This window comes from Schistocerca piceifrons, chromosome X (genome assembly GCF_021461385.2).
Source record: "Schistocerca piceifrons isolate TAMUIC-IGC-003096 chromosome X, iqSchPice1.1, whole genome shotgun sequence".
NCBI lineage: Eukaryota > Metazoa > Arthropoda > Insecta > Orthoptera > Acrididae > Schistocerca > Schistocerca piceifrons.
The window spans coordinates 773,682,822-773,827,000 of record NC_060149.1 but is presented as its reverse complement, the minus strand read 5'-3'; the positions used below and the strand labels follow the sequence as shown (position 1 = coordinate 773,827,000).

General features: G+C 39.4%; 1 protein-coding gene across 1 annotated transcript; it reads right to left on the bottom strand.

Annotated features, from left to right (window-relative positions):
- Positions 1–115,274: 115,274 nt before the first annotated feature.
- On the bottom strand, positions 115,275–115,947 carry LOC124721302 (the record flags this gene model as incomplete). The annotated part of the gene is given in 2 exon segments (XM_047246211.1): positions 115,275–115,638; positions 115,640–115,947. Coding segments are annotated over 2 exon segments (672 nt in total), but the record flags the coding sequence as incomplete, so codon positions are not given.
- Between the last annotated feature and the right edge of the window lie 28,232 nt (positions 115,948–144,179).

Sequence of the window (144,179 nt, the reverse complement as noted above, 5' to 3'; positions counted from 1 at the left end):
AACTGTGAATATGAACATCCTATCTCTTGTTTTTCAAGGTTCTGAACATTAGTGTATATAGTGATGACAAGTACATCAATTTAATAATGGCAGTAGTGACTTTTGTGACTCACTTTTCTAAGGCAACATTTATTTGTTACACTTCAGTGAGTACACTGCAACATGAAACAAAAATCTGTAAGTTTACAATAAATTAAAATAACTGTCTTGAGCCACAAGAAAAATAAAGGATTCATACCAGTAATTTATTGTACGTGCAGGTTAAACTGAATATAGGGCCATTGCTATATAATAACAAAGGTGTAGTGACTGATATATTGTGGTGGAAACCACTTATATTGTGGTGGAAACCACTGTATAGTTAGTTATCGTCTGTAGTTGTCGAAGCATAACTTCTATTACCTATTTCACAAATAGATGTTTTTGACATGTAAGGTAGTAAAAGCAGAGAATGAGAGTGAGCTCATGGATGCTCTGGCTTAATTGGCTAGCTAGTTGCTCTCATTTAAATTGGCTAGCTGTTGGCTAGAGATGCATCGGTTTCCTTGCTGCCAGCACCCTCACCTGCCTGAGATAGAGTGAGACTTGTCAGTAATTCTGTATCTTCCATTGATATGTCTGGTGGGGTTATAAGGTCCCTCCCCTCTTGAATTGACATAAAGGCTAGGAACAGGACAGACTGCTATGGGTGAGGATGGTGATGTGGCCATGGATGATTGCTTCAGGAAACCCTTGTGATCAATCTGGGGTGACGTTTTTGCCCCCAGATGATGGTGGATCTGGAACTAGAGGCTCCAGAGAACGCATGGGAGCTTCAGAAGCAGTCTGTGCAAATGCTGGGGCTTCTAGTCCTGGTGGTTCATCCTTTGGATTGATGTCCATGGGATCCCGTGTTGTAGGTGGAATGAAAGGACCAGACGCCTGTCATCTGTGGTGAGCTGGTGAAATGGGTGGTGTGGGTGTCCTCTGTACAATGGAGAATCTGACTTGGGTCTCACAACCAAAGCTGACTGCGGCGGTTGTGCAGCGTCGTGCATGCAGTAACCAGCAGAACCAGCTGTTGTCATTGTTGTGCTGCAGATACAGCCCGGGGTCAACCTGAAATTGAAATGGTGTTGTTTCCTCTTTGGCTCACTCACACAGTGGGAAGAGAAGATCCAGCAGTGTCTGATGAGGATGCCCATCCAGTAATTCTGCTGGGCTATGACCATGTATGGGTGGCAACCTGTAAGAAGCTAAAAAAGACATTAAAAGCTGAGTCTGATGTAGTTGACCCCAGAGCTTTTACCATAGGTGTTTCAAAAGTGGAAATGAAACATTTTGCTAAGATATTAGAACTGCATGAAAAGGCAGGTCATTAAAGGCTTAATGTTGTTGAGAGTGCAGAATCACTGGAACGTCATTGATTTCGTGAACTAAGGTCTGTTGTCCACAACTGAGGTGTTCCTTCAATGGCTAAAATTTTTGCGACATCCCAACCGCCATTGATGTTGTCTGCTGCCATCTGGCAACGCAAGGAAAATGCAAAAAAATGAGTCTGCTACAATAAACCACATTGTTCTAAGTAAGCAGCAGTCAAATTCTGTGTGGAGGTGGTCCCATGGCTGAGTGGGTGCCTGCCATTGAGTATAAGACTGTGTGTGTGTGTGTGTGTGTGTGTGTGCGCGTGTGCATGCATGAGTGAGAGAGAGGGAGGGAGGAGGAGGAGGAGGGGCCCATTGATGTTCTTGGTCCCACTGTACAGCATCTGTGTGTGACCTTCTTGCATTAGTAGCGGGATACCTTGATGAATTTGAAGTTGGTGATGTCGAATTAAGAAGCAGTGGAGGCCAGGTGGTACTGCGGGTGACATCTTGGTCATATTGGAGGACTCTCTAGAGAAGTGGGCCATTCCTGAATTCTGCTGCAACATGTCTGGAGTGGAGTGGAAAGCCTTCCAAGTATTGTTCTATTTGGGTGTCCATCTGGAGACAGACTGTTTCCTGTGTGTCAGAGTGTGGGTCTGGGCCCAAGATGACTGCATTTAAATGTAGAGTGGACAGACAGTGGTGTATGGAGTATTGATAGTTGGATAAATACAAGACCTACCAATGCAGGTGATGGATAATGCATTCTGGGAGCTTAGCCTTGAGCCTGAACATCAGTAATAATTGTAAGCGTAGGCTTCCGCGGCCGTTGTCTTCTTCAGTAAAATTCTTCAGGGTATCAGACGTTAACGTAAGGCCCTGATGAAGGCTAGCTGCACCGCTGGCCGAAACGTTGGCGCATTTTAAATTATGACGATGCGGTCTGATACCCTGAAGAATTTTATTTAAGAGGATCAGTAATAATTGCTTGTGATCCATATTAAAGAGAACCTTTTTCTTTTTGGGGGGGAAGGTGGGACACCTAACTAAGTTGTGTATGCTGAAAACGGTTGTCGGTGCCCTTTCTCAATTAGGGAGCAATGATCCTGTGCCTGATTTAATGTTTTGGACACAATGTTGTAAGGTTTTTAAGTACCACTGGTAAGTTTATGAGACAGGATGGCCTCCAATGTCATCAGGTTAGGCATTCATAATCAGTCAGAGCTAATAGTAAATGAGGCTGATATGTTATTAACCAGGATTCAGTCTGAAATCATGATTCCATGTTTTGAAAAGCCTTCCATCAGGTGGTTGACCAAGGAAAGGGATTACTCATTTGACATAATTCAATTGTTAGGTAAGAGAAGCCACTTGGGTTTTGTACTGCCACCAAAAGGAAAACCCATTGGTTAAAAGAGACAGGGGAAAGTACTAGTTGCTCTTCCAATTTGCCTGGTGTGAATTAACTTCATCTTGGAGTGCCAGTGGAATTTGACACACTTTGAAAAAAGTAGCATAACAAAGGGGTCAACATTATGTGGGCATGAAAGTTGAAAGGCTTCCTAACCCCTGTACCCTATCCTTTGCCTGTATATAGTTGCCCTCTGTAGCAGCTCCTCTGCCGAAACTGGCTGAAAAGTTGGTGTTGGAATTAAGCTGTTGTCGAGAATACAGTCCACACCAAGATTACTGTTCAAACACTTTAATTGCACTTTGATTTGCTGAATGAGCTAATGTTTATGGCTAGTTTGGATCTCATCTATTTTAATTTATGCACAGATAAACAGATTGCCATGTACTACATTTGGGTGATGTCCTATAATATTGCTCGAGTGCAGTAACCTAACACTGAAGTAACTATTCACAAAAGTTCATGTATGACAAACATATAATTAATGCAGTCACTGTATGAAATTCTTAAAACACTGTTGTGAATGTAGAATGTAGTTTATTTGTCTCATAACATACAGTTACAAATCAAAGATTTTTGTACTGGAGACATGTCAGATTACTTAAAAAAAATAAGATTATAATAATTAACATATTTCAGCAGGCATTTCTGTATTTTTACACATGAACAATTTATCAAGAACATATATAACACTTATGGTCATTTTGCAGCTTGCAATACAATTTATACAATATATTATCAATTTATTATAGAATACATAATCTTAATTGTTTCTTTTCTTTTCAAATTGCCAAACTGTCCTGCATGAATTCTTCAATTGAGTAATAACATTTTTCCACTAGTGTATTAAATAACGATCTTTTTAGTGCATCAAACTCCATATTTAACGGATTTGTGTTATTATTTAGTTTATTGTAAATTTTTAATCCCATGTACAATGGTGTTTGAGCATAAAGTTTTAAATTATGAGAGGGAAGTTTGAAACTGTGTCTGTGATGAACCCTGTAATTGTGGTTAAAATGAAAATTCTCAGGTGAATTTTGATTTCTATATATGAAAATAAAAATTTCATAGATGTACAGAGAAGGAATGGTTAGTATTTTTAATTTTTTAGATAATGGGTGAAATGATTTTCTTTTTTGGACTAAACAGGAAGTAGCTGTGGTAGACTGTCTTCCTGGTGTCCATAAGGGTGGAACCAGATAAGACATTCATTGCATAAGCTAGGCTGTTTAGTTTGTTTGCTAAGAAGTATACATGTGCCTTCCAATTTAAATTTTTGTCGAGATTTAGACCTAAACATTTTACATAAGTTGCTTCAGTAATTTCATGATCGCCATGCACTGTTTTTATGGGAGATGCTGATGATGTTTTAGCACTGAACTGCACTAATTGTGTTTTTGTGACATTGAGTTTTAATCCATTTTGCTGAAACCATAATTCTAGGTTTCCCATTATATTTTCCACAGTATCATAAATTTGTTCTAAATTTTCATTTTCAGGTCTAACAGTCAAATTAGTATGAACTCTATGTGCACAGTAAGTAACTATTGGAAACAACACAGTTCTTGGCCTGATCCTATTGTCACAGTAAACATTAGCTATTATTGAAGTTACTTATTTCTATATCTTCTTCATCCGTTCTATTAAGAAGTCAATAGGATATATGTTTACCGATGAATAAAGATAATGAAATCGGAAAGTACTCATATTTTGTAATTAACACAGCTACACAGAGTATACATCTAGTCCAGAGATGTTTTCTTCATGAGTCTGCAACTAACAGGGAAGGCAATGCTTGAGTAACTTGGTTGTGTTTGAAAGTTTCACATGACCTAATACTTGGTCTCATGACATCCATATGCTAGAAATTTTTATTTGGTGGTATTTGACTGAAAGCTTCACTTGGCCTAAAAGTGCAATCTCATGACATCCATATGCCAGTAATTTTTATTTCATAATGTCCAGTAGTGGATCACCTATACAGAAATATTTGGACTGATCAAAACTGACTCACCAGTACGAAAGAAAAAGTCAGTGACACTTCCTGTAATTCTGCCTGTAACAGTATTCCTAGGCACTACTAGACGAACACTGTCTATAGTATTATTAATCTGAATTGGTGCAGGATGCCACCTGTTACCTGTCACCTCTACAATATGCCCTTTACAAAAACATTGGAGGCATTCTGCTTTGTAATGAAGACATTAACAGCATGCATGGAATATAAACTAGTCTGGACAGTTAGATAACAAATGCTAGAGAAACACTGCTACTGGTGCCTCAGAACTACAAGGGGCGGTATTGAACGGGGCTGGTGGTCAGCTGCCGGGGAAGATATGTTTATCAAATTTGGTTTTGACATGGAAATACATTTCACTGAGTCTGTTCTTGCCAGAGCCATAGTAGAAGTATCAAAATCAGAATAAAACATCAGCTGTACAGCCAGTGGGATATCAAAAGCTCATTCTATGCATAACACTGCTGCTAGAGAATGGTCCAGTTGTCATAAAGCCCGTAGCACGTGTCTTTATCAGGGGCCAGATGGATTACCACATGTCAAATTAAAGTTTCAGGGTACGATTGCCAACATGTGCATGTAAAGTTGGACTTTCTTCTTAAACCTTGAAGATCAGTAACCCAGAGCATACTTTTCGGAATCTGATTTGCAATGATTCAAAAGCTAAATGGGATTTTGCTTCATGAGCTGTGGCAGAAAAATGTTCTAAACGTAAGGGAAAAAGTATCTGATGGGCAGCACCAATGGGTCCAGCAGTGAAGCAAACTTTTGCAGTAAGTAATACGACTGAGGATTGGTTGACGACAAAATTGCCTGCAGATGGTCCGGGCATTTCACATCACTTGTCTGAAAATGCTTCGCTAACCATTTCTGGAACACTTTCAGGTCCTCAAGTACATCATTGAATGGTTGAAAGGCTGGAATAGCCAGCGATGGCTATGACCGTTGGACCATAAAAATTATCAAATGCTTTATGAGTTTCTGATGTTAACAGAGTAATTAGCACCACAGTTCAAAAAAATTCACATCCGTGGTACTCAGGTCTAGATATGAAAGTAACGCCCTTGTTGCCAATTTTGTTACTTGCGTTTTTTAAGGCAATAGTTATTTGTTATACTGAGAGAGGTGCAATACAAAATGGAACAAAATTCCGTAAATTCTCAATAAAAGGAAATAATTGTCCAGAAACACAAGGAAAATGTAGAATTTACATAACTAATTTGCTGTACACACAGGTAAAACTGAATACAGGCCAGTGTCCCTATAGTAACACAGGTGTAGTGATACAGGTGCGGTACACTTTTTTACAAGGCAGAGTCCACAAATATAGTGATGGTAGCACCCGGGGAACTTCCAGAATGAGAGCAAGCACGTGGCCACTCGGGCTTAAATTGGCTAGCTAGCTGATCTTGTGATAGTTGACCAGAGATACTGCATTTTGTTTTCTGGCACCAACCTTGTCAATCATAGATGTAATGACACTTATTGATACTCCTAAGCCTTCCATTCAATGCCTGGGACAGCTCTAAGATATGCTTTGTTCTTTAGCATGAAGTTGGAGTTATGATGGAAACGGAAAGTTTCTTTGGAGGGCATTGCAAGGATTTATGAAGTTTGGGTAGCCCACACAACAAATTCAGAACTTTTAGTTGAGTTGGAGTTGCGGTAACCCCTTGTTGCTGCAGGAAAAGACCACTTTTCATGAAATATGTGTTTCAAGGATACATTAAAATGCTGATCCCAACTGTATGGCATTCCAGATACACAGATATGTATTCAAAATAACACCCAAGAATACATTCTCAAGAAAATAGTTAAATTCTGTGACAAATGCCCATCTGCACACTTCATGTCATGGAGAGACTTTTATAGTCCCTTTGCAATTAAGTTTTCACGCAAAATGACTTTCACTTTTTTCCAAAGTTTAAAGAATACCTGAGTAGGTAGATGTACAAATGGTGAGATTCAAGAGGAAATGATAAAATGATTACAAGAATATATCATATATTTCTGCAACACTAGAATAAGATAACTGATATTCAGTCACTCAGAGTGTATGGGTTTTAGTGTTGATTATCTATGAAACCAACTACAGTGACATCTTGTTGTTTTTGCAGTCTTCAGTCCAAAGACAGTTTGACCCTCCCCCACTTCCCTCCAGCACTAAGTTGGTGATCCATTGTCTCAGAATGTGTTCCTGTCACTTGATTCCTTCTTCTAGACAGGTTGTACCAACAGATTCCTTTTCTCCCCAGTTCTATTCAGTATCTCCTCATTAGTTGAGTGAGATACCCAGAACTCATCTGCTACTTTAAGTGTCTCGTTTCCTAATCTTATTCCCTCAGGATCACCTGATTTAATTCAACTACACTCCATTATCCTTGTTCAGCTTTTGTTGATATTCGTTTTATACCCCCCTTTCAAGACACTGTCCATTACATTCAACTGCTCTTCCAACTGCTGTCTGGTTTCTGTACAAGTTGCAAAGCCTTTTGCTCCATATGTTTTACCCCTGCTGCCATCAGAACTTCAAAGATAGTATTCCAGTCAGTACTGTCAAAACCTTTCTCTGAGTCTACAAATGCTATAAATGTAGGTTTGCCTTTGCTTAACGTATCTTTTAAGAAAAGTCGTAGGGTTAGTACTGCCTTTCAAGCTTGTACACTTCCCTGGAATCCATGCCGATCTTTCCTGAGATCAGCCTTTACCAGTTTTTCCATTCTTTGTAAAGAATTCATGTTAGTATTTTGCAGGTATGACTCATTAAACTGATAGTTAGGTAATATTCACACCTGTCAGCACCTGCTTTCTTTGGAATTGGAATTAATATATTCTTCTTGAAGCCTGAGGGTATTTCACCATCCCATACATCTTGCACACCAAATGGAATAGCTTTGTCACACCTCTCTCTCCCAAGGTTATCAGTTGTTCTGACAGAATGTTGTCTACTCCTGGGACCTTGTTTCGACTTACGTTTTTCAGTGCTGTGTCAAATTCTTCTCACAGTATCATATCTTCCATCTCATCTTCACCTAGTTCCTCTTCCCATTTCTGTTATATTGCCCGCAAGTACAATTCCTTTGTAGAGATCCTCTATATACTCCCTACACCTTTCAGCTTTCCCTTCGTTGTATAGGAGTGGTTTACCATCTGAGCTCTTTATATTCATACAGCTACTTCTCTTTTTTCCAAAGGCCACTCTAATTTTCCTGTAGTTAGTATCTATCTTTCCCCTAGTGGTATGTGCTTCTAAATCTTTACATTTGTCCTCTAGCCATTCCCGCTTAAGAGGGGACGTAGAAGAAAATGGATGTTTTTACATAATGTAACACAGTTTTTGATGTTTGAAAGATAATGGAACAAAATTTTGCACGTGAGGTAATTATGTTATGGGCTACATTCTGGAATTTTTTCAATTTTTTTCTCAAAAAATTTGATCATGGCATTGTTGGAAATTTTCACAACACATGCTGTCACACAAGGAACATTTTCACAAAAATTACGTTGCTTACAACATTCATATTGTGGTAGGTGATTCTTAGTAAACAGATAAGCAAACATGTGGAACAGTTTTTTAATATCAGTTTTAGAGCTCTCAGAATTTATTTTAAAAATTTATGTGTATGAAACTTAGCAATTTCAAGTTCACAGAAAATAAATAATTTTGACAGAAATGCACTTAGAAAAAATTTGTATCACAGGAAGTTGTGCTATATTATGAACAAAGTCTGCAGAAAATTTCACTTTTCTATCTCCAATGATTCAGGGGAAAATGTTCCTTATACACTGAAAAATGAAAGTTTCGGGAAATGCACATCAAAGATTTTATAAGGATTTACACCATAAACTAGTACCTTAATGTTGACCATAACCATACATTTGGTCTTCTTGCTCTTCGTGTACCTGTTTCCTTTTTATCTGATGTTTCTGGCATGCCCTTTTGGCTGTATCCTTCACAGACAGTTCAGGAAGTACAACACACACAGTACCTATCTTCTTCAATAGCTTCTCAGTGAAGCAACCTGCATCAAATCCTAGTCCAGTTATGGTACTTATTCTTCCAATGTTACCATCATTAAGCACCAGACATGCATCATATATGGCAATTTTAACAACAGTAGATGAGCTAAATGTTGTTTTTGGGCATCTCTTCCAAATGAGACTGTTGAAGCTCTCGTTTGGGTTTTGTGTTCCACCATGGGTACAAATCTGGATGAGCTAGAAATTGGAATGTTGGCTTTATGTTGTTTAAGACTGCCTCAGGAAGACTGTGTTTATGTGAATAGGTTTTGTTTTGTGCTTTCACCTGCTTATATTTGCTCCAGGATATATCACACAATTCATGTACTGGCTTCTCATCAGTTGACAACTTGTGAAAAAATATTGCCCACACGGCGTTCTGCATTGCCTTCAAATCTCCAGTGTTTTGCCTTATTGCTTTGCCATAATATATTTGCAAATTGTGGATCTCTTTGTCAGTCAGGCATTGTGGCCCACCCATTGGCTATCCATCTTTGAGTTTTACACCTTTTTGTTCTTGTTTTACAGTTTCAGAAGTCTCTCGCCCATCCTCTTCTGAATGTGCCTCACACACACTAGCTTTCCAGTGTTAGATTCATTTCCATAAGGCTTGCTTTCTACAACAGATTTGAAAGCACTAGAGTCTCCATCACCAAGATAGTTCACATATCTAACTCCATGCTTCATTTCACTCTGATGAAAGATTAATTTCATTCCTGCTGGCTCCTGCCACCACTAGAACCATCATAATTCTTGCTGCAAATTATGTGTTTTATTTGTCATTCTCTCTCTTTATCCTCATTGTCTAACATCTTCCTCTGTGCACAAATAGAGCAGTATTTGGACATCACCTGCAAATCCAAAACTTTTCCTGTGTCAACACTTATAACTGATGAAACACCATGTAGGGAGGTGTGGTCCCTTCTCATCCATGTGCTATCACATGAAACACATAGATCTGTAGAAGGCAAAGTGTCATTTACTTCTGTCTGAATGTCTTTGTTAAATAAAACTGCCTCGTTCACTTCTGCTTACAAACTGCTATTGCATTCTGTTTCCAAGGTGTTCAGAAGATGATTGTTTAGTGTTGAATACGAGGCTGACGGAGATGGCATATTCATTATTGCGCAAAACAAATTGCTGTTTTCCCTTCCAACACCAACACATCTCATCCCATAGCAGGATCTTATGTTGGCTTCATACACTCAATTCTTAGCAGTTGATGTTTTGAATTGAATGTCAGTTTGACAGCTGTCACAAACAGGTGCATATTACACACAATACTATGCCTGTCATTGCTGTCATATGATCTTAAAGAGTTATTGCCACAGTTACCACATGCACATGAATTTCTAATTATAGAACACATAATTTCTAAATATATTATTTTAAAACCACTATTCACTTTGTCGTTAGTGGACTGAAACTCTACACCAGTTCCAAGTGTCTTCTGTGAACTGCTCATCGTCTTAGTTTCACAATTATCTTCCGCTGAATTAGGTTGACTCACATGTAGAAACTGCTTATTCACATGTAAATGGCGAACTTTAGCCACTTTCTTAAACACTTTACCACTATATCTTGGCATTTTAAATGGTAAATCATACAAAAAAGCTTGAACACAATCATAATTTACACACTAACAGCAGAACTGAAATGTTTATATTTCTGCACCACAGACCAGACAATAACAGTTGCCAAAGATACCTAGTGGAAGGCAAAGATAACATAATGTAAACGGGTCCACAGCATTCTATACTCTTCCGAAGCTTTTATGACAGAAGGAAGTAATAAAACATCGTAAAGAAGAGAGAGAGTTGTGTAGAAAAATGGGCACAGTGCTGTGCAGAGATTGAAACAATACAGCTTTTTTATCATTTGTAGTTCAAATTAATCTGTGAAAACTGGAGATAGTATTTCCGACATGCTACAGAACTACCTGACGTCAAAATTTTGTAAATCATTTTTGATCAATTTTGCCTACGTCCCCCCTTAACCAATTTGCGCTTTCTGTTGGTCTCATTTTTTATATGTTTATACTCCCTTGCACCTGCTTCATTAATTGCATTTTTATGTTCTCTCATTTCAATAATTAAATTTAGTACCTTCTGTGCTATCCAAAGATTTCTACTAAGCCTTGTCTTTTTATCTATTTTATCCTCTGATGCCTTCACTGTTTCATTGCTCAAAGCTACCCCTTCATCTTCTACTGCATTCCTTTCCTCTTTTCTTGTCAATCGTTGCCTAATGCTCCCTCTGAAACTCTCAACAACCTCTGGTTCTTTCAAGCTATCCAAGTTCCATCTCATTGATTTCCTACCTTTTTTCAGTTTTAATCTACTGTTCATAACCAACAAATTGTGCTCAGAATTCACATCTATTCCTGGAAATGTCTTGCAATTTTAAATCTGGTTTCAAAATCTCTGTCTTACTATTATACAGGGTGAGTCACAAACCATTGCCACCGAAAATAACTTCAAAGGTATGATAGGAGCTGAAAAGTTTGTGGGGGAAAAAAGTTACACGGGACAACGTGGACCATCATATGTCATTTATTTGTTGCTAGGTGAGGTCGCTTCAGAGATATGAAGGTCAAACTTGTTTTTTTAAATGGGTTGCAATTGTTTGCTACTTATTTTCTGATAGCGGCTATCAAGGCAAATCCAATGATGTGTAATAGTAAGGTCTTTGAAAGTCGACAAAGGTCAAAAAGGTGGCATGGACATCCATTTACAGAAGATGTTCGAAGTGATGACCATTTGTATCAGTGCGCTGCTGCAATCTTCTTATCATGGACTGAGTGGTATTCCTTATCACATCGGCACTTATTATCCAGTCCAACGATTTGGGAATTGTCTCTGCAACTCATTTCTAGCCATCAGCAAAAAATGTGCTGGACACCCATCATGTTCATACCACATGCTGTTCTTTGTTCCTAAAAATATTTCTTCCAGTGACAGACCTAAAGTTTCTTGCAGGAGTGTGGTGAACTTCCTACCATTAAGATTTCCTTCGATGAAATAGAGGCCTATAATTCTGTCTTCCAGAATCCCGCACCATACATTCACGAACCTCAGTTTTTGGTGTGCAACTTGCTGCAGCCAACATGGATTTTCAGTTGCCCAATAATGCTTGTTATGCAGATTAACATTTTCATGGTTCGTGAATGTAGCCTCGTCAGTAAATAAAACCAAATTAATATATGTGTCGTCCCTCTGAATATGAAGTTGAGCCCATCGGCAACGCATACAATCTATACCATTTAATTCTTGGTGGTGACTGATATGGTAAGGATGATATTTATGGCAATGCAGAACACAAGCAACACTACTCTGGCTCAAGCCAGATTCCTTTGCAATTTGACGTGAATTGACACAAGGATCTCGAACCACAGTGGCAAGAGTACCAATTTCAGTTTCCTCTTTGTAAGTTTCCTTTGCCACATATGTTTCCGATGCATTAAAGATCCAATTGTGTTCAATTTATCATGCAAATATTTGAATTTTATGACGTGTAGGGTGAGTACATTGAGGATATCTTTCAGTGTATAAGTCTCTAGGTCTCACTGAATTTCGTTGTCATTCTCCATAAATGGGAAGCATATCGGCTTGTTCTGCGAAGGAATACATCATTCACATTTCCTTGATTCAATGATACTAGTCTTACCATTCCTATTAGTGTTGTATTGCAAAACTGTCAAATGTTGTATACATGTCAATGGCACTTTAGATGGATATGCTGTATTCGGCGAATATTTACTATTTACATGATACACGGGAGAGAATTGTCAGAGCATGTGCTTCGATAAGTGCCAAAGTGATAAGGAATACTACTCAGTCCATGATAAGAAGATTGCAGCACTGCACTGATACCAATGGTCATCACTTCGAACACCTTCTGTAAATGGACGTTGATGCCACCTTTTTGACCTTTGTTGACCTTCAAAGACCTTACTTGTACACATCATTGGATTCGTCTTGATAGCCACTGTCAGAAAATAATTATCAAACTATAGCATCCCATTTAAAAAAATAAAGTTGACCTTCATATCTCTGATGGGACCCCACCAAGCAACAAAAAACCAACATCATATTATGGCCCCCGTAGTCCCATGCAACATTTATCTCACAAACTTTTCAGCTACTATCATACTTTGGAGTTATTCTAGGTGGCAATAGTTAGTGACTCACTCTGTATAATCAGTTTGAAACCTTCCAATGTCCTTTCCACATGTACGGTCCTCTTTGATGAGTCTTAAACCAAGGGTTAGCATATGCTCTGTGTAAAATTCTACCAGGCAAATTCTTTCATTCTTTTCCGCCAGCCCATATTAACCTACAGTTTTTTTTCTCTTCCTTTTCCTAACCAAATTACAGCTGTAGTTTCCCCTTGGTTTCAGCTGTGTGCAGTACCAGCACATGACCGTTTTGTGTTGATGTTATAAGGCCAGATCAGGCAGTCATACAGATTGTAGTATCTGTAACTTCTGAAAAGGCTAATGCCCTCTTCAGGAGCAACATGTATGTCTAGCCTCGCAACAGATACCACTCCATTGTGGTTGCACGCATGGTATAGCTATTTGTATCGCTTAGACACACAAGCCTCCCACCAATGGCAAGGTCCATGAAAAATTTGAAAATATAACATTTCAGAAATATTTTGTCTACTGTGTTTAATGTCTGACTTGACCTTATTATTGTCTGTGGAACACCATATTCAGAAAATTTTGATCGTATGTTATGTAGTGGTGCAGTTTCCATGCTAAACTGTAGGTCGTCCTATAACAGTTCATATGGCCGATTAAAGCAAGGGCATACCACTCTCAGTAACATTATGCCCACAAAGCACTTTGGTGTCGAACTAACCATTGTGAGACGTGCAGCTTCATTTTTTCCTTTCTTACAGAAATTTCTGTTTTAAGTTGACCTTGTAGCTACTTCATGTTTAAAATCAGTCATTCCAAATTGTGCCTTCTGTTTTTTTTCAGTGTGGAAATTATACAAACAGTGAAGACATCTAGTAGAAACAAAAATGAACGTTTTTCCTTATATTTGTCATCAGTTCTCATGAATGGCTTGTGCATAATAAAGAACAGACAATGTGAACTGCTCCTTGGTAATTAATTAGTTATCTTTCCTAGTCTCTCTGTAGTTACATGATTCATAGTTTGTGTTACTGATGTCCTAATTACTGACTATTCTTTTACAGACCAAGTGAAGGACTGGTTTATGTTTCAAGTGGCTGCAAAAACATTGCATGAAGAGTAAGTCAGTGATTGATGTAAGCTTGTAAAATTAGACTGATAAAAGTGTAAGTGATTACAGATTTTGCTATAATTGAGGCATAACAGAGTTTAATAATTTTATTTTTGGTCTTATCTGTAAGGAAGAATTTATGTATGTCATCTGGCACTTATTAATGAAAGTAAAATCACATGGATATCAAATGAAATTCATAACAAAAAAATATTTGTGGCAGGACTGGAGATTTCTTGGCAGGAAAGCATGTTATCTTGGGTGGAGAGTCATCGACAGATGTAGACATAACTTTAGGCATGCCGCGGGGTATTGTGTTGGGACCACTGCTGTTATACACTCATTAAGGATAATGCTGATAGATAGTGAAACAATGCTCTGGTGGACGGTTTGCGGGTTTAAATCACCTCGGGGTATGACCATGTGGTGCATTTGACCTGTGGTCGTTGCACAGAGGCAGCAGTCCACAAATGCAGAGGTGTGTTGGTGCATGTCAGAGTACGGTGCAGCGAGTAAGTGTGCAGACATAAGTGCTAACGGTGACTGTGTGTTGACAATGGCTCAAAGAACACATATTGATGACGTTATGAAAGGTAGAATACTAGGGTGGCTGGAGGCTGGTCAAACACAGCAGGTCATAGCACGACCCCTCCTTGTGCCATAAAGTGTGATCTCACGATTACGGCAATGATTCCAGCAGACAGGAAATGTGTCCAGGCGCTACAGTGTGGGACGTCCACAGTGTACAACACCACAAGAAGACCGATATCTTATCATTAGCTCCCGCAGACGGCCACGGGGCACGCAGGTAGCCTTGCTCAGGACCTTGCCACAGCAACTGGAACAGTTGTCTCCAGACACACAATCTACAGATGACTGAACAGACATGGTTTATTTGCCTGGAGACCTGCAAGGTGCATTCCACTGACCTCTGGTCATAGGAGATCCCGTAAAGCCTGATGTCAAGAACACAGTACATGATCATTGGAACAGTGGTCCCAGGCTATGTTCACCGACGAGTCCAGTTATAATCTGAAGAGTGATTCTCGCCGCGTTTCCATCTGGAACCAGGAACCAGATACCAACCCATTAATGTCCTTGAAAGGAACCTGTATGGAGGTTGTGGTTTGATGGTGTGGGGTAGGATTATGATTGGTGCACGTACACCCCTGCATGTCTTTGACAGAGGAACTGTAACAGGTCAGGTGTATCGGGATGTCATTTTGCACCAGTGCTTTCACCTTTTCAGGGGTGCAGTGGGTCCCACCTTCTTCCTGATGGGTGATAAAGCATGGCTCTACCGAGCTGCCATTGTGGAGGAGTACATTGAAACAGAAGATATCAGGCAAATGGAGTGGCCTGCCTGTTCTCCAGACCTAAACCCCACCAAGCACATCTGGGATGCCCTCGGTCAACGTATCGCTGCATGTCTTCGAACCCCTATGACACTTCAGGAGCTCCAACGGGACTGGTGCAAGAATGGGAGGCTATACCCCAGCAGCTGCTCGACCACCTGATCCAGAGTATGCCAACCCGTTGTGCGGCCTGTGTACGTGTGCATGGTGATAATATCCCATATTGATGTCAGGGTACATGTGCAGGAAACAGTGGCGTTTTGTAGTACATGTGTTTCGGGACGGTGTTCTCAACTTATCACCAATACCGTGGACTTACATATATGTGTCGTGTGTGCTCCCTATGTGCCTATGCTATTAGCGCCAGTTTTGTGTTGTGCCACGTTGTGTGGCACCACATTCTGCAATTATCCTTAATTTATGAGCGTGAGTGTATATTAATGACTGGCAGACAAAGTTAACAGTAACCTCACATGAGGTACTGCCTGAAAAAATTTGCACAAATATTGAATCAGATCTTGATAAGATGTCAAAGTGGTGTGAATATGAGAAACTTGCTTCATAGGTACAGAGATGTAAAATTATGCACTTCACAAAATGAGAAAAATGTTGTATCCTATGATGACAGTATTGGTGAGTTGCAGTTGGAATCATTCAACTCATATAATTACCAAGGCTTAACAATCAGGAGGAATATGAAATGGAAAGAGCACATATGCTCAGGCATAGATGAGCAGATGGAGACTTCTGTTCATTGGTAGAATATTAGCTAAATGCGATCAGCCAATGAAGTTGATTGTAGACAAGACATTCATGTGACCCATTCTGGAATATTGCATGAGTGTGTGAGACCAATACCAAGTAGAACTAATGGGATGTTTAATGTATACAGAGAAGGACAGTTGAAACAGTCTCAAGTTTGTTTGACACTTGGCAGAGTGTCACAGAGATGCTCTAAAACTTGATCTGACAGATGCTTGGAAATAGATACTAACTATCCTGCCTATTTACAACATTTGAGGAACTAACCTTAAGTGAGGTATTTTAGTTGGATTGTGTTACAACCCCTCCATATCACTCCCGTAGTTACTGCAAAGACAAGACAAGACCAATTATGGGGCACAGATTTTTGTTTAAGTAATAAGTCATTAATTAATTGTTTAATTAATTAATTGTTAAGTAATAAGTCATTAATTAGTAGAACAATGGCTAGTACACTCCGTCATGCACTTCGTTGGTTTGCAGACTATAGATGTAGATGTAAATATAGAATTGAAAAGTGGATATGGGAATTTGAGATAGACTGGAATTTTTTTTGTTCTGTAAATTGTGAATTGCAACATCACTACTAAATCAAAAGCATTGCTGTGCCCTATGCTGACTGCTGGCACTGCTAGAGCAGATACCAAATACGCTTAACCCATAGACACATGGAGTAAACCAACAAAAACGATGGAGTACAATGCCACCAGTGCTGCCAAACAAAGTGTGAGTACAGTTTTTGGTCTATCAGGGAACCATTCAAGATCCACCTGTGTGAAAAAAACTCCTACAAATAATATGTGATAGTAAAGATATACAACGATGAATAGATGAATGCCTGAATGCCTGCTCTGATCATATGTACTATGCAATGGGTTTTTAATACTCCACTTTTTGTAATATGATCTGATTAAATATCCAGCTTTAGACTTAGTGGGATGCTTGTCTGGAAAATACACATTTAAAATATGCTTGTTAGTGCTGCATATTGTGAAAGTATATGTTGATAAGTGATGCAAAGAAAAACAAAAATAGAGGACTGAAAGGTATTAATTTTTCTCTGCGAAATTGTCATTTGACACTCCCACTGCCTTCCATCGCTATGGCAGCTGCAAGAAAATAAATATGACAGATCCCAAACTCATATGAAGGAAGGAAGATTTGAGTTCACCATTCCATTAAGGCGAGATCATTACAGATGCATTGCCTGCCATGAGCAGCAGTATTGATTTAGTAATCAAGAAGCTCAATTGGCTGAAGGAAGAAGCCGAGGAAACAGGACTACAGATTTACTTTCACAAAACAAACTACATGTCTTATCCAGTGATGGCCCAGAATGATCACATATTATGGTAAGATTACTCAGGTTAATAAATCTAAATACTTAGGTGAGGTGATCCAGTAGATTAGGCTAGAATGAAAATGATCAGTAGTAGGAAACCAAAAGTAAATTTGACCTGTTATCTGACAAAACAATTCTGTGGTAAGAAGTTATTCAGTTTTGGAGCCAAGTTATCAAACCAGAAGGTCCCATACACATTAAGTACATTGACATAATGCTTAGGAGCTAATCAGCCAGTTGATAAAAATGAGTATGCAGGATACTGGAAGATTACCATAATAATAATAATAAATTTCGAGAATACAAGAAAGAAAATGAATTTTTCGCTATGCAGTGTAACGTGTGGTGTTTTGAAACTTACTTGCAAATGAAAACTGGACTGAGACTTGAACCAGAAATCTTTCCTTTCACAGGCAATTTTCTTACTGACTGAGGTACCCAGGTACAATCTCTGACCTGCTCTCACTGCTCTTCTTCCACCAGTATCTTTCTCCTATCATCCAGACTTCACGGAAGTTCTCATACATACCTTGCAGGACTAGCTCTCTTGGAAGGAAAGATATTGGTGTTGTGACTTGCCGATCATTCCAAGCGCCGCCGCGCAATTATGCGCGTCCTCTACATGCGGCGCTGTCTGCCAGCCATGCAGCAGCTGCGTCACTTAAGCGGCCAGCCGAGCAGCGGCCGCTAGACTGGGACTCAGTGCTCATTCGAATGCTAACATGTACACATGTCTTGCTTGTCAATTTACTCTGTGACTTATATGTGTTGTGTCGTTCTGAAATATATGTGTTAAACTTGACGTTATAACAATTGGCGACGAGGTAGTGGGTTTTTCCTTTTCACTGTTGACCCACAGGGTTCCATGGCTACTGTTGAGCAACTATTGCAAAATCTCCTTGAACAGCAAACGCTTCTAACAGCGGTGATTCGCGATTTCGTCGCGGCTTCAAATGCGGGGCGTTTCTCGTCATTGGCTATACCTCCTTTTCCTCCTTACGATGAGACGGTGGAAGACTGGTCTGATTATGAAAAACGTCTTCGACAGCACTTCTTGGCATTTCATGTCACGGATGAACAACCATGTAAGTCTCTGTTCCTTTCCTGGATTTCACCTCAAATGTATCGGTTGTTGTCGCAATTGGCTCCTTTGAAGGATCCTGCGTCTTTGTCCTTTGCTGAAATGTGCTCACTTCTGTCTGTCTATTTTCAAAAGCAAACGCATGTGGTAGCCTCTCGTGTTGCCTTTTATCGTTGTCAAAAACAGCCACATCAATCCTATCGCGCTTGGGCTTCTGAACTTCACGACCTCAGTCGAAAGTGTCAATTTGTTACTGACGTTCACAAAGAATCCTATGCCGATTCCATGGTACGGGATGCTATTATTCGGTCGGTGCCCGACAAAAAAGTTCGGCAACATGCCCTTCAGTTGGCGAATCCGACTCTAGATGAAGTTCTCTCCATTGGGCAGTCTTTTGAAATTTCTCGCGCCGCGGGGGCGCAAATAGAGGTGTGGGGTGATGTCGGGGAAATACAACCTCTGTGCGCTGTTGACGACGCATGCGGAGCGTCCCTGCCGGCTGATGTGGCCGCAGTGCGCTCCCACACGCAGCCTTGGCCTAGCCGTAAACAACCCGCTAAGAAACTGCAGCAAAAACCTCGGCAACTTCCTTCAAGTCCGCGGTGTTTTACGAAACATTCACATGAGGATTGTCCCCAACGTTGGGCTGTGTGTCACAATTGCAAAAAGAAAGATCATGTGTCTTCCGTTTGCAAATCCGACCACATACATGATGTTCATGAACATGACGCTGATTCTGATTCTGTGTTGTCTGTCAATTGCACTTCTTTCCTTTCAGGGAAGTTATTCCTCACTGTCCAAATCCTTGGTCGAGATGTTCGCATGCAAGTGGATACCGGTTGTGCTGCCACTATAATTAATTCTCAGACGTATCTTCAGTTGGGTTCTCCACTCCTATCACCTGTCACTCGGCAATTACGGACGTACAATAAACAGAAGATTTCTCTCTTCGGACAGTTTAATGCTGAGGTATCTTACAAATCCGTCGTTCGCACTGTTCCCATATTTGTGGTCGACCAGAGCAATGCAGAAAATCTTTTTGGTTTCGATGCCTTTCGCATTTTTGGGTTCTCCATAGATGACTCTGTCAATATTGTCTCTGATGCTATTCCTTATGCTCAACTGGATTCCTTGTCGACGACATTTTTGTCCCTTTTTTCTCCTGGGTTAGGCCGTGCAAACGACTTTGAAGCTCATATCACGCTCAAACCCATTGCTCGGCCTAAATTTTCTCGGGCTCGGCCCATTCCTGTGGCCCTTCGTGATCGGGTAAAATTGGAGTTGAACGTCTCACTACTTCAGGGGTCTTGCTTCCTGTCACTTCCAGTGAGTGGTCCTCTCCTGTTGTTGTCGTTGCTAAGCCAAATGGTGATATTCGTCTCTGTGGTGATTTCAAAGCCACTGTAAATGCTCAATGCCTCATCGACACTTACCCTGTGCCCTGTCGTGAAGAACAGTTCACTAAACTTGCTGGAGGCCAGTATTTTTCTAAAATTGACCTGTCAGAAGCTTATCATCAACTTCCTCTCGATGCTGCTTCCCGGCAGTTTCTGGTCCTTAACACGCGTTTCGGCCTCTATCAATACCAACACTTGCCATTCGGGGTTGCTAGTGCCCCTGCTCTCTTTTAGCGATTCTCGGAACAATTATTGCTCCCTGTCCCTGGGTGTATCAATTACATGGACGACATTGTTGTCACTGGCTCCACCACTGAAGAACATCTTCAAAATCTCCACACACTTTTTCATGTCTTACAGACTGCCGGTCTTAAGTGTAATCTTCTGAAATCACAATTTTTTCAGGCATCTATCACGTACTTGGGGTTTCAACTCTCTCAGGATGGTATTCGTCCGCTTCAGCAAACTGTCGCTGCAATCGATGCCCTTCCTCGACCTACATCTCCTCTTGTTGTGGTACCTGCGTCTTTGCGTGCTTCGGTCTTGCGCCTCCTTCACCAAGGGCGCTGGGGTGTGTCCTTCACAAAATCTCTGGCGCGCCGTCATGTGTACTGGCCTGGCATCGACTCTGAAATAGCACACATGGTCGCTGCCTGCGGCCCTTGTGCGTCACAGGCCGCTGTCCCGAAGTCATCTTTGTCACCGTGGCCTTTGCCTGAGAACCCCTGGGAGCACATTCGTGCTGCCTTTGCGGACCCTTTTTAGGTACTTATTGCAGCCCCGCACGCTACTTCATCTTCTGCGGCCTTCCACCTTATGGCCGCGGGTGCCTTCACTTGGCCGGTTTATCGCCGATGACCTCGTCTGGGTACGGGGATATGGCAGGTAGCCAAAATGGAACCCGGGCCGCATCTTAAGACACCGTGGCAGACGCCTGTATGAAATCCAGACGGACACGGGTGTTGCAGTGCGTCATTCGGACCAGCTTTGGCCTCGTGTGCCAGCAACGCTTGTTCCGAATGCCGCTACACCACCTTTGGCTCTACCTGACGCTCGGGATCTTGGCATCTCTCAATACTCACAACGCAGCCCTCTCACCGTCATCGTGATGCCAGCACAAGAACGGACGCCACCAGGAGACGTGCCCATGCAGGAACCGGATGACCATCCTCTGTCAGAGCAACTCTACTCGCCTCCTCCTCCAACGGACGCCGACACATCGCCCATGTCTCCTGTCATATCAACTGGACTTGCCGCAACGGGCAGATTGGTGCATGGGGCAACAGCAGATTCGACCCCTACGTCTCCTGTCATCTTGACCCGTTATCATCGGGGACACTTCCGTCCATACGGGAAGCCTCCTCCTTGAGACTGTACGGTGAGTCAAACAACGCCTATGGACGTTAGCCATCTCCAGGACACCTCCATCAAGACCAGTGCAAAAATTTCAAAGGGGGAAAAAGTGTTGTGACTTGCCGATCATTCAAAGCGCCGCCGCGCAATTACGTGCGTCCTCTACATGCGGCGCTGTCTGCCAGCCATGCAGCAGCTGCGCCATCTAAGCGGCCAGCCGAGCAGCGGCCGCTAGACTGGGACTCAGTGCTCATTCGAATGCTAACGTGTACACATGTCTTGCTTGTCAATTTACTCTGTGACTTGTATGTGTTGTGCCATTCTGAAATATATGTGTTAAACTTGACGTTATAACAGTTGTAGAGAAATGGTTTACCACACTCTTGGAGATTATTTCCAGAATGAATTTTTCCATCTACAGTGGAGTGTGCACTGTTTTGAAACTTCCTGTCTGCAGATTTTTTAGTCTCACATTGACAAACTGGGAATATTACTATTTGTTAGTAGAAATGATACTAAATATACTGCAAAACCAGTTAAGGATCTCTGGAAACTACTGAACACAGATAGTTTGCAAGCACAAAAATTACGTTGTATCAGATTTGTTAGAAGATCTTCACATAATAAGGATCACTGAGCATAATGTAGTTATATCAGAAACGATCACCAAGGCATATAATACTACTACAAATAATTATAAAATTTACATGTTCCAAGAAATTCATAGACAGGCACAATGAATTGGAGCTCAAACATTTAATTGTGAGAGCGTTTAATGCAGAGACAAATGTTTGGCCATAAGTTTTTGGGGTATAGAGTTGTAATATCAAGCAAGTTAGCACATGAGTAAAGTATGCAGGGTGTACCTAAAGTCCGGAAACACTTTCAAATTATTTATTGCACAAGAACTAAACATTGTACAAATGTCATACATATTGCATTTTGAAGAGAACCTCTGAAAGTTTTTTATACAAACATTTGATATGCGAACTATGAGTGACCCGGCAGACGTCAATATGGTAATCAAATTTTTACCTTTTCCGTCCCAGCATAGCATCGTCGACTGTGGCAGTCGCTTCCCCTATTCTCTCCCGGAGCTCTGCTGCATCATGTGGCAGAGGTACATACACCAGATCTTTAATGTGTCGCCACAGAAAAAAAGTCACACGGAGTGAGATCTGGTGATCGGGGAGGCCATTTCATGAAACAGCTGTCCCCTTCTCTAACACGGCCGAACCATCGATGTGGCAGCTCCATGTTCAGGTAACCACAAATTTCATGATGAAAATGGGGTGGAGCCCCATCCTGCTGAAAGATGAATGGAGAGTCTGATTGCATTTGAGACATCAGCCACTGCTGCAACATGTCCAAGTAGGAATATCCAATGTCAGTGCTCTTGGTGAAGAAGAATGGCCTGTACAGTTTTCGATGTGATGGGGCACAAAAAACATTTACCTTTGGGGAATCATGCCCAAATTGAATGCATTCATGTGGATGCTTTGTATCCCAGATTCGACAATTGTGCCTGTTCACTTCCCCATTAGTGTGGAAAGTGGCTTCATCGCTAAAAATTGAGCAATTAACAATGCCATCCCCATCCTCATTCAATTGTTGCAACTGCAAACAGAACTAAAAATGCTCGTCTTTGTTGTCATCCTTGAGCTTCTGCACTAGCTCCAATTTGAATGGTTTCGTAGAAAGTTTCTGTTGCAGCACTTTCCACACTGTCATTGGAGCCATTTCGAGTTCATGGGATGCATGACACACTGATTTCTTTGGGCTCCTTATGAATGTCGCTTGTACGTGCTCCACATTCACTTCACTCACACTGGGATGTCCACTGCTCTTTCCCGGGTACAAGCAACCCGTCGTAAAGAATTTGTTGTGGCAGTGCTAAATGGCCTTCCTTGTTGGTGATTTCTTACCGTTCTTGGTTCTAAACATCCATTGAACAGCTGTAGCACACTTGTTTTTGACGAACTCAAACATACAGAAAGCTCACTCCGCACCTGAACTCACCATGTTTGTGACTAATGCTGATGATCATCAAATTACCAAATTACGCTGTTGTATACACGAAAAAAAAAAAAAAAAAAAACTTTCAGGGTTTCTCTTCAAAATGACACATGTATGATATCTGTACAATGTTTGGTTCTTGTGCAATAATAACTGAAAGTCTTCCCGGACTTTATGTACACCCTGTATTATTGAGCTTGGTAAAAATATCGTGTTTTGCAAAGGAAGTGGTCAATGTTTGCTATGTTCAATGCAATTTACTGAAGCTTGGTTGTGAAAGCTCTACCAAGGAGAATGTTTAAGGGGCCTACAAAGACAGTTTTAAAAGGAAACAAAAACCTTAATATAAATTTTATAAGAAATTAAATCAGTTTTGATCCTGTCAGAGATGTTTAGTTTTCTGTAAGTCACTTTTTTTGGCTTTAAGAAGAGTATGTCTCTAAGTTTATTTCCTCTTTTAATAATCTACTGTTCAGGAGTAATGGCCCATTTAATGTTAATTTCTGTTATGGTTCATGTCCATTGAAAACATCTTCTTGAACTTCTTCCTGTGTTCAGTTACTGAGTAGTCACGTTTGCTTCCAGCCTAAATCAAATGTTAAGTTTTCATAATATAATTGCAGTAATGAGTTCTGAAACAAACTTGGCAAACTCTGTAGAAAACAGTGCAGCTGACTGCAAAGGTTTTTGTGATGACATTATCCAGTAAATTCTTTTTGGTTTATGAGGATTTTGCAGCTTTCAACAGGATACTGAAGTACATTTGTTTTCCAAGTGTTCAAGCAAATAAAATGTGTGTTGCGCCATGCTGAAGACATAGCTGGCCTAAGGGTACCATGAAATAAAAATGTTCCCTGTGTTAGTGGCAATAAGGCAATAATTATGTGAAAACATACCATTTATATGGTTTTAGAGCATGATAATGTCTCAATTAATATACTACATTAACTGGCTGATGATGTTCCCATTCAAGCAATGCCAAAATACTTGTGTTCCATTTAAGAGGATATAAAATGTAAGAGTGGCAATAGCAGGAATAACTTTGCTGAATAAGAGAAATGTCAGAAAATACTTTGTTTTCAATAAATTTGATATAGTGTCTAATTTGCCCAGTCCACAACCACCAATCACAAATCTCCTACAACAGACCCCAGTCGGATACTAATGAGTGAAACAGGAAATCACCTCAGTAGGACAAGGTTCGTGTGACGCCACTCTGCATTGTTGCCAAATTTATTCAAGTTGGCGGCGATGATGTCATCCAAGATGGCGGCGTGTAGACTTGGCAACAGTGCATGACATCATCCAAGATGACAGCTTTGGGCGGGAAAATAGGCCAATATGGCTACGCCCACTATCCTAACCCCCAGAAAAAATAGCAGGAATCTTGAATTTTGGCGGGAAAATAGGTCAATATGGCTACATCCACTAACCAAACCCTCCAGAAAAAATTGGCGCCAAATTCAAATCCCAACACGATAATGGCTGCAAAAACTATACTCGTCTTTATTATTATTCATTATTATTTATTATCATTCATCATTTATTATTATTGGTCTACCTCCACTAGAAAATTGCGCCAAGTTCGAATTCCAACACTATAATTTTTCGAAAACTGTACTTATAGTTTTTATTATTTATTATCTTTTATTATAATTAATCCAAGATGCCCGATTTTTGTGGTGAGAAAGCCATTTGCGTTACATCCATAACAAAAATCTATCACATGTTCAAATCCCAACACCATAATCGATCACACGTACGAAATAGTCCACGTCCTATAAACTTTCGCACTCACTTATCTTTTTTCACTGCTATCCTATCAAAATCGCGTCAAATAATAAAGTGCACTTATAGTAACCTAAGTCACATCCTTTGATTTTGCAGGGGTAAAGGGACTGAAGTCTTTATTTCAAGCAGTACGGTCATCACTTGATCTCCAACACAATCAGTACATATCTGCGAGATCGCAGCAACATCCGGTGCAGTCGCCACGACATCCGCGCTCCAACTGAATTAGTTCAAATCGTTGCCACCCCCTGGCCCCACCGGCCAGCGTGTGGGCCATTGCCATCGGCGCTCACGTAAGGCGGCTGCTTGCACCCTGGACTGACGGCACGCTGGGGCCGGCCTGCGCTAGCCGCTAGACTAGTGATCGCTCCCACGTCGTAAACATGTTTTCACTGGACACACTGGAACTTGCCGAGGTTGACGTTACAACGGTCCGTTGTCCGTTCACCACATGTATTCGTCACCCCTGCACATTTCCCACTAAAATTGTTTGCCTGGGAACGGAATCACACAACAGTCGGCCGTTCGGCTCAGCACGTGGTTTGACAAAGAACACCCTGCCACACTTTTGGCGCGAAAGTTGTTTTCCTGGACACGTTCAAACCTGTCGATGCTGACCGTTCGCCATCCACCACGTGTCTTTGTGCGATCGAGAACGCCGTGCTACACTTTTGGCGTCAAAGTGTGCTTGAGAGTCGAATCCGCCATGACTATACAACAGCACGTTTGGTCGCCACGAGACCCCTCACTAAGTTAATTGATCACGCGACTCTCACTATTCAATCCACATGATCACACGGCCTAATCGAAAATCGTCCCAAAAAACAAACGCCCATATACGTGAGCCATCACTCTCGCCAATTTAATCTAACGCAAAGTTCTCAACTCAAATCCCTATTCAAACAAAAGTAAGAAATCACTCAATATAGTGCCCTCCGACCTGCAAGTGAATCTAACTCAAATTTCTCAACTCAAACCCCTGTCTACAGAAAATAAGAACTCATCCAAATTCTATATTGGCCCTCAAATACTTAACGTTCTCTTTATTCACACAAAATTCTCTCTTTACCAAGAAAAAAAAGTGCCAACAATATTCATCTCCAGACTTTCTAAATCATTTCCCTCAGCGCTTACTAACGCCGTTCTTAATACCGTCAACCTCCAATTACACTTATATAACATAATTTTTAATAATAAATGCTGTCTGTGACATTACAAAGACATGTAGCTGTTAACATGTGATTGTTACACTGGCTGTGAAGCCAGTTTATTTGCTGTGTTTACAGACTGAAGATATGTGACTTCATCATGATGTTTACAGTCTTATTAATTGCTCCATTATTCCACTTTCAACTATGTTTAGAGTGATGTGATGTCCATATTGCATCACTAGTGGACTGTTTTGTAACTGTCACTACTTTATTAAGATCGTAAATGATGTCAAGATGTTGAAATTAAGTGTTAGTTATGATGTGACAGCAGTTTGACAGTTCCATTCTTACGATGCTCTAGCATCTGTGTGTGTGTGTGTGTGTGTGTGTGTGTGTGTGTGTGTGAGAGACAGAGAGAGAGAGAGAGAGAGAGAGAGAGAGAGAGAGAGATTACTCATAGCAAAAGGAAAATGTGGCAGTTGGTATTGCTCAAAAGAGCTGAAATATAAATTTATAAGTAATGATGCCCCCCCATGAACCATGAACCTTGCCGTTGGTGGGGAGGCTTGTGTGCCTCAACGATACAGATAGCCGTACTGTAGGTGCAACCACAACAGAGGGGTATCTATTGAGAGGCCAGACAAACGTGTGGTTCCTGAAGAGGGGCAGCAGCCTTTTCAGTAGTTGCAGGGTCAACAGTCTGGATGATTGACGGACCTGGCCTTGTAACACTAAGCAAAACGGCCTTGCTGTGCTGGTACTGCGAACGGCTGAAAGCAAGGGGAAACTACAGCCATAATTTTTCCCAAGGGCATGCAGGTTTACTGCATGATTAAATGATGATGGCGTCCTCTTGGGTAAAATATTCCGGAGGTAAAATAGTCCCCCATTTGGATCTCCGGGCGGGGACTACTCAAGAGAACGTCGTTATCAGGAGAAAGAAAACTGGCATTCTATGGATCGGAGTGTGGAATGTCAGATCCCTTAATTGGGCAGGTAGGTTAGAAAATTTAAAAAGGGAAATGGATAGGTTAAAGTTAGATATAATGGGAATTAGTGAAGTTCGGTGGCAGGAGGAACAAGACTTTTGGTCAGGTGAATACAGGGTTATAAATACAAAATCAAATAGGGGTAATGCAGGAGTAGGTTTAATAATGAATAGGAAAATAGGGATGCGGGTAAGCTACTACAAACAGCATTGTGAACGCATTATTGTGGCCAAGATAGATACGAAGCCCACGCCTACTACAGTAGTACAAGTTTATATGCCAACTAGCTCTGCAGATTATGAAGAAATTGATGAAATGTATGATGAGTAAAAGAAATTATTCAGGTAGTGAAGGGAGACGAAAATTTAATAGTCATAGGTGACTGGAGTTTGACAGTAGGAAAAGGAAGAGAAGGAAACATAGTAGGTGAATATGGATTTGGGGCTAAGAAATGCAAGAGGAAGCCGCCTGGTAGAATTTTGCACAGAGCAAAAATCATAGCTAACACTTGGTTCAAGAATCATGAAAGAAGGTTGTATACATGGAAGAACCCTGGAGATACTAAAAGGTTTCAGATAGATTATATAATGGTAAGACTGAGATTTAGGAACCAGATTTTAAATTGTAAGACATTTCCAGGGGCAGATGTGGACTCTGACCACAATCTATTGGTTATGAACTGTAGATTAAAACTGAAGAAATTGCAAAACGGTGGGAATTTAAGGAGATGGGACCTGGATAAATTGAAAGAACCAGAGGTCGTACAGAGTTTCAGGGAGAGCATAAGGGAACAATTGACAGGAATGGGGGAAAGAAACACAGTAGAAGAGGAATGGGTAGCTTTGAGGAATGAAATAGTGAAGGCAGCAGAGGATCAAGTAGGCAAAAAGACGAGGGCTAGTAGAAATCCTTGGGTAACAGAAGAAATATTGAATTTAATTGATGAAAGGAGAAAATACAAAAATGCACTAAATGAAGCAGGCAAAAAGATATACAAATGTCTCAAAAATGAGGTCGACAGAAAGTGAAAAATGGCTAAGCAGGGATGGCTAGAGGACAAATGTAAGGATGTAGAGGCTTATCTCACGAGGGGTAGGATAGATACTGCCTACAGGAAAATTAAAGAGACCTTTGGAGAAAAGAGTACCACTTGTATGAATATCAAGAGCTCAGATGGAAACCCAGTTCTAAGCAAAGAAGGGAAAGCAGAAAGGTGGAAGGAGTATATAGAGGGTCTATACAGGAGCGATGTTCAAGAGGACAATATTATGGAAATGGAAGAGGAGGTAGATGAAGATGAAATGGGAGATACGATTCTGCGTGAAGAGTTTGACAGAGCACTGAAAGACCTAAGTCGAAACAAGGACCCGGGAGTAGACAACATTCCATTAGAACTACTGACAGCCTTGTGAGAGCCAGTCCTGACAAATCTCTACCATCTGGTGAGCAAGATGTATGAGACTGGCGAAATTCCCTCGGACTTCAAGAAGAATATAATAATTCCAATCCCAAAGAAAGCAGGTGTTGACAGATGTGAAAATTACCGAACTATCAGTTTAATAAGTCACAGCTGCAAAATACTAGTGCGAATTCTTTACAGACGAATGGAAAAACTGGTAGAAGCCGGCCTCGGGGAAGATCAGTTGGATTCCGTAGAAATGTTTGAACACGTGAGGCAATACTGACCCTATGACTTATCTTAGAAGAAAGATTAAGGAAGGCAAATCTATGTTTCTAGCATTTGTAGACTTAGAGAAAGCGTTTGACAATGTTGACTGGAATACTCTCTTTCAAATTCTAAAGGTGGCAGGGGTAAAATACAGGGAGCGAAATCCATGGAGAAGAAATAAAAACTTTGAGGTTCGCCGATGACATTGTAATTCTATCAGAGACAGCAAAGGACTTGGAAGAGCAGTTGAACGGAATGGACAGTGTCTTGAAAGGAGGGTATAAGATGAACATCAACAAAAGCAAAACAAGGAAAATGGAATGTAGTCGAATTAAGTCGGGTGATGCTGAGGGAACTAGATTTGGAAATGAGACACTTAAAGTAGTAAAGGAGTTTTGCTATTTGGGGGCCAAAATAACTGATGATGGTCAAAGTAGAGAGGATATAAAATGTAGACTGGCAATGGCAAGGAAAGCGTTTCTGAAGAAGAGAAATTTGTTAACTACGACTATAGATTTAAGTGTCAGGAAGTCATTTCTGAAAGTATTTGTATGGAGTGTAGCCATGTATGGAAGTGAAACATGGACGATAAATAGTTTGGACAAGAAGAGAATAGAAGCTTTCGAAATGTGGTGATACAGAAGAATGCTGAAGATTAGATGGGTAGATCATATAACTAATGAGGAGGTATTGAATAGAATTGGGGAGAAGAGGAGTTTGTGGCACAACTTGACCAGAAGAAGGGATCAGTTGGTAGGACATGATCTGAGGCATCAAGGGATCACCAATTTAGTACTGGAGGGCAGTGTGGAGGGTAAAAATCGTAGAGGGAGACCAAGAGACGAATACGCTAAGCAGATTCTGAATGATGTAGGCTGCAGTAGGTACTGGGAGATGAGGAAGCTTGCACAGGATAGAGTAGCATGGAGAGCTGCATCAAACCAGTCTCAGGACTGAAGACCACAACAACAACAACAAGTAATGATGGTGCCCTGGTATTACTAAAAACAAAAAAGAAAATAATTTGTTTCTAAAAATGACAAAAAATTAATAAAGCAACACTAAAACGAAAAGCCTCTTACATGTTGCTTCTCTCCATGTGCTGTTTTGCACACAGAATGGTAACTGAGGCACTTATTGGAAGAAGAACCCATCCAAACTAATGAACTAAAACGAGTTATACTTCCATGTGACACAGCTATTGCTGTAATAGAACTGCTGAGAAGGAGAACGCTAGTAGTTTACTCACATGGACAATGAACTGCACTGTACTTTTCCAGGAACAGAATTGAGGAAATTTTGAAGCTAGCTGTATAAGAGAAATTATGACTTATTTGGAGGAATATAGGTAGTCAGTTTTCCCTTGCTCCATTTGCACGTGAAACAGTAAGGGAAATGATTACTAGTGGTACAACATGCCATTCGCCATGCACTGTATGGTGGCTTACAGTGTGTGTATGTAGAAACAGATAAAGAAGAACCAAGTAAAGGATCTGTACAGAGCCACTGAAATGAGGATTGCAAGTTTCAAAGATTGTACTTATCTAAATGAAATATTATGAGTAGGTCAGCATACACAGTGCATTGCTTAAGCATCCCAGTTTTAATTTTTATATACATAAGAGAAAAATGTTTTAGTTTGAAAAAAAAAAAAAAAAAAAAATCCTAGCCTGTAAAATGGAAAGGAAAGTGCCATAAGCTATGTGATGCAGTTTTCCATTTTAGATATCCTTCATGTCTTATTAGTTAAATAATCAATTACATCAAATACCAAGACAAAATATGCTATATCCTGTATATTAGGTGTTCTGCAGAAGTCTTAAGGCACAAAGTTAAGACATTTCTAAGTCTAACTTGAGGGTATTGATTGTGACCTGGACCTATAAACAGATGTTTAAGACACATATGTCGAGTGGAAAAGCTAACTGGTCTAAGTGTTAGAATTGGTTGGTTGGCACTTTTTTTGCTATAGTAATCTGCATTCTGATGCCAGTACAGAACCATAGGATTGAAGTAGAAAGTCATATCCATTTTCATCCTATAAGGCACCAAAAGATGGTGCCACCACTATGTGCAGTGGTACTTTACACTAACAAGATCTAAGTGCCACAGCATGAACGAATGCCAGATTTGGTATGAAATCCATCTTGCACTGTAATGTGGTTTTCTGCTCTTTCAGTTTATTGTTTTACTAAGATCTGTGTGTTTTGTAAGATGGATGTCGAAGCTTTTAGTTCACCAGAAAGTGTGAAAAAGAAACTGAAAAGAAAGCTTGTACAAGAATTCAGAGTTGTTGTGAAATCCTACATTACTTAAGAAACTGTCAATAAGAAAGTGGCAAAACGAGATGGCTTCCTGTCAGGAGTCCTGAATATCTTACACCTCACAAGTTAAAGCCATATCCTTTGTGTGTAGTGTGACAATTGCGCAGTCAGTTGGAGAGCAGAATCATTTTGTTTTACATATTTGTCACTAATGGTTCCTTTGACACCATAAAACACAGGTTTCTTATGGGTGAATGCAGTGGTATAACTTTTGCTCTGATTAAGAAACATCCAAAATGTTCTGAAGTTCCAAATGTGGAAGGCCTTAAAAATATCATTATTTCTGCTAGGCCAGCTCGGCCCCACAAGGTTATAAATATGGCAGGAAAAACTTCATGAATTTGATAGTGCTTCAAGAAAATACGTCTTGATGATTACTATTAACTCTGATTCATGGTTGTGTATCAGAGAAGGAAATCCAGGAGTCTATATGAAGAAAAGCTATAGTGACCTCCTGCAATGGGAGAAGAAGTTCACTCTGATACAAGGGATCACTGTCCATCATGTGAGATCAACAGAATTTTTGTGCTTATCTTCTGTAATACAATGGGTCGATACTGTACAAAGGAAAAGGATATTCACACTATGCTCGAATGTTAGAGCAAAGAGAAAAAGAAATTTTAATGCATTCAAAGTGCCTAACAACTTATTTAAGGGCTGAACTTAGACAACATTGGACAACTCAACATGGATGCAGATGTTAATTACTTTGAAAAATTATAAAAAGTTCCATTGGATCTAGTTATCTAAAAGTTGTTGCTGTACCTGACAAACATACTGACATATAAATATATGCAGATGTATTTAATGAGGATAGGACAGGTGGTCTCCTTTGGCTGTGCTGAAGGTTTCATTTTGGTATTTTGAAAAACTATAAAAAATCAAAATCAGAATGGCCTTCCAATCCTGAGGCCAGTGTCATAACAAGTGCACTACCACATTTGGTATATTACCTAGTGTACAATGCTGTATTATTTATACTGGCTTTATTGTATGTGTTATAAAATTAAAGAATTGTGGTCATAAGAAATACTTTTGAGACAGTAAACCCTCAAATGACTAGCATTTGTCTATTTGTGAGGAAGATATTTGACAGATGTTAATAAAGTATGAGTAATCTGAAAATAGAACTGATGGGTATCAAACAAACATTCATCTAATTTTTTTCATGTTTTGATGTCTACTACAGCCACTCTGTATGTTCCTAATCTAGTATATTATTAATTAAATTATTACACGAATAGCGATGATGTTGTTATGAAAGCCAATGGCTTCTGAGATTGCATAATTTACTGATAATGCTTTTTTCAAATAGTAATGTAAGATAGTTTCTGAAGCTGTTGGTAATATTTATTCTTTGTGTTACAGCTTGTCTGTTCGTTGGACTATTAGTATGGATAAGAGGCGTAAGTAATTCAAGATTCTTCATTCATGGTTCACAGTTATGCAAGACTGTTATTCAATATTTACACTTTTATTCTCTACTCATCATTTTTATAAAAAATTATATTATCAGAAAGTAGTACTAAAATTTTATTTTTTTTTTGTTTTGAAATATGGTTATAGCTATAATTTTTAAAAAAGAGAGCTGCATATAACTCCCACATCTCTTTGCGTCTAAGAAGACCGAAAATCGATTTTGCGGTTAATAAAACAAAAAAATACGACCAGTGCTGTCTATCCTTCCAAGTATATCCATTATGTGGTCGTGGTGCACAGGACACTCCATGGAGTCGCCAATCAATAGAAATCCAGGTAGACAGATTTTTTAACAGTTTTAGTTACCTGCAAAATTTTCACAATGTATTACATTCCCAACAGTTGTTCAAAGTGGCGTTATTCGCCTTCTGTGCAGGCATGACACTGTTGTAATAGGTTATTGTGTCAGGCTCGAACAGTGCTGGTGTTGTTTGAACAATGTCACAGGTAGTGAGAGTTATTGACAGTGGTTCTTCTTTAGCACAGTACACAAGACTTTTCATACGAGTTTACAAGAAGAAGTCAAATGGAGTCAGATCATGTGAAAAAGCTCACAATGAAACAGGACCTCCACATCTACTTCATCTTTCAGGGAATATCTGCTGAATAAGATGTTCAAAATAAGGTGGGGCTCCATCATGTTGGAGCCACATACATGTGTGATATCCTCCCACAATCGGAAACCCAGAGTCTTCTGGTGCAGTTGACCACGGAGGAAGCAGATATGGGCCAACATTGACCATTGATTCCCTTATGTTCAATGACTTCTTTTCACAGTTGTGTTGTGGAGATGGCCAAATGATTTAGGCAAGATATATGTATGGTGCATAAAGTGGTAATTGACTCTATATAGTAAAATGTCAGGTCATCCACACGAGCACTATAAGGAATCTGTTAAATTTTGGCTGCATGATAAATCACACAAAGCTAAAACCTACTACCAGTTCAGCTACATGTGTAAGTATTACAAATGCAAATGATTTAAGTCGAAACAGTTACACAGATAATGTTGTGGGGAAAGTGAACCAAAGGCTGTGTTTTGTTGGCAGAACATGTAGACGATGCTACAGGTCTGCTAAAGAGACTGCCTATATTATGCTTGTCCGTCTTTTCTGGAGTATTTCTGTATGGTGGAGGACATAGGAAAAGTTCGAAGAAGGACAGACCATTTTGTATTATCAGGAAATAGGAGAGAGAATGTCACAGATATGATACACAAGCTGGGGTAATAATCATTAAAACCAAGACTTTTTTATTTGGTGTTTTATTTGGATATAAATATGTAACCAGTCACTTTTTATTTTTTATATGATTTATTGTACCATTAATTAGTTCTCCAGCCACTGCAGTCCCATCATCAGATGGGGGTGTTAGAGGAACACTATCTGGACCTTGTGCAGCTAGATGCTGGGGTGGTGGTGGTGGTGGCAAAAAATATGAAAATTTACATAGTTATTGATAATAAGAAGTTTATGAAAAGACTTTTTTTTAGTTGCTTACAGTGCACTGTTTGATAATATCGATGGCAAATCCGTTCCCATAATGCATATGTAAGTGGACAGTGTACATTATTGGAACATATTTACCATGGTTCCATGGACATCATGTAGCAGTGCACTATAAGTTGCCAAAACAGAACAGTGTTTTATTTCATAAACTTTTCACTATCAATAAGTATATAAATTTCCATCATTTTCGCCAGCACCATCACCACAGCGTTTCATTGCACATGGTCCAGATAATGTTCCTGTAACACCTCCTTCTGGTGATGAGCCTTTAGTGGCTTTCAAACTAGTTAATGGTACAATAAATGATATAAAAACCCAAAAAAATGGCTGGTTGCATATTTATACCCAAATAAATCTTCAGTTTAAATCACAGTTGCAGTTCGTCATCCATAATGGATGTACTGAAAAAAGGCATTTTTTATTGTAGTAAGTTCTTTTCATGAAATTTCAATCACCAACTATCTCCTTCAAATGTGAACATATTTTGTTAACACCAACAGGGAGAAATGGTCACCCTAATAAAATAAAAGAAATAGGAACTTACCCTGAAAGATTTAAATGTTCATTTTTCCAATGCACTGTATCAGAATGAAATGGTAGAGAAATGGCGTGAAAGTGTTTTGATGAACCCTCAGCCAGGCACTTAAAAGTGTGTAATGCAGATGTAGATAGTAGATTCTCAGTGGCCTGTACATGACTGTTGTGACTATTTAGCATTCAGTATCTGCTGAAACAGATTTATCTGATAGAAAGGAAACTGGTGTTTCTATAGCATTGCAAAACTTATTGGCTCAACAGAAGTTAAAACTTGAACTTTCTCCAAATGGTCAAGATTTAGTTAATGTTTGAGGCTGTGCATGACACCCATTTCTTACAAAACTGATCTAGTGCTGACAGAAGGTTCCTCATCCAAAGAACAAGCATGGCTTCAAAGTTGGTATGACATACAGTGGGCTGTCCTCTTTAATTTTAGTATTGTGATAACGCTTACCCTCTTTCCTGTAACTGCGTGAGCGGTTTTGGGAATATGGTGTGTGTTAAATGTCTCGTATGTGGATATTTGGCGAGATGCAACAAATGAGTTTTCCTACAGTTTCCATTTACTTGTCCATAAAAGAAAATAACACTTGCTATTTTCCTAACTATCTGTAATGCTGTTTTGTGAAGGCTAACCATTTTCACACTTCAACTCTTCAAATTGTAAACACTGACTGCAGTCCCAAAGACCCTTAGTTCTGGATTGGTTATTTAGTTTACACATCATTCCATATGAACTTCATCAGTGGAATTTCCTGGCCCCCATCCTTATGTTGCGTGCCTACATTTTGCAGAGATTTGCCTGTCCTGCAATATTAGCACTTAAGTACATAATAAATCAGTTTATCAAATAAAATAGGTGACACGTCATAGATTCTTTTATTCCACTGCAGAGCTATCCCACAACACATTCAGTTTAATGAGTTTTGATTCAGTTGTTTTCTGGCCATTGCATCTTAACTGAAACTGATACATTTGCCATTCATCATCACCCCTGAAAGTTTGTGGGGTCATCGCGAAATGGTTCCAATGGCTCTGAGCACTATGGGACTAAACATCTAAGGTCATCAGTCCCCTAGAACTTAGAACTACTTAAACCTAACTAGCCTAAGGACATCACACACATCCCTGCCTGAGGCAGGATTCGAACCTGCGACTGTAGCAGACGCGCGGTTCCGGACTGAAGCGCCTAGAACTGCTCGGCCACCTCGGCTGGTGGGGTCACCACAGAAACGTGCGTGTGTGTGTGTGTGTGTGTGTGTGTGTGTGTGTGTGTGTGTGTGTGTGTGTGTGCGCGTGCGTGCGTGCGCGCGTGCGCGTGCTTGCACATGCGTGTGTGCTGGTGCACATCAGTGCATGTATGAAAATGATAGTGTAAAACTTTCCAGCTATTGTAAATGGTGCCCCAAAGGACGGACTGAAGATAGTATTTCATGTCCAGAAGCACAAACTAGTAATGTTACAAGCATAAAAACACGAGGGATAGAATGCCTACTGAAGTACCACATAACTTCCATAGATATTGTGACAATTAGTTGGTAACAATACATATTTTCAGAATGAGACAGTGTTCCTTTACATAAAGGAAAGGAAATATAAATTATCTTCAGCAGTTTGTGACAAACTCGAAACAGATTTTAAGAAATGAGCTTTGTCTCATTACCCAGCACACCAGAAAGTATGCTCAATAGTTAAATATTTTAATGATGACACAAAACTTCAAAACATAGCACAGGCATTCACAAGTACAAATCTGAAGTAGCACAGCCGAAAACAGAGTTCAAGGTTACAGCAATGTTCAGTTCAAGAGAGCAGAGTATTACTAAAGATCGTAACAGTACAAGTGAGAAATAAAATGCCGAGTCTACTCTGGGTTATATATTGGTGGTTGGTGTCTTAGTGAGCTGTGGCAGCATTGATAGGTGGTGGTGCATGCAAGCCTCGATGAGGCCTTGCCGCTGGCTTGGTGGTCCTGCCAGCTGGTGGACGGCCCCATGCTGAGCCTAGCGAATGCTGCAGCGGTGCCTGACAGGTGTACCCTGTGGAAATGGATGGATGTCCAGTGCTGGTCTGGTGGCTACCGGGCCAGCAATGTTGATTCGATTCATCCTTACACCATATGGGAGAAAAGACCGACTGATTTAGTACTGGCAGCAGAGCTGCTGGCCAGTGAAGGGTGGTAACATGGGTGTGTTACCACATTCCTCCTCCCTTGGGGAGGTGACAATTAGTTGGTGGAGGAAAGTCCACCATGAGGTGTGCGGCTTAGTTTCCCTGGGAAGGTGATGTCCATGGCATTTGGGGCATAGGGCTCAGCTGAGTCTGCTACTGCTAGAAGCTCCCTGTTGGTAGGAACTGGAGTGTAAGGCTGAAGTGACCCTTGCAAAGGTGGATCTGCCTTGGTTAGAAGTGCTGCAGTTCAGTGGCAGCTGCTGGTTGTTCCGGTGTCAGGGCTGGAGTCATATGGACATTTGGGTCCCAGAAGGTGGCAACAGGAAAGTGCTGGGTGGCTCCAGCTGACGCTCTGGTTCCACTTCTTGTGGAAGGCCATCTGGATCCAGCTGAGGAAGATCCTGTGAAGGGCTGGAAAAATCAGTTGATGAGTGTTCTGTATGGGTGGGTGACTGCGCAGCATGAAGGACCAGAGGGATTCAGTGGCCAGGACGATAATTGGAGAGTTTCCAGTGCTTGGATCCAACTGCTGGTGCGGTGATGCAAGTGCACGTGAGGAGGTGGTAGTTGATCCCCCACACGGAGTTGTAGAAGGTGTTGGTGATGGGCCACTTGCCTGTTGCCCACCAGTAACCTGAAGCTGCTGTGACCTCCCTGCTTGTTGATGACTGGGGATCCAGCTCTTCTACCAGCTGAAAGTGTGGCCCCATTCTAGGACACCTGGTTTAAGTTTCGGAGTGTCGGTGCTTGATGTTGGTCTGGGACTGTCATCAGTAGGTGCAGCAGGGTGCAAAGCTGGCAGCTTTGCAGCAACTCTGCTAAGCTCTTCTCTGCAATAGATGTGTGGCTCTGTAAGTGCTAAGAAAAGAGTGTTAATGCATCCTCCACTGGAGTGCCCCCTATTAATTTTTTCATTTGAGTTCTGAATGTTTGTACTAGGTGTGTTGCCTCTTCATTCGATTGAGCATGAAACAGAGGTGCTCTTATGTAAAGGACCCCATTCTTAGCACAGAAGTCTTTCAAAGTTTGAGATATGGACTGTGGCTCATTATCTGTCTCTAAGAGTGTGTGGAGTCTTTCAATCAAAAAGATCTTTGTGGCTGCTTATACAGTGTTCTCTGCTGTCGTGGAATGGTAGTGGATAATCTGCATCTACATCGATAATCTGCAATTCACCTTACAGTACATGGCAGATGGTACCCTGTACAACTACAAGTCATTTCGGTTCCTTCCATTCAAAAATAGGGGAGGATAATGACTGTCTATATGCCTCTGTATGAGCCCTAATTTCTCATAACTTATATTCGTGGTCCTTATGCGCAATGTATGTTGGAGGCAACAGGATTGTTCTGCTGTTAGCTTCAAATGCTGGTTGTCTAAATTTTCTCAGTGTGTTCCTTGAAAAGAATGTTGCCTTTCCTCCAGGCATTTGAGTTCCTGAAGCATCTCCATAACACTTGCGTGTTGTTTGGACCTACCAGTAACAAATCTAGCAGTCTGCCTATGAATTGCTATGATGTCTTCCTTTAACTTGACCTGGTATGGATCCCAAACACTCAACCAGTACTCAAGAATAGGTCACACTAGCATCCTATATGCGGTCTCCTTTACAGGTGAACCACAGATTCCCAAAATTTTCCCAATAAACCAAAGTTGACCAATCGCCTTCCCTACCATAATTGTCACGTGCTCATTCCATTTCATATCACTTTCCAAATGTTACACCCAGAGATTTAAATGATGTGACTGTGTCAGGCAGGGCACTACAAATGCTGTATCCAAACATTATAGGTTTGTTTTCCTACTCATCTGCATTAAGTTACATTTTCCTACATTTGAACTAGCTGCCACTAATCACATCAACTAGAAGTTTTGTCTAAGTTATCTTGTATCCTCCTACAATCACTCAATGATGACACTTTATCATTCACCACAACATCATCAGTAAACAACCACAGACTGTTGCCCATCGTGTCCACCAAATCACTTATGTATATGGAGAACAACAGTGGTCCTATTGTACTTCCATATGGCACTCCTGTTGATACCCTTGTCTCTGATAAACATTCACCATTGATGACAACATACTAGGTTCTGTTACTTAAGAAGTCTTCGAGCCACTCACATATTTGTGAACCTCTTCCATATCTCCATATCTTCTTTTATTAGTCTGCAGTGGGGCACCATGTAAAATGCTTTCTGGAAATCTTGAAATATGGAATCAGCCTGTTGCCCTTCATCCATAGTTCACAGTATATTATGTGAGAAAAGGGCAAGCTGAGTTTTGCACAATGCGATGTTTTCTTAAACCATGCTGATTCATAGACATAAACTTCTTGGTTTCAATAAAATGTATTATATTTGAACTGAGAATATGTTCAAGGATTCTGAGCAAACCTATATTATGGATATTGGTCTGCAATTTTGCTGGTCCATTCTTTTGCCCTTCGTGTACACAGGAGTCACCTGTACTTTCGTACAATCAGTTGGGATTTTGCACTGGATGAGAGATTTGCAATTAATGCGAGCTAGGTAAGGGGCCAGTGTCATAGAGTACTCTTTGTAAAACCAAACTGGGATTCCACCGGGATCTTGTGACTTATTTACTTTCTTATCTTTCAGGCATCTAGAAGTGAAAATTCTGCTAACAATAAGCATTAGGTATACTAATAACTGGTACAAACAACTTAGCTTTCAATGAAGGTCATGATGTAATACAAGTGCCAAAAGAGAAATTCTTTGCACTTCATTGCACCAAGATATGTGTTGTGAACATCCACAAGAGACATGACTTGAACTCACAGCCCAGTGTAAATGAAACCTTCCCACAAACAAATTATAAACTAGCAAAGTCTTGCAGACTCTTTTGTAATAATTATGTTTTATTGTAAGCTATTTTAGTTGAGACTTGTTCACTAACCAAAGCATGCACCTGAGTAGGTCAGGAATAAGAGCATTAGATATGCTTATAAATAAAGCAATTATGGAAGAAGTCCACTATACAAAAAGCAGTGCACATAGATAGACTACATTAGACAAATGATTTCCAAAATCACAGGACAAGAACTCTTTCGTAGACAAAATTCTCTGGAAAGAATCAGTTGACGATGTCCCACCAGAATATTACAGGCTTGTATGGTATAATAAGCTAAATGGAACTCGCAGTCAATGTGCAAGGCAATGGAAGTATAGATCATGCCCTTGTACTACACTTCACTTAGCATCATGCTCAGGGGTGGAAGAACTACAAATACAAACTGATACTGACCAAGAAACTTGCAGGTGAACATTACATAGAAGATGCTCCCAATATATGCAAATCAGCATGGGATTTAATCAATAAAAGTCACAAATCCACACAAAATGTCCAATGCTGGACCCAGAAGCAGATGATTACTTTCTAATCTCAGTGAATAAGCTGAAAGACAAAATTAATCAAACTGGCAGCTTTAGATTGTCTTGGTACAGAACCACATAAGAGGTATGCCTTCCACTGGAATGTTGTCACCCCAAGGGTATTATAACAGCTGTGTCAGGGTTCTAAACTACAAAAGTATATACTGCTATTGGTTCTCTAACTATAGAATTTAAAAAAATAATACATCTCATCTGTCAGCCTCTTTCTATCATCTATAATATGTATTTAGAATCTGGAGTTTTCTCTGATGCACTAAAAATTGATAAAGTGATACCAGTCTTTAAAATGGACATAAGCATCTGCCACAAAACTACCAATCACTTTCTGTTGTTCTAATTTTCTCCAAAGCTTTTGAGAATCTAATGTACAACCACCTCAATAACCATTTCGGAAAGCATGATCTCCTCTCCAACAGACAACATGGATTCCAACATGATAAAAATACCACTATAGCTGTCACTGATGTTAACCAGGTGTTAACTGCATTTGAACATAAGAATCTTGTACCAGTAGTACTTTGTGATCTCAGCAAAGCTTTTGACAGTATACCATTTAACACCCTACTTGCAAAACTGGCATATTATGGCATACACAACCTATCTTTAGCTGTAATAAAGTCATATCTAAGTAACAGTTAGGTAGTAATATAATAGAGGGAAACATTCCACGTGGGAAAAATTTATCAAAAAACAAAGATGATGTGACTTATCAAACGAAAGTGCTGGCAGGTCGCAAGACACACAAACATACACACAAAATTCAAGCTTTCGCAACAAACTGTTGCCTAATCAGGAAAGAGGGAAGGAGAGGGAAAGACGAAAGGATGTGGGTTTTAAGGGAGAGGGTAAGGAGTCATTCCAATCCCGGGAGCGGAAAGACTTACCTTAGGGGGAAAAAAGGACGGGTATACACTCGCGCACACACACACATATCCATCCACACATACACAGACACAAGCAGTCCTTTTTTCCCCCTAAGGTAAGTCTTTCCACTCCCGGGATTGGAATGACTCCTTACCCTCTCTCCCTTAAAACCCACATCCTTTCGTCTTTCCCTCTCCTTCCCTCTTTCCTGGTGAGGCAACAGTTTGTTGCGAAAGCTTGAATTTTCTGTGTATGTTTGTGTTTGTGTGTCTTTCGACCTGCCAGCCCTTTCGTTTGGTAAGTCACATCATCTTTGTTTTTTTAACAGTTAGGTAGTTCGTATCAATTAAAAGTAGAAGCTCCTCTTTGAAGGAAGTTTGCACTGGAGTGCCACAGGGTTTAGTCCTAGGTCCCTTGCTGTGATCATTTCGGTTAACGATATGCCGTACCATGTAGGAGCAGAGTCAGTAGTGTGATAGCAGATGACACAACACTGCTCATTACCCACCATGACATGACAGAACTGCATCAGGCAACACAGAAAAAATTAGAACTGACACTGAATAGGTTTTCTTCCAATGAGCTATGTAATACTGATAAAACACAGGAACTAATTCTGGGTTTTTCTACAGTTGTGGGAAATAAATCAGTTAAATTGTTAGGCTTTCATACCGATTCAAAATTGAAGTGGGAGGAGCATATAAGCCATGTCTGTAAGAGAATAGCAAGAGTATGCTATCTCATGTGGAAACTGACAGATGCATTCCCTGGTGAGTATCTGAAGGTTGCATATTTTGGCCTATTTCAATTGCATGTTTCCTATGGCACACTGCTATGGTGATATTGCTGCTATGTCAGTGAAAAAAAGTTAAACCTAAGGCATGCTGTCATTCCCTCTTTACCAAACTCCAGAGTGTTGTTTATCTAGGCATTTACACAGCATTGGTTTATGTCAAAAGCAATTTAAATTAGTTCAGTAACCGATAGATCAAGAGACAGACTCACAAAACTGCAAACACACACAAACTAACATGATTAAAACTTTTTAATAAACTTTCAATATCTGCTTGGACATTGCCCTATAACAATTCCAAAGTTAAGATATATGATTAGTTACTCAAACATCCATTTTACAAGATAGCCGAACTATTTGAAATACACGTGATTGGCATTTGCGTGTGAGGATATTTCTAAGTGCTATGGAACAAAACTGTAAATCGTCTACTGTAACAATTATTGTTAATTGTATATTTAATGTTCGAACCTCTTCTGCTGTAAGTGGTCAGTGTGAATAAACTGGGTACTGGGAAGACTTTTAATACCTGACCAAAGTCTGATGCCTTCATATTGCAGGAAAGAAAGAAAAGGAGGAAGTGTAGTTATTTTTGTTAAGAACTGTGTCAAGTGTAAAGCAGTTGATGTACACAGTTTTTGTTTAAAGCAACAATTTGAAGTATGTGCCACTGAATGTTACATGAGTAATTATACCCTCTTAATTTTTGAAGTGGAATTTTTTGTGCCCATTTGACAGAGCAGTCCCAAATTAGTCTAATGCGATGTTCATTTTGTTGATTTGTATTAACAGGGAGGGTAGAACATGAAAAGTAACCAATCCTGTAGCAGCGACAGTGTCACCCTGGTCTGCGTAGACTGCTACCGTCACACAGAAGTGCTGCAAGTCACTGCTGGAGTACTGGTTATTCTTCGAGTTTTGCTGTTTCTGTTAATATGCTTTGATAAAACAAATGATGTACTAGACTAACTTGGGACTGCTCTATTTATAGGATGCGTAAAATTCTTATTTAAAAACCATTTTGTTTGTAATAGGAAACAAACTGATGCATTCCATCAATGCTGGGTGTCATATGAAAGATGTGATGAGTAGGATTTGTTTGTACACATTGCAAAAACAAAATTGCAAATTTCTGCCAAAATTCCAGAGAAAATGCACCTGATGATTTATAGGAGAGACACCGGGTATATAGGAGAGACACCCGGTATAGGGCAATATCAGGGAATGTCGACCTCTTTCTGAAGCAGCTCAGCTCACTTTTGCTGCACCAATTTAATTATAAAAGTCTTTTGTGATACTTGGAGATTTCAGTATCAACTTCCTAACACACAGTAGTGGGAAGACAGACCTGGAACATGTGATGTATACCTGTAACCTCATCCCAGTGGTCAATTTTCCCACCAGGGTAACTTGGTAACTTGAGATTTCAGCACCCTAATTGACAACCTTTTTGTAGACGAAGGGAAACAGGGCACTATCACCATTAGTAAAATATTAAAGTAAATGGTCTCTCTGATCATGATGGTGATGGATGTACTAGTAATAATATGAATGCTTGCAAGAGTAAAACTGAGCCTCAGTGGAAGACAGTAGGGCCCATAAATGGTAATGCCATTAAGGCTACCAAAATAAAAAAATTGTATTCACATATGTTCTAAAACAGATGTCAGTTCCAAATATAATCAGTTTAATAATGGAATTGCATCAATATTTGAAATTTCCTTTCCAAAAAAAGATTACAAGAATCAACCCAAAGGAATCACAAAAGAATCATGGATCTGAAAGGGCATAATACTATCTTGCAAAGAGAAATGCGAATTGTACATCACAGCAAAAAATGTAGGAAATCCCACCCAAGTAAATAATTATAAAAAGTACTACAAAGTACTAAGCAAAGTTATCAAACTATCAAAAAGTTTGTATTTTAGCTGCTAAATCAGTCAGTTCTGTAGTAAAATCAAAACAATCAGGTACATAATAAGGAGTGGGACAGGTCTCAAATGTGCTGCTAAACGAATAAACTTTGTTTTAAATGTTGATGGAAAAATACATGAGTAACCAGGAGATAATTGCAAAAACTTTCAATGGCCATTTCGTAATTGCTGTTGAGCAGATAGGCTGCAGTGGCACCTTAGAAAGTGCCATGGAAATACTGAAGCACCATTTTTCCAATCCTGTAAGTAAGGTAAGTGTATCTCTGTAAATATCACATGCTCAGTTGCAGATAGGCACAGTGAAAAAACTGTTACATGCTGAACTTTTGGCCAAAGCTTTCTTCAGAAAAGAAAGAAAAAGAAATCCGCTCCCTTCGGCCACTGCACTGTCATGTATGCATGAGATGCCCTTGCTTGAGTGAATGTGTGTGTGTGTTTTCTTTTCATTTCTTTTTATTTATGAAGAAGGCTTTGGCTGGAAGCTCAGTGTACAACAGTCTTTTTGTTGTGCCTGTCTGCAACTCAGTGTGTCATCTTTACAGTGAGTAGCAATCTATCTTTTCATATATATTGTAACAATTGTATTGTTATATTCCATCCTGGATTTTCCATTGTTTGTTTTCATAATACTGTTGATATTCCATCCTGGACTTTCCATTATTTGGTAAGAGTATCTCCCATGACCAGAAATGAGGCAAAGAAAACCACTGCTTCACTAAAAAGCAGAGGATCATCAGGTGTAAATAATGTTTCCAGTAAACTACTGAAAACCTGCTTTGATCAGGTACGCATAGTTTAGCCCACATATTTTATGCCTCTATGTATCAGGATGTTTTCTCAGATGGAATGAAGCTTGTTATAGTGAGGCCACATCACAAAAGATGTCCCACATTCGCAAAAGTCCTCAAGAAAGTGCTGCATTCCAGAATTGTGAGGCACCTCTAGTACTTTGACATTGTCAGTGATAGTTTTGGTTTCTGAAAAGGTATGTCCACATCATGAGATAAAAAAATGAAACCAGTTTTGATACTATGTGATCTTTCTAAGGCTTTGACTGTGTAGATCACAAAATACTTTTCATCAAAGCTTGCCACCATGACATCAGAGGGGTAGTGGAAAACTGGCTAAAATTCTACCTCAAAGATAGGTAGCAGAAGGTAGTTCTCCATGAGAGTAGCAAAGCAGGTGAGGGGGTAGAGTCTACTTTGACAATCTCACAGCATGGAGACATCAGTGTCATAAAGTCTACTTACTTTTGCTACTTCCACTCATTCATGTGTCATGGAATTATCTTCTGGAGCAGTTCACCCACACCAAAGACAATTTTCTTTAGTCCGAATAATGTGCAGAGTACTCCCAAGAGCCTCCTGCAGTAATCTCTTTAAGAAACTTGTATACTTTCTACAATTTACAATTATATTTATTCAATTATTTACAAAGATACAAGCATATGGAATAGGTTCCCAGATATGAGCTGCTTGTGGGAACAAAATGGTAAGCGCCAAAATCACAGTTTTGAGATACAGCGCATCTAAAGTTTCAATTGATCTGCAAATCTGAATAATTTTTTTTGAACAGTCCTTTTATTCTGTAGTGATTCTAACATCTATCCTCTACTATACAGACATAAATGAAAATCAGAACTGACTAAAACAAATGAAATATACAAAAATTATTACATTACCATATACTATTCCACCCAGTAAAAATAAAGTTGCACTTCACTTCAATGTGACAGGAAAAATCCATTGTGGACAGGAGGTATGTAATTTAGGAACGACAGGATGTCAGCAACTTTCTTCTTTTCAATATGCCTTGGCCCATTGTATTTAAGTCAAAGCGTAGGAACTGGTCCTTGCCTTCCACGTTTCCTGAAGTTTACTTCATGACAAAATGTCTCGCTGATGAATAAAGATGATGGATATTCGGAGGTCACCTTCCACCTACATATTTTCCTTAGGTTGACATCTCAATCATCAACTGTCTTCTTTCTGAACGCAAATGCTTCTTTAGAGTGTCGTATTTGATAGAAATCCTCTCTTTTCATATTATACACAAGCCGACTTCTTGATGATCTCGCACCACTGATCTGGACTGTACACATCTTGTACTTGTCGGCGAACGTAATTTTCAATTGTACTTCAGGAACATAATGGTATGTACATGCACTTACCATTATGTTCGTGAAATGTAGTAAAGATAGTATATTTACAAAAGAACATACCTCTGAGTCATCTGAATCGTTAGGAACGTATTCTGGATCCCTCTCGAAGATATTAGTATCATTGGAAGTATATTTCTCGTCTTCTGCCATGTTCACTGTTGCCATAATCTTAGAGATGTTTTTACTTGCCGCCATTCCCTCTGTCACTTACCATTATGTTTCTGCAACAGATGGACAGTGGCGCTTACCATTAAGCTCCTCCCTGAAATCTATTAAGTGAATTTGGAACTACTAGTAAGTTTACTGCATTGTGCATCCCACAGGTGGTGTCATTAGCCATCTACTGCAAAATACATGGCGATGGGGCTTACCATTGTGTTCCCCCGAGCAGCTCATATATGGGTGGCTCGAAGACTTCTTAAGTAACAGAACCCAGTATGTTATCCTAGACAATGAGTGTCCCACACACCTTGACTCCTGAACAAAAGCAACAGAATGTGGATGCCTGCTATGAGTTGATTGAAATGCAGAATGTAGACAATTATTTTCTGGAAAAAATCATCATGGGTGATGAGACTTGATGCCATTAATACAAACCTACCAAAAAATGACAGAATACATAAATTCACATGAAGGTTAATGCTTTGACAACATAACTGATATCAAGCCGATGTGATGTGCGAGTTGATCAACATTCTAAAGAAGGACTTGTCTGATGGTTTCACATGGTTGTATGAATGTTTGTGTGTTGTACTCAAGTGGAGGGAGACTGTGTAGAACAAATGAAGCATTAAAATCACCATCTTAATGTTTCTCTATTTCGTAGCAGTCCAGTCTTGAAACTTTTTGTACTGATGGGGAATGGCCACCATAATAGATCAAATTGAGAAACTGTAATGTTTAAAGTAAGCTCATTTGTTATCAGTTCCATTTCTATCGTTACTTCCTATATCATCTCTTGCTATCACCCTTGCATACACATATTATTTCTGTCATTTGTGTTCCTTATCCTTGGCACCAAATGTTGTGAACTGCATTCCGTTTTTCTCACTGTGTACAAACGTTTGTGTTTAAAATAAGATTTCAGTTGTATGTGTCAGAAGTTACTGTGTAATATTCATTAGATCTTAACTGAAATGTAGTAAATTGAGAAGAAACAAGTGTTTCTATGGTTTTATTGTGAAATCAGGACAGACTTTTGTTTCTTTGTAAAATAAACATTTCCATTTTTTTATGTGTCAAAATATGGTTTCAAAGGGACCAAACGGAAGAAGAGAGAAATTGAGGAAGTAAGTGCTGATTTCGTAGCACAAGCACTTCGTGAATTACAGTCATATCCTTCTCTATCTCCATCACACTATCCTCAGCAAGTGGAACGAGAAATATCACTACAGCCAGAACGAACGCCAATAGTACCAACAGCACAGGTAACTACAGATGTTCCTTTCTATAATGTAATGAAAGCTTTGAAGTGTATGTCACAGAGCTTTATCTGGCATTTGGTGTGTTTCTAAGCTTTGTGGACTTGTTGACTTAGGGGGATGCAGATGATTCCAAACACTGGAACAGCTAGCTAATGGGTAAATACTTGCTATTCCCATAGTCATGTATCCTAGAAGTATAACTTTTAATGCCACTGATCATATAAACCAATCTGATTCTGAACTTTATATAATTATTTGACAAGTATTAGCTTTAGGAAGCACATTCTTCTGAAACATTGGTTTCTGTTAAAGAGCTGAAACATTGGAGACATTGTTTCCTGTTTGTGAATGTAATTAGAGAATGTTTCTTTAAAGCAGTTTACAAAGTTTTTCTTCAGTGCAAGTCGTTTAACTTTTATAATATGCCTTGTAGTACACCATGCAGGTGCTCTGGCAATCCACTGAATGGATTGTCTAGTTGCTTTATATTTTCCTGTTGTATTTACTATGCAACACCATGAAACACCAAATGTTGTGTTATGAAAGTTGAACTACTGCCAAAACAATCTAAAATACCAAAGAGCCTAAAGTCAGTTGATTATTCTGCAGGGAATTGTGTGTGTGTGTGTGTATATTGTGGGAGTTTGCACCTTTGTGTGTAGGAATGTGTCATTTGATTTCGGTTCAAGATATTAATATTTCTTTCATTTTTTTAAGTCTTAGATTAATCTGAGCTACCAGGATTGCTCAGCAGGCCTCCATAATGTACATCTACACATATAATTCACAAACCACTGTGAAGTGCATAACTGAGGGTACTTACAGTTGGACCACTTATTACATCTTGTTCGTGTCTCATTCGTGTATCGAGTGAGGGAAGAATGTTGTGTTTTGTATGACAGATGTTTTCGGAATGTATGCTGGCTTCCACGGTGAAGGTAATTCTGTTCAAGATATCTCATTATGTTTGAGCTCAGAATATGCTATAAGTTGGATGTGAAGAGTATTGGACAGTAATTTTGTGGATCGCTTCTGCAACCCTTATTCTTTCTCCCAATTACTGGGTGCAGTATTATGTTCGAGAGACTATGGTATATTAGGCTACAGTTAAAATAGAGGCTAATTCAGAAAAATGTAAACATCAGCTCAGATCAGCAACCGAACGCCTGTCTATGCCAGCTGCAAAATGCATTGAATTTGCCATTAACAATTTTTTAAAATGAGTTGTAAAGTCCAATTTCAATGTAAAGTGTGTCAGAATCACAACTTTATTGTTTCATTACACACAAACTTCTGTCATTGATGTAATGTACAGGAGACTTGTCAAGTACCAACAGTGGATTATATAATGTGATAATTTACAATATTTTAAAAACAGGCAATGTTATTGAGACAGATTTCAGGAGGGAATATTAAATTGAAAATGTGCAGAAAAGTTAAGAAATTTGTCAAAGTTTTCATAACTTCGATTTCAATGTTTAACCAGCCAGATTACTAGTTTGGTCTGTGAAGAAAAACTTTCGTGTTTTATTTCAAATAACTATGTGCTAATTTGCCATTATCACTTGCTTCATTCCCATTAAAGATAGATTCAAGTTGATGTGTCTCATAAACCATCAAGAAAAGAATATGTGTTTATATTTCTTCTATTGATGACACTTCTTAGCTTAAGCTTGCTCAATAAAGAGTTAAGTCATGTGTGTCATCTAAGCTTATAGCAATACCGGGTGTGTACAGGTACCATGGAATGAGGTAGATCATCTGTTTTCATAAGTAAGACACGTCAAACATACTCCTCATGTCAAATGAGTCAAAAAAGAACTGTGAACGAAGTGTTCTGCAATGTAGGCTTACCATCAGCAGCAGCAGTAGTCCCAGTCTAGAAGAAATTCAGGTTAGAATTACTATATAAAAATTAAAGTGACAAATGAGGACCTGGAGGATCATGGCTGAAAATTGCTTCCGTACAAGCTCATCAGTGTGGGTCATTTGTGAGTCAGCTCAGAATTAAGACTAGGCAGAGAATTGTGTAGACTGGGAATTCGGGGGAAAGGGGCATGCGACAGACGGTTAGGCGCAGTTCGTATTGAGGTGGTATATATGCGATATGATACACAGTGCTACATGCAATACAATGCAGAAGCAACTCGCATTGGTGGAGTGCATGGAAATGTAGCTGAAGGAACTTTACTGGTTCCTACCAGGATGACAGTGACACAACATGATACAATTATCTGTCGCATTGCCCGGTGCAACTGTACATTGTGGTTAATCCATGACACTGTACCATAAGATACACACAGAGAGAAATTTCAAGTCATCTGATGTGCCTAAAATATGTTTTATGTAGATGAAACAATCAATGCCACATCTGTCTCTGTAGTTATATCTCAGTGAAACATTTACTTCTCATGTAAAAAAATTGAAATCAACTATTTTGGGATTCACACATATTGTCTACTGTGCAGTCTTTCTGATTCAATGATAAGGAAACTGTGGTAAAAAAAAAAAAATGACTTTGTGCACCTTATAGTCTGGTATCACAGCTTGATAATCAACTGGTTTTCTTTTTGCTATTGCCCATAGTTATTGCGATATTTTGAAATTAAGTAAAACAGCGGACATTTTGAAAAGTCTGCAGTAAAAAATGTAGTCAGTGACCAGTTTATGTTTGGTGCATTTAGGTCATTCAATGCTGTGTATCATATGTAGCTACCATATTGAAATAGTTTTTAATTCTGGAAGGAGAGCCATTCCTCTTTCTGGTCTTGAGTAAATATGCGAAGTATTTGGAATTTGTCCACGAGGCTAAGAGAGGCATGTCACATGTGAGGCTACTGCCGCCTGCTGTGTCTCGTTGCTTGTCGTATCGCTCCTGCAGGAACATGAGCGTCGCATGGACAACCATCACGTCACGTGATCTGTATTGCAACATGTCAATCACATATCATATTGCCTCTATTGACGGATGTTCTGTAATGTTTTGGGGTGTTTTATTTAACAGGAAAGAGTCATTTGGTTAGTATGAGACATATACAGGGTTATTACAAATGATTGAAGCGATTTCACAGCTCTACAATAACTTTATTATTTGAGATATTTTCACAATGCTTTGCACACACATACAAAAACTCAAAAAGTTTTTTTAGGCATTCACAAACGTTCGATATGTGCCCCTTTAGTGATTCGGCAGACATCAAGGCGATAATCAAGTTCCTCCCACACTTGGCGCAGCATGTCCCCATCAATGAGTTCGAAAGCATCGTTGATGCGAGCTCGCAGTTCTGGCACGTTTCTTGGTAGAGGAGGTTTAAACACTGAATCTTTCACATAACCCCACAGAAAGAAATCGCATGGGGTTAAGTCGGGAGAGCGTGGAGGCCATGACTTCAATTGCTGATCATGATCTCCATCACGACCGATCCATCGGTTTTCAAATCTCCTGTTTAAGAAATGCCGAACATCATGATGGAAGTGCCGTGGAGCACCATCCTGTTGAAAGATGAAGTCGGCGCTGTCGGTCTCCAGTTGTGGCATGAGCCAATTTTCTAGCATGTCCAGATACACGTGTCCTGTAACATTTTTTTCGCAGAAGAAAAAGGGACCGTAAACTTTAAACCGTGAGATTGCACAAAACACGTTAACTTTTGGTGAACTGCGAATTTGCTGCACGAATGCGTGAGGATTCTCTACCGCCCAGATTCGCACAGTGTCTGTTCACTTCACCATTAAGAAAAAATGTTGCTTCATCAGTGAAAACAAGTTTCGCACTGAATGCATCCTCTTCCATGAGCTGTCGCAACCGCGCTGAAAATTCAAAGCGTTTGACTTTGTCATCGGGTGTCAGGGCTTGTAGCAATTGTAAATGGTAAGGCTTCTGCTTCAGCCTTTTCCGTAAGATTTTCCAAACCGTCGGCTGTGGTACGTTTAGCTCCCTGCTTGCTTTATTCTTCGACTTCCGCGGGCTACGCGTGAAACTTGCCCGCACGCGTTCAGACGTTTCTTCGCTCACTGCAGGTTGATTTCCCCTTACAGAGGCATCCAGAAGCTTTAAACTGCACATACCATCCCCGAATGGAGTTAGCAGTTGGTGGATCTTTGTTGAACTTCGTCCTGAAGTGTCGTTGCACTGTTATGACTGACTGATGTGAGTGCATTTCAAGCACGACATACGCTTTCTCGGCTCCTGTCGCCATTTTGTCTCACTGCACTCTCAAGCGCTCTGGCAGCAGAAACCTGAAGTGCGGCTTCAGCCGAACAAAACTTTATGAGTTTTTCTACGTATCTGTAGTGTGTCGTGACCATATGTCAATGAATGGAGCTACAGTGAATTTATGAAATCGCTTCAATCATTTGTAATAGCCCTGTATTTAATTGGAAGAGCTTCATTGAGCTGCTGGGCAACCAAGGTTTGTTACTTGCTTATTATCTTTACATTTACTGTAAGAATTTTGCAAAAGGCAATGCACAGTAGAGTAGTTGCCTATTCTTCTGAGCAGCACTTATTAATCTGCTTAATTAGATGTGTCAAAGGACTTGATTTCCCTCATGTTGACAGTGTAAATAAATATTAACAGATACATTGATTTGTTTTAAAAATGAGTTATCTCATGACCTTGCAATGTATTCTACCCTGCATAGAATAGAGGAAGGCAACGATAAAAAACTGTAGACACAGATTATGTTTGGGAACTTACCAAAGACTGTTAACTGTTAAATGAATCATTGCATTATGGAATTGGAGATAAGACATCCCATTTGTTTTATAATTAGGTAGGAAGTGGGTTGGAGTAAATAGATCTACACTACTACATAACAGGAAATGAATTTGAACTCAAATTTAGGTGGTTGGAATGACGGGTGTGGGAGGGGAGATTTGAGGCGCCGTGCAGTAACACTGAGCATTTTTCAAGATACCATACTAATGCTACTTCTTGTTTTGATATACTATGACCTGCCTTCAACTGAAGGGCATAACTTGAAAGCAGTTTAGCTAGCAGGTGTTAAAAGCATATTTTGTTACAGAATGAGGTCAGTAACTGAATAATCTACCAGTTTGTATTCTAGAAAGAAGGAACACCTGATTTATAGAAGTAAACAAACTCTTACTTTGGAATAAAAACCAGTACATTCATTTTCTCACACACAGTTCTGTATACACCAACAGTTAGCTCTCCTACTATGGTAGCATAACTAATGATAGTAAAGATACCAGACCTCTGGGACTAAGAAGACTAGCTGCTATTGTGGAAAGTTCAGTGCACAATGGACAAAAAAATTAGTCATTTCCAGGAGACATTAACGCTATTTAACACCACCTCTAGTCTTGCTAATAGCCTCAGTTTGATGAGGAAGAGAGTCCACATGAGGTATGCCACATCCAGCTGAAACCATTCATTGAAGATTAGATACTGTAGAGCTACCATTTTGCTGGAATGTTGATCGCTACATTTCCTCTGATGTTCTAAATAGTCGTACGCATTTTCTATGCAATTTAGATAGAATGATTAAGTGGGCAAGTAAAGGTGTGATTGGGTGTTGAGCACTCGTCAGACCAGGAAATTATAGGTGCAGCTATGTGAACATGGCTGCTTTTATCTCAGAATACAGAATTGTCCACAGCAGGCGTTACAAGGACAACACTCTACTATCCTGTAATCCTCCGGGTCTCAGTTTCACTAGCTTTCTGTCCCACACACACCTCCATCTCTGACCCAGGACCCTAACTTTACTCATCTTGCACCCACACTCTCTTCCCTCCAGTCACTCTTCCTCTATTCTCTCCCCTCCCAATCCATTACTCCACGTCATCATCATTGTGCACTGCATGAACTCACTGGAACCGCATTCTTATTCTGTGCACTTGATATCTCTCCCTCCCAGCCATCAACCACCTTCCCCAACCCTCCCTCCCACTCCTATCTTCTTTTTCTCCTTCCCTATCAGCCAGATGCAACCCTCACTCTAGTCGAGCTGCAGAATTGCATTTACAACACAGTTTAATCAGCTATGCAATACAGGTAGATATATGTGTGCGTGTGCGTGTGCGCGTGCGCGTGCGCGTGTGTGTACTAACAAGGTCTCAGTCCCATGTGCCTTTAGATGACTCCATACATATACTATTCAGTAAGCTGTTTCCTTTACCCCTTGAATTATTTGCAACTCACCAGGGTGTTCCATTCCATATTAATTAGTTATTCATATTCATCATATGTTGTGTCTGTAGTTTGTAGTTAGTTGTCATTTATATCACATTTTCAAAACCCCGTAATTGTCTCCCATTGCAATGCATAAGTTTGAAATTTGGCTCAAAGATGCCTACAATTAGCTGTAAGGTGGTTTAATGGTGTCACAGTGGCACCAACAATCACCCCAATTCTGTCCATGCCACCATGCACATACCACATCATGGGAAGGTTGTCACACCCCCTCTTACCCACATTTTACCACTCTTTTTGTCACCTCAGCAATGGAGGTCAGAACTGTGACACCCAGCAGTGGAAATACACAGTCTTCTTATGGATGGCTGAGGAAAAATTTCAGACACACGGCCTCTTGGAATCAACAGCAAAAGGCCACGGGACATTTAGTATGTCAATGAAAACACCTCTTTCCATAGATCGTTGGTTCCCACACATTTTGCAGTTGCAAACAACATTTTGCAGTGGAATAAGTGAGAACACAATGTTCTTGCCAATGTTCGATTCTGCTGCTACCTGCAGGAAGTTTCAATGCTGCTCTAAGGACATTGTGCATTACAACCCCACTGAATGTGATGGGACCACATTGAAGTGAAGTGCAACTTTATTTTTACTGGGTGGAACCGCTAGAGACTGTTGAAAACCATTCAATGAAATTGGAATGTGACTGAAACAGAAATATATTTTTATGCTTTTTCATTCCTCCTTTTTCAACCCCTACCATGGTGAGATCATGTGTTGGTGTAACATTAAGATGTGTGTGAATAAAATGGCAGAGGGTTCCTCAGTGCCACCCATGCAACTTAGTTAAACACCTGTCAGGAACTTGGACACACATTCTGCCTTGCAGCTGCTGTAGCACCTGAAGGCAGGAAAACACCACCTGAGTGATGCTGAAGGGGTTGCCTAACCCTCAGGCATTAGAGCAGCCATGAGGTTGAATGTGTGTCAAAGTTTCTGACAGATACATTTGTAATATGCTCAACTAAGGTGCATCAGTGGCACGGAGGGTGTTGCCAAGCTAGGGGTGGGGCTTCGAGGGCTCTTTGCCATTTTATTCATGCACATCATAATGTTTCTATCCCCTGTGACACATCATAGGAGGGCACAAAAAAAAGGAAGGATGAAAAAGCATATGAACCCTTTGTTGCTTCAGATCACATTCATATTTCGTTGAATGGGTTTTAATGGTCCATAGTGATCCCAAGCTGCACAGCAGAGCAAAAATTGTGGTTGCACTACACTCCAAAGGGGTCAGATCACATTCGAGGGGGTTGCAGTCCAGTGATGTCCTTAAAATAAGCTTGAAATGCCCAGGGGATGGTAACAGCGTCTAATTTTTTGAGGAATGTCATCCTGTTGCTCATTGCACTGTGAACTGTCGTTTTTGACTGCAAAATGTGTGAGAATGCCTGAAGTGAAGGGATGATTTCACTGATGCACTCTATGCCACCATCTGAGGCCTTTCCCTGGTGATTCTGAGTGGTGGTGTGTCTCAAATTTTTCCTTGGCCACCCATGAGGAAACTGTACGACATCAACTCTGGTTGTCACAGTTCTAACCTCCATTGCTGAGTCATCAACAAAAGTGATGAAATGTGGGTAAGAGGAGGTGTGATGACCTTCCTGTGCTGTGACATGTGCATGGTGGCACTAGGCAGAATTGTGGTGAAATTTAGTGTAAATGAGACATCATTAACCCATCTTATAGCTCTCATGAACTTCTGAGATGTGCCCTTTTTTTGCATTTGTTAAGGAGACCTTATTGTTTGAAGCGTCACCGAGACCAAGGGTGACGTTGCGGGGTGCCACGCTTTTGCACCATTACAGAGGAAGATTGTAGGCTTCTTTGAGCCAAATTTAAGACTTATGTGTTGGAGTGAGAGACAATTATAGGGTTTCTAAATAATACCAGAGCTTTTCTCCAGTCATCAGGAATTTTGCAGTGTTGCCAGCGCATATTAAATAAGTGCAACACTCCTATTTCAGTAGTTCTGTTTTTATTATATGCAAAGCACATGCATTTCAGTTTCCCATGGTCTTAAGTTTATTTTATAGTTTTGTAATTGTTATGTCAGTGACACTTTTTTCTACTGGTTTTGAATCTGTTTCTTCCAGAATGTTGTTATCAAACTATAACATTTCATAATACTCAATTCAATGGACCACCAGTATTAAATTTAGGTTTAACTGTTTCCTTTTCTTCTTCTTTGAAGTGATTCATTATTTTATGTGTCGCCGTTTATTGTTTACATACATCATTCTCTATTAGACTAAAAATTTGTCCCATGATTCCTCATGTACGATTCGTATAATATATTTTGAAAAATTCTGTTTTTGATTATATAGGTTGTAAAAAAAAAAGTATTCCAAATTTTGAGAGGGGGCAGTTTTTATCAAAACAACACAAAAATTGCCAGTAAACATGGGCTGTAGATTGCTTACATTGAGATGTTTGAGCACTTGTTCATCTTTGTTACTGTGAAACATTTTTCTATTGCAAGCTCTTTGTTATTACAAATGACTGACAAAATGTAGTAAACAAATGAGGACATATTCCTCTGTTATTGTCCACAGAGCGAGCTCTTGTGATCTGTGGCACTCCACTGTATAATGAGTAACATTCTAAGTTCATTGCTCCTTTGAGCATCTTTTTACTTAATGTCAATTCTTTTCCTTCTTCACATTTCTGCATAGTTCTGTTGCTTACGAGGAGAGGGAGCCAGCACTCCATGTAGCCAAATTTAAGGTTTCAGAAATATCAAGATACACATCCTTGTTTAATCTTGGCCTATTACCAATGGATCAGTTCAGTTTATTTTTCGTTTGTGACTTCTGATAATATGAAATATTGAGAGAACATTACCAGTGTCCTTTAAAGGGTAAGTCTACTACCTTGAGCCCCCAGATTTGTCCAAGGTGTCTTTTTGGGAACCTGCTTCCTTGACTCTTCAGCACATAGTACTGTTGAGACATTATTCTTTTCTGTTGTTATGATTTTTGGCCTATTTTCCCTTAGTGAGTGCTAGTTTTCCCTTAGTGGGTGCTACCATGTGGAACCAGATGGTCACAGTTCTATTTTTAGTATTTTTTTAAATGATGCTGGTACTTCTCTCCCTCTGCCTTCCTCATCTCTTGTGTAATGGGGTCCCAGCTTTGGACCTGCAGTGGCTCAGTTTTTCTCCTGAATATCCTGTATTTGACACTGTGTTTGCTTGTTCTTTTCACACCAGATGGTAATTGTCTACCTAGAAAGTCCCAAAGTCTTCATAGCTGCTCTGAAGAGGCTGCAAATGTTTCTAGTCATATGACCATTCTTTCATTATTTTTATTTAATTGAGAAGGAACATTTTTTCCCCAATTCAAAGCTGTGAAGACAGCTTTAGCATCTCAAGTACTGTCCCATGACTCCTCATGTACAATTCGTGTAATATATTTTGTAAAATTCATATTTTGCATATACAGGTTATTAAAAAAAAGTATTCCATGTTTTGAGAGGGGGTGGTATGTACCAAAACAACACAAAAATTGCCAGTAAACATGGGCTCCAGAATGCATATGTTAAGAGATTTGAGCACTTGTTTATCTTGATTACTGTGAAACATGTTTTCTACTGCAAGCTCTTTGTTATTACGAACAACCCATAGAATGCAGTAAACAAATGAGGACACATTCCTCTGTTATTGTCCATGGATACAGGATGCAATAAACATCTGTTAGTGTTATCTGGGTCTTATATGACTTTACAAGTGAGTACTGTTTGTGTGCTCTCTTTTATATTCTGGAGTGTACAATCTGCTTATTTTGCTGATGTACACCAATTTTGTCATATGGATGAAGAATACTATGATAAATCTTCCTGTTTTGATTCTAATTCAACAAGTAATTTTTTTTTCTGATAAGAGAAGGCCTTCAGTGCCTACCGAGGTGGCAGTGTTATAGTGGGGAAATTTTATTTTTACTTTCTTGGCTCTTGCTGTTAAAGACTGTGTATCAAGTCGATTCAGCTAGACCCATTCACCAACATGTTAAGATTTTGTGACATAATTGGTTCCATTGGTCCCATAGTCCTTATCACAAATTTACATAATTGATTGCTCCATACCTGGTGTCCCATTTGGTTTGTGGTACCTCTGATGTCTACGTTACTTTTGTCTTTTCAAAAGCTGTTAGAGCATCTATGACTATAGGTTCTACAAGGAGTAACTATAGGTGCTATAAGAAATACTAAGCAAGGTAGGTAAATATTTTTGCCTTGCAATACCACCTGTAAATTAATTATAGAGTATCTAAGCAGTCAACAACATGGAGGAGTTTACTGTTAAAATTCTGAGAGTATATGTTCCAAGAAGATTTGGACATAATATAACTTCCTCCCACACACGTGTCACAAAATGACGACAATGATGAGAAAATCTGACAAATTAGAGCTCATACAGAGGCTTATTGACAACCATTCTTCCCACAGGCCATTTGAAAATGGAACAGGAAAGAGGGCTATGATTGAGGTACCAGAAACGTACTCCACCACACACACCCAAAGGTGGATTGAGGAGTGTGAATGAAGATCTACAAGTAGGATATATGTAATCCTTTTTGTTTATCCATGTCCTTCAGAACATCAATGTGTTCTGTCATCATGGGTATTTCATTCACAAATGCTTAGCAGTCTATTACCACTCGGTTCTATTTAGTGCCGGTGCCCAATGATTTTTAACAGAACCCTTGTTTTTTTAACATCCTATGCCATTTGCCAATCCTACTTTTTTGCATCGCTATGCCCAAATAGGGAATGTAATTTCACATATTTAAGGGGAGGTTTACTATATTTTGGTTAAAAAAAACTGATTTTTTTAAAAAAATTGTATTTTTGGATCCATCAAAGTGTTTAGAATCCACCCCTGAAACGGGTTGTCTGAATACGGAACGGAAATGTTTGTTGTTCACAGTTGAACAGAAAAATGCACCTGCATGAAATTGGCCTTTTCCTCCACCAGTTTTTTTCTTTTGGAGGACGAATTTTTGTACTGGTGCTTGGGAGGAAACACACAAAATTCCGTGTGTGTTTGGAAATTAGCCCCCAAGCATTTGCATTCTGGTGCGAAGACTGTGGAGATTGCGACTTTCTTGGCAGTGAGCAGCTTCAACGAAGGGTATTCAGCAATTATGAAGACCATGACAATGATGGGCGTCACCCTGGGACTCTATTCGACACAGTTTGCCAAGCATTTGGATGACAACCGGATTCAAGTGGCCGAAAACCGCTTGTTACCGGCCGTATGAAAGGCTCTGGAGCAGTGCAGGATGGATCAGATCAAGCAGAACGCCCTCTGTGAGTAAGAGGAAGGATTAGTTTATGGACCCGGAATAGCTTATTGAATGTAAGTTGCATAATATTGCATTTATATTTAGTCAAAACTTCAAACGCGTTTTTCTCAAAATGACTTTTTTTTATCCCACGGTATAGTAACTTCAAATCTACTAAACCGATTGTCATGATTCTTTGTTTCTGATGAAGCTAACTAAATTGTGTAGGAGTTTTACCACTTTTATTCCGATCCATCAACTATAAATATTTTTACTTGGCCAACAAAGTCGAAAAATCGATGAAAAAAACCCTATTTTTTTAAAAAATGGGCGCCATTTTGTTTCCTGTGGTCCAAATAACTTAAACGAGGTACAACGCCAAAAGAATTTTATATACTCCGCTAACATCAACTCAATTTTTATTCCAGACGAGCCGGCTGATCTGTGGCGTACCGCGCGTGGAGGTCTACATCGAAATTTTGTTTCGTTCCGACAGCACTTCCGCCTTTGCTCTTCGACATTTCCAGTTGAAAAAATTCTAGTTTGTAGCGGAAATATCAATAAACATTTTGAGCAAATTTGACACTGATATCTATCACACATCCCGAGACAAAAATTCTCAAAGAACATGCTTTTTTCGGGCCAAAGATAGTAATCCTCCTCTTAACTGATGACTTTGTTCTCTTCTGTTCCCAAACCCTCTTCATCTTCTTTCGTTCTTCTGTCCAGATTCTGATGGGTCTCGATTTGTTTGCATATTGATAATTCTTGACGAATACAGATCTATCCAGTACTGTATCACCTATGATGCCAAGTTACTAAAGATCTCTTGCTTTTCAAGCAACAGAGGTTCTTAATTTTCATTGAGATAACAATACTGAGAACCTTTAGTCAGCCTGGTACAATTAATTCTGTGAATGTGACAGAAAAATTGTAATAATTTCTTCCTGAAAACGTTGGGGATTTTTTCAGTATGGTATTGTAATTCCTGAGATTTCTTTTTCATTCAGATTCTACGTATTCAGACTGGACCAAATTCTTCCCTTAGAATTTTTCTATCTTGCTTTTTTGTGTGTCTTGATTAGTGATCTGTCTCCAATTAACTAGGGTAGGGGGTGCATATACTGCTTGTGGTTTGATTATTGTGTTTGAACGTATTAGTTTTTCCTTGCATGTTACTGATTTTTATTATATCTGTTCCATGTGCTTCTGTAGGCTTCTGTAATTTTAGAGAGTAACACTCTGTCTGCTTGTGATTTAACCCTGATGGTTTGATGATTTGCTCTTGGTATCTGAATTTAAGAGGCTACTTTGCTGAATTGGTTTACAGAGGTTGTCCATTATTATTTTAATTATGGAATTTCATTGTTGAACATTGTATTTTTCTTTGAAAATAATTCTGGATCTGTTATGCTATCTTTACTGATCTTATGTCACTGGCACACAGATCCATCTGAATAAAAATTAAATAAACAAATAAAACCTATCAGTCTACCTTTTTAGACGCAAATGCTATATGAACCAGGCTAAAACTGTGACAGTTTGACTCTAGGAACACTTTGAAGAAATGACGTATCTTGACTGGACTACAATATTACCCAATGAAAATCTGTGGGACAGATGGAGACAAGGCTGACAACATCCATGCAAAATGGCTGACCTAAATAAATTGTTTATGAATGGTGTCTCTTACAAAAGTAACTTTTCCTAGGCCATTCTGTAAAAAAAAATTATATGTGTTATCAAAGTTGTTAGGAAGGTTACTGTGCTATAATCAAAGTGTGGTGGCTCACTGGACTACCACCTAGGCATCAGGCAGCTGGTAGTTGGAGACAGGGCAGATGAGTGACAGCGCATGGTGACTGCGTGGGTGCATTCAGTGGCACCTCCCACACACATCTTTGTAGGCAACCGCCACACGGTGCTCACTCTCATTCAGCTCTGACTCTATGTGCAATTCATTTCATCACTGAACTGTTTGTAACTGTTCTTGCCTTGTGGCACACTGAACATTGTACTCATTTTTTCAACCTTATACTAATGATAAAAAAATCCACTTGTTCCAGCAGTGACGGTGTGATTTTATGTTGTGATTTGCAACATAATCGGCAATTATTGTGGGCATTTTTCATATTTGTTTCGCAACTAATGAACCCTCTGCCTCAGGGTACCTTGCTTGGTGTGTTGATGGAAGTCGTGCTCCAAAAATTTCTTCAACAGCAGTTAGAGCGACAGAAATGGCTGGAAGCCTTGCAGTAAGACACACAAATGGCAAGAGGCCTTGTTGTCCAAACTACTCTCTTGGGAGTCAGCTGCGAATTCATTACTGTTCTCACCATACGACCAGCCAGCGGAGCAGTGGGAGGCATATGAGAAATGTCTCCAACAGCATTTTGCTGTTGTCCAGGCAATGGCTCCATAAACAACTGCAAACATTTTCCATGGAGGCACTTACCATCTTGTCTCATTGTGGGATAAAAGTATTAACAATTATGGCAATTTTTTTCCATTTTGTTTTGTTTCCATTTGACTGCTCCTTGTAAAAAACTAAGTAATGCACAATGTACCTCCTTAATGTAGTTTTTATGTTTCTGGTATGATTAAGTGCATATTGGATAATACAGTAGGTCACAGTGTAATTCAGAAGTCAATTTCAGTTAAATTTATTTTTCTTATGCTAAATTTTTAATAATGTATTTTCAGGACATTACATATTTTCTTACATATTATACAGATTTTCATTTCATAAATATGTAATATTTTCTGTGTTGTTATTACAAAAAGTTTTTGTTTAGCAGTAGTAGTAAAATTCTGAAGGTGGCAGGGGTAAAATACAGGGAGCGAAAGGCTATTTACAATTTGTACAGAAAACAGATGTCAGTTATAAAAGTTGAGGGATATGAAAGGGAAGCAGTGGTTGGGAAGGGAGTGAGACAGGGTTGTAGCCTATCCCCGATGTTATTCAATCTGTATATTGAGCAAGCAATAAAGGAAACGAAAGAAAAGTTCGGAGTATGTGTTAAAATCCATGGAGAAGAAATAAAAACTTTGAGGTTCGCTGACGACATTGTAATTCTGTCAGAGACAGCAAGGGACTTGGAAGAGCAGTTGAACGGAATGGACAGTGTGTTGAAAGGAGGGTATAAGATGAAAATCAACAAAAGCAAAACGAGGATAATGGAATGTAGTTGAATTAAGTCGGGTGATGCTGAGGGAATTAGATTAGGAAATGAGACACTTAAAGTAGTAAAGGAGTTTTGCTATTTGGGGAGCAAAATAACTGATGATGGTCGAAGTAGAGAGGATGTAAAACGTATACTGGCAATGGCAAGGAAAGCGTTTCTGAAGAAGAAAAATTTGTTAACGTCGAGTATAGATTTAAATGTCAGGAAGTCGTTTCTTAAAGTATTTGTATGGAGTGTAGCCATGTATGGAAGTGAATCTTGTACGATAAATAGTTTAGACAAGAAGAGAATAGAAGCTTTCGAAATGTGGTTCTACAGAAGAATGCTGAATATTAGATGGGTAGATCACATAACTAATGAGGAGGCATTGAATAGAATTGGGGAGAAGAAGAGCTTGTGGCACAACTTGACTAGAAGAAGGGATCGGTTGGTAGGACATGTTCTGAGACATCAAGGGATCACCAATTTAGTATTGGAGGGCAGCGTGGAGGGTAAAAATCGTAGAGGGAGACCAAGAGATGAATACACTAAGCAGATTCAGAAGGATGTAGGCTGCAGTAGGTACTGGGAGATGAAGAAGCTTGCACAGAATAGAGTAGCATGGAGAGCTGCATCAAACCAGTATCAGGACTGAAGACCACAACAACAACAACAACAGTAGAAAGTCAGTTTCACATAAGATATCATTCAACTTTCAATTCCATTTTTAACCATCTTTGGTGTAAACAAAAATAGATACTTCACATGGTCTAGCACTTACAAAATTCATGTAATTTCTGGAGTAAAATCAGATTAGAAACTCCATTTCCAGCTCCTGGGGAAGAAAGAAAAAGGATGGGTTTTGCACGAAGTCAGATCTTTCTTTAATAATATTTGTAGAAGTTACAGGTATAATTTCTGCAGACATATTAAGTAAATCACACTATGTATTGTTGAAAGAATTCTCTACCCTTCTCATGTTTCTTCTGTTGGGTTTTGACCCGTTTCCTTTGAAACTATACTTTCTTAAAGCTTTGTGTGCACTCCTAGCTCTTGATTTCATGCTTAATTGTTTGGGAGCTATGTATTAGTTCAGCCTGTTTCTACTTCACTAATCTTACAATCTCACTCTCAGCAGGTGTTTGTCCTTCTTAAATGAGGCATAACATGAGCTTCTCATAAACAGTGTGAATGACATACACTGTCCATAATATTTCCCTGTACACAGAATGTAGATGATATTACTTCTACCTACTTTGTGCAAGCGTGCTGAAATGGTAATCATTTCCATATCCAACCATGATGTGAATTTCATGTCAGTTTGATGTGTGTTGCGTACCATATTCAGAATGTTGTAATTTTAGTGACCAGCAGTGTATTTATCAGTCCATAACCTTCTGTTACTTGTGTGTTTAAAAACACTGACAAGTTACTGTGCCATCAAAACAATACTAGAAAATCAATAATTTTCCTAGTTAGGAGTCACAGTTATGTATAATTGTCTAACTGATAAATCATTCAGCATTCGACTGGTACTTTATTTCCTTTTCTGTACTGCTGCAGTTTCAGCTTAGTAGTGATTTTCAAGTGATTCATTACTATTCTTTCAAAATTAGTTACATTGTAAGCCATAGAACACATCAAGAACACAGGACTCTAACTTCAGTGCAACCTGTATGGTGTCTCAGGTCTCCAAAGTCAACATCAATCCAACTTTCACATCTGGTAAAGTTACACACATATCTCATTGCTGACACAGGACTTTGATACCATGTTTTTCACACTTACTCATGTGCACTGTTAAGTGATGCACATGAAAAATAGAGTTTTTATTTTTGTTAAATTCTAATTCTTCTACACTTGTTGCAGATCCAGGAAAAGGCTATATTAATGAGCCTTGTGCATGAAGATGATGATGAAATTATACAGAAATTAGACAAAATATTTGGCCAGCAAGAAGTTACAGAAGAGGAACAGAGGTAATAGTTTTCAGGATAATCTGAGAATATAGATTGAATACAATCTCTGCACATTCTCTACATTTCTCATGTATATTTTTTTATAAATATCAGATGAGAAAGGTTTAGGAGGGAATAAATGATTTTTACAGTCTGGAACTTGTTTGACCGGTAACTTTTTTCAAAAAAATAGTGTCTCACAGAGAAACTGTGTAGTAGCACAAAACCACTGGAAGAAATATGATCGCCGGCTGGAGTGGCCGAACGGTTCTAGGCGCTACTGTCTGGAACCGCGCGACCGCTACGGTCGCAGGTTCGAATCCTGCCTCTGGCATGGATGTGTGTGATGTCCTTAGGTTAGTTAGGTTTAAGTAGTTCTAAGTTCTAGGGGACTGATGACCTCAGAAGTTAAGTCAGAGCCATTTGAACCATTTGAACAAATATGATCGTGGAGGGGCTGTGATTGAGACATTGGACAATCATATTCTGATTTAGTTGACCTAAACTACTTCAAGGCAGTGTCCAGATGCTTCCATAATCATTAAATGTTCATTTGAGCTAGTGCTTGATTGATTAGTCACAGAGAGTACGAGTGCATTAATCTCGAAATTTTGTTCCATTTTTCCTTTAAGCTTTGGAAAGATAATGAAAAATAGGCAACAAGAGAGTCCCATAAGTGATATTCATAATTTTTTTTTCCAAAAATCATGTATTAATCAAACTCCGCCACTTGTCTTCACTACATTTCGTGTTATTAGTTCCACTGAACACTTGTGGAATCTATTGTTGAGTACTGCTTGAATATTGTGAAACCCAACAGGTGAGATTAAAGGAAGACATCAACGCCATTTAAAGAGGCATGCTGTGAGATTTGTTATCAGTAGTTTCGATCAACACAAGTGTGCTATGGATATGCTCAATGAGCTCATATGGGACTCTGTGGATGGAAGGTGTTCTTTTCATCAAACACTATTTAGGAAGTTTATCCATTTCCACACCAGCCTACACAATTCTGTGGGTTTGGTTTTATTTTTGTTTGCTGACATGTTTTCCCAGATATGCTTCCAACTGGCCTGAAGTGGTAGTGGAAGTCTCATGATACACACTTTGCTTGTTTTTGTTTCAGGTCAGAGCCAATAGATGGGAGACGGTATGTTCAAACTGTATAGAGTCAAATGCATCATGTATTTGTCAGATTAGTAGCTAATATTTTCTGTTATTTACATTTTTTTAACTTGTAGTTGCGGGCTTGTGTTTGGTATTATATATACAGTGAACAGCTAATGATAAAAATCATAATCTAATGTTCTTGTGTAACATGAGTCTCTACTGATCATGTGCTTACAAACTGATTTTGCTCATTTTACTTCTTGCTTTCATACAATAATAAGTCCTGATGTACATTAGTGGTTTGTATATACGAGCTTAACAAACAGTCAGATTCATTCTCTGTTGGAGGATTTGAACCTGAGTGGAATGTCGTCAGACAAAAATGAAGAGTTTGCTTCCTCTTCAACAAAAAAATTGTGCAGTTTGAAGATGAAAGTAATGATGATTTCATCTCTGATGAAATGTGTGAGGTACAGAACACCACAAATTGTCTGGAAACAAAATCCAGACCAGTGATCTATCGAGAAACGAATTTTACACGCACAGACACCACAAATAGATTACATTTTTGTGTAGATCACTAGCAGATAAGTGTGATTTCTTCTCGTTTACAGCCTGTCTTAGCATCATGCTCTTTATTTCAGAAACCTTTGTCAGTTCAGAGTCCTGCTCAGTATTTCTCTGAATATTTCAGTGAAACATTGTTTGAAGTTGTTGCAAAGGGCACAGACATGTACTGCTTGGCAAAGAAGGGCAACTCATTAGATGCAACAGCTGGAAAAATTAAACTCTTTTTGGAAATTAATTTAATTATGTGTTGCATACGATATTCTAGGGTACCCATGCACTGGCAAAAGTTTATTTCTTTTGGTGTAATTAGTGACAGTATGTCTGGAGACGACTTCCTAGCCCTGAGTTACAACATATATTTTGTAGGACTGTAGCACCACTTCAGGAGGCCCAAATGAATAGACTCTGAAAAATTCAGCCAGTAACTGACACATTGTACATGAGCAATTGATACAGTTTACAGGTCGCATTTGAGGCCAAGTGTAGAATGATTCTACTGCCACCAACGTACATTTCGCGTGAGGACCATGAAGGCAAGATATGAGAAATTATGGATTGTGTGGAGTCCTAGCTGGGCAATGGATCCATTTTCTTCAGTGTGGATTTACTAATACGTCCGATCTCCTGTGGGAGTATCAGAGAACGAACATGGAGGGAAATGGACAGGGACTGTAGTTAGGTGGCTCTTGATGGGAGTGTGGATCAGCCATGAGGCATGCTGAGATAGTCCGTGTAGCTGCGATAATACTGTGTCCCAGATGGTGCGGTGGTTGATGTACCTGCCTAGTATGCAGGAGATCCTGGGTTGAAATCCTGGTCCGGTACATATTTTCACTCGTCGCTGCTGATTCTGTGTAACGTCCTGATTTAGCTGACAGAGCAGTGATCCTCTCCCTTTCCTTTCCTTTCTCCCCCTCTACACCTCCAATTTACATATCGTGTTGAGGCGTATAGACTGTCATTTTTCCTTTGCTCTAAATTTCTGCGATAGTCCTTCTCAAAAAGAGTGCTATCTTCCCTCCAGTGATTCATATTTAAGTTCACAAAACATATCCATAATATCTGATTGAATCTATTGGTAACAAATCTAACAGCATACCCCGGAATTGCTTCGATGTCTTCCTTAAACTGACCTGTTGGGCATCCCAACCACACAAGCAGTTCTCAAGAATAGGTCACACCAGCTTTGCAACATTATGCGTAGATATTTATTCAACATGACTGTGTTAAACAGCACAGTACTAATACTGTATACAAATATTATGGGATTTTTTTCCCTACTCATCTACATTAACTTACATTTTTCTACTTTTAGAGCAAGCTGTCATTCTTCACATGAACTAGAAATTCTGTCTAAGTCATCTTGTACCCTCCTACAATCACTTGACGGTGCTACCTTCCTGTACACCACAATGTTACCAGCAAATAGGCATAAATTGCTAGTCACCCTGTCCATCAGATCATTTATGTATAGAGGTGATAAGAGAGGTCCTGCAGATGATTCTCTTGTTTCTGATGAATACTCACAGTTGCAGACAGCATCCTGGGTTTTAGTACTTAAAAGGTCTTGCATGTTTGTTGATATTTGGTTGCCTCTGTCTCCTAATTGACCTATTAATGTGGGTTCATTTTTCTGATATAACCCAGCAGTACAGCAGAACCCAGAGGCATATGGTGATGACGATTATTTATTTAGCTATGGATGTCTGAGTATAGCATGGAAACTGCAGAGAGCTCATTTTTTGCTGATACACTGTTGGTTGTGTCACATAATTGGCTTATTAACTTAATTCCGTCTGAACAGGTTTCAATGGCCCAATGGTACTGACTGACAGCCACATTATCCTCAGCCCATAGGCATCACTGGATGCGGATGTGGAGGAGCACGTGGGAAGCACACTGCTCTCCCAGCAGTTGCCAGTTTTTGTGACCAGAGCCGCTACTTCTCAATGAAGTAGCTCCTCAGTTGGTCTTACAAGTGCTGTGTGCATGCTGCATGCCAATAACACTCTGCGGACCCGGACGGTCACCCGTCAAAGTGCTAGCCAACACCAACAGCACTTAACTTTGATGATCTGACGGGAACCAGTGTGACCACTGTATCAAGGCCATTGACTATTGGCTTGTTAATCAGTGTTAATTTTTTCATATAGAACACTAGACATCCACTAATATAGGTATAGTAAGTGGCATGTGGCACTGGAAATTATTTTTTTAGTTCTTAATGACGAAAGAGCTCTGATTCTGTAAAACATGCAATTAAATTACCTGTACCTCATTATTGAGGGGTTCTCTGGAATGAAGACATAACTGAAATGCATTGAGATATAGAGCATCAGATGTTTTAAATTTTTAAAAATCATTTATAACTTCATACATGGACTAAATTTCAGTCAAATGTAAATGACATAATGTTGTTTTAAAATATGTGAGATGATAGTTCCATATCTAAGAATTACTGACTGATTTGAATATTAGTTAAGTTGTTGTTCCAGAGAATGCCTCTATTGTTTATGTATGATGCTTCTGATTATTAATCTTTATTAATTGCTTTTTTCATTACTGGTTATAGAGCACTACAATTTTCCATAAAATGTGTAGTTTTTGAGTGGTCTTGTGACTCTAACAGTTTTTTTTCCGGTGTGTATTGATAGTCACATAAGGAGGGGAAGGGGGGGGGGGAGACTGTAGAGTTCAATAGCTCAAAGAAGCAGCATGTGTGTGACTGTGTCCTCTGCGGAGTGAGGTAGGGCATTGAACAGCTTCCAGTGGGATTAAGCTGTGACAGCCTTATGTGACCTAGTCAGATTTCAGTAGTATGCTCCTGTGACAGTTTGCCCAATACAAGCATAGTCTGTTAACTCTGGGCTGTGCAGTCTTGGGGAGGGGGAACAGAATAGTTGTGTACAAGATGTTGAAAAACCAATCCATGACTAGTATTCACTGTGTCTACTATCACTGCGAGTGTGATACACTGGTCTGGAGCACCAGGTTATCCACTTCTCTTGCAGCTCCCATGTCTTCACACAGAGATTGTCCACCACTTTGGTCTTAGACCTTCAGATGTGTGTGGTCACACTGGAATTGTCAGTACCACCTAACCATGTGTTTTATAATGGAACATTGTTGTTACACACTCTCAACAATTCAGATTGTCATGAAATGTATTTGCAATTGATAATATGGACTACCATCAGCTGTATAATGGAAGGATGACTGTGAAAATTTATGCCGGACCAGGACTCAAACCTGTATCTTATTGTGAGTGGTTGCCTTATCATTTGGCTATCCGCACATGACACATGGCCACACCGAAACTTCCATATATAGTCACCCTTGTGTCCACAACCTGTACTCATACATCCATTGTTTATATTCCCGTAAAGGGGAGACATTTTACTTGAATGTCTCTTGCCCAGTGTCGGAGGATAAATACGTTATTGCAGTGCCTGTGTTATTCTGAATAACAATGTAAAGTTCCTTCAGATATGCATACATCTCCAACGGAACAGGTGCTGCGGTGACTACAGCCACTATGAAAAACATGAAATTTATTCACTTTTGTGAATATGGAATACCATCAGCTGCATAATGGAATGATGACAATGAAAATTTGTGCCAGATGAGGACTCGAATCCAGATTCCCCACTTATCGTGAGCAGTCACATTACCATTTGGCTATCTGAGCATGACCCATGGCCAGATCCAAACTTCCATATGTCATCAACCATGTGTCCACAAGCTGCACTTGTACATCCATTCTTCTCTTACAAGGAAGAAATTTTACTTGAAAGTTGCTTGTCTGGTGTCTGTGGATAAATACATTATTGCAATGCCTTTGTTATTCCAAATTATGATGAGCATCTACATCTGAATAGATACTCCACAAGCCACCATACAGTGCATTGCAGAGGGTACCCTGTACTACTGCTAGTCATTTCCTTTCCCGTTCCACTTGCAAATAGAGTGAGGGAAAAATGACTACCTATATGCCTCCGTATGAGTCATAATTTCTCGATTTTATCTTCATGGCTCTTATGCGCATTGTATGTTGGCCGCAGTAGGATTGTTCGGCAACCAGCTTGAAATGCCGGTTCTCTAAATTTTCACAGTAATACTTCTCGAAGAGAATGTCACCTTCCCCCCAGGGATTCCTATATGAGTTCCCAGATCATCTCCGTAACACTTATGTGTTGTTTGATCCTTCTGGTGACAAATCTAGCAGCCCACCTCTGAACTGCTTCAGTGTCTTCCTTGAATCCTACCTGGTACTACGGATCCCAAATACTTGAGCAGTACCCAAGAATAGTTTGCAACAGCGTCCTATATCCAGTCTCCTTTACAGATGAACCACTCATTCCTAAAATACTCCCAATAAACTGAAGGTGACCATTTGCCTTCCCTACCACAGTTCTCACATGCTTGTTCTATTTCGTATCACTTTGCAGCATTACACTCAGGTATTTAAACGTCTTGAGTATGTCAAACGACTTGGCTATGTCAAGCAGTGCACTAGTAACACTGTAACCGATTGTTACAGGTTTGTGCTTCCTACTGATCCACATTAACTTACATTTTTCCACATTTAGAGTTAGTTGCCATTCATCACACAACTAGAAATTTTGTTTATGTCATCTTATATCCTCCTTCAGTCACTCAACGATGACAACTTTCCGTACACCACAGCATCATAAGCAAACAAGCACAGATTGCTACACACCCTGTCCACCAAATCATGTATCTATATAGAGAACAACAGTGGTACTCTCACACTTACCTGGGGCACTCCTGATGATACCCTTGTCTCTGATGAACATTCACCATCGAGGACAACATACTGGGTTCTATTACTTAAGAAGTCTTCGAGCCACTCACATATCTGTGAACTTAGTCCGTATGGTAGTAACTTCGTTAACAACCTGCAATGGGCCACCGTGTCAAATGCTCTCCGGAAATCTAGAAATATGGAATCTGCCTGTTGCCCTTTATCCATACTTCACAGTATCTCATGTGAGAAAAGGGCAAGCTGAGTTTTGCATGATGTGATGCTTTCCAAAACCATTCTGATTCGTGGTCATAAGCTTCTCAATCTCAAGGAAGTTTATTATATTCAAACTGAGAATATGCTCAAGGATTCTGCAGAAAACCGAAGTTAGGATTATTGGTCTATGATTGTGTGGATCCATTCTTTTACCACTCCTATATACTGGAGCTACTTGTGCTTTTTTCCAGTTGCTTGGGACTTGGTGCTGGGTGAGAGATTCACGATAAATGCAAGCTAGGTAAGGGGTCAATGCCGTAGAGTATTCTTTGTAGAACCAACCTGGGATTTCATCTGGAGCTGGTGATTTATTTGCATTCAGATCTTTCAGTTGTTTGTGTATGCCAGGTATGCTTATTACTATGTTATCCATATGAGTGTCTGTCCAATGATAAAATGAAGGTATGTTTGTATGGTTCTCCCATGTGTATGATTTCGTGAAGGTGAAATTTAAAACTTCAGCTTTTGTTTTGCTAACTTCAGCCGCCACACCAGAATGGTCAACAAGGTACTGAATGGAAGCCTTAGATCCACTTAGCAATTTTACATAGGCCCAGAATTTTCTTGGGTTCTCTGCCAGAATTTTTGCTAACCTGTATTCATTGGCTAAGTGTGATGCTAACAACTGCTTCTTTGTTCTCTCTAGCAGAAACACTTGACTGATTTATTAACTTTCATAACCAATGACATCGTGATCGCTTATCTCAATTTCTGTACTGACATTGTTGATAAGTTCTGTCCTATTTGTAGCTACTGCATCTAAAATATTTCCATTGCTTGTGAAGTGCCAAGCTAGCTGCTCAAGAGAGTTTTCAGACATTGCGTTCAAAAGTATTTCACATGACTGTCGGTCTGCACCCCCTGCAGTGAATCTGTACACGCCCCAGTGTATACTAGGTAGGTTAAAGTCACCTGCAACTAGTACTGCATGATCTGGGTAATTCTATGCTATTGATAATAGATTTCCTTTGACTGACTACAGAACTGTCACAGAGGAGTCTGATGGCCAGTAAAAACATCCAACTATTAACTTGGTTTCATCTACATCTGTTATACATGACCAGTTAACTTCACTGTCACACTCAATTTTGACCTCAATAGAGACAATATTTTTGTCAACTGCAATGAACACTCTTCCTCGTGTGGCCTGTAATCTGTCTTCCCAATACACAGTCCATGACTTGCTAAATATCTCAGAGATTTCCACTTTGGGTTTCAGCCAGATCTCTGTCCCAAGAATAATTTTAGCATGAGAATACACATTCCATGACTCGCTAAATATCTCAGAGATTTCCACTTTGGGTTTCACCCACCTCTCAGTCCTAAGAATAATTTGAGCATGAGAACTTTACTGGAGAACAGTAAATTCAGGAACTTTGTTACAAATACTTTGACAACTACTGATAAAATTTTGGCAAAGTGTCTTTGCTCTGAACGGGATCTGACTTCCCTGGCTGTGTAAAGATTGGTGAGTGTTCATCAGAGTACTTCAAACTACTGACTAGTCTAAAAAACCATCATGTGCACTCCACAAGTACTCTGCTACCCAAGTAGCTGCTTTCTTTGTGTAGTGCACCCCTGACCTATCGACGGGAGTCCTACAAACCCCCGAGCGATAATGCAGCACTACAAATCTACTGCCAAAACCGTCACAGATTCGACGAAGCCTTTAGTCGAGACCCTCCACTCAGCTAAAAAGCCAAAGCACTCTGATCAACTCTGGAAACAATGCTGCAAATTGCGAGCTCTGCTTGCACCCCACACGCAAATCTAGCAGTTTTCACCACCTCTGCCACCTGCCTGTATGAACTGGGGATGACCCCAGAAACCATGTGACAGGCGCCGTTTGTGCCGACATGAGTCACAACTTGCAGACGACTGCATCCTGTATACTTGATAGCCACAGGCAAGTTTGCCTCCACATCTTGGATGAGGGCCCCAGCAGACATACTGAGTGTGCGTTGACTTTCTTTCCAGCCCTGAATGCTTTCAGCATAAGGGGCTCAATAACACACCTAATGTTGGAGCTCCTGATGACTGGTGAACCCCTTCCCCTGTGTGCCTGCTCAGACTCTGCTGAAGGAGGGGAACCGCTGCAGTCTCAGAGGGAATGGGTGAGGCCAACTGGCCAGTCTCCACATTGACCATCGGCCTTGAGTGATGCGAACTCATTACCACCTGCTAGTCACCCTTCTGTGAGGGCAGATCCACTGCATCGGGTGCACTCAGAAGTAGAGCCAGTGGGCAAAACAAGTGACACCTGAGGTGCCCCATGTGATGTGCCAGGATCTTCGCCACTTCTACGCCCTGGGGCAGCAGCCTGAAGGTGACTAACCGTAGCCAAAAGTGCATTCAGCTGTTCGTGAATTGCAGCCAGCTCCTCTGCATCCGTACTCAGCATGCACACACCTAGTATCAAAACTAACTGAAGAAGCAAACTATGAAAACAGTTAGAATCGTAGATATGCAACTTGGTACCCTCCTGACTTGTCATCAATGGACACTGATGTGTCATTGAGCTATTTAGCTGGTTGTTCAGTGAGCAACTAATGAAATGCAGACTGAATGAATTCATTCTTAAAAAATGCAAGATTAAACCTCTTAAACAGAGAAACAGGCATGAAATTTAGTAAATATACTACAAGGAAAACACAGAAAAAGATAAACACTTAACTGGCCACTCTTTAGATGTATATGAGCCGAGAGCAGGAGCCTGACTGACCCTATAAAGTTCCTTCCGATGTTCACCCATATCCGAAGGAACAGGCACTGTGGCGACTACTGCTGTTATGAAAGATATGAAATATATTCACAATTGCAAATATGGACTACTTTCAGCTGTATAATGGAATGACGACAATGAAAACTTGTGCTGGACCAGGACTCAAAGTCGGATTTCCTGCTCACATGTCTTGAAGCACCATTACATTGTAATTCAGAATAACACAGGCACAGCAATAACGTATTTAGCCACTGACACTGGGCAAGCAACTTTCAAGTAAAATATTTCCACTGTACAGTAATATCTACAATGGATGTACAAGTACAGGTAGTGGACACACGGGTAACGAAATACAGAAGTTTGGGTCTGGCTGTGGGTTGTGCTCAGATAGCCAAATGGTAAGGTGACTGCTTACGATAAGCAGCAAATGTGGATTCGAGTCCCAGTCAGGCAGAAATTTTCATTGTCATCATTTCATTATACAGCTGATGGTATTCCATATTCGCAATTGCGAGTACATTTCATGTCTTTCATAATGCCTGTAGTCACCACAATGCCTGTTCCTTTGTACATGCATGCATGTCCGAGGGAACTTTACATCATAATTCGGAATAACACAGGCACTGCAATAGCGTATTTTTCCACCGTATGGAAATATATACAATGGTTGTATGTTTGTTGACACATGGGTGATGACATATGGAAGTTTGGATCTGGTTAATGGTTGTGCTTGGAAGGCCAAATGGTAAGGCAATTGCTCACACTAAGTGGGAAATCCAGGTTGGAGTCCCAGTCTGCCACGAATGTTCATTGTTGTCATTCCATTATACGGCTGATGGTAGTCCATATTCGCAACTGCAAATACATTCAATTTCTTTCATAATGGCTGTAGTCGCCGCTGTAACAGTTTACATCATAATACATAATAATGCAGGCACTGCAATAATGTAACTGAGAATATGTTTTCTAGCTTTGATTGCTTTCAGTGCAGAAAATGGATTAATGCACAATACTTCGCTTTATCAATGTGCTGCATCATATTGGTTGGCTTACTCCAGTGGCATGCAACAGTAATGGGGCATGAGAATTTCATTGTGTGCCAAGACTGCTGACATGTAATAGCAAACAAAAAATTAATGATGTAATTTATTTTTCAAGGTGACACACACACACACACACACACACACACACACACTCTTTTCAAGGTGACACACACACACACACACACACACACACACAAACAAACCTGTGCCCCTACATTGTGTCAGCTGGATGCACAATGTTGGGATTGCATATTGGCAGGTGGTGTGGGGAATGTGTCTGGTGGGGTGGGTTGAGGGAGAGAGAGGTGGCATCACTGCTTTACTTCCACCTCATACTTACCAAACTTCAAAGATGTTCTTCTGTATGAGTTTTGTAAGGTAAGAAAAGAGGTGCTGATGGAAGTAAAGCTGTTAGAGCAAGGTATGAGTCGTACTCGAATAGCTCAGTTGTTCTAACACTCTCTTGTGAAAGGCAAAAGGTTATGGTTCGAGTCCCAGGCTGCCATACAGTTTTAAGCTGCCAGGAAGCTGTAGACCACATTAATGTTGTACATATTACGTGAACTGTTAACCTTGCTAATGTCCCTATACTAATGTATCTGGCTTGGAAAGAGGAAACTGTTCATTGATGCCAAATGTTACTGGGTTCTCTTTGTTCTAAGAAGAGGTGTAGCTGCATTTCTTTTAGTACTGGTATGGTAGACAGTTATTATTTGGATGTGTCATTGAATGGAGCATTGGAGAAATGGTCGATGTGCTTCTCAGGTATGTTGAAGTGATGTTTAATGCATCAGCTGGATGTCTTCAACATGCCAAACAATTTCCAATCCAACATTTTCTTGTTGTCTGTGCACTCATGAATGTTAGTAGGTGCTCTGCAGAAAAAAAAAAGTTTGTGTAGGCACAAGGATGTTGACCATACATACATCACACATAGTGTATTGGTATAAATTGTGGTGCAGTTTATGATAAGATAGTGTGCTTGTGCAACACAATTACCTGTCCATTCGGAGTGTAATGAGGAGCTTGAAAGTCAAATTAGGTTGGGATGGGTTAGAGAGTTTACTGTTCATTGCCATACAACACTTCACTAAACAAGGTGTTTTTAACATCCACACTGTGCATATATGGGCACCCATCATCCCATGTTTACATTTATAATGGGAATCTAACTTTCAACAAACATCTTTGCTTAACATTTGGCTGACAATTGTCAATGACTTCGAAATGGGCCACACATAGTTGGATGTAGTGAGTTCCACCACTTTGGACAATCACTTGGCATTGTTTCTTGAAGATATTCCAGTTGATACATGCAGTGAAATGTTGGCATGGACATCGGTGTGGTGCCTCAGCTCACTTATGTCACACATTGAGGCTGTATGTGAATGCGCACCTCTCTGGGGAGTGGGTGGGTTGAGGTAGGTCAGTAGCTTGCGCCAGATATCCAGACTTCAACCCAGTTGACTATTACTTGAAGGAACAATTATATTTAAAATTCTACAATGTGAATGTAAAGGGGTCTCTGGCAGCAAAGTGTTCAAGCCAATTCTGAGATGCTATGGTGTTTGCACCACTCTTATTGTTGGTGTATTTGACCATATGTACAAATGAGTGGCTCATGCTGTAACAGCATAAACTCATATTAAAAACAGAACAAATAAAGTATTGATATTGGAAATCAGTATTACTTCTTTTGGTCTACCTCACACTGTCACTGTTTAGTAAAGTGCGCGTCATTTATGATGGCGGCCGAGTTTAGGTTCGTTCTGCGCATCTGACATCACAATACACAGTCAGCCAATGAACAGAGAACGACGTTGCCAGAGCTCGACTGCAGTGCAGAGCACGGACGAGTGTCTTCAGTTTTAGAAACGTTCAGTCATAAATAAGGTAATTGAACAAAAACAATGTCTTGATAGCAGACTTTCTCTTATAGAAAGTTTGGAAAAAGCATTCTTTATACCAATTGCTTCATATTCTATTAAATAATTAAACCAGACAAGCAATAAGCTTCCTAATTCAGGCGGTAGCAGGGAAAGGTGTTTGTATCATTCTCACTAACCGCTTTTTCGCAATAAAGAACAGCGGTAATTGTTTATTTCCTATTGTACTTCGACGAAACATGAGTAACTCATAATCATACCTACAGTGTTTGTCGGTATTTTGCATGATATTTTACAGTCCTCCAGGAGATATATTGAATCACAAGCTGTGTTAACGTAATGGCTAAAGTGTATGGCTGCTAAGCGAAAGGTTCTGAATTCGAACCTTGATCGGTGCTTAAAACTTTCTTTATTTAAAAAGAATATCGAAGTGTCTTACTTAATGAATTTTATTCGTTTGAATGTAATTTTTTGAAATTTCTAGTGGCAACTAAAATCGACCATATGGAAAGTATACGCTATGGACTTTTACCTCTGCAAACTCTTCAAAATTTCGTGCAATGGTTTACTACATCTAATGCTGCACAATAACTACGTTGAACATTGAAACAAAATTAAGTCATTTATGGGGGGAAGGTATCAGTCAAGAAGATGTTTAAAAATCAAATTTTTGGGCCAAATAATTTTTGTGGAATCGAATGATAAAGTGTGTCAAAGCAGTCGAAACACCATGTGTCTGCACAGGCGAGCAGTGCAATGATGACAAAATCACGCGCATCGCGGAATGCGGGGAGCACGTCTATGTAGCAGCGAAAGGGTTAATGCGGCCGTGGTAGCTGTACTTCATAAACTGCGTGCTCCCCCTTAAACGTAAATTTGCGAACTATACTGTGGCGCTGCTTCTCTTGGCGCGTACAATTGGCAACGCAGCAATCTCCCGCATCTGGGCGGGCATGCGTGAACCGCCAAGATAAAATTATTGAACTATAGTACCAAAACATGAATCAGGTTGTTGGGTTTGTTATCACTTTTGTGCATTGAATGGTACAGACTCCCAGGATACTCGTTCACATGCTATGCATGACATTAGCCGAGCTGTCTAATGGCAAACCTTATATTTGCTTTCCACCTAATATAAATGTGATTTCAGTACTAATGGTGAGGATGAACACTTGCTAGAAAGGGTATCATTTCTATAGTGTTTTGCTTATCTCATAAAATTGCTTGAAGTCCATAGTAAAAAAGTTCTAGCAATTTCAGGTTTCAATCATCTGTTCACTACATGAAAAGCTTTAGTCTCCATAATATTGGTATGTATGATAATGTGTCTTGTTATAGAGATCATTTTTGTTGGCTTACAAATATGGCCGTTGCTAAGATGGTGATTATGACAATTTTGTTTGCCTGCATGCTAATTTTTGTTGCATTTTTGTAAGCAGTTTTGAGTTGGCCACTACCTTATGGGGCTCTTAGCTCGTCACACAAAAACCACTTAAACCCTATGTTATATATATTTCCCCATATTTATTGTCTCACGATGTCTGCTCATGCATTGTTACTTATAATAAAACATCCTAATGATCTATGTTCTCTTTTGAATGTGCAGTACAGTTGTCTCTTCATTAACTATTGTTTTGTTACTAACTATTCATAACTTATTTGACTCATCATTTATCATCTTCATCATAATTTATCCAGCACCTGTTGGACAATATATTTAAATGAATGCCATGTTTTTAATACTATCACATTGACTTTTAAATCCTGTTCATTTTTCAGGTACAGTGTTTGTTATTTTTTATGTAATTATCAAATATTAAATTCTCCCAAACTTCTTGGATAACTGTTAAGGCTTTTGTAACTGACACTGCTATGAAACGAGAAGGGAAAGACTTACAAAGGAACTGTATTCAGAGAGAGAGAGTGAGAATTTAGTTTTCCAAGTGAATAACAAAAGAATACAACTACCGAAAATGCTGTTGTTTCTTTACGTAACTATGTGATACACTAGATGAGATGCATTCATTATAAGATTGTTTCCAACAGTGTTTTCTTTTCATAAACTGCTGGAAGTGTTAGAGGAAGGTACTAAAAATGGTGCACCGAAACACAACTTATGATTACATATTAAAAGTTCATGCATTTTATGAGATGCTCTAACTGACAACGAGATTTATGATTTGTTTGTAGATTACTGTTTCAAGGAAATGCTTCCTACACTAACAAGGAGAGTGCACTGGATGGGTCTCAACAATTTGGCTCAAACTGTGCGAGTAGAAGCAGGCAGATGATCCTTTCATGTTCTTAGAATATCTTGCCTGAGTGAGCCAAAGGGAAAGAGAAAATGTACTGTTATATCCTAGCCAGTAATGCCAACCGAGCCCGCTGCCAAAAGGTTGGCAGCATCAAAGTCCGGACGCCGTCCGCATAAGCAGCGCCAGCGATACAGGAAATCGCCACAAGTCTGCGCGCGCCACGCTGGCTTCTGGCTTCTTAAGCGCTGGAGTCGCGAGCGCTAGGACAGTTCTGTATTCGCCGCTCAGTTGTATACTCGCCACCGAATTGTGTACTTGCTAGTCAGTTGTGTGTTCATCGCAGCAGAGTTGTTGTTTGTCGTCAGCCGACGCTGACCTAGCCGCTCCGACTCGAACTAGACAGATCTCTGTAGACACGGAGTTCACTATTGTGTTTCTGTATCTTCATCAATAAAGATAAGTACCGACTTTTATTTAATCAGAGTGTTTGGGTTTTCATCTTTCTGTTCACTGTTCCAGCGGACCGGTCGGCCTGCTATTAAAAGTGTGGCAGTGACTTCGTAAGCCGTTTCTACAGCGAATTGTTTGTCGCTACGAACGCCACCACAAAATGTACTTTAAGGGTTTTTGAGTTGAGTTTAAGAGATTTTAAGCAACAATGTTTGAGCCAATGCCATAGTGCAGTAGTTAAGTGCACTGCTAAAGTGCACCGATTGCCAATTTGCTGGCTCAAGTTTGATTCTGGCTTTGTTTTTACACTGTTGAACAATCACTTATAAAATTTAAATTTATTTAAACTGTTCAATTCATATACATAAAACAATATTTCAATTTTGTTACAATTACTTAAACTTAGCTAATTTATTTAAACAGTTAATTTACCTAAATGTGTGAAGTTTTTAATGAAAGTAAAAGTTCCAAAAATTTGAGCAATTAATTATGTACCTTTGATTTATTATGAGAAGTCACATTATATTTTTCAGTGTGATAAACATTGAAGAAACATTTCTAACATAAATATGGTTCACAGAATCCACATTTTATGAAAGCATTTTTTGAGTAAAAACATTTTTCTGAAATATGCTTCAGTGGAAAGCATACTTCATTGAAGTTTTTAAATGAAGGTCTTTCCTCTGTCAATTTTTATGCTTACCAAGCGTACAGAATCAGTGGGATGAAAATAGGAGCACTGAAATGATACTTCACGATTGAATGTAGTTTAATTTTATCTTCTCCTGATGATAATTATCTCTATTCAGGAGCACTTTATACTCATTTAATTACATTTTTGATTTGACATTAGAAATATACATCCCAGGGTTGAGCAAGAGGAGTACATGTGGGTGGAATGATCTTCAGAATACACATCACTTTGCCTTACTCCTTATTGAATGTCTCACCATACAATGTCAAATCTGCTAGGCCACACAACAAACCCACAGTAGAAGGAATTTGATGTTAGCAATGTATCATTTTATTGTTTCCAAGAATTTTGCATAAAGTTCTTTTGCTAGTTTCATTGATTTGAGAGTAAGTAACAGCAACATCTAATTTCTTGATGATACCAGCAACTGTAGGACCGAATATATTACCAACCTCTTGCGGCGTAAAAATACAAGGGATGACAGTTTCCTAGAAGCAGTTAAACTATACTGCACTGTGCAAGAGTAGATGGTTTTGATAAGATTGAGTTTTTTCTTCAAAACGGTCTTTGCACCCTTGTAATTCAGTGTCCTGTCATACATTGAGTGGTACTGGCATGCAGTCTGATCAGCGTTCATTATGCAATCAAGGCGGAAGTTCGGCATTGTATATCTTGTGTGTATACAGAATTTCTCTGCTGCTTTGATCATTTCGTCCAAAGTTGCAACACCATTTTTGCTGATGAATTTGGTAATTTTTTGCTATCTTATTGAATGTTTTTAATTTTTTACTCACATATCATTAGCAATAAAGTGAAATTTATCTGACAAATATATGAATGTGACTGTCATTGCCCACAGTTGTAAAGTTCTTGTTTTCACTTGTTCATAACCAGCTTCTGCATCCTGAATTCTTTCCTATGTTTTGGAGTTGATGAATGCAGTTTAGTCATTTCTTGTGCCACCTTATTCTATTTGTTTCCTCAAAATTTGAAGATAATTATCTTCTTCAAGATTGGGAATTGTGATTTTAAGGATGGGAGCTCCTATTTTTGATCAGCATTAGCTAATTAATGACTTTCTTCTTATCAGACAAGGGTACAAAAGTATGAGAGGAATATTCATTAGGATTGTAATCATCATCATTCACATCTGTTTGTGAAGAAGTAACCTGTTACAAATAAAGTAGTATTGCATGCAGTAGAAGTGTGTGTGTGTGTGTGTGTGTGTGTGTGTGTATGTGTGTGTGTGTGTGTGTGTCTGAGAGAGAGAGAATCCACATCAAATCTCCATCATCATCTGCTATGACATTTTTATTCATAATTTCAATAACCTGCTGTGCAATTGCTTGACCCATAGCTATTGCTACACTATCCACAGATGATCGAGGATTGCCAGTGATCATACCTTTTTCTTTAAAAAGTAGAGAAGTGCAATGAGGAGCATTGTGAATTTTTTTTTCAAATTTTCATTAAGAGTTGCCGTTTTGATGTTTTCTCCATTTACTTCACAGGTAGAAAATTCTCTTGTATTTCCATTTTACAAAACAATAAAAAGTTTTTGTGAAAAAATCACTACAGACATGGCCAGACACTGTTCACAACTGTAGAGACCACTTCAATATGTCAGAAAATAGCTGAAATCATAATGGGTCTAAAATGTATCATTTAAAACAATTCCTGTTTAAATCTATTAATTAATTTAACTAAAGAATCATAACAAAATTGAATGTATTAATTTTATGTATATAAATTGAACTGTTTAAATATATTTAAAATGCCTAAATTTTATAATTGACAGTTTAATGTTGCAAGGATTTAAAAAGGAGAGTGGTGGGGTGGGTGGGGTGGAGTGGGGTAGGACAAAGGGGGGGAGGGGGGGGGGCAGGAAGCTGAGAGAATCAAACCTGACCTGGTGAATTGGCAATCAGTGCACTAGACCATTGCACTACAGCAGTGATATGTACATTGTTGTTTAAAATACCTTACACTCTGTCTAAAATCCTTAAAAAGTGTTTACTCTTCTGCTCTGGCCCTCCTCCGGTGAGATATTGTAGGAACTTGGAAGGCTCATCTACCTCCTTCTACTCACACAGTTTGAGCCAAATTGGTGAGACCTGTCCTGTGTACTCCTCTTGTTAGTTTTGATGATTTCCATAATAGTACTGAATTATCTGGTTGGTATTGGAAATTTTGGAGAAGAAGGTTCTACATGACAGGAATAGCAAGATACGGACATAAAATCTTATCCACCGCATAGGAAAATATTGGTCCGTTGAGGAGCAGCTGACTGACTTGTGATCTTCCACCATAATCTTTCAGGGATGATGAAAAAGGGTAAATGTATCAACTTGAGGTAAGGAACCCTAGTCTGGAAACAACTGAGTTGAAAGTTATAAGTGAAAAGCATTTTGACACCTCTTGACTCTGGAATATACATACTGGTACTGTTGTTGTTAAGATTGTAGGGTAGGCAACTTTCAAAGGTGGTAGTATGGACAAAAAAAAGTCTAGTAAACATGGACTCATCTTCAATAATGTAAAAAACATTTTTTTTATTGCAAGCTCTTTGGTTTCCATGTTCTTTTTTTAGTGTGACGAAAAAAAAAGTCCAGTGTATGTAGGCCCTACAATGCATACTTTAAGAACTATGAGCATTTGTTCTTCTTTTTTCTGTGAAACACATTTCTCCTACTGAACAAGTGCTCATAGCCCTTAAGGCATGCATTTTAGAGGCCATGTTTACCAGATATTTTTTCTTGGATGGTCCATACTACCACCTGTGAAAGTAGGCTACCCTACAATTTTAGCAACAACAGTGCTGGTACATGTATCCCACTGTCATAGGTATCAGAATGAGTTTTGCTTAGAACTTTTGATCAGTTGTTTCTGGACAATGGTCTGTTACCTCCATCTTCACTGAAAGTTTGTAACATCATCATGGAATCACTCTGTAGAGGCACTTTTGCTATTCTACAGGATTAATATAAAATTAAATGAAGAGTGGTTACATGACACCTAAATTTATGAAAAATAGGTAATGGTGTGTTTTATAGCACTATTCTGAGTTCAAATACCAAGTGTTTTAGAACTTGATGATGAGAATATGTGAGTTTGCTCACTGTAGAATTTATTATTCTCTACAATACAACCTTTAGAACTAGGGAAAGGCCTTCCATTGCTATGTTACACTTGAGATACAGCTGTTGCAAACTGAGATGAGAAAATTTCTGTTTGATGGTTTTTTTATGAAATCGGAATGGATTTTAGAGAGGTCCAGTGCTGGAGAATCTGTCTCTATAATTTTATGGGTTATTAGTCTTTCACTGCCAAAAGATTGTGTTGATTCAGCTTATCTGCACAGAAAAGATACTGGCTAGAAAATAAAAGTAAATATATGTACCCATAAGAAGTGTTACCAAAGAAACAACTTTTTTGTTTTGGAGAATTTTGTAAAAGTGACCTAGACTCAAAACTAAAGGAGATTCTCTCTGGTTTATTTGACAAATTGAGATGTGTGACAGGATAATCCCCAGAGTAGTGCAAGCTGTCTTTAAGTAAACAATTCAACCAAAGTCCAGTTCTTGCAGTATCAGAATGCAGCCAGAGCCCAAAGAGTAAATACGCACAAATGATGTCCATAGCAAGAACAAAACCAAAAGGTCAAGTGGTGCAAATTTCCATATCATCATCACTGCTGTCAAGTTATCACTGTTCAGATCAGCCCTGGGCCAGTCAATGTGCAGCATTCATAAGAGGGTGTTCCTGGTGACAAGCATCTGAATAGTGGTCCCACAGTGCCAGATAATAGTATTGTACCAGGTAATAGACTTCCATAGCGATATCGTCCAGCGCCACTACTGAAAATGATGTAACAGCATGCCTGCTGCAGCTTCTAGTGCTTCTCATGTTCTCTAGTGACTAGATCACCAACTGTCTGTAAGCTCTTGCATTAGAGTCCTCGCATTAGAACTTTGAAGTTGATGGGTAGTTCACCCCTTAACTCAGGAATGGACAGTGGTGGATTTAAAAATTTTGCGCCCCTAGGCACACCATATTATATGGGCCTCCACCCCCCCCCAAACATGTTTTAAATAATAACTATTACCCAATCACTTTACAATTGCCGTTTCGGTCGGGAGCGCTGTGAGCTGTTTCCATACTCTGCTATTCGTTGTTCCGAAGGATGCGTCAGTGACCTAGTCGCGCTCAATCAAAATGTAGTATGGTTCCTGAACTGTACTTAGTGTATGGCAGCTGATAAAACGAACTTAAAAGTGCATTGTTTTAACAGTCTCTTCTGTCGAAAGACGACAGAAATGAACACAAGGAAAATAACTTTTCTTTTATGGTCTAAAAATTCAGCAGAGCGTGTAGGAGACAACGGACTTTTGTTATACATTCACTTTTAATATGTTCTTTTAAATGAAACCATTGAAAATGAAAATAAAAAAGTTGTTTTACAATCTAAAAATTGAAGCAAATGTGTCATATATTAGAAATTAATACGTACTTTACCAGAGATGCATTCAAAATTAAAATTAAACTGTTGTTTTACAATCTAATAACTTGAATGTGCAGCAGAAAAAAAGAAAAAGAAAAAAAAACACATTAGGTATTAATATGTGAATCTGTAGGGAAGTGTAATAAATGAAAATGAAATAGAGATTTCAGTGCATGAACTAATAACTAAATACAGACTAACAAACACAGAACTAATTAACTTTTCATAACTGGGATTTACTGTCGTGAAATTTCTTGAAAGACATCATGTTTACACCAGTGACTGTTAAACTTTGTATTTCCATTATTGCAATTTCGGCCTTAGGCCATTATCAAGTGCAGATGTTTTGGCTTTAAGCCATGTCTACTTTATACAAGCTGACACATTTATATGTCGTCGTCATTTGCTGTTAACAGCACAGTCTGTACATACATATGTTCGTTCCGCCATCACTAGTAACTTCTGCACTAAACTACAGCAGTGAACTACTGTTTACAGGCTAATGGTACCCGTTTTGGCACATAAATGGATTATTGGATTTGCAATTACATAATTTTACAGACTAGTGTGGAAAAATAAAATTTGTTTTACAATCTAATAGCTAACATGTAAAGCATTGGGGTCTGTGTAGCTAGATGCTGCATAATAAGTGTACACAATACCTTTAATCCATGTAAGGGCTGAACAGTTTTGTACTGCAGCTACTGGTCTCACCATAGCTCTTTCTAAAGGTATTAGCAGAGCTTTTACATGTTTATCGACAGAACTGAGCTATGTTATTTATTAACACTTTTTCATCTGAGGGTACTCTCTGATTACATGTATTTCCGCGATAACTATACATTTCAGCAGATGCCAAGAATACACATCAGTTGTAATATACTGCAGTATCAGTATGACTTGACTGTACAGCACCGAGTGACCTGGGTCATTCTTGTATTGTTTAGAATTGTAGGGCGCCCTCGGTCACGTCTGCATGTAAACGAGGTTTAGTTCCCGTTCTGCCATTGGCAATTGTAAAATAAACAGGTAATATGTAGTTTGTAAATCCAATGAATGTACTCTGAGTTATAATAAAATTCACATTATAATCTTACATTTTTAAAACTAATATGAATAAATAAACAAACTCACCAGTCTGAAAAGTTTGCATCTGGCTTTGACAGCAGAAAACTCAGTGATCATATCTTCATATTTCAGATGGTAATCAGTTAGGATCTCAGCTTTGATGTGAAGAATGGACAAGGTGTTCAATCTCTCCTCATACAATGTAGAACGTAGGTACGATTTCAGTCTTTTTAAGAGCCAAAAATGAGTGTTCTGCTGAACAATTTGTGTCATACATAGAAATATTCTAAGGGCAATGTCAACATGTGGAAACACGGACTGTAACCTCTCTTTTCGTAAAAATGTACTCATTTCAACTGGTATATCACTGATCTCAGAAGATTTCAAAAGTCCCGCAAAATGTACACATTAACTAGGGAAGGCAGGCTCTAAATTTGTGTCATATGACACTTGGAATTTTGCTGCATGTTCAGCAAAGGTTCTTAAGGTTGCTGAAACCTGTGTAGGAGTGCAACAGTGTTCTATAGCTTTCCTTCCTCCTCACTAATTTGGCATACAAGTTGTCGAGTACTGGCAGAAATGTTTCGACTCTAAATTTTTCCCTTCCAGTCAGAAAAACTTCAGAGTCTGCTTCTTCGTCATCCTGAAGTTTGTGTTTTTGTGATCTTTTATAGTTGCATTCATAGTCTATATTAGTCACAATCTCCATGGATCTATTTTCATAATAGCCAAACATGCCCTGTATAGATGCAATAAATCCTACAAGTGATTCATATAATTCATGCACTATTTTAGTATCGATATTTACACTTTGCAATTTCAGATTTACACTATTAAATCTCTGGAGTATGTCCTTCCAAGCTGTCATCTTGAATACTCTTTCTAGTCTGCTCAGTTGAGTCAATAAAGCTGAAGGCTGATTTTGCATAAGTCGTTTTTCAAACGTATTATTGGCAATATGTGTGAGGGCGTTGATAACACCCTCACAGTTTTCCTATAGACTTACACACGTTTCCTCTCTCGCTGACCAACGTGTTTTTGATAAACTTTTTACCGTTTTACTTACTGGTTTCATGAAAGAAAGAAGTTTATCCCAGTGCTGTGTAGAAGCAGAGAAAAAATTATAAAGGTTTTGCACTGCGTTGAAAAATGAACATGCCTACCAACAACAGCTTGCAGCACTAGTGCTGACTAAATTCAAAGAATGTGCTGCACAAAGCACATAATGCACTTTCTGATTTTGTTCTTTAATGCATGCCTGCAAACCAGTGTAGGTTCCTGACATATTGCTTGCGTTGTCAAATGACTGGCCTCTACAGTTAGTAATATGAACATAATTTGTAGACAGGACTTTTAGTATGACCTCAGCTAAGTTTTCGGACTTGTGTCCCAGGTTTGGTAAAAACAGAAGGAAACTTTCAACAGGTTCACCATTCTCATTCACATATCTTAATATGAAAGATAATTGATCATTATGTGAAATGTCTGCAGTAGAATCTACTGTTATCGAGAAATATTTGGCCTGTTTTATTTCACTTATAATAATTTTTTTTTCATTCAGAAAGAAGCTCTATTATTTCATCACAGACTGTTGAAGAAAGATAATTTGTATACCATTGCCCTGGATTTCCATATCGTTCAATGTGCTGTGCGAGAAAAGGATCAGACTTGGCTATAAGTTCAAGAAACATCATAAATTGACCATTATGTAATGAATGGAATCTTTCACTGTGTTCACTTAGGGGAAGTCCACGACTTGTTAGCTTGTTCACTACTGCAAACACCCTTTTCAACACATTGCGCCAGTACATTTTTTCTGTCTCAACGCATGACTCAAAATGGTTATATTTTGTTCGAAGTGACTTTTTTCTTGTTAAGAGTGATAACTCAGAATTTTTGTGTTCAACTGAATTCTCATGATGAGGTAAAATTTTAGAAATATTTTTCCAGTCTGCAGTACCATTAGTAGGAATTGCGGCTGTACCTCCAAACAATTTACATGGTGCACAAAAAACAGCACTGGTGCTACAGGAGTATACTAGAAAACCATGCAAAGTTGATTCACCATTTAAAAGTTTACAGTTAAATTCATTTTTGTTCAAATATAGGGTTTTGTCGCCTATTGATCTACTTGAATTAGAAAAATCACTGTTACAATTTTGATTAACGCCATGTTCTAAGAGAATGTTGATTGTTGATTCACTGACACACTATTCTGCAGGATCATCGCAAACGAGGTTATTTCTTTTTGTAATGTCTGGCTCGACACTTAGTTTTTCGTGAAACTCGAAATCAGCAATAATTCTTTTCTTCATTTTAACTTTTGTTTCGTCTGTATTTACTTCTTTTACAACAGCTGCAGCGCCAGAAGTATCATCCATACTACTTGAACTCGAAGCCGAACCAGTAACATTTTTTGGGAAAAATTTATCTACTCTCCCAAGCGATTTTAGGTCATTGGATTCTTGTTGTTGCCTTTCCTTCAGTAATTTCTGAAATGCTGCCCCACTTAATTTTGCACGTTTGCTTTTTTAACGCACTTACAAAATTGTCAACCAACAGCCAAAACAAAACAAAAAAAATTGTAAAAGGAAAGAAAGAAAGATTGTATCCAGTTCCAATCATACTACAGTGCACATGAGCACAAAGCTTTTTACTTTAAACATGGCACATGACCTTAAAGATTTTTCCTTTAAACATGGAGTGATGAACAGACTAACTCAGTTACTCGAAGTAACGGTGCTGTGTAAGAACGACAATGCAGAATAATTTAATTTCATTGTCGCCTGTCCCTCTGTTGTCAGTGAACAGTAGAAGCACAACTGCTGGCTAGAATTCGTCTCATAAAAAAAGGGACAGGCTTCTGTTTCCTGCATCGCCGGAATTTTAGCTGGGATGCAAATATGTTCTGAATATTCTTGACACTGTCTTTCTAATTTAAAAAGCAAATAATTTTTGCAGTATCTTGCAGTGAGGTGTGCTGGATTGTCTCTTATCCCACTTCTTCTTATAACATTTTAGTGGTTTCTGTGGGTAGAGAAGACAGACTACAAAGTTTAAGTAGTCTTGTTGGCAGTTGATGTGGTTATCATTTGTGTGAACACTGCTGTTATCAGAATGAGATTTTCGCTCTGCAGTCGAGTCTGCGCTGATATGAAACTTCCTAGCAGATTAAAACTGTGTGCCGGACTGAGACTCGAACTCGGGACCTACATGCAAATGCACCTTTTGCTCCAACACAAAATAAAAATAACCTTTCCTTGAAGAAAATAAGCTCAGTTAAGAAGTTTAATAAATCAATTTGCAGTGCCCCATACTATTTGATTGCACAGAGTGGGGACTTTGATATCGTGCAGGCTGGATCACAGAAAATGAGACAAACGAAAGTTGGTTTCTTCTTTTCTTGCTAAAAAAAAGTAACTAAGTAAATAAATTAAATTTTTAAACTGTTGTGAAGTGTATTTCACACATATTCTGCTTATGTTCTTTTTGTATAAACATGTGTTTAAAAATGTAAAACATTCCTAGCATCACATGTTTTGTTAAACGGGTGTCATTAAATCAAAGCTCAGATATTGAAAACCACAGAGCTTTCACATTAATTACAGTAATGGTGGGTTGACTTAATACTTCCCTGCAATCTCTACAAGAAATTTAAGTAGAGTCAAGAGTTTTGCATACTGAGGCCCACAAATGTTACAGTATTTAAGAAACTGCTGATTAGTTTATCACAGCTTTTCAGGGGTCTCGGTATTTCATGGGGAAAATATGGTGGGGTTAAGTAGAAGCCAAAACATTCCCAGAATAATAACATTTCAAACATTGTATTGTAGATTGCAGTCCTGACAGCTTACTTCAAAATATTTTGAACAATCATTAAGATGATACCAGACAGAAACCCTATGTTAAATTACCATTCAGTCACCAAGTAAACTATGTACATTTCCAAGTTTGTATTGTCAAATTTCATTCTTAAGGCTTATTTAAACTAGCAAGTTGTTTAACAATATTAAAAATTTTTGTTGTTTGTAAGTGCAATTATTTTAAAATGTAAAAGGTTAAAATGAGTGCAGAGCAAAAAATGCTGCCCCCCTTAAGGTGCTGCCCCTAGGCCCATGCTTATTTGGCCTATATGTAAATCTGTCACTGGTAATGGGAGGCTCAGTATATGGAGTTTTGTCAATAGATACTTACTGGGTTAAATTTTGGCAGCTTAGAATCATTATTCAACAGTGTAACATGTGGCAAAATGAAGTTGAACCTGTTTGACATAACGGAGAGGGGTACTTCTGTCTCTATATCTCCCTTGCAATGTTGATTCAAGAAAATGAAAGCACTGAAGGATTATGGTGAAAGGAATGGTGTGCATTTTCAGTTTGCACAATCACACTTGAAGAAGGTAGGACAGCAACTGCAGATCATTATGCTGGAGCATGCTTCTTAAGACTCCTGATAGAATCTAAAAGAAGCAGCCAAAGTTGGGGCTTCGTGGCATGTCTTCCACCACAATAATGCACCTGATCAGTGGGTAATTAGGACATTCATGTTTCTGGAGAATCCCCAAGTTATATCATTCCATGTACTCCTTATGGGTGTTATCCATGTCACTTTCCAGAAGTGGAAGCTATCTCTTGTAGCTATTGTTTTCAGCCTTGAAAGCAGCTGCACTTGCATCTGAAGTATGAAGTATTACAGAACAGCCTTCTTCTTCTTCTTCTTGCATTACAGCCTCTGTAGGACCATGGGTAGCCCCTTCGTGGACTGCATTTTTCTCTTCTTTTCCCAGAACCTCTTCATTCTTTCTCTTCTTCGCTCCTGCTCTTCTTCCGGGATCTTCAGTTTCCGTTTCTCCTGTTGGCTCCATTGGTGACACACTAATCTTTTCCTGTATTCTTCTGTCATTGATCTCCGGTATATTGGTCGGTGTTTATTTGTTCTTCCAATTTTCCTTTCCTTCGACCTTGATCTCCAATTCCAACCAGTCCTTCTGAAGTCCAACAACACACTTGGTTCCTGTCTTTCCCCTTGTCCTTCCTGTTGTTTCCCACACTCTCTTCGTCATTCTTTCCATACTCATCCTAACTACATGTCCAGCAAACCTTGCCCTTTCGCGTCTGATTTCCCCGGATATTGTTCTCATGTGCCGGTACAATTCTTCCGTAGGTCTTCGCCTCCACCTCTCTCCACCTCTTTTGGGACCTAGTATTTTTCTCTCTTCTTTCTCTAGTTGTTCTGCCCCATTTCTTCCTAGTGTCATCATTTCAGCAGCATATAATACTGCTTTCCTCACCATTGCCTTGTAGTGCCTTATCTTTGCCTGTGTGGATATATTCTTTTTATTGTATATCTCTCTCGTGATGCAGAAGGCTGACCTCATCTTCTTATGTAGAAAGCTTGTCTTCAAGATTACAGTTATGGTTTGAACAGATATACAAACATGGGTTGAAGGAAGATAATTTTGAAATAACATGAAGCTATGTTCATGAAAAAGCAGCAACCCATTGTAGTTTCCCAATACTTGCAGTATGACTGTTATGTTATGAGCGCACTCCTATTATAGCTGAGACAGTGTATGAATGAAAATAAAAGTGTTGTCCAAGAAGAAGTGAATGGTGTCTGCCATTTTTATAATAGAGAAGGCAGTGGAAAAAAATGGAATGTTCTTGGTGATGTTAAAAGTTATGGCCATAAAATGAGGAAATATGTAAACTATTCCTTTACTTGTAGGAGAATTAATAAAATAGGAAGAAATAAGAAGTAATTTTTTATAAAATTTCCTAATGTGACTGCATTACATTTTTTTATCCATTGTGCTAAATGGAACTCTTGGGTATTCAGCTGTATTTATTAATGATATATTTTAGACATGTGCCAGTCAACTGTCTCTTTTTTTAATGTTTATATGTACAGAATGTTATCAGCTTCACAGTTAGGTAATTCTGAAATTTATAACAAATCGTACATCTTAACAGCAGAAACAAAGACAGCTGATTGGAATATGTCATACATATGTTATAATTACATCTAAAAACAAAGATGATGTGACTTACCAAACGAAAGTGCTGACAGGTTGATAGACACACAAACAAACACGAACATACACACAAAATTCAAGATTTCGCAACCAACGGTTGCTTCATCAGGAAAGAGGAAAGGAGAGGGAAAGACGAAAGGATGTGGGTTTTAAGGGAGAGGGTAAGGAGTCATTCCAATCCCGGGAGTGGAAAGACTTACCTTAGGGATTGGAATGACTCCTTACCCTCTCCCTTAAAACCCACATCCTTTCGTCTTTCCCTCTCCTTCCCTCTTTCCTGATGAAGCAACCGTTGGTTGCGAAAGCTTGAATTTTGTGTGTATGTTTGTGTGTCTATTGACCTGCCAGCGCTTTCGTTTGGTAGGTCACATCATCTTTGTTTTTAGATATATTTTTCCCACGTGGATTGTTTCCCTCTATTATATCCATATGTTATAATTAACATCATTAGGCATCACAAATAGACTAATTAGGAAGTATCAAATCTTACTTTCTTGTTTACCTGATAACTGTAATGACTCCAGTTTAGTATCGTCTATGTTACTATGATTTCAGTATCTTTCTTTTTCTTTTCTGATCAGATTACCAGTTGGCGAAGGCTCGCTTGTTCCACGTGAAACAGATACTGCAGCAGACCTAGAAGCCCAGGTAAGGACTGCCTTGAAGTATTTTATTATTTTAGTTGATTGTCACAACGAGCATATGGAGTGTGACATACAATGATTGCAGCAGAGTGATAGAGAAAAACTTACAAAATTTTGAACTTCCATTTTAACTATGTTCCACTGATTTAACGTTCATAAAGAAGAGATACCTTATAAACTTATTTGACTTTTTTCGTGTTCCCTTTTTTTCCCTTTCATTTCTCCATATCATATATTTATGCACGCTTACATCAAGGGAAATTCTGGCAGAATTTGCCTTTTGGTTTTAGAAAATTTAGTATTATAATGATATTCTCAGTTGAATTTTTTAACTTTCTCTGAATGTATTACAATCTTCCTCATCTGTTTTGACTGACCTCTAATTTGTGAAATTAAGTCATACGTATTAGCAGATGCGGGATATGTTTTTCATCATTTTTTAAAGTGTTTCACAAGAAGAGACTCATCATTTACCAGCAAGGTCATGAGTATTATGTGAATGTGTTGGGTAACATTTGTAACTAGTTTATGATTTTTTTTATTTGTTTGTCCCAAACTAATGTGTACAAATCGTATCTTGTGACATACGGAAAAGTCAAAATTAAAAGCATTGGTAGGAGTAACCAACTACTGTATGGTGGAAGTATTTAGCAATAGACAGGCATGTAAACAAGACCGAGCATGTAGTTATTATGTGGCAGAACGAACTGCAGACCTGGTCAGGGCTGCAGCATTGTCGTGTTTATGCCTAAGAAACAGGAAAGGGAGTAATAGCATACATTTCAATAGTCATTCAAGATGAGTGCTGTCTCATGCTAATGCTGTACATAACACAAAAATTAAACATTGATTGGCACTTTTGTTTGAAAATATACTAGGGCACAGCAGATTTCTAGCGAAGAAACTTAAGTTTATATGGATACCAACAAAGAGTAGGAAAAAATGAGTCTTGCTGCTAGGTAGTAGGTCACAAGTATTGTGAAGTCAAGTGCTAGTCTTAGCCAGAGGACAGAGGGAATCTGTGTGAAGATGTTGACGAGAGGACCAACATATCATAGTAGGTGGAGCAGGGAACAGCTTACCTAAAGTCAGAAATTATAGCATTAGGATGCAGTTAAACATACAAGTGTGAGTTTTGTGGAGGTTCTGCAGTGCCATGACCGGCCTTTGGTTAACACTGCTGTGAGCCGTGTGAACAAAAGAGTTGAGCACAATGCTGCTGACTGAAATGAAATTGAACAGGAGTGCAGTGCCTATTGCTACAGTTCGGAGGTGGGTATATACTAAACAAGGCCTTCACATGAATAACATCAATCTGCTGCAATATTTTTGAAAATATTCTCAGTTCGAATGTTATGGATTTCTTTGAGACAGAAAAGGTTCTGTTCACAATTCAGCACGATTTAGAAAGCATTGCTCATGTGAAACTCAGCTGCCCCTTTTTCTCGTGATATACTGTGAACTATAGGGGAAGAGCAATAGGCAGATTCCATATTTCTAGATTTCTGGAAAGCATTTAACAGGATGCCCCAATTGTTTGCTGATGATGCAAACATTTCAATAAATAGCAAATCAAGTGTAGTCTTAGAAAGATCAGCTAATAAAATATTTGTGGACATTAATCACTGGTTCCTAGCCAATCTTTGTCTCTAAACCTTGAAAAAACACACTACATGCAGTTCAGAACTTGTAAGGGGTGTCCCACGAGTATATGTCTAACATACGATGACAAGAAGATAGAAGAAGTGGACAGGTTAAATTCTTGGGATTACGGCTTGATAACAAATTCAACTGGGAGGAGCACACCACAGAACTGCTGAAGTGTCCTAACAAATCTCTGTTTACAATGCGAATTTTGTCAGACATAGGGGATATAAAAATGAAAAAGCTGGCATACTATGCTTACTTTCATTCCATAATGTCATAGGGATTATTTTTTGGGGTAATTCATCAAACCAAGCTAAAGTTTTCCGGGCACAAAAACGTGTAGTAAGAGTTATATGTGGTGTGAACTCAAGAACATCCTGCAGAAGCCTGTTTAGGGAACTAGGGATACTAACTACTGCTTCCCAGTATATTTATTCCTTAATGAAATTTGTCATTAAAAATATATCACTTTTTCAAACGAACAACTCAATTCATGGAATCAATACTAGAAATAAGAATAATCTTCACAAGGATTTAAAGTCACTTAGTCTTGTACAAAAAGGTGTGCATTATTCAGGAACACACATTTTCAATAACTTGCCAGCAGCTATAAAAACTTGACAACCAATGAAATTCAGTTTAAGAGAAGCCTAAAGGATTTATTGGTGGCCAACTCCTTCTACTCCATTGATGAATTTCTAAGTAAAACCAACTGATTTGTATCTTCTGCACAATTTCAGTGCAGTAATGTGTTCATTGTGTGTGTGTGTGTGTGTGTGTGTGTGTGTGTGTGTGTGTGTGCGCGTGTGTAAGTACAATCTAACTTCTGCATCTTTTCAGTGCAGTAATGTGTTCATTGTAAATAAGTATTATAGTAGTTCTATTACATGTTTATTACCTTATAAATAAATAAAAAAACTGTTTTATTTTAAATTCAGTGCATTAGTATTTGTAAAATGACTCTTTCATATAGTGTTCATTAAAAAATGACAATCATTCCACTTGGGACCTGTGGAATGGTACATTAGCTTATTTGTTTTAGTTGTAAATATTTGTCATGTATTGTTGTTTTTCTGACATGTTCCACATCCTGGAGGACCTCCTCACTACGGATCTATTGGAATGAAGTAAATCTAATAATAAAAATGATAATAATAACTAATAAAAAGGCTGTTAACGAAGATGTGAGTGTATGGAGTAGGTTCACAGTTATGTGAGTGGCTCGAAGACTTCTTAAGTTATAGAATCCAGTATGTTGTCCTCGATGTTGAATGTTCATCACAGGCTAGGGAATCATCAGGCGTGCCCTAGGGCAGCAATTTATGGTTATTCACTGGTGATGCTGTGATGTATGGTAAGGTATTGAAGTTCAGTGACGGTAGGAGAATACAAGATGACTTACACAAAATTTCTAGTTGGTGTGATGAATTGCAGCTAGCTCTAAATGGGGGAAAATGCAAGTTAATGAGGATGAGTAGGAAAAAGAAACTCATAATGTTTGCATACAGCATTAGTAAGGCACTGCTTGACACAGTCACATTGTTTAAATATCTAGGCATAATGTTGCAAAGTGATATCAAATGGAACAAGTGTGTGAGGACAATGGTAGGGAAGGCAAATGGTCGACTTAAGTTTATTGGGAGAATTTTAGGAAAGTGTGGTTCATCTGTAAAGGAGACTGCATATAGGATGCTGCTGTGACCAATCTTGAGTACTGCTTGAATGTTTGGGATCTGCAACAGCTTGGATTAAAGGAAGACATCACAGCAATTCAGAGAGAGGTTGCTGGATTTGCTACTGCTACGTTTGAACAATAAGCAGTTATTACAGAGATGTTTTGTGATTCCAAATCAGAATCCCTGGTGAGAAGACGGCGTTCCTTGCGAGGAACACTACTGAGAAAATCTGCAGAACTGGCCTTTGAAACTGACTGCAGAATGACTGTACTGCTGCTAACATACATTTCACGTAAGGACCATGAAGGTAAGATAAAAGAAATTAGGGCTCGTGGAGAGAGCTTGTCTTCACCGTATTTGCTAGTCGAACAGGGAAGGAAATGACTAGTAGTGGTACAGTGTACCCTCTGCTATGCAGCTTTCAGTGGCTTGCTGAGTATGTATATAGGCTACCCTCACACAGAGCGAGATCCCTGTGCTTACTGGTTTCCGAGATGTACTTTTTTATGTCAGAGTCAAGATTCAGGCACATTGATGTGAAATAAGTTAAAATAACAGAATATCCCCACGAAGAATAAACAGAAAAGTAATGTTAGCATATTTAATCAGAATATTAGAGGACTGAGTAACAAAATGGTTCAAATGGCTCTGAGTAATATGGGACTTAACTTCTAAGGTCATCAGTCCCCTAGAACTTAGAACTACTTAAACTTAACTAACCTAAGGACATCACACACATCCATGCCCAAGGTAGTATTCAAACCTGCGACTGTAATGGTCATGCGGTTCCAGACTGTAGTGCCTAGAACCGCTCGGCCACCCTGGCCGGCGACTGAGTAACAAAGTGAAAGAGTTTCTTGTCTGCTTAGAAAATTTGGAAAGCTCTGAAAAGATAGACATCCTATGGCTATCCAAGAACCGCATAACCACAGTGTTAGAAAAGTTAAATATAAAGAATTATGCTCTATCATCTTACTCATGTAGAACTAATATGGAAAAAGGTGGAGTTATTATGTACATTGAGACAGAACACAAGTTCAGAAACACTGAGAGAAGTAGATTTTGTAGTGATCAGCATGTACAAGTGTATGCTTGTGGATTAATACTGAAAAATAGTTTACTTCTAATTGTAAATTAATAGATCTCCACTGGGAAATTCTGAACTGTTTATGAAAAATTTGGATTCCTTACTATGCTGTCTGTAAGACAACAGCAAGCAATTAATTGTCTGCGGTGATTTCAGTGTAGGTTTTCTAAACGATTTTGATAGGAAAAGTGATCTGGAAGCCTAATTTGTATCCTACAATTTAATCTCAATAATTAACTTTCCAACACAGGTGGATAAGGACATTGGACTCCTGTGTATTACCAGTAACAAATGCTCTCTCTTATTATGATGCACAGTTAGGATAAATAAGATGGTGCCTTACAGTATTAATAGTCCTGAGTGAATAGCAGGATAATTAGTGACTCCAAAACAAATGTTTTTTAAAATAGTTTACAAGAGGATGAAATTTGTAATAAGCGAAATGCTGACACAAAATTTAATCTGTTCCATAATAAATTCATATCATTATTTGAAAATAGCTATCCAAATAAACTAAACAACCATCTAAAAATCATGGGTCACTAGAGGTATTAAAGTATCTTGTGAAAGGAGAAGGGAAATGTATCTTTTGGTAACAACAAGTAAAGATCCTGCAATAATTGCACACTACAAAAACTATTCAAAATTATTAAGAAAGTTTATTGCAGAACCAAGGAACATGCTTATTATATTAGAAATCAGTATATGGAATGTAGCGATATGAGAAGACAACTGTTGAAAGAACATGATAATATCACTAGCCAATTAAATGGAAGGGCTATAAATGGTGAGTCACAGGTAGCCAATGTGTTTAATTATCATATCTTAAATCTAGTAGAAAATACAGGAACAAATAGCTCCAGAGAAATATCACAGCATTATGTCGAAAAATCAACTCTTGTAAACTACAGTCAGTGATGTATCACCGACATCTCCTTCTGAAATTAAGGAAATAAATATTCTGTCAAAACTAAAAGTTTGTATTGAATTGATTGTGTTTCCAACAGAGCAATATAATAATCCTTGTCTTATCTGAAATACACAATGCAACACTTAGTAAGGCATTTCTCCAGAGAGACTGAAATATTCCATTTCTAAACCCTTCTACAAGAAAGGTGATCGGAGAGGTGCGAATAACTAATGACGTCCAGAATGAGATTTTCACTCTGCAACGGAGTGTGCACTGATATGAAACTTCCTGGCAGGTTAAAACTGTGTGCCGGACCGAGACTCGAACTCAGGAACTTTGCCTTTCACAGGCAAGTGCTCTACCATCTGAGCTACCCAAGCATGACTCATGACCCATCCTCACATCTTCAATTCTGCCAGTACCTCGTCTCCTACCTTCCAAACTTCACAGAAGCTCTTCTGCGAACCTAGGCAGAACTGAAGCTGTGAGGATGGGTCATGAGTCGTGCGTGGGTAGCTCAGATGGTAGAGCGCTTGCCCGTGAAAGGCAAAGTTCCCGAATTCGAGTTTCTGTCTGGCACACAGTTTTAATCTGCCAGGAAGTTTCATATCAGCGCACACTCCACTGCAGAGTGAAAATCTCATTCCGGAAACATCCCCCAGGCTGTGGTTAAGCCATGTCTCTGCACTATACTTTCTTCCAGGAGTGCTAGTTCTGAAGCTGTGAGGACGAGTTGTGAGTTGTGCTTGGGTAGCTCAGATGGTAGAGTGCTTGCCTGCGAAAGGCAAAGTTTCCAAGTTCGAGTCTCGGTCCGGCACACAGTTTTAATCTGCCAGGAAGTTTCAACTAGTGACCTGTTTCACTACTTTCCAAAATTTTTGAGAATGTGATGTTTTCTAGAATAGTATCTCATCTGATTTGGATTTAAGAAGATTTTATTTGCTGAGAATGCCATGTACATGTTCACTCACCAAATTTTAAAAACATAAATAACAAAATAGCACCAGTTGGTATTTTCTGTTATTATCTAAGGTATTTGACTGTGTGAATCACAATATCCTCCTAAAGAAACTGAGGTTTTAAGGAATTGATGGTATAGCCAAGCAGTGGATAATGTTATATTTAACCAAAAGAATGCAGAAAACTGTACCTAGTAAATCAACCAATGTAATTGAGGTAGATGCTTATGACTGGGGAGAAATCACATGTGGTTTTCCACAAGGTTCATCCGTCTTAGCTCTTCCATTGTTACTTATATGTGTAAAGACACTGGGTACTGTAATCAATTCAGGCCTCAGCTCTCAGCTGATACACTTCTATTGAGCGGCAAGTTAATTGTTTATCTTTTCCTGTGTTTTCCTGATAGTGTATTTCTTAAACTTTGTGCATGTTTTTCTGTTTAAGAGGTTTAATCTCATATTTTTGTAAGTGTCAATTCATTTAGTCTGTAGCGCAGTTTTCATTTCTTCTGAACAGCCAGTTACATAGCTCGTTAACACATCAGCATTCATTGATGACACAACAATAGGGTGGCAAGTTGCATATCTAGGATTCTGTCTACCTTAACAGTTTACTCCTCCAGTTAGACTTGCTATGATGAGTAGGATGTGTGCGTGCTGTGTGCGGACGCAGGAGGAAGTGGCTGCAGTTTGTGAACAGCTGAAAGCACTTTTGGCTACGGTCAGTCACCTTCAGGCTGCTGCTTTGGGGTGTAGTAGAGGCAGAAAATCTGGCACGTAGCACGGTTGTTGGTTGATATGTGCATGGGCGACTGGCCATCTGGCCTCGCCCATTCACCCTGTGAGTGGAAATGTGGCCACTGCTTTATCAGGGTTTGAGCAGGCACATGAACAGCTCCAATGTTCGGCACATTATGGAGCCTGGTAGACAGATAGCATTCAGGGCTGGAAAGAAAGCCAATGTGCACTTGGTATGTCTGTCGGAGGGCCTCATATAAGATGTGGAGGGAGCCCTGCCTGTAGCTATCGAGTATGCAGGGTACAGTTGTCTGCAAGTTGTGGCTCACGTTGGTACTGACAACATTTGTCACATGGGTTCTAAGGCCATCCTCAATTCATACAGGTGACTGGTGGAGGTGGTGTAGGCTGCTGTCGTTGCATGTGGGGTACAAGCAGAGCTCGCAATTTACAGCATTGTTCCTAGAGTTGATTGGGGTCGTTTGGTTTGGAGCTGAGTGAAGGGTCTCAACAAAACACTTTGTTGACTCTGTGATGGTCTTGGCTACAGGTTTCAAGACCTGCTTTATCGAGTGGGGATTTGTAGGACTCCCCTTGTTATGTCGGAGGTGCATTACATGAAGGAAGCAGCTGCTTGGGTAGCAGAGTACTTGTGGATTGGACATGAAGGTTTTTTAGGCTCCGTGGTAGTTTGAGGTACTCTGATGAACACTCACCAGTTGCTCCACAGCAAGGGAAGTCAGACTGCATCCAGAGTAAAGACACTTTGAGTTGCAAAATTTTATCGGTAAATTGTTGAAGTATCCGTAACAAAGTTCTTGATGAAACCCAAAGTGGAAATCTCAGAGATATTTAGCGAGTCGTGGAATGTGTATTGCAAAGACAGATTATAGGCCATAGGAGGTGGAGTGTTCATTGCATATGATAAAAATATTTTCTCTATTGAGGTCGAAGTTGAGTATGACAGTAAAGGTGTCTGGTCGCGTACAACAGATGTAGTTGAACCAAGTATAGTTGTATGTTTTTACTGGCCACCCGACTCTTCTGTGACAGTTCTAGAGACATTCAAAGAAAGTCTATTGTCAGTAGTGCATAAATATCCAAATCATGCAATAACATTAAGCTACTGATTAAAGATTGGAAAGTCTGTGAATTCATTGTGGGGGTACAGACAGACAGTCATGTGAATTGAACATGTGTTCTGAAAAAACTGTCTTGAACAGCTAGTTCAGCAGCCTACACACAGTGGAGATAGCTTTGACCTAGTAGTTACAAATAGGTCTGACTTTATCTATAACATCTATTTAGAAACAGGGATTAGCGATAATGATGTCATTATAGCAACTGTGGTTATTAAAGTTAGGAAAATGCTGAGGAAGCAGAGGCTGTTGCACTCTTGGTCCAAAGGAGAACGCACACATAACGACTAGCAAAGATAAGTAGAGATTCATGCGTGTGTGAAAAGATGTGCGCGAAGCATGCAACAACTGACGCCATCGTACCTTAGCGAAAGATCTTGCAGAGAACCTTAGAAAATTCAGGTCCTATATAAAATCACTAAGTGAGTCTAAGGCTTCTATTGATTCCCTTGTTGCCAGTCTGATGTGGCACTTGAAGATAACAGAATGAAAGTCAAAGTTTTAAATTCTATGTTCAATAAATTGCTCACACAGACAAATTGTACAAACATACCATCATTTGACCATTGGACTGACTCGCGTATTGAAGGCATAGTAATAAGCATCCCTGACATAGAGAAACAACTGAAAGACGTGAAAGCAAATATGTCACCAGGTCTGGATGGAATCCCAGTTTGGTTTTACAAAGAGTAGCTTGCATTTATCACGAATCACTCACCCAGAACAAAGTTCCAAGTTATTGTAAAAAGGCACAGGTGATTCCTGTGTATATGAAGGGTAAAAGAACAAACCTGCAAAATTACAGGCCAATATCCCTAATGCAGGTTTGCTGCAGAATCCTTGAACATATTCTCAGTTTGAATGTAATAAATTTTCTTGAGATTGAGAAGCTTATGTCCATAAATCAGCATGGTTTTAGAAAGCACTGCATGTGTGAAACTCGACTTGCTCTTTTCTCACATGATATACTATGAACTATGAATGAAGGGCAATAGCAGCACTCCGGGACCATCTGACCGATGTGTCATCCTCAGCTGAGGATGCGAATAGGAGAGGCATGTGGTCAGCACACTGCTCTCCTGGTCATTATGATGGTTTTCTTTGACTGGAGCTGCTACTATTCGGTCGAGTAGCTCCTCAGTTGGCATCACGAGGCTGAGTGCACCCCGAAAAGGGCAATAGGCAGATGCCATATTTCAAGATTTCCAGAAAGCATTTGATACAGTGCCCCACTGCAGCCTGTTAACGAAGGTACGAGCACAGGTATGTGGATGGCTCAGAGACTTCTTAAGTAATATTTTTCATATGTTTATTTATTAGCCGTTAAGCATGTTTACCATGCAGTTAGCTTTGTCAAAATACATTTTATATATTCATAAAAGTGTAGTTGTTATTAAATTTTACATTATACATTATGCCTACATATACGTACATCTTTTTAGTAGTTAGTAATTTGTACATTCTACACGCATCATCATTTTACATTTACATAAATACATAAACTTCTTACTGAGCAGACAACTTCAGTAATAATCATTATACAGTTTACATTCAAGAATTAATTATAGAGCTTTACACATTTAGTTGATGATGTTGTCCTCAATGGTGAATGTTCATCATAGATGAGGATATCATCAGGAGTGACCCAGGAAAATGTGATAGGATTGCTGTTATTCTGTATACGTAAATGATTTGGCGGACAGGGTGGGCAGCAATCTGCGGTTGTTTGCTGATGTTTCTGTGGTCAGCAGTAAGTTGTTGTCATATGAGTGACTGTAGTGGGATAGAAGATGATTTACACAAAATTTGTAGTTGGTATGATGAATGGCAGCTAGCTCTAAATGTAGAAAAATGTTAGTTAATGCAGATGAGTAGGAAAAAGAAATCCATAATATTTGTATACAGCATAAGTAGTGCCCTGCTTCACACAGGTACGTCGTTTACATATCTATGGATAATGCTGCAAAGTGATTTGAATGGAACGAGCATGTGAGGATTGTGGTAGGGAAGGTGGGATTTGTACCAGGTTGGATTGAAGGAAGACATCAAAACAATTCAGAGGCCGGCTGCTAGATTTGTTACTGATATGTTCGAACAACATGTAAGTGTTATGAAGATGCTTTCGGAACTCAAATGGGAATTCCTGGAGGGAAGGTGATACTCTTTTCAAGGAACACAGTTGAGAAAATTTAGAGAACTGGCCCTTGAAGCTGACTGCCAAACGATTCTACTGCTGCCAACATACATTTCGCATAAGGACCGTGAAGATAAGATACGAGAGATTAGGGCCCATGTGGAGGCATATAGACAGTCATTTTTCCATTGCTTCATTTGCCAATGGAACAGGAAAGGAAATTACTAGTAGTGGTACAGAGTACCCTCCACCATGTGCCGTACTGTAATTTGCGGAGTACCTATGTAAATGTAGACAAACAGCAACAGAAGAAATGGTATACAATGTTCTTAAAAGTGTTGTTGGCTGATTTACTGTGAATGATGTCACTCAAATTTAAAAAGACATGACTTATTCAGTTCTGCACATCTAGTGGTGCGGCACCAATAATAAGTGTAACTCATTGGTTTACTGTGAATGATGCCACATAATTTTAGAAAGACATGACATATTTAGTTCTGCACGTCTAGAGGTACGGCACCAATGATAAGTGTAACTCATGGTGACGAAATAATAAATAGGGTGGAAACTCCAAAAATTTTAGGTATCCTTATTGATGAGAATTTAAGCTGGAAAAACACATTGTGGAACCCCTAAAACAACTTATTTCAGCCACATTTGCACTTTTGCACTTTGAACCATTGCAAATCTTGGCAAGAGCCAAGAATCATTGTAAATCTTTGTGAGAGAGAAACAAGATAGATGGAAAAAGTAAGTAAACTGTTTATTATTTCAAAAGTAACCACCACAGTGGTTAATACATTTATTTCCCAGTGAGACAAGACAGTCAGTGTCTTCAAGGGAAAATGTTTGCAGTTACCTATGGAACCATGATTGTACGCAGGTGTGCACTTTTTCTTTCAAAGCAAATTGATGACCAGGAATGTCTTTCTTCAGGGCACCAAAAATATGGAATTGGCATGTGGAGAGAGTGGGACTGTATGGAGGATGTGTAAGAGCTTGCCATTGCAACTTCTGCAGCTTAGTTGAAACAATAGGTATACCAGCTCCCAGAAAGTCATGATGTCCTCCTTCTTTAGCTGCAAGGACCCTCTGCCCATTGACTTCCTGGAACACTGTGCCACAATTAACCTAAAGTGGTATGTGGAGACATTGCAAAAATAGGAACATGCGTTCAAGCCCAGATACCCAGAACTGTTGGCAGGTGGCTTCATTCTGTTGCAGGATAAAGCCTGCCCACATGTTTCTGGGGTTGTTCTGACTGTTGCAGAAGTTTCAGTGGGAAGCCATTACACATCCTCCATACAGTCCCAATTTCTCTCCATGCAATTTCCATATTATAAGAATCCTGGAAAGAAAAAAAAAAAAAAAAGTGGCTGTCAATTTGATTTGGATGAAGGGGTGCATGAATCGATACGACCACTGTGCTGTAGGCAACTAGAAATATTTGACCATCTTGTCTCAGAGTGGGATAAATTTACTAACAGTTATGTCAATTACTTTTGAAATAATAATCAATTTACTTACTTATTTCCATCTTTCTCGTTTACATTTATTTAACTGACCCTTATATTTTGCATATTTTCATTCAATAATGTCATTTGGACTAGTGTTTGAGAGCAACTCATCTTTAAGAAAGAAAGTCTTCATTGCTCAAAAATGTGCTGTAAGGATTGTGCCATATATATATACAATTATAAGATGAGGGTTTTACCCAATTTGTCATTCAAAAAATACAGGGTCATCTTACATTTGCAGACTGAACATTCTAACATTGTTTAATAGAGTATTTAGGGGTCATCATATATTTACCAATGAAGCTTTGGCTATTGAGGTCACATGCAAATGTATTTTGAAGGATTCAGAAGGGCAGGCATGGGCAGATGATACAGTCATTCTAATGGGCTTAAGATTTTCTGATACACTGAAGCGTGTGATACAATATAGATTTTGCTCGACCAATCATGTGACGTTTGACTTGCGTGTTACTGGTGCCAGAGATAAGCAAGAAACTTTGGACTAGCCACTGCAACAATCTATTGATCTACTTAAAATTTGACAATTTTGTGAAACACAGGAGGAAATACCATAAAATTATACCACTTTACAAACTCTTGTTGTATTTGAACAGGTTTGCAATAAAAGTTCTCGTACATGTATGGATACCATATGCAAACATTTATTTATTTATTTATTTATTGTATTTTTTTGCATGGAGACACCAACTTAAACACAAACATACACAAAATTCAAGCTTTCGCAACCAACGGTTGCTTCGTCAGGAAAGAGGGAAGGAGAGGGAAAGACGAAAGGATGTGGGTTTTAAGGGAGAGGGTAAGGAGTCATTCCAATCCCGGGAGCGGAAAGACTTACCTTAGGGGGAAAAAAGGACAGGTATATGTGGTGTCACCGCCAGACACCACACTTGCTAGGTGGTAGCCTTTAAATCGGCCGCGGTCCGTTAGTATACGTCGGACCCGCGTGTCGCCACTGTCAGTGATTGCAGACCGAGCGCCGCCACACGGCAGGTCTAAAGAGTCGTCCTAGCACTCGCCCGAGTTGTACAGCCGACTTTGCTAGCGATGCTACACTGACAAATACGCTCTCATTTGCCGAGACGATAGTTAGCTTAGCCTTCAGCTATGTCATTTGCTACGACCTAGCAAGGCGCCATAGCATTTGATATTTATCTTGTGAAGCATGTACAGTCAAGAGCGATGTACACCAATTATGGATTAAAGTTAAGTATTCTACCAGCTACGTACCTTTTTACATTTTCTTGGCATTATGTTTAACTATTTTCTTGGGAAAACAATTTTCAAATACCCTTAAAAATGTATCGTGAAATAAGTTATATTTCAAGTTTGCATCGAGTTCCTTATACACTTCATCCCAGTCTAGCTGCTGTAGGCTTTATTATATTGTTAATTGAACGCACTGCTTTGAAAGTCTGATTTTCTTATTTTGTTTCTTATTCCTTGGGGTTTGGACAGGAATCCCATTCCACTCAGCGTTGTATCCCTACTGCTGTAATATGCACACCATTGGTTTACTCAACTTATAACATTTTACGTGTCACCTTTCTCTTTCTCACTGTCAATAACTTTAATCTCATTAACAGTAAGCTGCCATTGCTTTCAAGAAGGCATTTTCCACTGTCACTTTTTATGGACTGTGAGAAAACAACACCCACTACCTTGAATTGGGAAGATGGGGAAGGGCAAGGAGGATTGAAGGACATGAGATTGAGGGCTGGGGGAAATAGGGGTACCAAGTGAATGATGTAAATGTGGCTCCAGCTGTCCCACCCTGGTGCAGGTAGGAGATGTTGCATATGGTACACAGCAAAATAAACAGCTTGTGTTAAGGCAGGGGGAACAAAGTGGATCGTGATGTTTTACTAAATGTATTTTCTGAAATTTGAAGCAGTTTGTGAGACACTTTATCAGCCAGAAAAATATATTGGGCCTGCTGTTAATGAACAGAACTGAAATTTTCAGATTCAGTGAATCAAGAGGGAGGAATCAGTAACTACAAAGTTACTATAGTATCACTGATAACTAGTGTCAAGTGAAGAGCTGAGAAAGGTAGTAACATAGTATTGATTAAGAAGTGTGATTCGAAAGTCGTTATAAGCAATGAGAGTAGTTAGCAGCAACCATTCAGCTCTGGAAAGGAGAATGTAGAGTATCTCTGGCATTAATTCAGATTTATTATAGGCAATATGCTGGATTAATTTATGGTTGGTAGTCACATACAATATTCAGTATCTGACTTTGAGACATGTATTAAAAGAAATATTCTGATATTTTTGAAAGATTTACAATGAAGTTGTCATTTCACATGATTTTGGAGACTTCTGACCTGCCAGCTATGAAGCCAAGTTCAGATTTTATAACTGTTCATACCACATTCAATTTATTTGTGTGGGTCAGAATGAATTTTTTGTGTACCATTTCTTTTACTTCCTTTATAATCTTCATGAATACAGTGTTATATTATTTATTTTAAGTTATCAAAGTATACATTTGTACTTCTGCAGTTCATTGTGACCAGTATGTTTTAGTACTCAACATTTTTATACCACCAGTAATTTGTTATTTTTTATGGCAGATGGAAGGGGAAATATGTCATTAAAAACATGCAAACATTTCCAAGAAATCGGTCAGTCATTTTAGAAATTGTAGTGCAATGCTTCACTGGCCAATTTACAATAGAGTAAGTTCATAGTTTCTTTACTGAACTGTTGTTTGAGGCATACATTTCTAATTCCTTGTTCATTTCTTCTTGGTATACCCAAAACAGTGATGAATGATCAGAAATCCCTAAATCAAAGCAGAACTTTGTTTTATCAACAAAAGTATATTCAAAATTATATTCTTAAACCAGCTCAGTAAATTCTTCTTATTCACTGCATCCATTTATTACAGTTTTTTTAAAATGGGCAGCTATCACAACTCTCATCTTTTCATCCTGCTATTTAAACTCCAGAGCCTGTTAAAGGCTGTGTGCAGTATATTTGACCTTTATGCTTGTTCGTCTACAAATATACTCTGTAGTAGAGTGTATGCTGATTTGAAACTTCTTGGCAGATTAAATCTATGTGCTGGACTAAGACTTGAACTCAGGACCTTTGCCTTTTGCGTGCAGGTGCTCTACTGACTAAGATACCCAAGCAGTACTCACGACCTGTCCTCACAGCTGTACTTCCACCAATACCTCATATCATACCTTCCAGACTCGACAGAAGTTTTCCTGTGAACCTTGCAGGACTAGAATGCCTGGAAGAAAGGATATTGTGGAGACATGGCTTAGCCACTGCCTGGGCTCTTCATTCACTCTGCAGCAGTGTATGTGCTGGAAACTTCCTGTGAGGTTCACAGGAGAACTTCTTTGAAGCTTGTAATGTAGGAAGTGGAGTACTGGCAGATGTAAAGCTGTTGAGGATGGGTCTTGAGGCATGCTTGGGCAGCTCAGTCAGTAGAGCACATGCCCACAAAAGGCAAAGGTTCTGAGTTTTGATTCTTTATTTTAATCTGCCAGGGAGTTTCATACTTGTTTGTTGGTTTTGCATGCTATGTATTATGTGCAATATTGACTGCCATGACAGATTCTGTCATTGTAATGAAATTTGTAATAATGTATGCACCCACATTTTTGTGGTTATGTTTCATAATTGTATCTGTATTTTCATCAGCACATAGATCTACTGTGGAACTTCGATTTTCCGTTCTCCGATTTTACATTTTTCTTGATTCTACACCATAAATTTGTAGGCCTTGTGAAAAACCCATGAGATCAATGCTCAAAGTACCCTGTTTTTACATTTGTTTCTAGTACTGTTTACTCGATTTTATGTTCTTACTCGACGTCTCACTGAACTTTGTTCCGGTTTCTTTCTATTGACTGAATGAGTAATAAGTGGCACAAAAGACAGATGGTTTGTGCCAAGGCTGATGGCAGAGTTAAGGGAATATTTCTAGTTGTTGTGGAGAGGGGAGCCAAGGGAAAGGAAATACTGATGTAATCCACGATCAATGTTGCCAGCACAATGTGCCACGTTTAGCTTCACCGCTCAATGATGATGGGTCGAGCACAGTTCACAGGAACAGTTTGCAGGAACTGATGTAATCATGATGTAGTAGCACTGTAAAGGCAACCAGGAACAAAGATATCAATTTGTCAATTATCATAGCATCAATTTGATATTTATGGGTGTGTTACTGACAGGAAAATCTCAGTTGTAGAAAGAACTCTTTTGGGAATATGTGTGTAGTTGTGTAATGTGGAAAATGTTTGTGACAAGGAAGAATATGAATGTTATTACTCATTGTTTCTCTTGCAGCAATTTAAGCTTTCCTCTTAGGTTCCTGCCTAACCACACCCTCGGAAATTGGCACGTATTCGGAAATAAACAGCGGAGTATTTGTGACAAGGAGCAATATGAATTTTATTGCTGCTTGTTTCACTTGCATGAATGCAAGCTGTCCTCTGAGGTTTGTGCCTAACCACACTCTTGGAAATCACAACTCATTTGGAAATAAACAGGAAAATATTTATTTCATCATTTGTTGTCTAACGAGACATAAATGTTCAACAACATTGAATATTGCAGAACATATCGTATTACGATCATAATGAAGGTGATAACTAGGATAAGTTTAAAAACATATTGGCATTTAGTGAGTTGCGGACGTATAACCTCTAATGCAGCTACCCATGATTTTAGCCATTACACTACAGCTTACTCACCTGAATTTTGTATTGTGCATCAGTTATCATAAATTCTCTTGAAGCCTTACATCGTTGATGCTACATTAATTAACATTTAATGATAATTGTGATGTATTTGTGGTATGGTACTTTCAATGCACCGTTGCTGTAAAACAGCAAAGTGCACTCTTATGTCACACACTACGAAGGATAGTCGAACTACACACAGGGGGTATTCGCAAGCACTCACAAAAGTTGGTAGTCAAAAGTCTACTAGTGACCTCACCACATCAAAAAGTAATGAGAAGTGGCATCAGCAAAAACTAGTGTGAAGTGGCGTCCACACTGCCACTGGAAATATGTTTCTGTTGGAAACATTATTTCCTACAGTGTTTCACCTCTATTTCTGACTTTGTTTCTTGTCTCTGTTTCTGTCCACAGTGACAGCAATCATTGTCACTCATTCTTTTTTTATTTATTTATCGTGGCTTGTGATGTAAAGGTCATAACTACCTCTCAGTGTTGTTCATAGTTTTACAGAATAAAGTTGCATTTATCAAAGAATTTCATAATTTTTTTTAATACTATGATATTATTTTGATGGAGAGTGTGTATAGTAGTTGGTAATGGTTGATAAAATCAGATTAGTTGTTGTATGAAATCTATTTGTTGGTTTGCATACAGTTGTCATTTTTGGTGAGTGAAAACATACCATAGACAGACTGGTGGGAAAAACTTGTTACATATTGGAACTGATTGTGGAAGACAGCTCTAGTTCCTGTAAATTCACTTGGTTATCATCTAATGATTTTGAATTTCTGGAAAATATATCATCACTGTTCCATAAAAAAAATATACAAATTTCAGGAAAGCAGTTACAACCCTTAAAAATCTAGTGGTAAAAGCTCTTTCAATACGCTTGGTTGGATATGTTGCATTGGTAACCTGCTGGTGTGACTGTTTACCCCGTAACTTTGGTGGTACTGATCAATCACGTCTTCTACAAAACTGCCTGGCCAACAAATCCTCCAAGCAATTGTATTTTCATATCCTCTAATATAATCTTTTAACCATATTGTCAAAATTTATGCGGTCTCTCAATTTTGTGACACATTTATTGTACCCCGTAACTTTGGTGGTACTGATCAATCACATCTTCCACAAATCTCCGTGGCCAACAAATCCTCCAAGCATCTGTATTTTCATGGGTTGTCCTGAACAGAATCCTGTTATATATTTTATAAAACTTCAGCAATTTATCATTTATTTTTGCCCCCAGTTTTTTGTTTATTGATTTCCATACATTATCTCGATTTTGGTGTCTTCTCATATTCTTATTGGCTGACCTAAGTGCAACAGGCATGAAACTCCATCCCACAAACTGACATCCGGCACCTGTACAACTCAATGTATGCATATTTGCATCTGTGCATTCACCATTCTGGTGGTTACACAGGTTATTAATGGACCGGTATTTCACATTTGCAATGGCTTATCTCATGCTTACATTAACATGTGAACTTACAGTGTTAATAACGTAAATATTCTACCTAGACAAATGTACTCCAGAAATTTCATTACACAACATTAATTATTTTTCTTGCAATTTTTCTGTCAGTGCATTTAGAATGTTTTATTATAATAATAATTAATTGTTTGGTTATAATTGTATAATAAATTGTTCATTCAGTGAAATAGTACAGTGCTTTAGGATAAAGTTCAAGAATTTGCAATTATTAAATATATTTTAAAAAGGCATACATCCGAAAATCTGAGAAGTCCATGTGTTTGCAGTTAATTGAAGAACTATAATAGCAGAAAACTCTGATAGTTTTGATAACGTCCTCTCTCTCTCTCTCTCTCTCTCTCTCTCTCTCTCTCTCTCACTCTCACTCTCACTCTCACTCCTCCCCCCCCCCCCCCCTCTCACTCTCTCTCTCTCTCTCTCTCTCTCTCACTGTCTTGCTGGTTCTGTTTGTGGATTTGCAAACCATGTTGGATTTGTTGTTGATATCAGGTGCAGTCAGTTTGTGTATGGGTGCCTTTATGTGGCTGGAATGTTACTGGTCTGGCTGGAAACTCATCCACCATCCACATGGTCAAACCTACACAGAAACAGTTGAAAAGTATCCTCAGTTAAGAGTTGAGAAAGTAGGGACTATGTGAAAATGTAAACATTTCTGAAAATATTTTGGGGAGTATTCATGACGTGTGCGTGCCCCAATCCCCCCTTGCATCCACAACTGATGGCTTCCCATTGATTAATGAATTGTTGAATATGCATGAAGCATCTCCTTATGTGTAGTAACTTTGCATATTATTTGTAATGAATAGTGAATTTGATTAATGATGCTAACATTAATATTGATGTGCAGATAGAAGTGTTATGCTTAGATTTCTTTTACACAGGGATTGCCAAGAAGCACAACAGATAAGGCACCGAGTATGGAAGTTGTTCGTCACACGGAAACACCACCAGCAGTAGCAATATTTACTGATGTGCAGCAGCCATTAATGACAGAAGATCAGAGGTCTTCTTCCATATCATTAGTTCAGCCACCTGCACCACTTCTACAAATACCTGAAGCTGAAGAAAATTTAGCCATCCAGTCTCTTGAAGAATCAGTTCCAGCACCAGCTGATGGGGCCCTTGCTGTAAGTTGTGATGACTTATACAATTTTTGGCTTTGTAGTTTACAGATATGCGGTAACAAACTTTTTTGCTAAAAAAAATAATTTCCAGCTGTGTGTAATCAAGATGTCACGGTTACATTTAATAAATGCCATTACTATTGAATTTTGGATGTTGAAAAGCACTAGTTTGAGTTAGTGAGTAGAAAGTGGAATTGGGTGCAACATTGTCAGTGTTTGTTAACATTTAAGGACTGAGTGGTATGACGAAGTGTGTGAGTCACTGAATTTTGTATTTGGGAGTCTAAAATTCCAGGCTGACTGACACGATTGAAGTTTTCTATAGCTCCCTTAAATTATACCTGCCAAATTTGATATAAAATTCTTCAGGGTCAATGTTAACAACTGAGCAAAAACTCCATTTGCAATGATCAAAATATTGATGAGGTGTGAAACTGCAGTCTTCCTTCCTCCAGTATTTGGGAAGTGAATACATTGATGGATGCTAATAAAGTGGAACATTGCCAAAAATGAATATTGTTTATACTTAGCTGACCAGATGTCCTGAGCTGCTTTTATCCCATTTGAGGTAATGACACCTTTTTGTAGGTCATTTTGCAGTATTAAATATTATTTATTCTACTGATTTTGCTTTATTTGTTTGACTTTCATTGAAACACTATTCTGTGGTTTACTTTATAATTTAACTTGCATAAGATCATAAGTCTACGAGAAATCATGTATATTTTGAAATTCTCATTTGTTTTGTTCTCCACTGGATGTTGATTTCAGATAAGCAATGGAGTAAACAGGAAACATACTTTCAGTTTTGATATAAAACTTAGATTTGCTCTTTAACATTATCTCATCCTAATTTTGAAGTGAATCGTTATTGTGTGATCCCACTAATTTTAACTATTGTGTGTGTGAGTTGCATTTGCATGAGTGTGTGTGTTGTGTATGTGTATGTGTGTGTCTGTTGCATATTTTTGACAAAGGTCTTGTTGGCCATAAGCTTATTCTGTGACTGTCTTTTTGTTGTGCCTATCTTGACTCAGCATCTCCACTGTATGGTGAGTAGCAACACATAACGTAGTGCTGTTTTCCGTTGTTACTATTTTGTAATGCATTACTATGTTCAATGTCCGCCCTCCTTTCCCTTCTTTCCTGTGTTTCTCTTGTTGCCTTACAAACCACACTGCATACTCTAGTTATGAGCCACACTGTATCAACCACCTCAGCCACACACAAGAGATGGCTACAAGACCATGCTAATTGTTGGTGTGGCATCTTCTGTCCCACGTTACTCCCTCTGATATCATTAAGCCTATACCTCCAAACTGATCACTCTCCCTGCTTCATTCTTCCATATTTTCGTGTGTTATTTCCCCACCTTTCTGTTGCCACATGACCTCGTATCTCACGCTATGACCCCCCCCCCCCCCCCCTCTTTCTTCATTCTATCCCAGTTCACACCCATTAATTTCACTTCATCCAGTCACATCTGCTGTCCCCCTTCTTCACACCTATGCAACCTCAGACCTGATACCCACAGTGAAGTATACATTTTTTGTATAATTTATACCCTTCATTTGATCTTATTGTAACTTCACACTTCACACCAATTGTAATGAGTTTTCGCCTTTCGCTATCATCAACTCTTTTGTTTCACAAGAATCCAGAACCTAAATAGACATAGAACACTGTCATGAAACTTTCCTCCAAAAATTGTTCACATGACTGTGAGCACAATGGGACTTAACATCAGAGGTCATCAGTCCCCTAGAACTTAGAACTACTTAAACCTAACTAACCTAAGGACATCACACACATCCATGCCTGTGGCAGGATTCGAACCTGTGACCGTACCGGTCGTGCGGTTCCAGACTGAAGCGCCTAGAACCGCTCGGCCACACCAGCCGGCAAACTTTCCTCCAGAAGCCTTAGCCCACAGAAATATCAGTCCTTTCCAAAGGCCTCACCTTTTGCTGCACTCCCAAATTCAACCATCCAGGACTTTTTAAAGAACTTCTCTCCTTCTCATGGTCCCTACAGTGGAAACACTTTTTAACCACCAACATTACCAATCAGACTCAATCAGGGACCATGTTGAACCCTGCCTGACCCAGTTCACCCTCCATCCAACCGTAATCCACCCCAACTGCCCCCAAATCACCCCCTGTTAACTTTCTATCCCTCAGCTTGTAAACTAACAGAAAGAATTGAAGTCCACCATCTGAAAACTGGTCCCAACCTTATAATCCTACCTGTGGACAAAGGCTCCACCACTGTTGTTTTGAACCGCAAGGATTACCTAGTAGTAGGACTCCACCAGCTGTCAGATACATCCACATACCAACCTTGCCACGGTGACCCCATTCCAGAAATCCAGCAGGATCAACAGTCTACCCTCAAATCCTTAGGCCCATCCCTGAACGTCTCCCCAGAATCCATCTCTCTGATCACCCCTACCACTCTCCGCACTCCTACATAAACCTAACCATCCAGGACACCCCATTGTGGCCAGTTACTGTGCCCCCACTGAGAGAATCTCTGCTGTCATAGACAAACACCTTCAGCCTATTACCCAGATCCTAACCTCCTGTATAAAATATACCAACCATTTCCTCCACCGACTCTCCACAGTTCCTGTCCTTTTACCACTTGGTGCCCTGCTTGTCACTATTGACACCACCTCCCTTTTCACTAACATCCCTAATACCCATGGCCTTACTGCTATTGAACACTACCTTTCCCAACACCCGACAGATTCCAAACCAACAACCTGATTCCTAGTCACCGTGACCAACTATATCCTCATGTACAATTACGTCTCCTTTGAAGACATTCTCTCTCTCTCTCTCTCTCTCTCTCTCTCTCTCTCTCTATTCGTTTAGTCGGTTCCGACTCTTCGTGACTCCATGAACCAAATCACGCCACTTTTTCCTGTCTTGCACTTTCTCCCGTACACCTTCCAGGTTGGAACACATTGCTTCTGTGATGCCATCGATCCATCTCATCCTCTGACGTCCTCTTCTTCTAGTTCCTTCAATCTTCCCCAGCATTAATGTTTTTTCCAGCGAGGCATGCCTTCGCATTGTGTGTCCAAAGTAGGTCAGCTTTTGTTTTAACATTAGACCTTCCAGGGAGAAATCTGGTTTAATTTGCTCCAATATTGATCTGTTGGTTCTCTTTGCAGTCCATGGAACTCTAAGAAGTTTCCTCCAACACCACAATTCGAAGGAGTCAATTCTTCGCCGTTCAGCCTTCCTAATGGTCCAGGTCTCACATCCATACATCACAACTGGAAAGACCATCGCCCTCACAATACGGATCTTTGTTGCTAGTGTTATATCTCTGGACCTTATAACCTTGTCAAGGTTTGACATCGCCTGTCTACCGAGCAACAGGCGTCTCCGGATTTCATGGCTGCAGTCGCCATCAGCAGAGATCTGGGAACCGAGATAACTGAATGTGGTCACTACCTCCATGGTTTCTCCTGCTATATCCCACGAATTGATAGGTGTAGTTGCCATAATTTTCGTTTTCTTCACATTCAGCATAAGACCGGCCTTTTCACTTTCGTCTTTCACCTTCAGTAAGAGTGTTCTCAATTCTTCTTCACTTTCTGCCAACAGGATCGTATCATCCACGTACCTGAGGTTGTTTACATTTATTCCAGCTATTTTAATTCCTGTTTCTCCTTCATCTAGCCTCGCATTCCTCATAACATGTTCTGCATACAGATTGAATAAGTACGGTGACAGTATGCAGCCTTGCCGGACCCCTTTCTGAATCTTTATCCATTTCGTTGTTCCATACATAGTTCTCACTGTGGCTTCTTGGTCAAGGTATAAACTCCGTATCAGATGAATGAGGTGATCTGGTACACCCATGTTTTTCAGTACGTTCCATAATTTGTTGTGATCGACGCAGTCAAAGGCTTTGGCGTAGTCAATAAAGCAGAGGTACACATCTTTCTGGAATTCTCTCACTTTTTCCATAATCCACCGAATGTTAGCAATTTGATCTCTAGTTCCTCTTCCTTTCCTAAATCCAGCTCGATGTAGATATTGGCGAAGTCTATTTTGTAAGATTTTCAACATAACTTTGCTAGCATGTGAAATAAGTGCGATTGTTCGGTAATCTGAGCATTCTTTAGAACTTCTCTTCTTTGGAAGGGGGATGAATACTGATCTTTTCCAGTCTTCTGGCCACTGCTGCGTGATCCATATTTTTTGACGTATTGAGTGCAGCACTTTCACTGCATCCTTTTCAGTGACTAAACAATTCTGCTGGTATTTCATCAAGTCCACTAGTTTTGTCATCAGCCATATTTTCAAGGGCCCACTGGATTTCACTCTCCAAAATATCTGGCTCTAGTTCTAAATTAACATTAACATCAGCAGTAGGAGCCCTGTCATGATGCAGTTCTTTCTTGTATAGGTCTTCTACATATTCTGCCCATCTTTCCTTAACATCCTCTGCTCCACTCAGATCTTTCCCGTTTCTATCTTTTATCATTCCAATTTTTGCCTGGAATTTTCCTTTAATTTCTCTAATTTTCTTATAAAGATCTCTTGTCTTCCCCATTCCGTTACTATCTTCAACTTCCTTGCACTGTTCATTAAAGAATATATTTTTATCTCTTCTAGCTAATTTCTGAAAATCTTTATTTAATTCAAACATAGCTGATCTATCTCCCTTGATTTTCGCTTTCCTTCGTTCTTCTGCAACTTGCAGTGCCTCAACTGATAGCCATCTAGCCTTCTTACTGTTCCTTTTCTTGGGAATGTGTTTCTCTGCGGCCTCCTTGACAGTATTAGCTACTTCTGTCCACATCTCTTGCGAGCTTTTGTCCTCCAGCTGTAATACATTAAATATGTTTTGTACCTCTACAGCATAGTCTGAGGGTATAGAGTTAAGGTCGTATCTGCAAGTTGGGATACTTTTTGCTACATTCTGAAGTTTCAGCCGAAATTTTGCAATCAGGAGCTCATGATCTGATCCGCAGTCAGCCCCAGGTCTTGTTGTAGCTGACTGAACCGCGCTCTTCCACCTCTGATTACAAAGTATGTAATCAATTTGGTTCCGGTGTTGGCCATCTGGCGAAGTCCAGGTATATAGGCGTCGTTTTGGTAGTTGAAACAGTGTATTAGTAATTATCAATGAATTTTCTTGGCAGAATTCTAGGAGTCTCTGTCCAGCTTCATTTGTTGTACCAAGACCATATTTCCCTGTTATACCTTCTACAGCTTCATTTCCAACTTTTGCATTCCAGTCTCCAACTATGAAGACGATATCCTTTTTTGGTGTTGACAGTAGTAATTCTTGTAAATCTCCATAGAACTGGTCAATAATTTCCTTTTTAGCATCGGTTGTTGGTGCATAAACTTGAATTACTGTGATGTTGAGGGGCTGACCTTGAAGTCTGATGGACATCATTCTTTCATTTTTATATTTGCATCCCATTACAGCTTTTCTCACTTTATCACTAACTATGAAGGCTACTCCATTACTTCTGTTGTTATCGTGCCCAGAATAATACACCATATGGCCATCCAAAGCAAATTCTCCCATGCCAGTCCACCTCATTTCACTTATTCCCAATATGTCTCGATGTTAATTTTCTCCATTTCTCTTTTCACTATGTCTAGTTTTCCTTGATACATGGATCTTACATTCCATGTTCCTATGCAGTGCTTCTCTTTGCACCATCTTACTCTTCGTGAAGCTCCTCTCAACCTGGTTCCCCCCGGAGATCCGATCGGGGAACTTGAAACTCCGGAACATTTTGAGCTGAGCGAAGCCATGGGGTTTTCTTGGGATAGTTCAGTGGTGGTTTCCCGTTGCCTTCCACTGTCCTCCAACTCCAATCTGCTCACCGACTCAGTTTCCCGCTGGGGTTGGTTACCCAACCTTCCGCTGAGTTGCTCGGCTTAACAGGGGCACCACGTGTAGGTAGGAAGTTGGAGAATTGAGGTGACAGAGGCTGTGAGAACTCTCTTGCTGAGTTCTTGTAATCGCGTATCACCCCCATTTTATGCCAGAGTCTCATGATGTCTGCAGAGACCCCCCACCAGGTCATTTCCTGGGCCCATTGAAGACATTACCTACAAACAAATCCGGGGTATGGCTATGGGCACCCGCATGGCACTATCCTATGCCAACCCTTTCATGGGCCATCTAGAGGAATCCTTCCTAAACCCCAGAATCCTAAACCCCTCACCTGGTTCAGATTCATTGATGACATCTTTGCAATATCGATTGAGGGTGAGGACACCCTATCCACATTCCTCCAGAACCTCTAGAGCTTCTCCCCCATTTGCTTCACCTGGTCCCACTCAACCCAACAGACCACCTTCCTAGATGTTGAGCTCCACCTCAAGGATGGCTACATCAGTACCTCTGCCCATATGAAATGTACTAACCATGAGCAATACCTCCACTTTGACAGCTGCCACCCATTCCATACCAAGAAGTCCCTTCCATGCAGCCTAGCCACCTGTGGTTGTGTCGCATCTGCAGTGATGAGCAGTCCCTCTCGAAATATACCATGGGTCTCACTGAGGCCTTCACAGACCATAATTATCTTCCCATCCTTGTACAAAAACAAATCTGTCGTGCCTTATCTTTCCAGTCTCCCATCATTTCCCAAAGTCTCACCGTCATACACAGAGGAGCAGTCCTCTTGTAACCCAGGACTGGAGCAACTGAATTACATTCTCTGCCAGGGTTTCGACTACCTCTCATCCTGCATGCTATCCTTCCCACACCTCTCACAGTGGTATTCTGCCATTTGCAAACCTACACAATATACTCGTCCATCCCTACCTAACCCCTGCTCCCAACCCCTTATCTCATGGCTCATATCCCTGTAATAGACCTAGATGCAAGACCTGTCCCATAAATCCTCCCACCACCACCTACTCCAGTCCAGTCACAAACATCACCTATCCCATCGAAGGCAACGCTACATGTGAAAGCAGTCATGTGATCTATAGCCTAAGCTGCAACCACTGTGCTGCATTCAATGTGGGCATGACAACCAACAAGTTGTCTATCCACAGGAATGGTCACTGACAAACTGTGGCCTAGAAACAAATGGACCACCCTGCTGCTGAGCACATTGCCCAAAATGACATCCTTCATTTCAATGACTGTTTCACAGCCTGTGCCATATGGACCACCAGTTTTCTGAATTGTGCAGGTGGGAAATATCCCTGCAATATATCCTATGCTCCCATAACCCTCCTGGCGTCAACCTTTCTTAGTCATTGTCCTTACCCACCCAGCCCCTTCCCTGTTCCTATTCCAGCACTACACAGCCTTCATTCCACCATTGCACCCAGTCTTTTTACTTCTCCCCTTTTCTGCTACTCCCCCCCCCCCCACCTCCCCCCTGCCCACTGTCTAACCTCCCGACTGCATCTAGGTGCCCTACTCTCTTTCCACCTCGTCCCTGCCTGCTCCCCAGCAGCACTTCACTGTCCCTCACCCCTACCGTGCTATGCCTCTGTCTTCCCACACCAGCCTCCTCCTTACCCCTCCCAGTTGCCACTTCAGTCATGCACTGCTGCTGCTGCTTGCAGCATGGCTTCAGCTGCTTGCAGCATGGCTTCAGCTGCCAGAGACTGCAGTCGTGTGTGAGTTACATTTGCGTGAATATGTGTGTGTGTGTGTGTGTGTGTGTGTGTGTGTGTGTGTGTGCGTGTCGTTTATTTTTGACAAAGGCCTTGTTGGCCAAAAGCGTATTCTGTGACAGTCTTTTTGTTGTGCCTGTCATGACTAAGCATCTCTGCTGTGTAGTGAGTAGCAACTTTCCTTTTCATAATATTATTACATTCCATTGTTTAGGAGGATCTTAAAAGAAGTAAGTATCTTTAAATAAAGTATTTGTGACCTGTATGAAACCCAGCAAAAGCTTGACCTACATGTACAAATAATAAGCACTAGTATATGCAAAAGGGGACCATTAGCTATGATGTACTGAAGCATTGCTGCCTCATATTTAGATGATTTTAACCATCATCAGGAACACATAGAAGTATGTATGGTCTATCATGATTGTCTTGCAGCTTCAGTTCTAATTTGAGTTCCTTATAGTTTAGGATATGTGCAATTTCTCATACCTGTGGGACTGTCCATGGTGTTAACCTCATTGAAAATCTGCCACTTCTGTCACAGGGTGTCATTCATTAATGTTCAAAGACAATAATCCCTTTTGCCTTTATTTACCAGCCGTATAGCCATGTTACATGTGCTGGAAAAGACAAACACCGATTTGCGTATCACTGTAGGTACATGACACAGACATTAGGTCTCACATGACAGATGATTTGTTTTCTGTCTAAAAAAACATACTTGTGTTTTGCTGTAAACAATACTACTTTTATTAGTGAAAAATAAGTTGCCCTGTTTTATTGTCAGTGAATGAGTGAAGAGAAAACACACTGTTCTTTTTGTGTTATTGTGTTAAAAAGTTTCAAAATTATTACACAAGTGATTCAAGCAGTTGTATAATGGCTAAAGAAGTTTTACACTCTCTGGTGATAGGATGTGGCATTAAGCAGAGTGAGTCACTTCATCATTTTGAGTTGCACCTCAGCGGCAGAGGAAAATTCTCTACTTAGTATATGATTTTTCCTTTTCCTTTTGGATAGGACACTGAGGTGCCAAGTCTGGAAATAATTACCAGTGTCTTGTGTGCACCATGTCCCTTAGGATGCTGGCAACAACAGACTGCATTATTTTGTAACAGTCGCATGAGTTGTGTAAACAAACCACAAGTGTCGTGAAATGCAGCAACATGTATGCACAAAGAGACAGTTCCATCATCTTTCCCGTGGTCACAGTTGTATTAACAAATTTTATGTTTTGGTAATTTGATATGTTTGTATTTCAAGTTTTGTCTTTAGGTCATGGATTTAAAGAAGTGTAACCACATCTGATTGTTTGTAATGATTACTAACAACAGCAACACAATGCCCTGATTTCTGCAGCACCTTAACTGTATCCTCCTACACTATTTATTTGATGCTATTGACAGTTTGACATTGGTGGATGGCCACTGTGCTTTTTGTATTACACATCTGTTGCCTCTCTTCAGGTCCTTCACAACATTTCAGTGTTTTTTAAGATACATACTACTTCACCATCTAAAAGTTTGTTGGCATACTTCCAAGAAAGGTGTATCATACCAACAACCAGGGTATTCTGTTATTTCAACAGCATCCAGTAAGTAGTGGAAGGACTTCCATAGTTGTCTTACAACCAGCATTCAGTAACCGTCAGAGTTAAAAATTGGTGCATTTGTGACTAATGATTTTTTAAGATTTCAAAGAATAAATCAGTGCATTTATCCTCTGGTGGCTGGTATTGGATCAGTTTCTGTCAGTTAAAAATGGTTTGCAGCCAGTGGGTCTCTCTCTCTCTTGAGATCAACAGGCGACTGATAACGTTAATACAGGCAAGCCAAAATTAATATTAAACATTTAACTGGCGAAGTGCAGTAGTTATGTCAGTACAACCAAGAGACAAATCATCAGTAATACATTTGGTGTTTTTCTCAGTGACGCTTATTTAACAGAAATAGCAGTGAAAAGACCAAGGTGTGTGGCCAAAATAATGATATGCACTTTATTATGTGCAAGAGACACATCACCACAAACACATGTGAAGCTTGTAAAATGGTAAATGCAGACAGATATGCTGACATAAACCTATCTAAGCTTTTAAAAGTAATCTAGAGGTAGTAGCTCAAGGCGAATCTAAGTGGGAGCTTGTAACAACACTACAATGTACCTGCTTACAAACCAACCCAAGTACAAGCATTTCTTGAGGTTTTATAAATCCAGACTTTTGTATTGTGGCCAAGAGAGCCATGCCAACTAATGTATATTTACACTCATAAGATGAATACAACAACAAAGTTATTTGGACTTGGACCCGAAGTACCTGGTTCCAACACACCGATATTCACTGATGTTGCACGTGACAGATTTTTCACAAGGGTGGTGTCATTGTAGCCATATTGATGGTGAGTGGTTGTATTTGAAGACAGTCAAGAAGCGAGGTCTCAGCAAGATAGAAGCTCATAGGTGGTCATGATGGGCCATTGGTGTAGCTAACATTGGCCCAGCATAGACAACTTGGACAAGATACAGCCGACATGTTTCCAAGATTGTTTTGAATGTGCTGCAGAAGTTTCAGAATGTGCTGCAGAAGTTTCATGAGAAGCCCTTATACATCCTGCACACACTCCTGATCTCTCTCAGTACAATTTCCATAGGAAGACAGTAGTGATCCTTGATTTGCTTCAGATAAAGAGGTGTACACCTGGGTGAAATCACATTTTCATACCCTAAAGCCACCAGTAGTGTTGAGCATTGTTAATGATCACTTGTGATGAAGAATTATTAACATTGTGTGTTATATGTAAACCACATTTATTGTGATGACGTGAAAATTATAACAGTAGCAGTGGTAGAAAACAGAAAAAGATAATTTCAATTTCACTTTGTTGCAGTATCAGTATCAAGGGGCAGTTAAATTTTGTTCAGATACTGTGTAAGTGATGTCCAGCTTTTTTACAGAATGAGCGAAACACTAATTTTCTTTGACTGTAGCTGATTAATCTCTGGCTATCTTGAATCCGGACATAATACATGTCAAACTTTTCATCACATAGTTTCTTCCAACCAGATTCAATACTTTTAACATTCAACATTCTTTCACAAAACAGGCCACGCTATAACCATAGCTTAACACACGACTTTCTTGCCACATGGTTACAACATACAACCAAAGACTGACCTACGTTGAAAATGATTTTTTCAAAGAAGTTACAGTCATAGATTCTGTGACATTAATTTTGTATGTTAGCAAAATAGAGTCTCGTGTATTATTGTAAAATATAACTTCTGTTGACATTAATAATTATTTTTACCTGATTTTGTTTAAGTTGAACATAAAAATAGCTGGATGACAATTTTTTTTAATGCACATATTTTCATATAGGAAGCATACTGAATATATCCATAATTATCCAGTAGGATAAAGATATAGAAATAACGAATAAATAAAATAAAATTCAGCATCACAGCGAAAACTGAGAATTATGTATCAACAAAAAGTGGTATTGGGCGATTCATTAACAGCAAGACCAGCATTGATAAGAGTCAATTTTAAAGAGAGAAAACTACCCTTGGATTGTTACAGTAGGCAACCTCAAACATTCTTCCATGAAGGCATTGAGTGTCTTTTCTCACAATGTGATAAATGTATTAACAGCAATAGTGATTACTTTTGAAATAATAAACATTTTATTACCTTTTTCCATCTGATTTTCATTTGTCTGCCCCTTATTTATGAACACAGATAAAATTAAAAAAATGGCTCTGAGCACTATGGGACTTAACAGCTGTGGTCATCAGTCCCCTACAACTTAGAACTACTTAAACCTAACTAATCTAAGGACAGCACACACATCCTTGCCCGAGGCAGGATTCGAACCTGCGACCGTAGCAGTCGCGCGGTTCCGGACTGCGCGCCTAGAACCGCGAGACCACCGCGGCCGGCGATAAAATTAAAACTTCACTGAGCAGACTCAAATAGATATGAGGCAATGTTGCAAACAATGTATGTCCAAAAACAAGTTTTCAGTGTGTAGTTAAAAATTCGATGTTTTCACTTATAGGATTACTCTCCTGTGGAAACATACTGAAACTGATGGTTGCTGGATACAGCACACTTTTTGAGTAATACTTAAAAATGTAGCAATGAAGTCAAACAATGGAAAATCAGGAATGGAATAACAATATGAAAAAGATAGGTAGCTACTTATTTTGAACAGATATATTTTAACAATAATTAACTACATGACAGAATAAATATTTTGTAATTTCAGTGGGAGAATTTTCAGTTCCTATATCAAAAGTCTACAGAAAGTTTATAGAGAGGTCTATTTGCATAGAAATATACAGTGGTGGTTGCTGTGTAAGGACACAAGAGCACGTGAGCAGTCTGACTTTAGACACCTTGCGGATTTATTGATTATTTTTCTTTGAGTGCTGTTGAATGTAACGTACATGCTGCAGGCGGAAAGATACGGCACTTAAATCTAGCATGCTACTGCTCTTCTAGACTCTGTGAAACTTGGGCTTTAGGGTTGCGAGCACACCTTCAGTTGTGTACCCCTTAAGGAGCTTTCCCCCACACGCAACTTGCGTGAAGCAATTGCCTTATGGGCCAAATACATATGGATTTGGTAAACAATGTGCTTGGTTGTCGATGTGCACTGCCACTCAACTAGAAGTTTATGTCAGTGCCACCAGGTGGTAGCACACTGCGGCAGACTTTTATCCCCGTTCACTCGGCATACATCTTGCTACATGATAGCATACTCTTCAGATATGTTAATTCACTCACTGTATACTGTAGTAAAATTATATCAGACATTAGTATATGTTAAAGTTGTACTGTATGTTGAAGTTGTACTGACAGTAAACCTATTTTGTGGGTTTCTGAAAGAGTTATAGGATCCACAAAAACAATTCTTTCTTTTGTCAGATAAGCTATGCAGCTTATTATTATTACCATTCTTATTGTTATTGGCAGTGGCTGTAAGTGTAACTGTTATATAGCAGGTGCTATTAATTTCACACTCTCAAATTTATCTGAATCTAAAAATTTGTGAACATCCAAATTGTATACTCATAAGCTGCCACTGGAAATATGACTTTTAAAGTTCATTTTCTCTGAGAAGTATGTGTGGATATGGCTTTAATCTCCTTCAGATTTAAGCATATAATCATGTGTATTAAAATGTAACAGAAAAATAAGCCAGAATATTTGTGTTCCTACAAACATCTGAGTGTGATTTTCTTTGATAAATCTTTGAACTGCTGAAGTTAGTGCAAGGGGCACAGCAGCATGTTTATGGCTCAGGAGTTAACATTAGGTGTCCTTATTGTATGCAGTGATGAAAAGCAAGAGTATATTGCACATTATAACTTACACTGAAGAGCCAAAGAATTGACACCATGAATCCTGCAAAGCTGTCCATAAATCCATAAGAGTACGAGGGGGTGGAGACCTCTTCTGAACAGAATTTTGCATGGCATCCCATATATGGTCAATAATGTTCATGTCTGGGGAGTTTGGTGGCCAACGGAAGTGTTTAAACTCAGAAAAGTGTTCCTGGAGCTACTGTCTAGCAATTCTGAACTTGTGGGGTGTTGCACTGTCCTGCTGGAACTGCCCATATTTGTCGGAATGCACAATGGATATGAATGGATGCAGGTGATCAGACAGGATGCTTACGTATGTGTCACCTGTCAGAGTCATATCTTGACATATCAGGGGTTCCATATCACTCCAACTGCACACGCCCCACACCATTACAGAGCCTCCACCAGCTTGAACAGTCTCCTGCTAACATGCAGGGTCCATGCATTCATGAGGTTGTCTCCATTTCTGTACGCGTCCATCCACTCAATACAATTTGAAATGAGACTCACCTGACTAGGCAACATGTTTCCAACCATCAACAGTCCAATGTCGGTGTTGATGGGCCCAGGTGAGAGGTAAAGCTTTGGGTCGTGCAGTCACCAAGGTACACGACAGCCTTTGGTTCCGAAAGCTCCTATAGGTAATGTTTTGTTGAATGGTTCGCATGCTGATACTTATTGATGGCCCAGCATTGAAATCTGCAGCAGTTTGCAGAAGGGTTGCAATTTTGTCACATTAAACAATTCTTTTCAGTTGTCTTTGGTCCCGTTCTTCCAGGATCTTTTTCTGGCCGGAGTGATGTTGAAGATTGATATTTTACTTGATTCCTGATATTCATGGTACACTCATGAAATGGTCATATGGGAAAATCCCCACTTCATTGCTGCGTAGGAGATGCTATGTCCCATCGCTCGTGTACCGACTATAACACCACATTCAAATCACTTAAATCTTGGTAACCTGCCATTGTAGCAGCTGTAACTGATCTAACAACTGCATATGCATCTCTTCATTCCACAATGAGCAGCCCACAGTTTTTTATTTGTTGTCTCACTGCAATAAGCCAAATCTGGTGACACACAGATAAAACTGTGTCAGACACTTGTCTTATATAGCCATTGCCGACCACAGTGCCATATTCTGTCATTACATATCTCTGTATTCAATTACACATGCCTATACCAGTTTCTTTGGCTCTTCAGAGTACCTGAATCTAGTTGTGTGTAAATGAAAGAACATAGTGAAATAGGGACCAACCGAAAGAGGCAATGCGGTTGGGGTGCTGACCTCATATTCTTGAGAATGGAGTTCACCCTGTCTGGCCATCCTTAGCGGTTTTCTGTGGTTTTTATGTATCATTTCAGGCAAATGATGGGCTGATTCCTTTATTTAGACCATGGCCGATGTATTCTCACAAACAAATAGTTATCTATTCTGTGTGTATTTATATTTTTAAGCTATCTTTTATTATAATGAAAAATCAGGTATCATTGTAAGATGATCCCTAGATGAATAAATAAATGAACAAAAATGGCATCTATTGTTGACAAAGATCTTGATGGCTGAAAGCTTATTTTGTGACAGTCTATTTGTTGTACCTATCTGCGTCTCAGCTTCTCCGCTATATGGTGGAGTAGCAACTATCTTTTTCATAATACTATTAAATGCTTGGACAGGTACATTTCATCATTGATGGATACTATCATTTGTCTTGGTTTTTATTCCCAGACTAAGGTGTAGTTTCCACTTGCTTAGAAATTTGAATTACCATTGTTTTCCTTTTTGCATGTTGATTGGCTATGGAATTGTTATTAGTGTAGACACTACCAAAATACCTGCACATCATATTAAATTGTGTACAGTCATCTTTGGTGGATTGCCACAATGACTTAGTTGTGTTATTATTTATCAAGAAAAGTTTCATCATCCATTAAGTAGTAAGCATTTAATAGGGTGTAGCTGATAATCAGAATAACTTCAACTATCAAAAATTATGAATGAACTTCATATGTTAATGTATTATGTGGCTACAGTGAATAAAGTTTCGCAGTAGACTATCTGATGCTCTGTATTCGAATAATGCTAGTGCCTCTAGTAGCAACTGCTGATGCTAACTTTGGGGTAGGGCCATTTGAAATCGTCAGAAACTGAAAATTGAGCTTTTTGAAACATTTAATTACATTGCTTTAAGTTATTGCTTGACTGAAGAGCAAAGAGCAGCTGCAAGGAAAATACAAGACAGTTATAGAAGAGTGGGTGACCATCAGAGCTTATGATTCACTCCTTGCAAGAATGTTACTAATGCTGCCTAAGTTGGTTAATTCAGACACAACATTTCAGTTATGACTTTCAGACACTTGTGTTATGTACAGAGTATAAACACTGGCAGTCTTGGTCTTCATCGTTATGCTGAGGAAAGGCACTTTTTTCTCTGGTCAGATGATCACCTGCTACATTAGCTATGGCCAGCTATGACTTACCCCTCGCCTCTTACAGTAGTATTGGAGATTACAAAAAGGAGCAAATGACTCGTCAACTCAAAGTTACTAGTCAGTTTATTGGATCTGCTGACCAGGTCTCATTTTTATATACCATCAACCATGTGAAATCCACTGCTGGGTGAACTCCTGTTCTTGACAACAACTAAGTTGTCAGGAAAAAATATAAACGGAATGCTAAACTGGGTTGGTCTGCTGTTGATAAAAATAAATAGAGTTTTCTGAACTAAGAAACTTCTAATGGGTTTCAAATGGAAAGTTTACAAATACTGTGTGTCACCAGATTTGGCTTATTGCAGTGAGACAACAAATAAAAAACTATGGGCTGCTCATTGTGGAATGAAGAGATGCATATAAGGAACTCTCTGTTCTAAGAGATTGGAAACTAGATAAGAGTGTCAGGTAAAAGAATGAAGTGGAAAACATAATCAGGATTACAATGAAAATGATGTGGACAGGATGTGTAGCCAGGCAAATTGATGGTAGCTGAACCAAGGAAGTTCTTTGCTTGCTGGAGACCTTTCATTAGTCTTCAACCATTCACTGAGGTGACAAGTGATGGAATACCTCCTAATGTAGTGTTGGATCTTGTTTTCTGTGGCATAGTGCATGAACTCAACTTGGCATGTACTCGACAAGTTGTTTTAAGTCCCCTGCAGAAATATTGAGTCATATTGCTTCTGTAGCCAATCATAATGGCGCAAGTATTGTCGTTGTAGGATTTTGTGCATGAACTGACATCTTGATTGTGGCCCATAAATGTTCAATGGGATTCATGTCGGGCAATCTGGATGACCAAACCGATTTTCTTGAATTGTCCAGAATGCTCTTCAAACCAGTCACCTGTGGCCCGGTGACATGGCACATTGGTTTTTGTGAACATGAAGTCCACGAATGGCTGAAAATGGTCTCCAAGCAGCTGAACATAACCATTTCCAGTCAATGATTGGTTCAGTTGGACCAGAGGACCCAGTACATTGCATTTAAACATTTAGCCTAACATAACCAGAGGTCCCAGTTCATTCCATGTAAATACAGCCCACACCATTATGGAGCCACCACCACCTTCACAACTGGGTTCCATGGCTTCGTGGGGCCTGCACCACACTTAACTCCTACCATCAGCTCTTACCAACTGAAATCAGACTCATCTGACCAGGCCATGGTTTTCTCGTTGTCTAGGGTCCAATAAAATGATCATGAGCCCAGGAGAGGCTCTGCAGGTGATGTAGTAGTACAGTTAGCAAAGGCACTCGTGTTGGTTGCTGCTGCCATTGCCCATTAACGCCAAATTTCGCCACACTGTCCTAATACATATGTTTGTCATACATCCCACATTGATTATTGTGGTTATTTCACGCATTGTTGCTTGTCTGTTAGCATTGACAACTCTACACAAACGCCACTGCTCTCAGTCTTTAAGTGAAGACTGTCAGCCACTGCATTGTCCATGGTGAGGGGTAATGACTGAGATGTAGTTTTCTTGGCACACTCTTCACACTGTTGATCCCGGAATATTGAATTCCCCAACAATTTCCAAAATGGGATGTCCCATGTGTCTAGCTCCAACTACCATTCCATGTTTAAAGTCTGTCAGTTCCTGTTGTGCGACCATATTCATGTCGGAAAACTTTTCACATAAATCAACTGAGTACAAATGACAGCTCCTCCAGTGCACTGCCCTTTTATACCTCATGTGCACAATACTACTGCCATTTGTATATGTGCATATTGCTATACAACCTCAGTGTATGCATCCATGTTGGTCCTCCACATTTTCTAATGTCATCTACCTATCTGCCACTAGGTCATCATTTTGGTCTTTCCTTATCTCTTGGAATCTAGTACAGTACTTTCTTGGTCTAACTACCATCAATTTAATTATTTTACCCTTGGTGGCCTGAGAACTTTGGGGCAGATTTTGAAAATATCACTAGGGAAGAAAACTGCAACCAAGCATATGAGGGAAAGTTTTACGTTATATAAAACATAGAGGTCTGCTTCATTGACATGTGGCATGTTAAACCTTCATCTAGACTGAGGACAACATCGCAAGCACATGTTTATGTTTCTTATGTTCACATCTGTACCAAACAGCAAGTTGGTGCAGTGATGAAGTACTTCTACATCTATTGTGTGTTCCGACTGCAAAATGCAGTTACGAGGTCTGTTCAAAAAATCTACACTTATCTTTTACTTATTGTGCATGGCCTCCTTCAAAATACTCTCCTCCACAATTGATACTCTGCTTCCAACACCATTTCCACTTCCAGGAGCAGTCTTGGTACGCCTCTTTCTGGAGGGTATGAAGTGCCATGTGCCCATTTTCTTTTATCTCATCTATGATTGCAAATCTTCATCCTATCAACGGGGTTTTCAACTCCGGAAATAAAAAAAAAAAAAAAGTCTGCAGTTGCCAGGTCTGGAGAGTATGGGGGATGAGCAGCACAGTGATTTCTGTTTTTGTGCAATAGTCACACACCAACAGGGATGAATGTGTGGGTGTATCATGGAGCAAGAGCCACGTATTGTATCGCCACATTTCAGCCCATTTCCTTCTCACAATTTCTTGCAGGTGTTGAACACGTCTCGATAGTACTATCGATTAAAAGTTTGTTTCTGTGGCACGAATTCATGATGTACTAATCCTTCAAAGTCATAGAAAACCATCAGTATGACTTTGACATTTGACATGATATTTTTGGTCTTGGAAAACCTTTCCCAACCCATTGTGAAGATTGAACCTTGGTCTCAACATCATAACCATAGACCCATGTCATATCGCCAGTTCTGATTCTTTAAAGGAACATTTTATTCTTATTTGCATGATCCAAAAGCTCTTTACAGATGGCGAGGTGAAGTTTTTTTATGGTCTTAACTTATGAACTATGAGATGAACTTGGCGGCAGCATGATGCATTCCGAGAAGCTGTCAGGATTTTATGACACGATCCAACTGAAATGTTACATTATTTTGCAAGCTCTCGGACAGTCAGTCTTCGATTGGCATGCACAATTTCATTAACATTCCTGACATGAGCATCGTTGGTAGTTGTTGAAGGGTGTTCTGAATGAGGGTCATCTTTAACTTCCATCCGGCCATTTTTAAACCATGTGAACCATTCATAACACCAAGTACAGCTTAAGCACTCATCACCGTAGACTTTATGCATCATTTTGTGTGTGTCTGTAAAAGTTTTCTTGAGTTTCACACCAAATTTAGTGGAGAAGCATTGCTCATCTAACTATGCCATCTCGAGATTTGCAAACTGTGCGACACAATGTTCTACTCAATACAGCACTGAATAATAACTAACAGACATACAACAATGAAACTTCTGGCAGCTATACATTAAGCACAGGCATGTGCAGGGATGCCAACCACATTTCACTCCAACACACCATTGGCGCGAAATTACAGATTTTTTTGAACAGTCTGCGTATTTCTATTCTTAGGACACAGACAATGCAATGGCATTTGTGTAGAGTAGTAAGTGCTAAGGGACAAACAACACTGCATGAAATAACTGCAGAAATCAGTGTGGGACATATGATGAACATATGTGTTAGGACAGTGTGGCGAAATTTGGCATTAATGGACTATTCCAGCAGGAGACTGACGTGAGTGCCTTTGCTAAAAGCACAATGTCACCTGCAGTGCATTTCCTGGGGTCATGACGATGTTGGTTGTACACTAGATTACTGGAAAATAGTGTGCTGGTCAGATGAGTCCTGGTGTCAGTTGTTAAGAGCTGATGGGAGAGTTTGAGTGTGGTGCAGACCCCACGAAGCCATGGACTCAGGTTGTCAACAACAAGGGACTGTGAAAGCTGGTGGTGGCTGCATAATGGTGTGGGCTGTATTTACATGGAATGTACTGGGACCTCTGGTTATGTTAGGCTATTTGGAGACCATTTGCAGCCATTCATGGGCTTCATATTCCCAAACAATGATGGAATTTTTATGGATGACAATGCGCCATGTCACCGGGCCACAGTTGTTAATGATCAGTTTGAAGAACATTCTGGACAGTTCGAACCAATGATTGGTCACCAGATCATCCGACATGAACATTTGTGGGACATAACAGAGATGTCAGTTCATGCACAAAATACTGCACTGGTAACACTTTCGCAATTATGGACATCTGTAGAGGCCACATGGTTCAGTGTTTCTGCTGTGGACTTCCAAAGACTTGTTGAGTCCATGCCACATTGAGTTGCTGCACTATGTCAGGCAATAGGAGGTCCGACATGATGTTAGGGGTAGCCCATGACTATTGTCACCTCAGTGTAAAATGCATCCAGTCATGTTGGTACCTATAAAAAAGAAAAACAAGTACCTACATTTGTAACAGTAGAGGCCTGACTGCAGTGAATGCTGCTACTTTAATGCAGCTAATAGAAGTCTTCAATCCTTGAATCAAGATAATCAAATAATGTATAGATGAAATGGCTATCAGGCACATTTTAAATTTTGTTTTGAATTTCTATGGATTCAGTATCTCTTACCTTATTTCCTATGGGTGCTTGTTGAAGCTGTGCTCAATAATACAGAACCGCATACTGAACTACTGACCAAGTGGTAAAACCTACATGTAAAATAACGCCTCAGCTGAAACTCATTTTCATTGTTAACAACAAATAACATTAAGAAGTAAATGCACTGCGAAGTTTGTGCAGGAATTGCAAACCCTTTGAATAGTTTTGGTTAGACCAGCAGTCTTCAGACTTCAAATACAAACTTCTAAAGATCTCAAGATTTTTGAAAAATAGCCTAATTTTGATTATAAATAGAATACACATTTAACTTGCATGAGTTTCATGAACTCAAAAAGCAGTTGTTTAATTTCACCAGACAGCTATCCAAACATTAATTTCAGTTTAGATGTTTAATAATAATTCTAAGTTTTAACTTAAATTTCTGACCATTAAAAGTACAGCTCTACGAAGGCAGCATGCAGCAAATGTGAAATTGGCAGAAAGTGTACTACATGCTCGGATATGGAAATTATTAGCGATTCAGTGCAATGACATGAGGTAGGTAGGAGTAATGCCATTTACATCTGTTATTAAGGAAGGACTATGCAGTAGGTTTTTTTCTGGAATTCACATTTGAATTTTTTTGTGAGGGGAGAGAAGGTAGTGTTATTCTTCATGTAAGAAGAAGTAATGTCTTTCAGAATGAGTCAGAATTTGACAGTGGCAAGAACTTTGCCTGCAGAATCACTCTCTGTTGCCCTACAGCATTGCTGTCTGTGCTGGTCAGTGTCCAATGACTGGTGCATGAATTTGGAATCAGTGGGTCAAGAAGGCCACACTCAGTGCCATGCCAGGTATCAGTACCCTTGCAGGACCAGCACCAGAGATGACATGCTTATTGTTTTCTCAATCGTGCAGGATCATTATCTACCTTGAATCAGGAAATGGCATTATTTGCAATAACACAAGTATCCACACAGAGTGCAACAATGTCTGGAGCACCATGAACTGTCAGCATGGCTACCATTGTTGAAGCTTCACTTTGTATGTCAGCAGAGTCGTGCTAACAGTGGTAGGAGTAGTATGGCAGTGTCTTTTCAAATGAGTCCTGGTTTTATATAAAAGACGATGATGGAGGCCCCGAGGAGAACAAGCATTCATATTAGTAGTAAGGACTCAGCACCTGCTGCAATGATATGGGATGCCATTGGCTACACAACTCAATATCCTTCAGTTCACATAACTGCTGATTTCGACTGCAGGCATAAGATGTGTACACACTACTCATGCTCGCCAGACTTGTGTTTGTCAGACTCATCTATCAGGAGTCTTGTGTAACTTGTCTGACTCACACTTGTGTTGCTTCTGTCTTTGTCCACGGTGCCCCAGTTGCTTGCCAGGCTGTGATTCATGGCGATCCGTTCTGTACTTGCAGTCAGTACCAGCTTCCTAATTTAAAAATGGACAAAGTGGTTATAGTAAGTGCCAGCTTCCTTGTGATATTCCTGTTAGTTCAGGAACAAGATAGAAGGAGACCCAACAAAGACCCAAGGAAACACAGGTGGTGGATGACTACAGTTTTCAGAAGCAGAAAAAGATGTAGTGGGAGTGATTTAATGGATGACTTGGATGTTGAAAACAAACATTTCTAGACATTTTGCCGTATGTCTGCATCTGATAAATTTGGTAGGACTGAAGATAGCAAAGGCTGACAGCAAACTTCGGAAAGCTGTACTAGTTACTGAGCTGTTGGCACTTATGCTCAGATACCTAGTAATTGGCGATTCCTACTGCAGCCTCGTTTTTTATTTAAAGTCTTCAAACAGGTGATATCAAACATTGTTCCTGGTTCCTGGAGTGTATGTAGCTCTTGCTTGCTCAGTTTTTTTTTTTAATTTTGTTTGTGGTATTTGTGGATATTGTTCATAAGTATTTGTGAATGTGGTAGTAAAATCACTGGTTCACTCCATTTTAAAAGAAAAACCGGTGTCCATAATACAGAAAATTAAAAAAAATGAAGACCAAACTGGACGAGTGCAGAGAACTGACTGATCTAGGCTTGTCTCCATCCATACCACTAATGCAACTTGCCATGCATCCCTTTGATGTATTGGCAACAGGCGGAGCCAGACAAGCCATAGGCACTGGCTGCTTGTGAACCCATCTCGTGGTTAGTCCTCGGAGCCTGTAAGGCTCGCGAATCTCACAAGCACACGAGCAGTGTGGACACACCTTTATGAATCTGAAATGTTAAGGCTGGTGGGTGTATCCTATTTTTGAGGTCTCTGTGTAATTACATTCCAGCAAGATGATGAAAAATCACATCTTGCTTGTGCTGTTCTGATCTATCTCAATACAGAGGGTGTTCAACTGTTGTCCAGGCCAACACATTCTTCAGATATCTCCCATTTGAACGTGTCCGGTCATGGGTTGCTGAGATACTGGCATGCCACCACTTGCAAGCCACTATGATTGTAGAACTCAGGTATGAAGTTACAGCAGCATGGAATGTCACCCAAACTCAGTTTTGACTCAATGTCCAACTGGTGTTGCTGCCAGAAGTGGCAGCTCTGTATATTAAATTTTATACTCTGTACACCCCTAAATAACCTACAAAGTTAATCACATATTCTTCCTGCTTACCTTAAATGTGCAGTAAGAAAAATTTCGTTATTTAGTGTTGTTCCTGGTGTTGCAATTTTAATTCAGGCAGTGTACTTTGCCTCATATGGTTTGGGAAATGAGTATTGAGTAGGATCAGATTGGAGAAAAACACTGAGGCAGTGTGTCTTGTGTACAGTACTAAAGAAATATACATAGAAAGAAACTGAGGGAAATATTCCTTGAGATGAGACGAGAATGTTGATAATTTAGGCTTAATGACAACTATCACATTTTAGTATCTTACCAGTAAACCCCTGTTTCTTTAAAGAATTGAACTCCCCTGTATAAAACAGCTTCAAACATGTGATTACTTTACAAATGATTTAATGTGCTAAATATGTGACGTTAAGCATGTAAGAGAGAAATGTTTAGATAGGGTTTGAAATTATACTTGAAGTTTGGTGGAAGTCACTAAATGCTCTTATGCTCAAATACTGGATGGATAAAGTCTGTACATTTACATGTCATCAGTTATGCTGCGTCAGAAGATTTGGTTGTTTGGGGGAAGAGACCAAACAGCTAGGTCATCGGTCTCATTGGATTATGGAAGGACTGGGAAGGAAGGCAGCCGTGCCCTTTCAAAGGAACCATCCCAGCATTTGCCTGGAACAATCTAGGGAAATCACGGAAAACCTAAATCAGGATGGCCAGACGCGGGCTTGAACCGTCGTCCTTCTGAATGTGAGTCCGGTGTGCTAACCACTGCACCACTTCGCTCGGTCTGCCTCAGAAGAAATTCGGTTTCTAATTGTAATACTTGCCTTACTGTGTTAAGCTTTTGGCATAAGATTATACCTCTTAATGAGTAAAATACGACATGCATTTTTAATTTTTAAATTCAGCCACTTATTACACAGAGTATTGAAAATCAAATTCTTGTTGCCCCTGGAAACTGTTAGATAGGCAACATACAACTGGTAATAAACAGCATACATCAGTAGTAACAAAATTTCATTTTTAAATGGTTAATACATGTTATTTAAACTGGCTACTCATTTCAGTTGTTGTTTGTTGCAGTGCACTGAATGTCTGACATAGTCATTATGCTCACTTATTGAGTACATCTCTTTGTTCTTTGTCGTTGTAAAGTCTGTGTATTATTTACTCTTACTTTCAACAGTTATAATGGCAGTACAAATCACTCAAAGATAGTGTTGAAGGAAGAGTGACATACAGGAGTCAATGATAAGTAGCAGGATAATCAGAAAGAAAACTATAAAATTGCCATAAAAAATGTGATAGTGGAAATTGATGGCCTTTTGAGAGGAACTGCAAGCAAAAAAAATAGTATGATGCTGGTTTTAGAAAGTCAACATCATTGGCTAAGATGGAATTTTTAAACATCCCATTGCCAAAAATGCTACTACTGTGAAGGACAGGCAATATTTTGATTATAAAACATTCAGTCTTGCATTTGTGTCAGCACAGTGCATGTAAAATTAGGGAAGACTAAAGAGTCTTGCACTCTGAATTGTCTATTTTTTGTAGTGAGGTACTGAGACATAGTATCAGATTGTAACGTCAACTACATACCTGAAAGCAGGGTCGTCAATGAAATACAACACTTAGCACTGGAAGCACATTTATAACAAACACCATTGTATAGTCAGCACAGAACTGAACCACCGAATGGAGAGTGCTGCTATTGAATATTCCAGAATAACAAACATTAGAACTTTCTAGAGTCTTCCAGAAATGATAAATATTACATAACAAATAAGTGGTGGTGGTTGAGTTTGAACTGGTGACCTGCAGCATGCCAGCCGGTGACGATAAGGACAAGGTAAGCAGGACAGTTTGTGTCATTGCTCCCTCTACTGGAGAAATGGTGACGCGCTGTTTCAGAAGTTCTCATTGGAGTCAACTACATCACCCTGTGTCTGGATCTTGTCAATGGTCACTTATTGAGTACATCTCTTTGTTCTTTGTTGTTGTAAAGTCTGTGTATTATTTACTCTTACTTTCAACAGTTATAATGGCAGTACAAATCATTCGAAGATAGTGTTGAAGGAAGAGTGACATACAGGAATCAATGATAAGTAGCAGTATAATCAGAAAAAACTATAAAATTGCCATTGAAAATGTGATAGTGGAAACTGATGGCCTTTTGAGAGAAACTGTGTGGCTGCACTAGTGAATCCCCTGTTCAAGTCATCACATTCTCTTCACTATGATGAGTCTCGCAGTTAGGCCCTTCTCCCAAAGTTTTGTGATTGTCGAGTGGATCATAAGTTTCCTTAAATGAGAATTCCCCATTGTTAATTTGCATCTCAGGACTTTAGAAGGGTTTCATACATGGACTTGAGCGACATCTCTTCACTTTTATTTTCTTGATGAGGGGTCATAATCCTTGACTTCATATGTGACGTCTGGCGAGTGATTAATGACATCATATGGCCTAGAGAAGTACTTCAGTACAAAAACTCGAGGCTCTATTTCCTGGCTGGTGCTCGGTGTTACAGCACTCTTGGACTTTTTCCGGGGCATCGAGAGTCTGTATTTGAGCCAGCTGTCTTGCTTCTTTCATCTTAGTGATGAGGTGTTTCATGTACTCATCCTGTGTAACATCCAGTTGAAATGGGAATGGTATATCCATTGTCATTTCCCTCTTGTAACCATGGAGCAGAAAGAGCAACATGTAGTCCATGGTGTCTAGGTGCACAGTGTTACATGCAGTGGTCATGACAGTCAGTATTGTATCTCCATCTGTCTGTTGACACCAACGTTCATCGAGAGCATACCTGCAAATGTCTTATTAAAGCCTTCTGTGAGGGCTTTCGTTTGTGGACGGTAGGCAGTTTTGCTATATCCATGAGTAGCTGGGTATCAGTGAAAGTGTTAGAACCAAGCAGAGAAATAGGTGAAACTGCAAGGCGGAAGGGCTGCCTGTAAAAGAGAACACGTTAACAAACTCGAACCACTTGTGTATTTGGACTGAAATAACTTGCTGCCCATAGGTCTCCATTACCATCACTGGTGTTCAAGCCTCTGTACTCTTGTAGGAACAGGCCCACACAGCTGTGCCAGATGCATAACACTGGGAGGGACAGGAGTGAGGCTCTTATAAGGGCGGCATCAGAAGATAAAGGAGGATCCACATTTGCTGCCTATGGAGTAGCTTGACAGAACTGCAATTGTCAGTTAGTGTGGTTTGATAAGTGCTCAGAAATGTGGTGAAAATCGACATAGTGGCAGAGGATTCAAAAGCTTTTTTCATTTGTTTTTTAAAAATCTGATTGAGATTTTCCACTTCATTATTTAAGGAAGAATACAATGGAGCATTGCAGAAATATTTTATGCCAGTAGCCTTACGAAAACCTTTGAGGTGGATGCCATGAATTGTGTCCCATTGTCAGAGACCAATGTGCAAGGCAATGCTTCGATCGCTGAAACCAGGACCAAGGCTATGAGGCTGTAAGGGTGGGGCTGGTCTCGGTGGACATCATTTGTACAACATGTGGATACTTTGAGTAAGCATCCATGGCGAGCAATCTCATTGATCCCAAAAATGGGCCAGTAAAATCAAGATGGATGTGACCCCATGGGAGGTGGGGGTAGGCCAGGGGCCAAAAGATTATGGAGATGCTGTCTGGTGCCAGGTGCATGCCATACAGCCATGGGGTTTCCTTGAAATGTTACCATTGATTCCCACTTAGTACAAATGTTGGTGAGGTAAATCCATCAAGTGGGACATCCTCCAATGTCCCCAGTGCAGCAAGCTCAATACCCATTGTTGCAGTTCTACTAGGATGACGACCTGGTGCATGTCAGTCTCATGCAAAAGAAAGACATCATCTACAAATGAGAACCTGTGAGAAACATCTTCTCAGGAACTGAGCTCAGTCACCAACCAGTGGGTCAGGTAATATGACCCAACTATGGGTGATATAGTGAAGGATCTGCCGCAAGGTGGGGTCCCAGCATATGGCAACGACAGCACAAGTGGTGGTAATGGGGAAATCGTCCAATATATGTTCCTGCGTGTTATTGATGTGAAGTAGAGGACCTTCTGTTGGCTGAACTCAGGGTCTGTACCAGTGGGTAGATGTGACAATGTGTCAGCATTGGAATGCTGTGCTGTGGGCTTATCCAGGATGGTGTAATTGTATGCATTCAGGAACAATGCCCGGCACTGGAGGCATTGAGCTGTCTCCCCCGGGAGGCTGGAACAGGATTCAAATAATGCCTCCACTGGCTTCCGATCTGTAATTAGAGTTAACTGCACCCTAAAAAGATAGACATGAAATTTTTTGATGGCAAACAGGTCACCAGTGCCTCTTTCTCGATCTGGGAATAGTTTTCCTGTTTGGAGTTATTGTCTTGGACGCATATGCCATTTGCTGTTCGGAGCCTGTTGCATTCCTCTGTGCTAAGACTGCCCTGATGGCATAGGCAGATGTGTCGGCTGCCAAAACCAATAGGTGACTGGAAGAGAATGATGTGAGGTAAGAAGTGGCTTTGGGAATGGTTTTCTTTTGAATAAAAGCCCAGTCACAGGCAGTGGCCTATTTGTAAGGCACACCCTTTTTACGTCACTCATTGAGGGTTGCACAGTGTGAACCACATGGGATGAGAAATTGGAATAATAGTTGATTTTGCCCAAAAATACTTGCAGTTCAGGAAAATTTGTCAGGCAGGGTATGGAATCTATTGTGGAAACATTCCAATCAGTGGGCCTGATTCCCTCTTTGTTCAGTCAGTGGCCCAACTACTCTACTTCTGGCTGAAAAAAGCTGCATTTCTCCAAAAAACAATGCAGGCTGTATCCAAGAGAGTCATAAAAAGGCAGTGGAGGTTTTGCAGATGCTCTTCTGCATGAAGGGGTTGGCTGGAGGGACTACTGACTGCAGCACATGTACGTTGTCCAGTGCACTCATGGGGTGGGATGGGTTGCACGGCTTTGACAGACTGAACGGAGATGCCCCTCTTTGCCACAACTTGTGCAGGATCCCCAGCGATTTGGACAGTCTGGTCAGGAGTGGGCATAAAAACACAAACACTGTGGACATGAAGGGAGCATCACTCATGACCATCATTGAGGGTCAGCTGGAGGCTCCTGATGCCATAGGGATGTCAGACAATGACAAATCACAACATTATTGCAACCTGGGAGTTGTCTGATGTGTGTGATGCAGGGATGGAATGTGTGGTGGTGCATTAACTGACACAACTTGTGGCCTTGCTGTGAGTTGTTCATTAGCTGCCTGTGCAATTTCAAACAAAAGAGTGATGCGCAAAATGTCCTCCAATGATGGCTTATCCAGTTTCAATGCTTTTGTGCGGACCTCTGGATTGGTTGCCACTTGAACCATGAAATCATGAATCAAGGTGTCTGCATACGAAGCCTTGCAGTCTTGACTGGCACAAGTGAAATCACATTTGCAGCTGAGGCCCTGCAAGTCAGTGACCCATAAATGGAATGATTGTCCAGGTTGTTTATGGTATTGATGAAACTCGAGTCTGGAAGCAATGCAGGGAATAATAAGTAGTCAACAGAACTTTCCCTAACTAGAATCATCTCTACCTTGTTTCATGGTTTTGTTGTCTACGCTGAAATGTTTTTATAGAATAAACGAAAAAATTATTAAAATTGGCTTATTTCATACAGTTTAAGCAAATATAATTTAAGCTCGTAACATAATTGACACATATTTCCTAGTACCTCTCAGAAATTCATAAGAGTTTTTATTATTAATTAAGTAAGTGCAAGTCTTAGGAGTAGAATTTAAGCAGTGTTCATTATTCCTTCTTTATGTAAAAAATGAACTCTTTAAATTTAATAACTTTCATTTACCTATTAGGCTAAATCAGACATTTTTATAGTCAGGAAACTTGGTACTTTAAGTCAGTATAAATCAGTATCCAAGCAAAAGTTTATTAGTGCGGTCAAAATGTTTAGAGCACAGAATACAACAAAATTTTAAGCATCCAGGTCTTCTGTAAAATAAAATTTTTTCAACAGAACTAAATACACCATAGGAACCACCAAAATTTAAAATTAATGTCTGAATAATAAGGATTTAGAGTACATAGCTGGTAAAGTAATTTTGATATTTGTTAGGTAATTGTTGTCTAAAAGTGAACTGCAAAAAGGAAAAGAGCTAGCATTTATTTACTTTCGGAGTGAACCCAGAGCAAATGGAGATGTTCTGGTTTGTTACATATCAGATTATGTAAGATTTTATACTACAAGCACAGTATCTACATTTTCTCAAGTTTAGGATGTTATTTATTAAGCTGTTAATGAAAAACGATGTCTTTAAAATCTGACATAATTATTGTTCCACCTTGTTAAATGTTTGCAGCATAGACCTGAAGATTTAGATGTTACTCGGCCAAGAAAAAGAATGAAGCGTTCCTTGCCAAGAGAAAGAGTGATGCATCACGTACCAATTATAGACAGACAAACAGAACTGACTTTTACAAGACAGAATCTGGATGTAGATGTGCACAAAGAGTATGAGGTATGTCAATTTATGTAACTGCATTGTCAGATCAGATATATTTATCTCAAAAAAGTTTGATTCTTGATTGTGTTTCCTGTCAGCAAAATTAATGACTCTCATTAGGGAAGGAATTTTAATTTAAATGTTTCAATTTAGTGTCTCCAGAAAACCAACGTAGATTCTTTTAGTCACTTGTGATTTAGGATGAGACATAAATTTATAGTCTATTTATTCTTCAAAAAAATAGGTGTTAACAAATACATGCAGGTCCTATGGTAAATTAATTGTCAGCTCATGATATGCAGGTACTCGCAATCTTCTCCAATTTTCACCTGAGTTATAGCATTATCGTGAAGCAATGTTTCTACGATTTATGAACCTGTCATTTCTGAGACTTGATGGAACTTCTTTGTAATGTGATGTGCATGCTGATGAGTACTTACACACTCTTAGTTAAAACCTTACAATATATGAGAACACAGTTTTATTGTCAAATTTTACTAATAAAATCTTCCCAGGTTATCAGCTGAGTTGAAATATTGTGTTGAAGCAATTTTTCAATAAGTTTTCAACCTGTCATTTCAGGGAACTTGTTGAAAGTAATGCTGCCACTCATCCAGAATAATCAATTATAAAATTAGAGGATAATCGATTATCATTTATATTTTAAAAATGGTATACATATAGAGATTACCTCGTATTTGTCAATACCAGTGTGTGTAACATTAACTTGGTTTGGTTAAACACAACACAGATCGCAAGGCCACATCTTTTCAATGTCGTATTGGAAACATCATCATCTATTTGCAACAACTTTTCATTCTTGGGGAAATTGGTGGTTTTTCAATGTTTAAAATGAGAATGTGGGATAAACTTCATGATTTTCCATACTTCAAATAAGAATGTGGGAATACTCTTTATTTCAATAAATTTCCCTATGTTACTTCTTCAGTCTGCCACTTCACTCTTTTTAAATAATAGAGCCAGTCTCTTCTCCCATATTTCAAAACTAACCACATATAATATTTCAGATAAATTCACAATTGTGAATAAGGACTACCATCAGCTGTAGAATGGAATGATGACAATGAAAATTTGTGCCGGACCAGTACTTGAACCCAGATTTCTGCTTATCACTAGTGGTCACCTTACCATTTGGCTATCCGTGCACACTCAGAGCCAGACCCAAACTTCCATATGTTGTCGATATGTGTCTATGACTTGTACTTATACATTCATGATGTATGTTCTCATACAAGTCACGTTGTACTTGAAAGTCGCATGTCCACTTGATTGCAATATTGAATTTATCTACTGATACCGGGCAAGTGCCTTTCAAGTACATCTGACCTGTACGGGAATTTACATAATGGATTTGTGAGTACAGATTGTAGATGCATAGTTAACGACATATGGAAGTGTGGATCTCGTCGTGAATCGTGCATGGATAGCCAAATGGTAAGGCGACTGCTTGCAATAAGTGGGTGATCCGGGTTTGAGCCCTGTCCGGCACAAATTTTCATTATTGTCATTCCATTCTACAGCTATAGATAGTCCTTATTCGCAATTGTGAATTTATTTGATATGTTTTGTATCGGCTGTGGTCGCCGCAGTGCTCATGTCCAAAGGAACTTTGCACTGTAATCAGAATAACACAGGCACTGCAATATCGTATTTATCTGCCGATACTGGGCAAGCAACTTTAAGGTATAATGTCTGTCCTGTATGGGAATATACACAATGGATGAATGAGTACAGGTCATTGACACATTGTTGATGACGTGGAAGTTTGGATCTGGCCGTGAGTCATGTACGAACAGCCAAATGGTAAGGTGACCACTCGTGATAAGCGGAAATCCGGGTTTGAGTCATGGCCCCGCACAAACTTTCATTGTTGTCATTCCATTCTACAGCTAATGGTAGTCCTTATTCACAATTGAGAATTTATTTTAAGTATTATGTATGGTTAGTTTTGAAATATGAGAGAAGAGATTGGCTCTATTATTTAAAAAGAGTGAAGTGGCAGACTGAAGAAGCAATACATGGAAATTTGTTGAAATAAAGAGTATTCCCACATTCTTTTTTGAAGTAAGGAAAATCATGAAGTTTATCCCACATTCTCTTTTTAATTATTGGAAAACTACCAATTCCTTCAAAAATGAAAAGTTGTTGGAAACAGCTGATGATGTTTCTAATAATACACTGACATGATCTTCATCGTATATGTTGTGCTTAACCAAACCAAGTTAATGTTACAGACACAGGTATCAACAAATATGAGGTAATCTGTATGTGTATATCATTTTAAAAATATAACTGATAATAGATTATCCTCTAGTTTTATAATTGATCATTTTGGATGACATATAACATGTAGTATGAGAAAAGACAACCATACACTGTATAGAAAGGTAATGAGCGGTGGGTAGCAACATAGGTAAGTTGTTCATGACTGCAGTTCAGCTATCAAACTTTCATTCACTTTCGAGCTCTCTCCCTCTCACACAAACGCACACACACAGAACAGTTGTGTATTGTGACGGTGAGGCCAGTTGTGTAGAGTTGTGTAGTCATGAGAATTTTTGTTCGTTCTCACTCTGTGTGTGTGCGTGTGCGGGGTGGGGGGAGAGAGAGAGAGTGTGTGTGTGTGTGTGTGTGTGTATATATATATAATGTGACTTACCAAATGAAAGTGCTAGCAGGTCGACAGACACACAAACAAACAAACACACACACAGACACACAAACAAACAGAAACATACACCCAAAATTCAAGCTTTCGCAACAAACTGTTGCCTCATCAGGAAAGAGGGAAGGAGAGGGAAAGACGAAAGGATGTGGGTTTTAAGGGAGAGGGTAAGGAGTCATTCCAATCCCGGGAGCGGAAAGACTTACCTTGGGGGGAAAAAAGGACGGGTATACACTCGCGCACACACACACATATCCATCCACACATACACAGACACAAGCAGACATATTTAAAGACAAAGAGTTTGGGCAGAAATGTCAGTCGAGGCGGAAGTGCAGAGGCAAAGATGATGTTGAATGACAGGTGAGGTATCAGTGGCGGCAACTTGAAATTAGCGGAGATTGAGGCCTGGTGGGTAACGGGAAGAGAGGATATATTGAAGAGCAAGTTCCCATCTCCGGAGTTCGGATAGGTTGGTGTTGGTGGGAAGTATCCAGATAACCCGGACGGTGTAACACTGTGCCAAGATGTGCTGGCCGTGCACCAAGGCATGTTTAGCCACAGGGTGATCCTCATTACCAACAAACACTGTCTGCCTGTGTCCATTCATGCGAATGGACAGTTTGTTGCTGGTCATTCCCACATAGAATGCATCACGGTGTAGGCAGGTCAGTTGGTAAATCACGTGGGTGCTTTCACATGTGGCTCTGCCTTTGATCGTGTACACCTTCCGGGTTACAGGACTGGAGTAGGTGGTGGTGGGAGGGTGCATGGGACAGGTTTTACACCGGGGGCGGTTACAAGGATAGGTGCCAGAGGGTAGGGAAGGTGGTTTGGGGATTTCATAGGGATGAACTAACAGGTTACGAAGGTTAGGTTGACGGCGGAAAGACACTCTTGGTGGAGTGGGGAGGATTTCATGAAGGATGGATCTCATTTCAAAGCAGGATTTGAGGAAGTCGTATCCCTGCTGGAGAGCCACATTCAGAGTCTGGTCCAGTCCCGGAAAGTATCCTGTCACAAGTTGGGCACTTTTG